Source organism: Taudactylus pleione, unplaced genomic scaffold (genome assembly GCF_031769625.1).
Source record: "Taudactylus pleione unplaced genomic scaffold, aTauple2 ptg000252l, whole genome shotgun sequence".
Classification (NCBI taxonomy): domain Eukaryota; kingdom Metazoa; phylum Chordata; class Amphibia; order Anura; family Myobatrachidae; genus Taudactylus; species Taudactylus pleione.
This window is the reverse complement of record NW_028284654.1, coordinates 160,606-304,784: the sequence shown is the minus strand read 5'-3', so window position 1 is coordinate 304,784 and position 144,179 is coordinate 160,606. Positions and strand designations below refer to the sequence as shown.

At 45.3% G+C, this 144,179-nt stretch overlaps 1 protein-coding gene across 4 annotated transcripts; it reads left to right on the top strand.

Annotated features, from left to right (window-relative positions):
• Positions 1-28,736: 28,736 nt before the first annotated feature.
• On the top strand, positions 28,737-90,953 carry TDRD15 (tudor domain containing 15). 4 transcript variants are annotated; one of them, XM_088480274.1, is made up of 3 exons: positions 28,737-28,844; positions 73,405-79,148; positions 89,678-90,953. In XM_088480274.1, exons 2-3 carry the CDS (start codon positions 73,410-73,412, stop codon positions 89,726-89,728), a joined length of 5,790 nt encoding a protein of 1,929 aa, XP_088336400.1. In that variant the 5' UTR covers positions 28,737-28,844; positions 73,405-73,409; the 3' UTR covers positions 89,729-90,953. The 4 variants fall into 4 exon arrangements, with proteins under 4 accessions (XP_088336400.1, XP_088336397.1, XP_088336398.1 ...); XM_088480271.1 differs by having other exon boundaries at positions 73,405-79,294; XM_088480272.1 differs by having other exon boundaries at positions 28,737-28,854; positions 73,405-79,294.
• Positions 90,954-144,179: the final 53,226 nt, after the last annotated feature.

Sequence of the window (144,179 nt, the reverse complement as noted above, 5' to 3'; positions counted from 1 at the left end):
ACTTACAGTGTCAATATATATGAATATATTACACTGCGGTATTACTGATCAACAGTGTCACAATACTTGTATGAATAATATTACACTGCGGTATTACTGACCGACAGCGTCACTCACAATATTCTACGAATTATACACTGCAGTATGATGAACCTACAGTATCACTCACAATATGGCCAGCAGTGTCAGTGTTTTGTATACACTGAGGGGGGGGGGAATTCTACGGCATACAGCGTCACAGTGAGGGAAACAGTCCGAAAAATATATTTTTTACTTTTTTTTTTTTTACAGCCCGTGGATGGACAGCAAACTGGATGGTCAGCCCAACCTTGGACAGCACACCCCTGGATTAGCAAAGCAATGATAAATAAAAATAACATGTCCCCCTGGACAGAGCACAGCACACCCTGCTTGGATTGACAACACAGCCCAGCACAGAACCTCTTTTATGGGCAACACAGCCCTCGGGACCGAGCACAGCACATCACACCCTGCCTGGATTGGACAAAACAGCCTATCACATTACATACCTGTATTGGACAACACAGCCCAGCACAGCACACCCCTGCACACCCCTGTATTGGACAACACAGCCCCCCTTGGACGAAGCAAATGGCACCGATCACCACGGGCAGTGACTTATATACAATCCAAAACTAGAGATGTGCGCCGACCCCCGTGTTTTGGTTTTGGTGTTGGATCTGTATCTCCTCGTGTTCTGGATCTGGATTTGATTTTGCGAAAACTGCCCCTTACGTGTTTTCGTTGTGGATCTGTATTTTTTCTAAAAAAATCATAAAAACAGCTAAAATCACATCATTTGGGCCTGTTTTTGTTCCTACAGTATTATTAACCTCAATAACATTTATTTCCAGTCAATTTTGACCACCTCACAGCTCACAATATTGATTTCATCTAGTTTAGGGCCAAAATGTTGCATCCAGCTAGCTGGCTGACTAAGCTAAGCGACGGCAGTCGGCGGCACTAACATGTAGCAGTTCAGCTTCCAACATGGCACAGAGTGGCATTGCAGTGGTAGACAGGATGGCAGTTTAATAAACTATACGACCCCTTGGAAGTTTGAAAACCAAGAATGTTTTCCTTAACTAGGTCAGAGGCCCGACGGAGGCCCAAATTCAATTTGGAGCGAAAATCCGGAATCAAGCGAAAAAGTTTCGGTGATGACGTTATTTCGCCAGGTGAAAAAGTATCACCGTATTCAATTTGAAAGACTTTCTGCCTAGGAGGAAAGTCAATTTAATGTAATAGGCAAAAAAATTCCTGAATACTATTCTTCACCACTTGTACAAAAACGCTATTTAACAGCTGTTGAGCCCGTTTAAAAACACCAATTACCTTCAGCAAGCCAAATCGGGGGGTACCATAGCTAACCCCCATGTCAGAGCATCTTTTGGGGGTTATCAGGCTGATTTCCCCAAATCTGACAGGACTTTCCACTTGTTTAAGTTTAGCCAGGTCCCGTTTTCGCGTACTTTCAAATTGAATACGGGGCTACGCGGGCAAGCGCGTGATACTGCAAAACAGGCGAAGTAGGCAAAAAGTCCGGGAGGCGGAAAAGTATCGCGGGTCCGCTCAAATTGAATACGGCTCATAGTTGGAATATGTTTATGGACTGAGAACAGCGAAAGGACGGAAGGATTGATTAGTTTTTAATTTATTTATTATTTTAATATTTTGATTCTTAAAAAATGTATGAGGGAAGATCAACCTAGGATCAAGTTCTTCAGTTCCTAAAAGACATCTTTGATCTGGAGGAGGTTTTTTAATATTTATACATCTAATATAAATGAGATGGCCTTGCTGGTGGAGGTGCTGCTAGAACACCTACAGAGTCACAAATACGTGGACGATAAACTGCGGTCTGGTCGGCAGTGTCACCAAACAATAATAGCGCAGCAAAGTTGATAACGCACACACACAAAAAAATATATATATTTTTTACATTTTTTGTGGATTGATAATATTAATTTCATTTCACCTTTTTTTTCACACTGAGGAAGAGCACCCCTAAATGAGGCAGCAGTCCCTTGATGAACAACACAGACAGCACCCCTTCTTTATGGACAACAAAGCAACCTTGCCTAGTGCGGACAGACCACCTGCAGAGTCACAAATATGTGGACGATAAACTGCAGCAGTGTCACCGAACAATAATAGCTCATCTAAGTTGCTAACGCACACACACAAAAAAAAGAAAAGAGCACTCATTTTTTATTACACTGGGGAAGAGCACCCCTAATTGACAGAGCACCCCCCCCCTGGACAACACAGCACCCCTTTATGGACTCCAGCCCTAGCCTGATGGTCAGGACAACAACACAGCAGCAGCCAGGACAAGTGACACAGCAGCTGCAGCACCCACTGTAGGAAGCCCCCCTTTAAATACTGCAGCCTAAGCCCCCTTATGTACAACACAGCAGGAGCCTTCAGCCCAAGACCCTGACTGGACACACACACTGAGTGACTGACAGTGACTATACGTCTGCTAGCTCCTCACTCCACAGCCGGAGTGAAAATGGCGCTGATCGCGGGGACCTTTATATAATCCAAAACCCGCGAGAAACCGACAGCGGGAGGATGACATTTTGCCTCGTTTTCAAATCACAGTCAGGCGGGAAAACTCGAGCCGGTCTTGGATCCGACTTGGAATTGCAATGCTCAGGTGGGTCCGGTTCTCTGAGAACCGGACCCGCTCATCTCTATCTAAAACCTGTGAGAATCTGACAGTGGGATGATGACGTTTTGCCTCATTTGGGATCTGAGCTAGGTGGGAAAACCCGTGCAGGACTCAGATCCCGACCTGGATCGTGAAGTTCTCAGAGAACTGGACCCGGTCATCTCTACTTGCAACCACAGCTTGCTGGAAGCGTGTCCCGCTGATGCTATTTTAGATATCTCTATGTTTAGGCTTTAGGATTTTTATGTCTAAGAACATATGAACATTGGGTATTTCTTGGGCTTCTCTTCCTAACATGCTCATTTTCCTCATAGACATTTGTCTATATAATACATGCATGAAGTTTATGTTGTTGCTAATCATTAACATTGGTTGTTAAAATGAGGATCATAAGCTTAACACTAGTAGTAGGGCATTTAAGTTAACAGCTGGCAGATCACATTTATTGTATATGCAATAAGTCTTTTAAATATTTGCTTCACTAATCTGATGTCCTCCTGTGATCTCGCAAACTTGTTTTTCAACATATCCTATCAGAGAACTCTTGTATCCATACCTACGTCACTGTTTAAATGTTCAAATGCCAAAACTTTAAGGGGTGTTCAAATTCCCAAACTTTAAGGGACATATCTAGTAATTATCGGAACTTGGCCCCAATAATTATTCCGTCCCCGCCTCCTAAACCAGTTATATAGTGATGTCACACCCAGGGGGCAGGGCCGCAGCTCCGGTAAGTAGAGCACTGCCCGGAGCGTCCTTAAGCCGCTCTGACCAGGTCCACAGGCTGCCGGGCGGCTCTGCAGTAATGCTAGTGTAGACAGGTGGAGAGACTGATAGGGAGAGGGAGAAAATCCCAGTAGCAGGGAGCAGCACGGGCAAAATCTTGGAGGTGGGAGCGAGAGGAAGTAATCAGTTGGCAGGAGAGGTGGCAGGCATTAGCGGAGTGAAGTGGGTGGGTGGGAGTGTGAAGGGAGATAAGATCAGAGATGTAAATGGTAGAGGATTGGGTGAGGGATCTTTAATAAAGGTGTTTGGGGGGGTATTCCGCAATTTTTTTTTATTTATAAATCTGCCCCTAAATGTCCAAAGAATATTAAATTATTTTCAGTTGAATTTGTAGGGAAAATGCACCTGCGTCATTAATTGAATTTGAAACCTACAGTATTTTGTTTGTCTTTTCTGTAAAAACTGCTGTCTTGACCCTCAACAATGGCTTACATATTGGGACTGCTGTCATTTCACAACCTTACATATTTTTTACAGCTAAAATAAACTCTTCCTGCTCATCGTGGTCACTACAGTTCATGGACCAAAGTATGTGGACACCCGAACATCACAACTATAGGCTTGATGAACAGCTCATTCTAAAATCATGGAAAGTAAAGTACAGTACTATGGACTGGAGTTGGTCTCCTCTTTGCTGCAGTGTTCTAGGTAAGCTTTCCACTAGGTTTTGGAACATTCAGCCACAGGAGCATTAGCAAGGGCTCGGTGCTGACCAGTGAAGCTCTTGCACACTAAACTCAGCAAACCATTGTGTGATGGCAGAGTCGTCACTTACCTGGGTGACACCTGGTGCGGTTGGACTGAGATCTTTTGCGCACCGTAGGTGTGCGCTGTCAAAATAGGCTGTGGCATCGCAGAAGGGGCGTGTCCGATACCTGCTAAGTCACGCCCTGTTGTGTGCTGATCTTAGGGGCGTTACTGTGGGTTTCCCCAATGCTCCTGCAGCTGCTGGGGCAGCCCACAGTCTCTCCCATGCCTCTCTCCATGTCCTGGCTTCACGGTGGCACTATACGACGGGGTGACACCAAATAGCAAAGCAGCTCTGCTATTTTGGTGTCACTCTCTCGGATGGTGTCAGCCAGTGCGGCCCGCACCCCCCCGCACCACTCTAGTGACACCAGTGTGTGATGGACCTAACCTTTGTGTACAAGGGGGCACTGTCATGCTGAAACGAGAAGAGGCCATCTCCAAATTGATGTCACACAGAAAGACACAATGAATGTCATTGTATATTATAGCAAATAGAAAAACAGCCACGGACCATTATTCCTCCTCAACTAAACTATAGTCGTACAGTTGACAGCATGCATCCACGGCCTGATTCAGAGACGGACAGAATTGCACAGACACCTCCTTGCTGCATCTGAAATCCCGGTGCTGCGATCAAGGTTGGGCAAGCTGATCTGAGGCTTGTGTGCATGAAGCTCTCTGCATACAGGTCTGACACTGACATTACTTTGCACTTCAACACTCGAAGTTCCCATCCTGTGAGTTCATTGGCCTATCGTTTCATGGCAGAATTGTTATTACTGCTAAATGTTCTCACTTGACAATGACAACATTTACAGGTGATGCGGTCAACTCTAGCAGGGCACAGTTCTGATGTACTGACTTGTTGGAAAGTGTCGCAATGAAATTCACTGAGCTCTTTTGCACTCTAGTGGCTACAGAGGTTAACTGCCTGTATTCTTGATTTTATGCACTTTTTAGAAATGCACTAATGGGGTGAGCTGTACTAGTAGTTGCCCTGGCTGACTCTCTTTCTCTCGTCCTCACCTTTCTCTCTCTCTCTTGTTCTCACCTTTCTCTCTCTCTATTGCCCTTACCTCTCTCTCTCTCTTGTCTCCACCCCTCTCTTTCTCACTCACTCTCTCTCGTCCTCACCTTTCTCTCTCTCTCTTGTCTCCACCACTCTCTTTCTCACTCTCTCTCTTCCTCACCTTTCTCTATCTCGTCCTCACCTTTCTCTCTCTCTATTGCCCTTACCTCTCTCTCCTGTCTCCACCTCTCCCTCTCTTGTCTCCACCCCTCGCTCTCTCTCTTGTCTCCAACTCTCTCTCTTGTTCTCACCTCTCTCTCTTGTCCGCAACTCTCTTTCTTGTCCTTATCTCTCTCTTGTCCTCATGTCTCTTTCTCTGTCTTGTTCTCATCTCTCTCTCATCCTTATCGCTTTATCTCTCTTGCCCTCATCGTTCTAGCTCTCTTTTGCCCATCTCTCTTTCTCATCCTTATCGCGCTCTCTCTCTTTTGTCCTCAACTTTCTTGCTGTCTTTTGCCCATCTCTCTCTCTTGTCCTTATCGCTCTATCTCTCTCTTTTCCTCATCTTTCGATTTCTCTCTCTCATCCCCAATTCTCCTCCCTCCTGTCTATTTGTATTATTGAATTTTTTTCTGGATACTGTTTTCTTTGTAATGTTATTTTGTGCATTTAGGTTTGTTGTATTTATGATGGAATACTTTAACCTCCAGTGTGTAATGGCAGTGGTGGCCCATGTATTTCAAAATGAATGGTAGGGAGCCAGAGAGCTTCCTCACACTGGTTACAATTATACCCAGGCCCCTTTTATTGTGGAAATCAAAGTCACTCAGATGAGGTGACCCAGGTAGGTATTCTTCTTTCCTTTTGGTTCGCTTCCACCCATCAGGGGGCCCCTACCACTGCATTCCCCCTGTGGGCCCTTAATGCCCCAGTCTGACACTGTACTACACTAATTTGAAGGTGTGTCCACATAGATTTGCCCATGTAGTGTATATATTATATTATACAATTTAGTAGAGCATGTGTCTAGTGCAGGAGAGCTGAACATTAAAGGCCCCCTGGTGGTGAGCATCAAGATATAGCTGCTGGAGTCAGGAGTCAGGAGACCTACCTCACCAATCACTTCACCTCACCTGCTGTCCACCTCACCAATCGCCAGCACATCTGTTACTTACAGTACATTCCTACCACAAAGACTAGGTGCTGCCATGTCTATCTCAGGTCCCCGCCAGCATCACTGTGCACATCAGGCCCTGAGCATTAGCCAGAAAAGAATGGACCTGCTCTCTGCACAGGAACAGGGCCCCGGTCTTGACTCAGGTACACAACCCATCTCCCCCTGGTCACCAATCAGGTACACAGCCCATATCCCTCCAAGTCATCACTCAGGTACACAGCCCATTTCCTACCTGGTCAGCACTCAGGTATAGGACATGTCTTTCCCTGGTTAACACTCAGGCACACAGCCCATCTCCCCCAGTCACCACACAAGTACACAGCCCATATCCCTCCTGGTCATTACTCAGGTACGCAGCCCATTTCCTACCTGGTCACCACTCAGGTACCGGACACATCTTCCCTTGGTTGCCACTCAGACACACAGCCCATCTCCATCGGTCACAACAGGCACACAGCCCATCTCCCTGGTCATCACACAGGTACAAAGCCTGTTTCCCCACTCTGGTGTCTGTACAGCAGTGATGTACGGTGAAGTGAGGCAGAGCCTTTCCTGTCATACTTATATATGTCACATATTATATTATTCTAATAATTTTTATAGCCAAAACTCTGGTGTAAAAAGTGTATGGCACATGAGGCACTGCCTCCCCTGTCTACCTTTTCCACACATCCCTGATCTGATCAAAACACACCAAATTTCTAGCACTATATACTGCAGCACCTTTGTATAATGTCCACATGAACCCTCGGGTTCATAAATGTATCTGTAAATCTGGCTCTGATTCGAGCCAGTGCCTCCCCAGCTATTTGCCTCACCACAAGTCTCTGCTGCACAGGTACTGCCGTGGGAGTCCCTCTGACCCTGATGAATACACTTGAACTCCTGCTTGCGGCATTAAATCAGCCTGCAGTCAGGAAATAATTAAAAAATATTTTTTTTGTATAAAATTCACTTTAAAAACACAAATATTCATTGCTGTTACTGGGGGAATTTGTGGCAGCTCTTTAAGGTGACAGAACTATTGAATGATAAATCCTGCGCTCCCAGACCTAGTGTTAGCAGCTGTCTAATAATATGGTCAAAAATGACCCAATGGAAGCCGAAAAGTATAAAATAGACGCGCTAATGATGTAACTGAACAAATGATATCAATGGGTTAATCACAGCAGTTGAATTTAAGCATGGTCCCAGCAAAGATGAATGACAAACAAACACTGGGTATGGGTCATTTTTGACCACATTATTAGACAGCTGCTAACACTAGGTCTGGGAGCGCAGGATTTATCATTCAATATTATCTATACTTTACTGTATATATCATTGCTGCACCCAATTAGAACATTAAAACACTCCATTTGAACATGTCAGACATACATACCCATAGAAATTTTGTAAGTGATGATTTCTTTAGCATCAATCTAAAGGCAAAAGATCTCCCTAACAAGGAGAGAGGATTCTGTGCAAAATTTTTAGAGTTTGAAAAACTCTGTGTATCAGAGACAAAACAGTTGTGGGAAATTACCACACTGAAGAGATATTTAGAATGTGACTTAATACCTAGGGGTTTACAACTACAAAAAGCCCCCACATTTATTCCAAAAAATAGTGAATTTTATAAAAAATGGAACAATATACTGGATATAGCATCAATAAGTTTGATTGAACTTATCATCGAAGATAGAAAAGAATCACTGCAGGATATACAGGAAAGCATAATGAAGTATGAACAGGAGTTTACACCGGTTAAAAACATGGAAGATTACAGGAAACTAATTCAGTTTACCAACAACAAAATTGATGAAATTGAAGGAGACATAAAAGAATGAAAAATAAGAAAGTTTTGGAGAGATTTAGAGGATAAAAAACTATATGATCCAACAGTCTGTAAAACCAAACACACTTTGGACCAGCAGAAACACCCCAAGGTAGAACAATCAAAACAACTAACTCAAAAGGTACATAAGAATTATCGACTTAAAACTTCGGTGAATCCACCAAGGAATAGAACATACTTACCATACAATAAGAAGAATTTCAGTTTTAAAAGTACAAGTCAACAGAATGCAAATCAAAGACCATGTAGGTCAAAATCAGCGTATAATTCCTTTGAAACAGGTAGAAAGGAGGCCATTAAATTTAACGAACAAGAAGCTTTTCAGCTAAGACAGAGAATCATGAACCATGGCTTGGAGGGTACCTCGACAGAATGCACAAGCATAAGGAAAAGATCAAGAAAAAACTCAACGGAAGATTTTTTAGAGTTTCTGGAGATTATGGACCTTGCAGACCTGAGTCCTCAGTTAAAGAAACAATGAAAAAACTTAACAGAAGAGGTAGGAGAGGAAGAGGCTTATCAAAAAACAAACCTTCTCACGTAGCCTTAAACGAAAACACATCCACAGCAGAAAAGGAATCGGGGGGGAATTTGTAATTTGAGTTTCATGACACTATCGAAAGAACAACAGGATTTATTGAAGAAAGGACTTAAATTCGCACCCCAATCGGCACCCAACAAATTCAATATGTATATAGATTTGCATAAATTCATGAGGAAAATCTGCTTCAAAAAATATTTTCAAAGGAACCCGATTGTAAGAAACAATGAGAGACAAGAAATAAATGACCGGAACATCAGACATATGGAATTCAAACCACCCAGTAATTTTTTTCCCAGTTATATGAAAGGATCAGTGTTAGAGACGTTCCAGAAATTAGTGGAGAAAGACATAGAGAACATACCGGAGAAACCAAAGATCAAAATGAATCTAAACAAAGAAGAACTCAAAGCTCTACAAGATTTAAAGAACAATAAAGAAATTGTCATTAAGGCAGCCGATAAAGGTGGGGGATTGGTCGTAATGGACAAAGAGAAGTACTTGTCAGAGACGGAAAGATTACTCTCAGAACACACTACTTATAGGAAATTGGAGAGGGACCCATTGGAAATATATAGAAAAGAACTTGAAGAACATCTTAAAGAGGGTCTGGAGTTATTGATCTTGAACAAGAAAGAATATGTATTTCTGAACATAAATGCACCAAGAACACTGGTATTCTATCAACTTCCAAAATTACACAAGGACCCACTGAACCCACCAGGAAGACCGATAGTGTCGGGCATTCAGTCAATAACCTCTATTCTCTCAGGATATGTGGACACATTTCTTCAACCACTGGTAACACAACAAAAAAGTTATATTAGAGACACCACATCCATACTACAACAACTGAGCAACATCGAATGGAAGGAATCATATATTTTGGTCACTTGCGACGTTAAATCATTGTACACGTGTATTCGTCATGCAGATGGTTGTGCACACACGTATCATTATTTAAATCAGTTGTCGGATCTTCCTAACCAGCAAATTAATTTTATAATGAGTAGTATAGAATTTATATTAGACCACAACTATTTTTGGCACCAGGATATATTTTTTAAACAAGTGACGGGGACTGCGATGGGCAGTCGCTTTGCGCCGAGTTACGCAAACCTGTTTGTTGCCAAATGGGAGGATGATTCTATATGGCATAATAACCCATTTGAACAGCATCTTAAATACTGGAGAAGATTTATAGATGACGTCATCTTTTTTTGGGACGGAGATGAAACAACGTTGTTACAATTTTTGACCTATATCAACAACAACACGTTGAATTTGGAATTCACCTACAACTATAGTAAACATATAATTCAGTTTTTAGATTTAGAAATATATGTAGAAGACAACATGCTACAGACACGAACATTCTTTAAAAAGGTGGATTGCAACAACTATTTACTCTCCTTCAGCAATCATCACCCAAAGTGGATTGGTAACATTCCTGGAGGACAATTCCAAAGACTGAAAAGGAACTGTACAAAAGAAGAGGTCTATAAAGAACATAGTATGTTTCTGAAGAAAAGGTTCCTGGAAAGAGAGTACTCAGAAAAGTTAATTGAGAAGAGTCTCAAAAAAGTAGAAAAGATCAAGAGAGAAGACCTCCTACTGTATAAAAAGAAAGAAGTACAAAGCCCGCCTAAGACCCTTTTCATTACACAATATAACAGCCATACCAAGGGTCTAGAAACAAGCCTGAAGAAACACTGGCACTTGTTGGAACTAGATCCAGAGGTCCGGAATATAGTGACCACTAGACCAAAGATTATTTATAGAAGAGCGCAAACGTTAAAAAATGTATTAACGGCAAGTTCTATACCCCCCGAAAGACCATATCACATACATGAACAGAAAGGATTCCATTTTTGCTTAAACTGTAAAGCTTGCAAAGAAACAGGTTGTAATTCTACAAAACGAATATCAGACTTCAGTTCAAATAGTAATGGAAAGAAATTTGAAATCAAACAGAATTTGAGTTGCCTCACTGAAGGGGTGGTCTACTTGCTTGAATGCCCGTGCGGCCTCCAATATGTATGCCGCACAATAAGAAGACTCAAGACAAGGATTGGAGAGCACGTCTACAACATAAAGAAAGGTTTGACCACGCATAGTGTGTCAAACCACTTCCTTACACATCATCTTAAAAATCCGAAAGTAATGAAATTTATGGCCATCAGAATGATAGAAAGAGACTGGAGAGGGGGGCATTATCTAGCAAAAATCTCTAGATCAGAAACGGAATGGATATACAACATTGGCACATTACATCCAAAGGGATTAAATCTTGATTTTGATCTAGGAGCATTCTTAAAGATGTAGGCACACATACTAGTACATCCCAAGCAATATATTCTTTTACTATATATATAAATTTTTATTCTTTTATTCTTGAAAATTTAGTACAAATACCCTATTAGATAGTCCATGCTTCTTCCCAGCAATAAATGAATTACAATAATACATTCTACTGATGATTTAGTATAAATGATTTATGCAGCAATCTGATTATTTAAAAAAAAAAAATGATATATATTTTTTATATATATTTTTTTTGATATTATTTACATTGTGATCTCATTTGCATTTTTATTATATTCATTTGCCCAATAAAAGTTTTTAAATATTATAATACATATAGAACTGACATGACTAAAGATCAAGCCTCCATCCTGAGACCTGGCCATTAAACAGTATGGGACTAAGTTACCTTTTGATGAACATCACAACCCAGCCAATCAGAAAAGGTTCACAGGGTTAAAAGGAGAGCAAGAACAACACGGAGACACCTTGATAAAGTCACACGTGACGAAACGCGTTGGTGTCGGACCCCCACTGACGTCATCATTTGGTGAGCGTGAGGATTCCTGCTTCCCTTCACATAAGCGGCAGCCACGAGGGTGTGTGGAAGGATGGCATTCCAGACAGGCTGTAAGCGGACGGAGAAGCAGCACAGCTGATCCGGCAACAGCAGCGCTGAAGACAGAAGCCGCACACCAAGCAGGACTCAGACAGGGAAAGGTAGGGCGAGTATTTTCAGTGCTCCTATCCTTTTGGCAGTCATGGGGAGATCCAACATATAAAACACTATCACAGAAAGCGCTATTTACATTTTGTCATGAATCATATGTATTGAGTGTTTGTTTGTCATTCATCTTTGCTGGGACCGTGCTTAAATTCAACTGCTGTGATTAACCCATTGATATCATTTGTTCAGTTACATCATTAGCGCGTCTATTTTATACTTTAAGGTGACAGAACTAACATTTAAATCATCATTACAACACACAACACAATGCACTTTATTTCACATGACACACTGGGGATTTGGTATACAAAATGACACATGGTTAGAAGAGAGAGATTAGCAGTAGAAAGACAGAGGAGGGGAGAGAAAGGGGGGACATATGTTGGTGAGAGAGTGACACACATGGGGGAGAGAAACAGGGAAGAGAGATGTGGGAGAGATAGAGAGATGTGGGAAAGCGACATGGTGGAGAGAGACATGTAGGAGAGAGTAGGGAGAGAGCAAAACACACACATTTGTGAAGCAGAGACACACATGTGGGTAAGAGAGATAAATGGGAGAGAGAGAGATGTGGAAGAGAGAGAAACATGTGGAGAGAGAGAGACTTGAGGAGAGAGACCTGGGAGAGAGACATGTGGAGAGAGAGACATGAGGAGAGGGAGAGACATGGGGGAGAGAGAGACATGTAGGAAAGAGTAGGGAGAGACACACACACTTGTGAAGCAGAGACACACACACATGGGTGAGAGAGATACATGGGAGAGAGAGATGTGGGAGACAGAGAAACATGTGAGAGAGACATGAGGAGAGAGAGACATGGGAGACAGAGCATGGGGAGAGAGGGAGACATGGGAGACAGATATATGTGGGAGAGAATAGGGAGAGAGACACACACTTGTGAAGAAGAGACACACACACGTGGGTGAGAGAGAGATGTGGGAGAGAGAGAAACATGTGGTGAGAGAGAGAGACAAGAGGAGAGAGACCTGGGAGAGAGACATGTGGAGAGAGAGAGACATGAGGAGATACAGAGACATGGGGAGAGAGACATGGGAGACAGGGCATGGGAGAGAGAAAGACACACACACTTGTGAAGCAGAGACACACACACAAACGTGGGTGAGAGAGAGATGTGGGAGAGAGAGAAACATGTGGGGAGAGAGAGACATGTGGAGAGAGAGAGACATGAGGAGATAGAGAGACATGGGGAGAGAGACATGGGAGACAGAGCATGGGGGAGAGAAAGACATGGGGGGAGAGAGAGATTTGGGAGAGAAAGAACATTGGGGAGAGAGAGAGACATGGGGGAGAGAGACGTGGGAAAGAGACATGGGGTAGAGAGAGAGAGACATGGGGAAGAGAGAGAAGGAAGAGATAAAGGGGTGAATCCTATTATGTGCGAAGGGTGCGAGTTGCCGTTGCAACAGCGTTAAAACACCGACAACGGACCAGCACCTCGCACCCTTCACGGCCCACACTGAGCCCAAATTTGCGGAATTTTGCTTGGAGCCCTATGGGGCTGTGAGCAAAATTCAGCGAATCCAGGCTGCCGTAAAGTGCGCCCATTGCCACGATGACTCGCGTCAGTGAGTTCATCACAGCTAATAGGATTGACCCCAAAGATGGGATGTTGAGGAAGACCAATTATAATAAATCACCCGGCAATAGCAACCCAGAAAATGATGGGTCCTAAATACTAATATATCAATAAGCCCATTACTCCAGCGATATGTTTGGGTTTTACTTTTTAGCTGTTTATCAATGTGATAAAAAAAATCCCTCATTGCTGTTGATAACAAATATATATCGCAATATATATTGTGACACGGACACTAATCTACAGTACCATATTCCTATTAGATTGTCCGTTTCCAACGCAAGAATTTTACACTCTAATCTCCACCCCAGCTCCAGTCTGATTGACAGGCATCAAACCCAAATCTTCCTAGTCCTGAATATGATACCATTGATGGCAATAGTGCTTTTTGCCCATGGATAAATCAGCCCATGTCCTATACAACAAAATCTAATTTTAGCTTTTGTGCACAATCTGCCTGATTCAGCATGGATTGCTATTGCGATAGCGTATGCAGATGGCCGATTGTTGCGCACTGCGCATGTGTATACACAGACCACGGAATGCCATTTCAGAGTGAGTGAGCGTTGCGGGTTGTGACGGGGGAGTCGTCGGAGAAACGCAGGCGTGCCTGTCCATTTGAACGCTGTTGCATGGGGGTGCATAAAGGTACAGAGGCCCTCATTCAGACATGCTCGCAAGCGCTATGCGCGTGTGCAAGCCCTGGAGCGAGTGAGAAATTCACTCGCTCCAGGGCTCGCTACAAACGGGACGGCTGTCGATGTTGATGGACAGCTCGTGACAGGGCTGCCATCAGAAATTGTGGGGCCCGGGACTGAAAGAATAGGCAGGCCCCCCCCTCCGTTATTGAATGCAGTCTGTGCGCCCCTCCTTTTTTTGTTTTACCTAGTCTGTAGTCTGTGCACAGGCCCTGCATTTTCATCACCTCACCCACCACCCCCCCCTCGTTAGTGAATATATTCTGCGTGTGGCAGGCCCTGCATTTTTATTTTTATTACCTCACCCCCCCCATTAGTGAATTTAGTGAGTGCGGCAGGCCCTGCATTTATATTTTTATTACCTCACCCCCCCATTAGTGAATTTAGTGAGTGCGGCAGGCCCTGCATTTTTATCATATCACCCCCTCCTGCCACCCTGGTAGTGAAGTCTGTGAGTGGCAGACATCTCCCCCTCCCCCCTCCGCCCCCCAGGTAGTTACATGTGTGTGTGGCAGGCCCTGCATTTTTATCACCTCACTCTCCCCCTGCTGCCCAGACATTCTCCCACTTACCTTATGGATCCGGCAGCGGCTACTTCCTCCACGTCCACCAGCACTGCAGACGCGCTCCTCTTCATCCGCGGCTCACCCTACACTAGCGCGCCGTTACGTCATGTGCACTGACTCCAAAACAAGCTCGCGGGCCGGCAGCCAATCAGGAGCAGCCGCTACGGCCACTCCTGATTGGCTGCCGTTCCGCGACCTCAAGTTGGCTTGCGGCCGCCCTGCTTCGATCTTTCTCCCTGCATCATTTGCTGCTGCAGCGGCGCTGCTACCCGGGCCCCCTCCCTCCAGGCACGGGACTCGAGGCCCGGCGGTCCCCCCCGATGGCGGCCCTGGCTCGTGATGTCGTGATGTCAGTTTCGAGCTTCTTGCACTATTAGAGCAGGAAGCTCACTGGGGCTTGCGGCAGATGAGACCCTACCACAAGGGTCTCGTCGCAAGCCCGATGGTCGCGACCATCGCAACCATCACCTGGCCGCTCGCAAAAGCAAGTGGCCAGGAGGCCGGCTAAAAAAAAAAAACAGCCGCCCTCATTCAGAACGAGTACTCGCTTTTTGCGAGCGGCTCTTAATGAGGTCCAGAGTCCATCCCTTGTGTACATCCGTGCGTCCAAATGTGCAATATATAAGACGTCCACTTTCAGCGTCTGTCACAGCATTATTGGAGCTCCAAAAAATGGTAATTTACACTTAGATAAAGTCCAGACACTTTACACATGCTTGGTATGGAAGGCTGTAGAGAGCCGTCCCAGGCCTGGGTGGAGGGGGCGTGGCATAATAGCGGGAGGTATGGCCATGCCCTTTTAGGAAATAACATTTAAAACTGTATCTGCGTGCTGGGGGGGAGGGTATGCGCTGTGAGCCCCTCTTCCCAGCGCAAATCCAGTACATAATACATGTATGCTGTGTAACCTACCTGGATTCTATCTTGTATGTGTTTAGTGAAAGCTGACATGTCAGTGTTTGCTAGGGGTTAATAAACAAGCATTTCTAAGACAGTTCCAGGTACAGAAATGTTTGAAATAAAACAAAAAGAAACGAGCCAGAGAGAACACTATTGCACCACCTCGTATTGCACATATTAGGTGGCCGCCTGCCACTAACTCCCTACCAGTGTTAAGGGCAACTGAACTGGAACTGACCTGTTACTTTGTGTGTTGTATTATGAGGATAGAAGGGAATTAACCAATGTGCGCCAGCAGTTCTAGGCCATTTGCTTGTGTTTATAAACACCGACTTGCTGGTAAAAATTTACAGGGGAAACCAAATCATTAACTTTTTCTTCATTTTGTCTGTTCAAAGATCAGAACTGGGCAGACAATATACCGGTGGTCTGAACCACCCAGGAAGTGAAATGATCAATAAATGATATAACGTCTGCATTCTTAGGGGTAAATTTACTAAAGTGAGAGCTTTTAGAAGTGAGTTTTGAAAGTGATGTTGCCCCATAGCAACCAATCAGATTCTACTTAACATTTAATTAGCACCTTCTAGAAGATAATCTGATTGGTTGCTATAGGCAACATCACTTTTAAAACTCACTTGTAAAAAACTCTCACTTTAGTAAATTTACCCCTTAATATAAAGGCCCACATAGGAGAGAACAGAAACAGGTATGGGATATCTTATCAGAAGAAAAAAAATAAAATATTCCAAAAATGTCGAAAAACAACAAAAGAAAAATGTAAAATATTTCTGCAGTTTGCTGATTTTCTCATACAGTGATGTGATCACCCGGTCCTGTATATATTACTACTGCTACTATGAGGAGCACTGGTGAACGTAATGAGTATGGGAACGCCAGTGACAAATGTGGGGAAAGACGTGGATAATGTTGAAATATATTTTAGTAGATAAGGTACAGATGTGTCCTCATACATCTAGCCTTCTTGCACGTTAAACAGCCCTTCTAGTCGTGCCATACCGTGGCGTGACTTGGTGTCTTTTCATGCAACTATTTCCCCTGAAATGCGTCTTATTTGTCACGAATTGGACACACATGCAGCTTCTGCTGAGTAAAATGACATGCGGCATGCCTATGTTCTGTGTACGACTGCGGCTGTATTTGCATGCGAAACGCTACATTACAGTGTCACAGCTGCTAATCATTTTAATCAGCAGAAGATTCTTGTGCGTCCTATTGGCATCGCTGTACGAATAAGACGCATTGGAAGGAGAATACTCGCACAAAAAGATGCTTGGCATCACTGAGTCACCCGGCGCTCGTGCTTTATGTGTAACGTGACTTGTAGCGCATGGAAGAAAGATGTATGTGGACACATCTGAAGCAGGAGTCAGCAAACCCCGGCACATGTTACAGACGCGACACTGAATAGTTTTAAGTGGCATGCCGAAGGTTCCAAAGATTTACCAGCAAGGACCAATATGCAAGTTGCAGACTTACATTTAGGCCTCAATATTTTATGTTTAAAACATTTATTTATTCATTCGGTTAAACTGACCAATTTACCTATGAGCTTGGGCGTTGTCTTGGTTTTACTTAGTAACACTTTTTTATTTTACTGCTCTTGTTATGACTTTATAGTAGTGATGAGCGGTTTGGTTGTGGCTAGGTATAGTAGTGATGAGCGGTTTGGTTGTGGCTAGGTATAGTAGTGATGAACGGTTTGGTTGTGGCTAGGTATAGTAGTGATGAGCGGTTAAGTTGTGGCTAGGTATAGTAGTGATGAGCGGTTTGGTCGTGGCTAGGTATAGTAGTGATGAGCGGTTTGGTTGTGGCTAGGTATAGTAGTGATGAGCGGTTTGGTTGTGGCTAGGTTTTGTAGTGATGAGCGGTTTGGTTGTGGCTAGGTATAGTAGTGATGAGCGGTTTGGTTGTGGCTAGGTATAGTAGTGATGAGCGGTTTGGTTGTGGCTAGGTATAGTAGTGATGAGCGGTTTGGTTGTGGCTAGGTATAGTAGTGATGAGCGGTTTGGTTGTGGCTAGGTATAGTAGTGATGAGCGGTTTGGTCGTGGCTAGGTATAGTAGTGATGAGCGGTTTGGTTGTGGCTAGGTATAGTAGTGATGAGCGGTTTGGTTGTGGCTAGGTTTTGTAGTGATGAGCGGTTTGGTTGTGGCTAGGTATAGTAGTGATGAGCGGTTTGGTTGTGGCTAGGTATAGTAGTGATGAGCGGTTTGGTTGTGGCTAGGTATAGTAGTGATGAGCGGTTTGGTTGTGGCTAGGTATAGTAGTGATGAGCGGTTTGGTCGTGGCTAGGTATAGTAGTGATGAGCGGTTTGGTTGTGGCTAGGTATAGTAGTGATGAGCGGTTTGGTTGTGGCTAGGTTTTGTAGTGATGAGCGGTTTGGTTGTGGCTAGGTATAGTAGTGATGAGCGGTTTGGTTGTGGCTAGGTATAGTAGTGATGAGCGGTTTGGTTGTGGCTAGGTATAGTAGTGATGAGCGGTTAGGTTGTGGCTAGGTATAGTAGTAATGAGCGGTTTGGTCGTGGCTAGGTATAGTAGTGATGAGTGGTTTGGTTGTGGCTAGGTATAGTAGTGATGAGCGGTATGGTTGTGGCTAGGTATAGTAGTGATGAGCGGTTTGGTTGTGGCTAGGTATAGTAGTGATGAGCGGTTTGGTTGTGGCTAGGTATAGTAGTGATGAGCGGTTTGGTTGTGGCTAGGTTTTGTAGTGATGAGCGGTTTGGTTGTGGCTAGGTATAGTAGTGATGAGCGGTTTGTCTTTCAAGGACATCCTGGTACAGGTGCCCGTGAAAGATGACGTTTTGCCTTGTTCTGAGATCCGAACTTGGAGGTACAGTAGATCTGAGCCAAAACCGAAATGCTGATCTCTACATTGGAGTTGTACAGGATGTTTCAAATGTATTACTTATTTCTCTATTTAAAACTATAGGATGTGTTTATTTGTTGGTCCCACGTATTTCTCTAATTAAAAGATGGGATATGTTTATTTGGGGTTGGGTACGGGATCCCGGCGGACGGGATGCCGACAGTCAGAAACCCGGCAGCTTTAGGTAAGTAACCTATCACTAACCCTTACCCCTACCCCTCCCTCCCCGCACCCTAAACCTAACCCTACCCCCTCAGTGTCTAACCCTAACTCTGTCCTTAGAACCTAACCCTAACCCTTCCCCTAACCCTTTGGGATGCCGACGGTCAGGATTCAGGACGCTGATGAGATTCCAGTGCCAATATTTTGACCGTCGTCATCCAGCACGCCGGGATGCTGTCTACATCCCGTTTATTTGTTTGTCCAGCGTATTTCTCTAATTAAAAAGATGGGATATGTTTATTTGTTGGTCCCATGTAGAACTGGCATACTGAGGTTAATGAGATTTTATCCGACACTCAGATATCAAAAGGTTTCCGACCCCTGTTATATCGAATGGTTACAGAAAAAGCTGCTTAGCGTCAAATGGTCATGCAGTATCCTGACTGGACGTCCAGGCTGTAATGTGGCGCACTGTATCAGGGTGACTGTCTTGTTATACTTACCCTCATGGCGATAGTTTATGAAAAGCTATAAATTAAAAAAAAAGAGTATACATCATTATTATTATTATTATTACATCTTATTTATAGGGTGCCACAAGTGGTCCGCAGCACCGTACGCAATCGGTATGAAATACCGGCTGACGCATGGCCGGCAGTTCGATTCCCAGCAGCGTCAGCCCGACAGATGCAGAGATCCCGGCAGCGCAGCCCGATAGCGCTGGAAATCCTGATCGTCCCTAGGTAAGTACATACTAAGCCAACCTAACCCCCCTAACCCTCCCTTAGGGGTGCCTAACCCTAACCTCCTCCCGTGCCTAACCCTAATCCCCCTTCCCCGCTGCCTAAACCTAAGTCCCCCGGGGGGGGTGCCTAACCCTAACCTCCCCCCAGGGGTGCCTAACCCTAACCACCCCTTCCCCTAGCCTAGCCCTAACCCTCCCGGGGGGTGCCTAACCCTAAGAACCCCCGGGTGTCCTAAACCTAACCCTCCCTCCCCACGGCTGTCCGCTCGCGGCACCCGGCATCCCTTCGATCGGGATCCCGGGCACCGGTCTCCCAGCGTCGGAAAAAAGACAGGCGTCTAAATTTAGACACCCGTCTTTTAACCCTCGACGGGATAAAGCAATCGGGGAGCCGGCTGTCGGGCTTACGTCAGCCGGTTTCCCCATTGAATCCCGTGCCGTAAATACAGTACAGGGTACACAGAACATTATACAATACAGTAAGCAAAATATAAACAGAGCACAATTAGCAACACAATTTTCCATAAACAGTACAGCTGGGAAGGTGAAGGCTGTCATAGAAGTGCTAGAGAAGAAGGTTGTGAGACAGTGGGGAGCATCAGACACATTGAGCAGCAAGATTGGTAGCTAATATTAGGTTTCCCAACGTATAATAATAATGGACATATACGTGCACACAAACACAGGTAGGTGCATAGCAGACACTGGGTAGGGAAAATACAGATGTTTCTTCACTCACCTTTGTTGCAGTCACGGCAAACAGACCCTCTCGGCGCCCTTGGTCCAGTGAGACTCTGCTAGCGTTGGGCGTCTTCTTCCATCTTTTCTCGCTGAAAATACAGTCGTACTGCGGTGTGACCTGGACGTGCACCAGGAGACTGTGCTGATTGATTTGATATGTGACACTTGTACTGTATATCTGTGTGCGACTGTCTCTAAATCAGCATACGAAGTGCTACGATGCATTAGCCACAGCTTTATTCCCACGCCAAGCTCCATTTACAGACTCAGTCGCACACAGATATACAAGTGTCACATATGAAATTAATCAGTACAGTCTCCTGGCGCATCCTAGTCGCATCACATTGTGAAAAGACGCCTGGTGCCAGCAGAGCTGCACGGGACTTGGTGGCTCACGCATGCCAGGCACATCACGCTGCATGGCGTTTTAATTCGGGGTGTGCACCGGCCACTTTTCGTGTTTTGTGTTTTGGTTATGGATCTGGATCTTTCTTCGTGTTTTGGATCTGGATTGGTTTTGCCAAAATCACCCTTTGGTGTTTTGGGTTCTGGGTTTTGTGTTTTGGATCTGTATTTTTTTTTTAAAAAGCATAAAAACAGCTAAAATCACAGAATGTGTTTATTTTTCTGCTCCTATGCTATTATTAACCTCAATAACCTTAATTTCCACTCATTTCCAGTCTATTCTGAACACCTCACAATAGTGTTTTTATGTCCAAAAGGTTGCACCGAGGTAGATGGATGACTATGCTAAGCGACACGAGTGGGCGGCACAAACACGTGGCCCATCTAGGAGTGACACTGCAGTGGCAGACAGGATGGCAGTTTTAGAAACTAGGCCCCAAACAGTACATAATGCAAAGAAAAAAAAGAGGTGCAAGATGGAATTGTCCTTGGGCCCTCCCACCCACCCTTATGTTGTATAAACAGGACATGCACACTTTAACAAACCAATCATTTCAGCGCCAGGGTCTGCCACACGACTGTGGCTGAAATGATTGGTTCGTTTGGGCCCCCACAAAACAAGCTGGTAATTAATCTGGCCCTGCACAAAATGGCTCTACGGAGGCAAGATGTCGTCCTCATCCTCCTCATTCACCGATTCCTCACCCTCTTCAGTGTTGTGTACAACCTCATCCTCACAGAGTATTAATTCGTCCCCACTGGAATCCACCACCACAGGTCCCTCTGTACGTTCTGGAGGCTGGTCTCCCTGGAAGAGTTGATAATTCATTTTTATGAACATCATCTTCTCCACATTTTGTGGAAGCAACCTCCTACGCCTTTTGCTGACAAGGTTCCCGGCTGCACTAAACACTCTTTCGGAGTGCACACTAGAGGGGGGGCAACTCAGGTAAAATAGAGCCAGTTTGTACAGGGGCCTCCAAATTGCCTCTTTTTCCTGCCAGTACATGTATGGACTGTCTGACATGCCTACTTGGATGCTGTCACCGATGTAATCCTTTAACAGACAGACGCACGCTTGTGGCTGCTGCTTTGAGGATGCAGGTGTGGCTACAGCCCACACAATTCACAAAGACAGGAAAAAAAATTTTTTTTTATTGTTTGTGGAGCGCACTTTGAGGGTTACACCACCCTTTAACAGACAGACGCGCGCTTGTCGCTGCTGCTTTGAGGATGCAGGTGCGGCTACAGCCCACACAATTCACAAAGACAGAAAAAAAAAGAATTTTTTTATTGTTTGTGGAGCGCAATTTGAGGGTTACACCACCCTTTAACAGACAGATGCACGCTTGTCGCTGCTGCTTTGAGGATGCAGGTGCGGCTACAGCCCACACATTTCACAAATGCAGAAAAAAAAATATTTTTTTTATTGTTTGTGGAGCACACTTTGAGGGTTACACCACCCTTTAACAGACAGACGCACGCTTGTCGTTGCTGCTTTGAGGATGCAGGTGGAATCTAGATGGGATTTGGAACCGGAGACACACTACCTCCATCAATTGTCTAAATCCCACTGCACTAAAGGCGGATACCGGACGCACGTCTAACACCAACATAGCAGTCAAGGCCTCAGTTATACGTTTTGCTTCAGGATGACTGCTGTCGTACTTCATCCTCCTCGCTAGAGACTGTTGGAGGGTCAATTGTTTAGTAAAAGTAGTGGTGTTCCTACTTCCTCTCTGGGATGATGAACAACTCCCAGCAGCAGCAACAGCACTAGGAGGAAGTGGTTCTTGATCTTTCCCTATTTTATTTTCACCGGAGAAAGTTTGGTCCTCCATTTATGTAATATTTATATATACGTGTGGCTAAGGCGCACACAAACACAGAAAATATTTTTTTATTTTTGCTGGAGAGTAGTGCACTTTGTGGGTTACACCACCCTTTAAGAAATGAGCCAGCCGGCCCTTTACTTATGGGACACAGGCGCACGCTTGGCGCTGCTCCTTTGTTGATGCACGTGCAGCTACAGCCCACACAATTCACAAACATAGAAAATATTTTTTTATTTGGTTTGGAGTGCCCTTTGGGGGTTACAGCACCCTTTAGCGGTCAATCCAGCCGGCCCTTTATTTATGGGACACAGGCGCACGCTTGGCACTACTTTGTTGATGCACGTGCGGCTACTGCACACACAATTCACAAACACAAAAAAATATATTTTTTTATTTTGTTTGGAGTGCCCTGGGGGTTACAGCACCCTTTAGCGGTCAATCCAACCGGCCCTTTATTTATCGGACACAGGCGCACGCTTGGCACTACTTTGTTGATGCACGTGCGGCTACTGCGCACACAATTCACAAACACAAAAAAATATATATTTTTATTTTGTTTGGAGTGCCCTTTGGGGGTTACAGCACCCTTTAGCAGTCAATCCAGCCGGCCCTTTATTTATGGGACACAGGCGCACGCTTGGCCCTACTTTGTTGATGCACGTGCGGCTACTGCGCACACAATTCACAAACACAAAAAAAAATATTTTTTTATTTTGTTTGGAGTGCCCTTTGGGGGTTACAGCACCCTTTAACGGACAAGCCAGCCGGCCTTTTACTTATGGGACACAGGCGCATGCTTGGCGCTGCTCCTTTGTTGATGCACGTGCAGCCACAGTGCACACAATTCACAAACACAGAAAAAATATATTTTTTTTGCACTTGGGGGGAGCACCCCTGATGGACAGAGCACCCCCTGGACAACACTACAACACCCCTTTAGGACTGGGACACTGCACAGGACTTTGGAGTGGACACAGCCCCTATGGACAACTGACTGCACAACACAGTCCAGCCAGCCCCTATGGACTTTGAAGTAGTGGACACAGCCCCTATGGACAACAGCAGCACAGCGCGGCACAACACTACACTACACTACACAGCCCAGCCAGCCCTAACTCCCACCCTCCCTCTTCACTGTCCACAGCCGAGTGAGAAAAATGGCGCTTACGCGGGTACCTTATATAGGATCCAAAACCCGCGAGACCCGGAAGGCGGGATGATGACGTTTTGCCTCGATTTCAGATCCGAGTCAGGCGGGAAAAGTCGAGCCTGACTCGGATCGGCCTCGGATCAGGGGACTCGGGGGGGTTCGGATTTCAGAAATCCGAACCCGCTCACCCCTACTTTTAATGCTAGATAAGATTGGTCACGTCTGTATTCCCACACATTTTCTGGTCTATAATAACATATAGGGCCTGATACTAAGTGGGACGCCGCTGCGTCTATGTCTGCGTCTCTGCCAGTATTGCTTCTGCTACTTAGTGCAAATACTGCTACAAGCCCTTTGCTGGTGTACATCCGTGTGTCTCACTGTGCAAGGACTGAGATGCTCACTTCCAGTGTCAGATAGCACTCGGGGCACCTTTACGTGCACTACCAATTGCATCATCGAAACGGAGGAGATAAAAATCGCTCCACTGCGTTCGTCATCGGCACTGCTTCCGACTGAAGATCATACCTTGGTAAATGTCAAAATTTTAAACAACAGGGTAAAAGCAAAGGGTTGTCTTATCACGGCGCACAACTAAAACATAACTTTTAATCAGTGGCGTCACAAGGGGGTGCGGGCCGCACCCGGGTGTCACACTCTGCTCCTGTCACAGTGAAGAAACCGCTACTGCCCACAACCCCCCATCACCCCAGTGATAACCACGGGCCGGGGTTCGGGCCGTGAGGCCGTGCCCCCTTCCCTGAGACCACGCCCCTTCCACAAAACCACACTCCTTCCACGAGGCCACGCCTCACCGTGGGAGGGACGCCACTGCTTTTAATACATTGATAAATCTTTTGACAAATCAGCAAAATAATTCTAAAAACAAACATAGACACAGAAAGATTATGTAGAAAAGCGCACAAAAAAAAAAAAGTTATAAATTTGAAAGGACACAAGGGAGCCCTGCTGTGTATTTGTGTTGCTGTTATCCTTTATTGAGACTAAGGGGTATATTTACTAAAGTGTGGGTTTATATAAGTGGGGAAGTTGCAAAATCAGTCAACAAATCAGATTCTACTTAACATTTATCAAGCACCTTCTAGAAGATAAAACTAGAAACTGATTGGGTTGCTATGGGCAACATCTCCAATTCTATATGCTCACACTTTAGTAAGTACTGTATACTCTTAAATGTGTGTGCACCCACTTTTCTTGTACCATATTTTAGGATAATTTTTATCACACTAAAGGCTCAAACCAATTACTGTAGGTGTGAGTTTGCCAATGCACGTTTTGTCATGAAACTTGCATACAGTACATCACACAAATGCGCACACCTGAGGAATGCGAGATCCTTATAAAAATGCCAATTTTCAGTAATCGCAGAGGGTGACTTCTACAAAATTTGGCCTGAGAGTGAAAGCAGTGCATGAAATAGCGGAGAACCCATCCTGCACCACAAAAAAATAACAACAGAGATAGCAGGAACATATAGAAGGATTTTAGTGGCCAAAAGGAAAGTTCCTGGAGGTTTTTTAAAAGGGAATGGGTATGATTTACCGCCGGACCCATGCCCGGCGGTTCAAATCCCGACAGCGGCAGCCCGACAAGGATGAAAATCCTGATCGTCCCCAGGTAAGTATTCACTAACCTATTCTACCCCATAACCCTCCCTTAGGGGTGCCTAACCCTAACCTTCCCCATTACCTAACCCTAATCCCCCCTCTAAGTGCCTAAACCTAACCCCCCCTTCCCCGCCACCTAAGTCCCCCGGTGTGTGCCTAACCCTAACTCTCCCTCCCCCTAGCCTAACCCTAACCTCCCGGGGGGGGGGTGCCTAACCCTAACTCCCCCCTGGGAACCCTAAACCTAACCCTCCCCCCCCCCTGCGGCTATCCGTGCTCGGCGCCCGGCGTCCCTTCGATCGGGATGCCGGGCGCCGGTCTCCCGGCATCGGTAAAATGACAGGCGTCTAGATTTAGACGCCTGTCATTTAACCCTCACTGGGATTAATTAGTCGGGAAGCCGGCTGTCGGGATTAGGTCCACCGGCTACCCGACTGCACACCGTTTAAAAGGGCTAGGTGTGTGATTTCTATGTAACAAATGTGCCCTAGAAAAAAGATATTTTGTAATTTTTATAATTACAGTATTCAAGCTACTGTCTTTCAGTTGTATTGGGAGAGATAGCTAGAGTACTATTGTATAGGGTAGAAATGCATCCAATATATCACAAATGTCGACGATGCCTGGGATAAAATGTAATCCAATTGGTCCTCCTACTGTATGTAGATTTTTTACGTTTTTTATTATATAAGATGACATAAATTTGTGTCAACAGAGGTATCTATTTTATTAATAGACACACCAACCATAAAAGTCTTACAGGTTGAGTCTCCCATATCCAAAATGCTTGGGACCAGGGGTGTTTTGGATAACTGAATTTTCCGTATTTTGGAATATTTGCATATCATAATGAAATATCTTGGGAATGGGACCCAAATATACACACAGAATGCATTTATGTGTTATATACCCCTTATACACACAGCCTGTAGGTAATTTTATACTATATTTTTAATAATTTGTGCCTTAGAAAAAGTTTGTGTACATTGAACCATCCAAAATCAAAGGTTTCATTATCTCAGTCATGCCAAAATAATTCCGTATTTCGGAATATTCTGTATTTCGGAATATTTGGATATGGAAGACTCAACCTGTACTAATAATACCCCAATATATGGTAAGTGGATGCACACACTTTGAGTATCAATAAAGAATAAAGGCAACATATATGCGGGGCTCCTTTGGTTTATATCACATTAATTACTTTATTGCGCACTTTGCTACACAATCTTTATGTGTTTATGTACGTTTTGAGAATTATTTTGCTGGTTTGTCAAAATATGTTTTAATTAGGGATCCCTAGTTTTAATGTAAACTTATTAAAAGTTATGTATTAGTTTTGATATGACAATCCTTTCTTCCTATTCTGTTGTTTAAAATGATCTTATTTGTTGTCACTGACAGCAAACCCTGAAATAAAATATCACATGGTATAATAACTTTACGGGGTAAAAAAAAAGGCTATTTTTGATATTATATTCTAGTGTAGAAGTCTCTCTCTCTCTCTGGAGTGAATGTCGATATTCCAACACTGAAGTGTTTGCTGCACTAACATGGATATATACAAATTTCTTCTTTAGCAAAATAATTAAAATAATTTCTGAAAGAATGAATACTTAATTTTAACGAGATTACACTCAAATTGCAAATGGAGGACTTTGAACATGTGTGCTTTGCAAATGGGAGCGTCAAATTTAAATCAGTAAAATTAAAATGGTGTCTATTGAACATTATATTATGGGCTAGATTCAAACATGGATGCTATTAGCACAGCAGCTGCGAGCCAGCCATTCTAGCAGATTACAGATTTGAAACATCTTGCAATCTGTGATTCAGGGGTCTATTTACTAAGCCTTGGATGGAGATAAAGTGAACGGAGGTAAAGTACCAGCCAATCAGCTCCTAACTTCCATGTCAAAGGCTGTGTTTGAAAAATGACAGGAGCTGGTTGGCTGGTACTTTATATCCTTTTACTTTATCTCCATCCACAGCTTATATAAATAGACCCCTCAGTTTCTACACACCTCTGTTCTACATACGGTCTCTGCAGGAGGAAGCCTATTGTAAGCTAGGGTTGCCAGATCATCCCTTTAATAAGGGACGCATATTACACCAGGGATGTGCAGTCAGGGGAAGCAGAGCCTCACCTGCCATAATGATTAAAATAATGCAAAGAAGATATTTATAACACAGATTCGGGGGTATATTTACTAAAGTGAGAGTTTTTAGAAATGGAGATGTTGCCCATAGCAACCTATCAGATTCTACTTAACAGTTAACTAGCACCTTCTAGAAGATAATAGCTAGGATCTGATTGGTTGCTATGGGTAACATTTATACTTTTAAAAACTCTCACTTTTGTAAATATATCCCTCTGTGTCATAAATACCTGCTTTGCATGATTCTAATCTACAGTAAAATCAGTCAGGAGGGTTGTCTAACCCTAACCCTAAGGAGGGTTAGGGTTAGACAATACTTACCTATCCACGATCGGGATTTCCAGCACTGTCGGGCTTCCGCTGCCGGGATCTCTGCTGATGTCGGGCTGCCGGGAATCGAACCGCCGGCAGCGGCAGCCCGACGGTATTTCATACCAATTCCCTTGTCACATACTGCTGCGTCTTGCAGTGACCATTGCATCAGTTCCTGTGCCGGTCGACCCCTTTTAGGATCCGGAGACTGTTTTTCTTTCAGCTGTATCAGCATTACGGCCACTGCCAGCTGACATTACAAACAGGCCAGGGAATGGCAGTATAGGGTATCCGGAACAGACTGGAATCCCCACCACCAGGGCTATATAAGGACAACTACACCATGCATTCCCTGCTTGAGGATTAAAGTCTCTGAGGGCCTGATTCATTACGAATCGCTATTGCGATCGCAGCTGCGATTTCGCACGCAGGCCTGCTTCGAAAATATGCTAATGACTGCAATCGCACAGCCAGCATAGAGATGCCCACTACCCGCTATCTCACATCCGTAATACGTTGCAGTCCTGCAGCTAAATAGTAGTAGACAGGACTAAATGGAGAGTACATATACTTCTCATCAGCATACAACCCAACTTCGGAAAGCTGGGAATCGGCAGAGGGGACATGGCGACGGCGAGATGCTTCTATGTGATGGAGACATTGTCACAGCACCAGGGCATGCATAGTGCTTTAATGCGTTGGACTGCCCCTCACTCACCTGTAAAGGGCACAATTATTTTACAGGACTCGTCTCTCTCAGTCAAGCTCTGAATGACAAAGCATGAAGGCGGGACAACGCCTACATATTGGGACTGTCCTATCTAAATCTGTACAGTTAGGGGATTAGCCAGCAGTAATATATATTATATATTCTAGGTACTGTAGAACTGATGCAATGAAGGTTAAGGTGAATGATGAGCATACAGTCATTATGCCTAGTGTGGTGGAGGTGGTATATTGCAAGCTAGCTGTTAACAGGTATCATAGGGTGTGTATATATATATATATATATATATATATATATATATATATATATATATTACATATATAATATCACTGCTAGGGTGGATAAATCACAGTGCATGCCCCTAGTCGGTTGTCTGTCACTGCGCATGCTCCGCCCCAGTCAGACCCGGTCTGGCGGATCAGGTGACCATCAGGCCCGGCCGGGGAGGCTGCTGCAATACCGCACGTTGCTTACCCGGCTCTTTGCACCCCGCACCCCAGGTAGGCCCGGGTAAGTGTGGCGGCCAGCATATAGGACCAGTCCCACCCGTCTCCTATGCAGCAGATGACATTGTAGCTATATGTTATAATGGTATAGAATCTTACATGCGCCATAAGTGGGCTGTAAATCCGTGTATTGGATCTGTCTGTATATCTGTGGTCTGTGCTGCAGATATAAGGGAAGGGTGTCACAGGGTGCATTGGGTACTGTACACACACCATGGTGCTGGGGAGTGCTGTCACTGGTCATTATAGCTAATAGTGATTAGATTTACTGCAAAAATATGTTTAGGATAAGTTTTATATATTTATTTTGAATATCCTTTCCACAGGATCGCTTATACCCATGTTATTTTTTAATAGGGGTAAATATTGTAATAAAGGTTATTTTTCATTATTAATGGTACCATGTGATCAATTTTTGTCAGAAGCCACTTAAGCTGGCTTCTGGCAAAATATGGGAGGAAACCAGAGCATACACGAGGAGAACATACAAACTCAACACAGAAATGAGGCAGGAGTAGAAACTGAACTCGTGAGCTCAGTGCTGTGAGGCAGCACTGCTAGGCTTTGTGAGATGAGAATGGTCGCCAATAGGCTGTCTGTGGTGCGTCATACTGAAGGCACTTTCCATAGGCAGTGAGTACTGTACACACAAATGATGTGCCGAGTGGAAGCTCCCTTTGCCGTGAAAGTGAGGTAAAACTTCTGGTAGAGTTGCCTCATCCTCCGCAGATCTCCCCACTTATTTCTAGGGTTGGGCACAATACAGTAGACTAAAACAAATAGACATCCCCATTGGTATATGTTGTATCGGAATGGGCATGAAGTTCCGGCGGCACCCTCTTCCTCCCCCCAACCCTCCCTTATACCCCTTTTCCACCTAAATTCCGGGTCTGACCCGGAGTTGGAACAAAGTTCCTATCCGGATCAGACCCGAAATTTTGCCGGCGCTGACTCGGGACATTCCAGAGTCAGCGCCGCTCACACCGCAGTCGGGTCTGCATAGACCCGGATTTTGCGGAGTGAAAGTGGACGCTTGGAGATGACGTCATCTCCAAGCGCCACTGAAGCCGGACCAATCGGCCGGCTAGCAGCGCACTCCAGGTCTTCGTAACCACGGAGTGCGCTGTTCCCACAGCAGGGTTTCACGGGCTATGCCCGTGTTAAACCCTGCTAGTTACCTGGGTTGGATTGCCGGGTCACTCGACCCGGCGATCCAACCCTCTGCCCTTTTACACCAGGGAGCTGCCCAGGTTAACCCTTCAAAAACCCGGGTTTTAGCTCCGGTGTAAAAGGGGTATTAGTGGTGCCTAACCGTGACCTTATAATGATTTGAAATAACATTTTATTAATTCCCTTCTTATTAGAGGCCCAGTCGTCTGATTATGAAAAAAACTGCAAACTTTGTAGGATCTGGACCTTTTTATACAGCTCCCAGATACTGTCCCCACTTGCAGGCTTCCGAATGGCCGGGTGGTAGGCTGTTTCTTGCCGGTTGGCGCACCCGCAAAAAACAGCATGGGGAGAACACTGATAACCCTAACCCCGCTACACTCCCTAAACCAAACCCTCCCCCCACGTCTAAATCTAGGGACGCCCCAGACTTACCTCGTTCCGGCGTCGGGATTAAGATAGGCGTCGGTATTTCAATGCCTATCTTAAGTTCCTTGTCAGTATTGAGGCCGTCGGTCTCATAACTACATCCCGTTGTATCTTGCTTAATACACTACTCAGAACTTATTGTTGTTCCATCCTCTATGTATTGCTGGCCCTGTCCTCTTCGTTGTCTTACGGACAGGAAGTTGAGTTGTGAAATATAATTGTATACTTTATTGTCCAATAATTTATCTAGCGCAGTGGTCCCAAAACCTGGTCCTCAAGGCACCCTAACAGTCCAGGTTTCAAGGATATCCCTGTTTGAGCCCAGGTGACTTAATTACTACTTCAGTCAGTTTGATTTAAACATTTGTCTTTAAGCATGGATATCCTTAAAACCTGGACTATTAGGGTGCCTTGAGGACCGAATTTGGGAACCACTGGTCTCTCAGAAAAACACTTTCACTATGACAGTGGAGATGCTTTCGGCATGTTTGGCAGGAACTACTCTGATGAAGACTGATGTTTGTTTCTGAAATTATGCACGAGCAATGCCCGCAGCGTTCATTGGAAGTAGCAGCACTAGTCTGGAAGTTGCCTGGCTTGTTCAATTCCTACTATATGCAGCTAGACGCCATTTATTGTTGCAGTATGTAGACATGGTAAAGAAATAATCCAGTGGTTCCCAATCTTTGAGTTGCGGCTCCCTGGGGTGCTGCAGCGCCCGTTGGCCTTCAGAGGCTGGCCATTGTGTGTTTTTAATTTTACTTTTTTGTGTGGGGGGGTTGCAATGAGCAGGGGGGAGAGCTGTCACTGCAAAGCAACAGGCAGTTAGTACAGCGGCTACCAGTGGTCCTACAATGCAGTGCGTTGTGGGAGATCAGACACTTCGGGGCTTATGTAATAGGGTGCGATCTGCGAGTCTTTCCGTATTATTAATGCGGCAATCAGATAAAACCAAGGGAGGCATAAATGTAGAGGGGCAATGGGGTTGAGACATGGAGAGGGGCAATGGGAGAGAGACATGGAGAGGTGGAATCGGTATGAAATACAGACGTAGATGCCGGCTGCCAGTACAGTGACAGCGGCATCCCGATGGTTGTAATCCCGACATGGGTACGGTGAGTACTGTTCCCCTGTCCTTTACCCCCTAACCCTCCTTGTTTGTACCCTTATCCTAACCTTCCCTACCCCGCACCCTAACCCTCCCGGTAAGTGCCTAACCCTAACTCTCCTCCTTTAGGTCCTAACCTCCCCGCGTTGGTGCCTGAACCTACCCCCCCCTGTCTGGAGCTTTACACTAACCTCCCCCCTCCTGCATACTAACGTTAAGTCCCCCTGGGCTACCTAAACCCACCCCCCGCAGCTGATACTTACCTTGTCCCAGTGTCTTACGATCGGAATGCCAGCTGCTGGGATTCCGATGTCGGCATCCCCAGTCATGTCATGATTCTGGCGCCGGTGTTCTCTCGGTGACCAGGATTCCAGCGCCGGGATTTCAGTAGTCGGCATCCCGATCGTAGGATTATTAACCGCATCCCGGAGAGGGGCAATGGGAGAGCGACATGGAGAGGGGCAATGGGAGAGCGACATGGAGAGGGGCAATGGGAGAGCGACATGGAGAGGGGCTGCTGGGATTCCGATGTAGTCATCCCCAGTCATGTTGTGATTCTGGCGCCGGTGTTCTTTCGGTGACCAAGATTCCAGCGCCGGAATTTCAGTAGTCGGCATCCCGATCGTAGAGATATTAACCGCATCCCGGAGAGGGGCAATGGGATAGAGGCATGGAGAGGGGCAATGGGAGAGCAACATGGAGAGGGGCAATGGGAGAGCGACATGGAGAGGGGCAATGGGAGAGCGACATGGAGAGGGGCTGCTGGGATTCCGATGTAGTCATCCCCAGTCATGTCGTGATTCTGGCGCCGGTGTTCTTTCGGTGACCAAGATTCCAGCGCCGGAATTTCAGTAGTCGGTATCCCGATCGTAGAGATATTAACCGCTTCCCGGAGAGGGGCAATGGGAGAGAGGCATGGAGAGGGGCAATGGGAGAGCGACATGGAGAGGGGCAATGGGAGAGCGACATGGAGAGGGGCAATGGGAGAGAGACATGGAGAGGGGCAATGGGTAAGAATAGCACAGGTTTTCTCTTTTTTAAATACTTTTTACGTTATTTTGACCCAACTACTTAAAAAAACGGGACCGCTCGGTGATTATTTCGGCTTCGGGGTGCCTTGAAAAAATTATGGAGACCCTACGGGTGCCTCTAACTGAGACAGTTTGGAAACCACTGAAATAACTAACTATTATTCTGGTCCAGTACCTGATATATTGTTTTTTTTCATTACCATTAACAAAACACGGAATGTTTTAAGGAACTATATGATGTTTCATTCCTCCTGCAGACTTCATAAACTTGTAAAATCTAAGCCAAGAAATACTGACTAATGGGGCCCCGTTGCACTAGTGAGAGGCTCCATGCTAGCGTTTTCTTCATTTAGGTTGTAACTTGTATATCTAGCAATTTATTTCCTTAATGGAGTGCAGGACCTGGAGCTGCTTGCAGAAATTTGTTAGTGACCATTCAGCAAATTATAAATGTGTTACTGAGTTTAACAGCTGTTCTGACATACCAGGAATGTATGGTTCATCACATTTTACAAATTAGATTTTGAAGTGCGGTCCTCAATAGCTGTGCCAGGACCAGATTTTAAATCTCTCTCTCTACCTCTCTGCTTCAGAGCGTGGTTTAATCATGATCGCTAAGCGAGTGACTAACTCGTGATTGTTCGTGTGATTAAAACGCTCACTTGCCCTGTTATGGAACTGAAGAACCACTTCTCCTATAAAGGGACACTTTCCAATAAAGGGCTGTATTAAAAATTCACTGATGGAGTCAGAAAAAAACTAAACCAAAGGGTGTTTGCTGAGCATTAATGTCATATATTATGGCCAGCGTTGTTGGAACAGGTATTTTATTTTTAACAGAATACAACAAATGTACACTTGTTTCTTTATTTTGTGACTGTAGATACAGTTCGAGTTCCCATATCCGAATATTCCGAAATACGGAATATTTCTACTTCAGGGTCCATAGGGTTTCCACAGGATACCTTGGGGTATAGGTGATGACGTCAGGCATCGGGCACCATAGAGTTAAGTTTCAGCCTCCCAGGATGCACTAGGGTCCCCCTCCTATACCCCGCCCCCGAGCCAAGGCATCTCAGTTTAGTTTGGTGCCCGGCCGGAGTCGGATGCACCTGTTAGAGGGGGGCTATGAAGAGCCCCTGAAGTTTCTTCAATGCAGCTGTGGCTGCACATCTGGAAGTACAGCATGGACAGTCAGTACTGACGTCCATGCTGTCTTCCCTACACCCCCGCCGGTACCAGAACGCCGGTACCGATCCGGGGATGCTGGTAGGCATCTGGGGTCACAGCTAGCGGTGACCCCAGATGTTCAGGACCATGGCCGGAATCAAGGGGGACAGCAAGGTAAGCAGCGGGGTCCCGCGGTGGGTCCCCGCTGTTACATGGTCCAGAGTCCCCAGGTAGGGGGCTCCCTAGGGACTGGCTGCAGCGTGGAGCCAGGTTCTAAACTGCGCCTCCACTACCCCCCTGGGACAGCAGGACCGCGGCAGAGCGGTAGCGCTGCGGCGTCCAAGGGGTTAAATGCATGCCAGGGGAGCGCGCCTTCCCTGTCTCACAGCCGGCGCCTCCCCCGCTGCACACAGCCCTCTCTGCACACGCTGACTGGTCCTGTGTCAGCGCTCCTCCCCCAGGCCAGCCTCCTCTCTGCTCCTCGGTGGCCATCTTTGGAAGAAGCATGGTGAGCGCTGCTGGACGCTGAAGAACGGTGGCATCGTGGTCTGGGTCGCCCTGCATACCTCTCCTCCGTTGGATAAGGTCTGTGTATGCAGCGCTGTGTCCTACCAGGCTCTGAGTCTGTAGTTGAGGATCAGTGCTGATAGTGCAGGAATTGATTTCTTTGCATTGTATGTGACCTATGCTAGCATCTGCTGCCTGTACTTTCATTTTCTATCTGTCAGCATTTATCTGTCCCTGTTCTTTCTGCTAAAGCCCTTGCGGTGCGCTGCTTGCAGGGTGGTCTCACACTATACTAACAAGTATCAGTGAGAGGGGTCACATACTTACCATTATGTCTGAAAGTGATTTTCCTCTCCTGTTCGGCTGAGCAGACGGAGTTGATCGGCAATCTCCGGGATTCGGCCACTTATATCAACGAAGCGGCCTTGGATGTTAGTACCCTGGCGTCTCGAATTTCTTCGGCAGCTGTGGCTGCTCGTCGCACCTTGTGGTTGCGATCCTGGAAGGCGGACGCTGATGCCAAAAAGGGTTTGGAGGCGTTGCCTTTTTACGGAGAAGTTCTCTTCGGTCCGGACCTGGATAAGATTGTAGCCATGCTGGCGGCAGCTAAATCGGCATGTCTCCCGTCGGCTGCTGTTCCTTCTCGTTCAGGTACTCCATCCTTTCGGTTTTATAGGGCCCAGGGTAGGCCTAAGACAGAGTCCAAGAAATCGGCCAAGCCCCGGAAACAGGCCTGGAGTACCAGACGTCCGGCCCCTAAGCCAGATGACAAGCCTGCGGCCTGACGGTCCAGGCCTCCCTTTGGGGGATCCCAAAGTGGGAGGCCGCCTGCTGCAGTTCGCCCGGTGTTGGTCGGTCACCACGACAGACATTTGGGTTCTCGAGGTGGTCTCACACGGGTATGCCCTCTCCTTCCGGCACAGACCCCCGGCTCGATTTTTCACCACGGGTCTACCATCAGACCGGAACAAAGCCACGGAGCTGCGCAAGGTTTTGCACACTATGCTCCAGGCTGGAGTTATAGTGCCTGTTCCATTCTCCCAGAGGGGCCAGGGTTTCTATTCCAATCTCTTTTTGGTGCAGAAACCCAAGGGGTGATTTTGTCCGATTCTCAACCTCAAAGCTCTCAACAAATCTTTGCGGGTGCCGAAGTTTCGGATGGAGACCCTACGGTCCATCATTCTGGCGATGGAACCTGGGGACTACATGGTGTCATTGGACATACAGGACGCTTACCTGCATGTCCCTATTCTTTTGCATCAGCAGTTCCTCAGGTTTGCAATCCGCAGCGACCACTTTCAGTTCCGAGCGTTACCTTTTGGCCTGGCGACAGCACCACGTGTTTTCACCAAGGTGATGGCGGTCATGGCGGTTTCTCTGCGGCTGCAGGGGGTCCGCATGTTGCCGTACTTGGACGACCTTCTCTTAGTGGCAGGATCTCCGGAGCTCCTTCACCACTTGGACCTGACCATTGCGCTACTGCAACGGCACGGCTGGTTGATAAACTGGCAGAAGTCCTCCCTGATCCCGTCTCAGCGGATTCTGCACCTCGGAGCCTTATTGGACTCGGGACAGCAGAGGATCTTTGTGACGGGGGAAAAGATGGCTGCCTTACAGTCGATGGTGCGCAGTTGTCCGCAGAGCCGCCGGGTGTCTCTGCACTCGGCGATGAGGTTACTGGGCTCCATGGTGTCGGTATTCGACATGGTGGAATATGCCCAGTTTCATTCCAGACCTCTGCAGCATCTGATCCTGTCCAAATGGAATGGACTGCCTCAGTCTCTGAAATCCCAGGCGATAGTGCTCACTCCGGAGGTTCGCCTGTCCCTTGCCTGGTGGTTGCAGACGACCCATCTCAACAGGGTCGTCCGTTATGGGTGGCGAATTGGGTCCTGTTGACAACGGACGCCAGTCTTCGGGGCTGGGGAGCAGGTTCGGGTCCACACTTGTTCCAGGGCAGGTGGACTCCGGCAGAAGCGGAGCTTCCAATAAACATCTTGGAACTCCGAGCGGTTTTCAATGCTCTCCAGCAGGCACATCGGGTTCTCCAGGGTCGCCCAGTGCAGGTCCAGTCGGACAACGCTACCACCGTCGCCTACATAAACCGGCAAGGAGGAACCCGAAGTCCGGCCGCTCTCGTAGAGGTGTCTCGGATCCTGGTATGGGCGGAGCGCAATCTTCCGGCCATATCAGCGGTCTTCATCCCGGGAGTGCTAAACTGGGAGGCGGACTTTCTCAGGGGAATGGTCCCTACACCCGGACATTTTTCAATTGCTGGTGGACAGGTGGGGTCTTCCAGAGATCGACCTCATGGCGTCCCGGCACAACAACAAGTTGCCGGTGTACGGATCTCGCACAAGGATGAAGAGGCGTCTCTGGTGGATGCTCTGTCCGTCCGGTGGACGTTCCGGTTTGCTTATCTCTTTCCTCCGGTTTCCCTTCTTCCTTGGGTAATCCGGAAATTCAAACAGGAAGGAGGGACGCTCCTGTTGATAGCTCCCGCATGGCCCAGACGGCACTGGTTCTCAGACCTTCAGGTTTTGTCCGTGGACAGTCCTCTGCGGTTGCCGCTACGACCGGACCTTCTGTCACAGGGTCCTTGTCTTCACCCGGACCTGACTCGGCTGTCTTTGATGGCGTGGCTGTTGAGACGGCCATGTTAAGGTCCAGGGGGTTTTCCAGCTCTGTAGTGCGGACCATGCTAAGAGCTCGGAAACCGTCTTCCGCAAGAATATACCATCGCGTGTGGTATACGTTCTTCCAGTGGTGTCGACCGAGAGGTTATGCACCGCGGGAGTTTCGTCTGTCTCGGGTACTCGCCTTCCTACAAGCGGGACTAGACCATGGGCTTCGCCTTGCTTCTTTGAAGGTGCAGGTTTCGGCCCTGTCTGTCTGGTTTCACCGTAGGATTGCTACATTTCCTGATGTGCGCACCTTTATTCAGGGCGTTCTGCGTATTCAGCCGCCTTTTGTTCTACCTGTTGCGCCTTGGGACTTGACTGTGGTCCTGAGGGCTCTCCAAGGACCGCCGTTTGAACCACTGGGCTCAGTGGATCTTAAATGGCTAACAGCTAAGACTGTTTTCCTTCTGGCCATAGCTTCGGCCAGACGTGTTTCTGATTTAGGGGCTCTCTCTTGTAGACCCCTTTCTTGATTTTTTCATGGGAATAGGGCAGTGCTACGCACTCGTCCTGAATTTCTTCCCAAAGTTGTTTCCCAGTTTCATGTTAATAAGGAAATAGTTGTTCCGGCTTTTAACTCACCTGGTCTTTCAGTGGGTGAGGCCACTTTGGATGTTGTGCGGGCCTTAAGGACTTATGTTGACCGCACTTCTTCGTTTAGGAAGTCGGACGCCTTGTTTGTCCTCTATGGCTTCCGTAAAAAGGGTTGGCCTGCTTCAAAGCAAACTTTGGCAGCCTGGATCCGTATGGCAATTTCTGAAGCCTATCTTCATGAAGGCCTGCCGGTTCCTCCTTCTGTGAAGGCTCATTCCACTAGGTCTGTGGGTCCTTCGTGGGCAGCTCGACGTGGTGCCTCTGCAGTCCAGATCTGCAAGGCTGCTACGTGGTCCTCTGTCCATACCTTCGTGAGGTATTACAGGTTTGACACCTTCGCCTCTCAGGATGCTTCCTTCGGGCGGCGGATTCTCCTTTCAGCACAGGAGCGTCCCCACCCTTAAAGGATACTGCTTTGGGACATACCCAAGGTATCCTGTGGATACCCTATGGACCCTGAAGTTGAAAATATGAGATATGGTAAGAACTTACCTTTGTTATCTCTATTTCTACGAAGTCCATAGGGTTCCACAGGACTCCCGTCCTGTCGCACCTGTGCTGCAGATGGGCTTTACTCTGGTCACCGGTTTTTCCGTCTCCCTCTGATGAGAATGTGATTCTTGTGTGTGTCCAGATCTTTCTTCTCTCTCTTCCTTCTCCTCCTCCGGCCTATGGCTTGGTACTTAACTGAGATGCCTTGGCTCGGGGGCGGGGTATAGGAGGGGAACCCTAGTGCATCCTGGGAGGCTGAAACTTAACTCTATGGTGCCCGATGCCTGACGTCATCACCTATACCCCAAGGTATACTGTGGAACCCTATGGACTTCGTAGAAATAGAGATAACAAAGGTAAGTTCTTACCATATCTCATATTTTTTAGCATGACTGAGATGGTTCAATGTACATAAACTTTGTTTAAGACAAAAAATTATAAAAAATATAGTATGAAATAACCTTCAGGCTGTGTGTATAAGGTGTATATGAAATATAAATGAATTTCATGTATGGACACAAACTTTTTTTTGATGCACATATTTATAAAAAATATTGTAAAAAATGACCTGCAGGCTGTGTGTATAAGGTGTATATAACACATAACAGCATTCTGTGGTTAGATTTGGGTCCCATTCCCAAGATATCTCATTATGGTATGCAAATATTCCAAAATACGGAAGATTCCGATAACCAAAATACCCCTGGTCCCAACCTGTAATACATTTCCCTTTATCATCCATCTGGGGGATGCCTTACATCTGGGTTATGTATGGTGACTAACACTAACTAATTGAAACTGGCTCCCACCCCATATATAACTTTTCCCTTACTACCGTAAGCTCAGTCTTGTTTTTAGTGACTTTGAGTAAGGCACTAGCTAGATAGGTTTATAGCTTTCAGTTAGGTTTTATTTCTTTCATGTTTTGAATTTGGGTGTTTAGTTTCTGGAGACAGCCGACAAGCACCAACAGAGTGGGGAGTTCTATAGATTAGAGGTTTTGTGTGAACCTGTAACCCACTCTAAAGACAGCCCCTGAGACAGTCACCAAACTGCCGTGTCCCTGGGTCTCTCGCCAATCCAGACACACATCTGAAGAGGCCGCAGGCAAAAAGGTAAGATTTGTTACTAAGGCGCCTATTCAATTAGCTGCGAGAAGCTGTTTTCGGCGAAAAGTTTTCACCGGTGACGTCATTCCGCCAGGCGAAAACTTATCTCCGTATTCAATTGCAAAGCCTTTTCGCCAGTGCGGGAAGTCAATGCATTGGAATGGGTGGAAAAGATTCGCCTCTGAAAGCTGGTGAAAAAAAGGGCGGGAACCCCCCTGCAGTCTTGGGACAGCCCCGCAAAGGTAAACTGTCAATAAAAGTTTAATAAAAACTTAAGGACACCCCTAAAAATGACTTTGAAAAAGGGTGCGAAAAAGTCCAAAATTGGGGGACAAAATAAAAAATTAGGAAAATAGACTCCAGGGGGGTCCCCAAGTTTGCCCCAGGTGTTTTTAAGATTGCAGGTGCTTGCGGAAGGTGAATTTTTAACTTTTTTTTTTTTTAAAACTTCACTTTAGCAACTTTAAAATATTGTAGCAACCATTTTCTTGTTGCCCAAATTTGGTGGGACTACTTATTTAAACAAAAAAACCCTGCTGAAACCCATTCTTCACCACTTCTGCAAAGACGCTAAGTAGCAGGTATTTTGAGCATTAAAGTACCCCAAATACCTTCAGTAGGGCTAGTCGGGGGTATATATAGTGGTCCCCAATGTTAGTGCATCTTTTGGGGGGTTTCAGGTTGATTTCCCCAAAACTGACAGCACTTTTCGCCTGTTTGAGTTTTGCCGGGTCCTGTTTTCGCGTCCTTTGGAATTGAATAGGGCGAAAAGCGGCCGTGCGCACTAAAAGTATTTTCTCCAAAAACACACAATGTAGGCGTAAAGTCCGGAAGGCAAAACTTCGCCGACTTTTTGCGGCTAATTGAATATGCCCCTAAGTGTTTAAATCTTGTTGCCATTATACTGCTTTTGAGCAGATCCTGTAGAGCAGGCTTGTTTCACTTCTCCAGGGGCTACTCAGCACAGCACTGCTTCAATCCTCGCAGTAGGAAGAGGGTTATAAATGCAGCAACATGCGGCTGCTTTATTAGAGAGATGGGCTTTGCCGGTTCCAGGACGCCGATGACACATGCAGGCACACAGCGGTGATGTCATCAGGTGCGGCCACAATTATTTTTCAGGCTGTTGAAAGCACAGATGAGAGTGCGCGCGGCAGGTGACATCATCGAGGATAGCGGGCGCTCGAGAAAGTTGTGAGTTAATCACCGACTGCACGTGTAGTCGCGCATCAGTGACGTCATCAGGTCGCGGACGCCGGAGGCTATGCACAGGTGTCCTGAATTAGCAGGACACTACGGACGGCCACGACTCCACTTCCCCAGGTATTTATTTCATAAATTGCAGGCTGCTGAAAGCCACAGCAGCTGAGGACCCGTTGGAAACAGTGGGTACTGGGGGATGGAGGCCTGACTAGCAAATAGCAGCATAACCAGGACTTTTACTATATGTAGTTAACCTGGTGTTCTGGGCTTATTGTTACTGCACTGTTATCATTGATAGTCAGGCATTAACTTACAGGGGTATATGTGTGTGACATTGTATTTACCCTTGGTTTATTGACAAAGAATTGGTCTTACGGCCAGGGATTTTATTGCATTTAAACAAATGGGTGAATAGGAGTCTTCTTAAACCTCTGTCTTTTCTATTCATTTGGGGCTGCAGTTCTCCTATTAGTATTTAGGTAGCTATCTGTTTGGAGTAGACTTGTCTTTCTTCCTCAGTATGGATAAGTACGACAAGGGTTCTAATGCCGCAAATCCACTAGGCGACCCGGGACAGACAGTACGATTACGACATCATAATCGTACCGTCGTTCCCCCATCTGCCTACACTGAACGATTAGTCGTTCAGTGTAGGCACCCTCTGTCATCCCCGAACATGGTCAGTCTATTGTTACCGGTAGATTGACCGGCATGTTCAGCCGATGATTGATGCTGGAAACGACCAGCTGAAGCGTGCATCACTGGTCATTTCCAACATTTTAGTGCCCGATTAATGGACGACCGAACGATAACGATGTCGTTATCGTTCAGTCGACAATATCTGCTAGTGGATGTGCGCCTTAAGAAACAAGTTTCTGTTTGTATTTGTGCAAAATGTGAGAAAAAAGAAATTTCCAAAGGGTAACGACCAAGGGTCGCCCTGTGCGGGTTGTTCACAATGGGTTTCATTATCAAAATGTTCAGCTGAAAAGTCGATGCCGCCTGATTGGGCTAGAACTATGGCAGGTGCCATAGGTGAACTACGTCACTATCAGGATAATTATGTGAGATCCTCTGATCAAGCTCCTCTTTTGGCTGTTCCCTCAGTAGAGCCCAGAATATGAGACGGTGTCTCGCTTAGATGGCGGAGTCGTTAGATAAAATGGCACCGTCTGCAGGAACCACAGCCGCTAAAAAACGGTCACATTCCTCTACAGTTCCTCCAGAAGAGGCTTCTGCTGCTTCTTCACAGGAGGAGGGGGAATTGGATTATGACTGGGAGGACACCTCAAACTGGGAGAGTGACTTCCAGTCAGATTCAGGAGTTTCTATGTTGATGGCCGCTGTCAGGGAAACTCTACAGTTACAGGAGGCAGCTATGCCAGAGACTATTGCAGTGTCTTTCTTTAAACGTAAGAAGAAACAGGTTTCGGTTTTTCCAGAAATGTTCTCATTTTGAAGAAATATTAAAGGAAGACTGGTTAAAACCTGATTCCGTATTCCGAAAAAATATAAGGGTCTTTTATCCTTTATCAGAAGAGGATACCAAACAATGGAAAGTTCCACCTATGGTGGATGCTCCTATAGCTAGGTTGGTTAAATACGGTTATCCCCACTACACAACTCTTAAGGATCCTATGGATAGGAAGAATGAGACTGTTCTTAAATCTTTATTCACCTTGTCAGGAGTATCGCTGCGGCCAATTCTGTCCAGCGTCTAGGTGGTAAAGGCTATCGGTCATTGGATAAATCAGATGATTAGTGGTTTTCAAATAGGGGAGAAATCTGAAGCTGACTCGGCTGATCAGATTTCGGAAGCTCTAATCTATATAGGTGGCGCTTTGTTAGATAATACTCAGGTACAGAAGAGGGGGTATAAATGCGTTGGGTTATCTGGATGATTTGTTGCTAAGAGCTCCCTCAATACCTCTATTACAACAACACCTTCAGATTACAATAGGCATGCTCCAGAGATTCGGTTGGATCATCAATTTTCCCAAATAAAATTTAATTCCATCCCAGTGTATGGTATTTTTGGGTTTACTCTTCGACACCCTGTGTCAAAAAGTGTTTGTTTCCTCAGGCAAAATTTCAGGATCTGCAATCAAGAGAGAGGACCATTTTACAGATGTCTTATATCTCGGTTTGAAGGGCCATGCAGATATTGGGGAAAATGGTAGCTTCATTCAAAGCAGTTTCTTTTGGCAGATTTCACGCCTGACCTCTACAAAACCTATTGCTTCATCGATGGGTAAAACCAGTATTGCTTCATCGATGGGTAAAACCAGACCCTCGATTAAACAGGCAGATGTCACCACAGATGCCAGCCTTACAGGATGGGGGCGGTGGTTCTGGATGGACACTTACAAGGGTTTGGTCTGTCCAGGAGACCGGTCTGCCTACAAGCAGGGTGGCACACAGCTGGCTTGCAATGAGGGAAGTTTCTCACATACTTCATTGGGCAGAAAATTGGATTTCGGCTATTTCAGCAATTTACATTCCAGGGGTGGACAACTCTGAGGCGGACTTTTTAAGTCGCCACAGTGTGCACCCAGGAGAATGCGAATTACACCAGGAGGTGTTTGCAGAAATAGTTGCTAGATGGGGATCTCCAGATATAGATTTGATGGCTTCTCATCTCAACAAGAAGCTTCCAAAGTACGGATCGCGCTTCCAGGATCCTCAGGCAGTTCTGGTGGATGCCATGACAGCGCCTTGGGGGTTCCAGCTGGAATACATCTTTCCACCTCTGGTAATGTTACCAAGGGTAATTCAGTTGATTCGACAGGTGGCGTGTCCGACCAGTCTGGTAGCTCCAGACTGGCCACGCCATCATTGGTACACAGCTCTTTAGAGCATGTTGGCAGAAGTTCCGTATCGTCTGCGTCCAGATCTGTTGCTTCAGGGCTCATGCCGTCACCCATATTTGCCTTGCTTGGCTTTGACGGCATGCTTCTTGAATCCAAGATTCTGTGGGCCAAGGGGCTTTTAGAGTATGTGGTGAAAACCATGATACAGGCTAGTAAGCCAGTTACTTCCCAGATCTGTCATCTGATATGGAAGATATACATTTCTTGGTGTGAACAACACAAGTTCAAACCGGAAAAGTTCCAAAGTGTCTTGACTCTTGTCTTTTTTTGGAGGACGGGTTGGTAAAGTTTGCAATTGTCTGCTCTTAAAGGACAGATTTCGGCCTTATTGATCCTGTTTCAGAGGAAACTGGCTACCATTCCAGAAGTTCAGACCTTGCAGGGGGTTCTTTGCAATAAGCCTCCTTATGTTCCTCCTTGAGGCTCTCCAAATGGCACCATTCCAGCCTTTGGAGTCTGTAAAATTGTGATATCTCACTATGAAGGTTGTTTTCCTTTTGGCCATTGCCTCGGCCAGAAGAGTATCTGAATTAGCGGCTCTTTCATGTAAAGCTCCGCTTATCATTTTTCATGAGGATAGTGTAGTGTTACGCAATAGTGGTATCGGTTTTTGTCAGCATTCAGTGACTAATGAAGTGTCTTCCTTAGCACTGTTGGATGTGGTACGTTACACATTTACTTGGACCGTACTGCGTCTTTGAGGTGTACGGATTCCCTGTTGGTGTTGCTTGATGCACCAAAAAGAGGCTGACCTGCCTCAAAAGGGTCCATGGCTAGATGGGTCTCTTCTGCCATTAGGCAGCACATTTGTCCTCGAATGTGACTGTTCCGGCCTCAATTCGGGCTCATTCGACTTGTGCTGTTAGAGCTTCTTGGGCAGTATGGCATGGTGCCTCGTTTCAGCAGCTCTACAAAGCAGCTACCTGGTCATCCGTACACAATTTCACAAAATTTTACCGCTTCCATACATTCGGCGCAAGAGATGCCAGTGTTGGACAGAAAATTACTAGAGCAGTTGGTTTCGACACTCTCTCCCCTAAACCCCCCCCCACACTCTTAATTAATTGGCTTTGGTATATCACCCAGATGTAAGGCATCACCCAGGAGAATGATAAAAGGAAATGTGATTTTTACTTACCATAAAATCTTTTCCTTGGATTCCATCTGGGGGGATGCCGTGGACTCTCCCTTGTTTTGGCTTTTCATACTGGAGACCTGTTGTTTTCTGCGTTTTTTTTTTCCCGTGTCTCTCCTCTGCCTTTGTTAAACATTAGCCTGAGCTTACGGTGGTAAGAGAGGGGATATATGGGGGATGGGAGCCAGTTTCAATTAGTTAGTGTCCGACTCCACCCACCACTATACATAACCCAGATGTAAGGCAGATTGACTCCAAGGAAAAGATTTTTTCGATAAGTAAATAATCATATTTCTCCCATGTTTTTTTTTTTTTTTTTACACATGCACTTGTAGTACACTTCCTCTTTCCTGCCTGGGGTGTCACTCTCTGCTTTGGTGCTTCTAGCGCACTCAGCTGATGCAAGAAACTGCTGAGATACAGACCAGAGTGTGCTAGAAGCACCAGAGTAGAGAGTGACACCCCAGGCAGGAAAGAGGAACTGCACGGGTTGTGACAGGTGCAGGGTGCTAGAAAGAACTCTGAGCTTGGTGCCCACCAATGATCATCTGCTAGCATAAATAGCCGATCAGGGTGGTACCTGTGCTACAACAGGAAATTGGCTTTTGCTACAGTAAGTTATTGCTCTCGCTTAACATTAGTAAATGAGTTGGTTCAGTAACCTCTCCCACCTCATTGTTTCCTGTCTTTTTATTCCCACAGGATCTGCCATTGGTACGAATGAAGAGATTAATTGTTTTCCTTTCTTAACAGATATCCCTTTACTAAATCACTGTGACTAATGGCAGCGGTAAGTTACCGTATATACTCGAGTATAAGTCGACCCGAATAGAAGCCAAGGTACCTAATTTTACCACAAAAAACTGGGAAAACTAATTGACTCGAGTATAAGCCTAGGGTGGGAAATGCAGCAGCTACTGGTAGTAATATCCCCCCCTGGTAGTGCCCCCAGTAGTAATATCCCCCCCTGGTAGTGCCCCCAGTAGTAATATCCCCCCCTGGTAGTGCCCCCAGTAGTAATATCCCCCCCTGGTAGTGCCCCCAGTAGTAATATCCCCCCCCTGGTAGTGCCCCCAGTAGTAATATCCCCCCCCTGGTAGTGCCCCCAGTAGTAATATCCCCCCCCTGGTAGTGCCCCCAGTAGTAATATCCCCCCCTGGTAGTGCCCCCAGTAGTAATATCCCCCCCTGGTAGTGCCCCCAGTAGTAATATCCCCCCCTGGTAGTGCCCCCGGTAGTAATATCCCCCCCTGGTAGTGCCCCCAGTAGTAATATCCCCCCCTGGTCGTGCCCCCAGTAGTAATATCCCCCCTGGTCGTGCCCCCAGTAGTAATATCCCCCCTGGTAGTGCCCCAGTAGTAATATCCCCCCCCCCCTGGTAGTGCCCCCAGTAGTAATATCCCCCCCCTGGTAGTGCCCCAAGTAGTAATATTCCCCCCCCCCTGGTAGTATCCACAGTAGTAATATCCCCCCCCTGGTATTGCCCCCAGTAGTAATATCCCCCCTGGTAGTGCCCCCAGTAGTAATGTGTCCCCCCTGGTAGTGCCCCAGTAGTAATATCCCCCCCCCCTGGTAGTGCCCCCAGTAGTAATATCCCCCCCCTGGTAGTGCCCCCAGTAGTAATATCCCCCCCCTGGTAGTGCCCCCAGTAGTAATATTCCTCCCCCCCCCTGGTAGTATCCACAGTAGTAATATCCCCCCCCTGGTATTGCCCCCAGTAGTAATATCCCCCCCTGGTCGTGCCCCCAGTAGTAATATCCCCCCTGGTAGTGCCCCCAGTAGTAATGTGTCCCCCCTGGTAGTGCCCCAGTAGTAATATCCCCCCCCCTGGTAGTGCCCCCAGTAGTAATATCCCCCCCTGGTAGTGCCCCCAGTAGTAATATCCCCCCTGGTAGTGCCCCCAGTAGTAATGTCCCCCCCCTGGTAGTGCCCCAGTAGTAATATCCCCCCCCCTGGTAGTGCCCCCAGTAGTAATATCCCCCCCTGGTAGTACCCACAGTAGTAATATCCCCCCCTGGTATTGCCCCCAGTTGTAATATTCCCCCCCCCCTGGTAGTGCCCCCAGTAATAATATCCCCCCCCCCAGTAGTGCCCCCAGTAGTAATATCCCACCCTCCTGGTAGTGCCCCCAGTAGTAATATCCCGCCCCCCTGGTAGTGCCCCCAGTAGTAATATTCCCCCCCCCCTGGTAGTGCCCCCAGTAGTAGCCCCCCCCCCCCAGTAGAGAGAGATGCAATAAAATAAAAAAAAACACTTACCTGAAACCCCGCCCCTGGTCTCGACGCTGCTACAGGCTCCTCCGGCCGCTTTGCATTATGGGAGAGGTCATGACGTCTCTCCCATTACCCACTGCGGGAGCCGGAAGATGGCTCCCGCAGTGGGAGCAGCAGTAGCCGATGAGAGTCTGACAGACTCTCATCGGCTGCTAGTTACAACAAACCCACAGCTGCTGTTGCCGGCGGTTGTGTGTTTGGCACTGTGTAGTGCTGACCGAACTCTGTCCGGTCTGCGCTACACACACGGTGCAGCTGTGTCACAGAGACAGTCTGCACCGCGGCCCGCTGGTCCTGGAGCATCACTCGAGTATAAGCCGAGGCGGCTTTTTCAGCACAAAAAATGTGCTGAAAACTCTGCTTATACTCGAGTATATACCTATATACAGTGCATCCGGAAAGTATTCACAACGCTTCACTTTTTCCACATTTTGTTATGTTACAGCCTTATTCCAAAATGGAATAAATTCATTTTTGTCCTCAAAACTCTACACACAATACCCCATAATGACAACGTGTAAAAATTTATTTTGCAAATTTAATAAAAAACAAACAAACTGAGATATCACATGTACATAAGTATTCACAGCTTTTGCTCAATACTTTGTTGATGCACCTTTGGCAGCAATTACAGCCTCAAGTCTTTTTGAATATGATGCCACAAGCTTGGCACACCTATCTTTGGGCATTTTCGCCCATTCCTCTTTGCAGCACCTCTCAAGCTCCATCAGGTTGGATGGGAAACGTCGGTGCACAGCCATTTTCACATCTCTCCAGAGATGTTCAATTGGATTCAAGTTTGGGCTCTGGCTGGGACACTCAAGGACATTCACAGAGTTGTCCTGAAGCTACTCCTTTGATATCTTGTTTGTGTGCTTAGGGTCGTTGTCCTGCTGAAAGATGAACCGTCGCCCCAGTCTGAGGTCAAGAGCGCTCTGGAGCAGGTTTTCATCCAGGATGTCTCTGTACATTGCTGTATTCATCTTTCCCTCTATCCTGACTAGTCTCCTAGTTCCTGCCGCTGAAAAACATCCCCACAGCATGATGATGCCACCACCATGCTTCACTGTAGGGATGGTATTGGCCTGGTGATCGGTGCCTGGTTTCCTCCAAACATAACGCCTGGCATTTACGCCAAAGAGTTCAATCTTTGTGTCTCAAGGTCTGAGAGTCCTTCAGGTGCATTTTGGCAAACTCCAGGCAGGTTGCCATGTGCTTTTTACTAAGGAGTGGCTTCCGTCTGACCACTCTACCATACAGGCCTGATTGGTGGATTGCTGCAGAGATGGTTGTCCTTCTGGAAGGTTCTCCTCTCTCCACCGAGGAATGCTGTAGCTCTGACAGAGTGACCATCTGGTTCTTGGTCACCTCCCAGACTAGGGCCCTTCTCCCCCGATCGCTCAGTTTAGACGGCCGGCCAACTCTAGGAAGAGTCCTGGTAGTTCCGAACTTCTTCCATTTATGGATGATGGAGGCCACTGTGCTCATTAGGACCTTTAAAGCAGCAGTTATATATTCCTGTACCCTTCCCCAGATTTGTGTCTCGAGACAATCCTGTCTCGGAGGTCTACAAACAGTTCCTTGGACTTCATGCTTGATTTGTGCTCTGACATGCACTGTCAAGTGTGGGACCTTTGTATAGACAGGTGTATGCCTTTCAAAATCATGTCCAATCAACTGAATTTACCACAGGTGGACTCCAATTAAGCTGTAGGAATACCTCAAGGATGATCAGTGGAAACAGGATGCACTTGAGCTCAATGTTGAGCTTCATGGCAAAGGCTGTGAATACTTATGTACATAGGGCAGCACAGACTGTGTAATGGTTAGCGTTACTGCCTCACAGCAATAAGGTCATTGGTTCAATTCCCACCATGGCCCTAAAACTGTGTGGAGTTTGTATATTCTCCCTGTGCTTGCGAGGGTTTCCTCCGGGTACTCCGGTTTCCTCCCACACTCCAAAAATATACTGGTAGGTTAATTGGCCCCCAATAAAATTAACCTTATACCCCTTTTACACCGGAGCTAAAACCCGGGTTTTTGAAGGGTTAACCCGGGCAGCTCCCTGGTGTAAAAGGGGAGAGCGTTGGATCGCCGGGTCGAGTGACCCGGCAATCTAACCCAGGTAACTAGCAGGGTTTAACCCTGCTGTGAGAACAGTGCACTCGGGTCACGATGACATGGAGTGCGCTGCTAGCCGGCCGATTGGTCCGGCTTCAGTGGCGCTTGGAGATGACGTCATCTCCAAGCGACCACTTTCACTCCGCAAAAGCCGGGTCTATGCAGACCCGACTGCGGTGTGAGCGGCGCTGACTCGGGAATATCCCGAGGTGGAGCCGGCAAAATTCCGGGTCTGATCCGGATAGGAACTTTGTTCCAACTCCGGGTCAGACCCGGAATTTAGGTGGAAAAGGGGTATTAGTGTGTGTGAGCATGTGTTTGGGAATAAAGAGTGTAAGCTCCACTGGGGCACGGACTGATGTGAATGGGCAAAATAGTCTCTCTGTAAAGTGCTGCGGAATATGTGTGCGCTATATAAATAACTGGTAATAAATAAATGTGATTTCTTAGTGTTTTTTTATTTTTTATAAAATTTCCTAAAAATCTAAAAAAAAACTTTTTGCACGTTGTCATTATGGGGTATTGTGTGTAGAATTTTGAGGACTAAAATTAATTTATTCCATTTTGGAATAAGGCTGTAACATAACTAAATGTGGACAAAGTGAAGCGTTGTGAATACTTTCAGGATGCAGAGTGTGTGTGTGATAAAAAAAAAATATATATATATACATAAACACGTGTATATGTACAGCATGTGTGTATATAATTTAACAAACACGTTTTATATATATATATATATATATATATATGTATTGTGACCCAGTCAGGATAGGGTCTCTCTCCTAGGGTAGATGGACTCCCTCTTTACACACACAGCAGCTGTAGTATAATGGTTTGAAATATGTGCTTTTTAAAACCGCGGCCATTAAAATAAGCAAGCAGCATTTGGAAATACAAAAAAATTGAGTAGAAGGAGACGGGAATTAAAAAATATACAGGGTTGTTATTCTACTTTAATAATTTACTTACACTTGGGGACAATTCAATTAGGAGCAAGTGGGGTTCTGCAAGGCGTTTTCATGGCGAACGCGCACAGGGAATTACATTTGCAACTCAACTTCAAACTCACTTTGATTTTTCAGAGGAAATTCATGTATTTCTTTGAACAGCCCCCTGAGCAGGTGAGAAGGTATTAAACATCTTTATTGTAAGGTAAAAATGTCAGGGCACATGCAGATCCTTTGGCACACCCCTCCTTATGAATAATTACGCACTTAGAGTGTTTTAAATAGCATCGTTTGATACAGACATGTCAGTTTCCAGGTTAATTTCTCTAAGAAGCTGAATTATGGGTGTAAATAATGTTGGGACAGATGTGTGGGGGTGTAAATGATGGGGGGGCAGGTATGTCGGGTGTAAATGATGGGGGACAGGTGTGTGGGGGGTACAGGTACTGTATATGGATGTGTAAATGATGGGGGGACGACAAGTATGTGGGGGGTGGTAATTATGGGGAGAACAGGTATGTGGGGTGTAAATGATGGGGGACAGGTATGTGGGAGGTATAGGTACTGTATATGGATGTGTAAATGATGGGGGGACGACAGGTATGTGGGGGTGTAAATTATGGGGAGAACAGGTATGTGGGGGTGTAAATTGAGGGGGGGCAGGCATGTGGGGTGGTACAGGTACTGTATATGGAGGTGTAAATGATGGGGACAGGTGTGTTTAAATGATAGGGGGGGACTGGTATGTGGGTGTGTAAATGATGGGGGGACTGGTATGTGGGTGTAAATGATAGGGGTGGACTGGTATGTGGGTGTGTAAATGATGGGGGGACTGGTATGTGGGTGTGTAAATGATAGGGGTGGACTGGTATGTGGGTGTGTAAATGATGGGGGACTGGTTTGTGGGTGTGTAAATGATGGGGGACTGGTATGTGGGTGTGTAAATGATGGGAGGACTGGTATGTGAGTGTGTAAATGATGGGGGGACTGGTTTGTGGGTGTATAAATGATAGGGGGGGACTGGTATGTGGGTGTGTAAATGATGGGGGGACTGGTATGTGGGTGTGTAAATGATAGGGGGGGACTGGTATGTGGGTGTGTAAATGATGGGGGGACTGCTATGTGGGTGTATAAATGATGGGGGGACTGGTATGTGGGTGTGTAAATGATGGGGGCACTGGTATGTGGGTGTGTAAATGATGGGGGGACTGGTATGTGGGTGTGTAAATGATGGGGGCACTGGTATGTGGGTGTGTAAATGATGGGGGGACTGGTATGTGGGTGTGTAAATGATAGGGGGGACTGGTATGTGGGTGTGTAAATGATAGGGGGGGACTGGTATGTGGGTGTGTAAATGATGGGGGCACTGGTATGTGGGTGTGTAAATGATGGGGGCACTGGTATGTGGGTGTGTAAATGATGGGGGGACTGGTATGTGGGTGTGTAAATGATGGGGGGACTGGTATGTGGGTGTGTAAATGATGGGGGCACTGGTATGTGGGTGTGTAAATGATGGGAGGACTGGTATGTGGGTGTGTAAATGATGGGGGGACTGGTATGTGGGTGTGTAAATGATGGGGGGACTGGTATGTGGGTGTGTAAATGATGGGGGCACTGGTATGTCGGTGTGTAAATGATGGGGCACTGGTATGTGGGTGTGTAAATGATGGGGTGACTGGTATGTGGGTGTGTAAATGATGGGGGGACTGGTATGTGGGTGTGTACAGATGTGTCGTTGCTCATCTAGCGTCAATACGCTATGCAGCACGATATACCTGGCGTGAGTGAGCTGTCGGGTCACATGCTATTCTGCTAGCGTAAATGAGTGTAAGTGGCAATGCTATGTGACTAGGATGCACCAGGAGACTGTGCGGATTAATGTGATATGTGACACTTGTATATCTGTGTGCGACTAAGACTGTAAATGGAGACATTTTCTCTTATTAAAAATCTGGAGCTAAAAGTTTCTATTACCACTTTCAGACCGAAAATGGCATAAAACCCGGCTTTTACCCGGCATTTTGCGTGCCAGGTTTTTGCCATTTTCTTCCTGATACCCCTTTCACACAGGAAAATTAAAATCCCGGGTAATTCACTTTTACCCGTTAGTTTGCAGAACAACCCGGGATTTTTCCCTGTGTGAAAGGGTCAACCCGGGACTTAATTCCCGGGTCTACGACCCTGCAAAAACCCAGGGTTAGAGACCCGGGAATTTAGTCCCGGGAGGACCCTTTCACACAGGGAAAAATCCCGGGTTGTTCTGCAAATTACATGGGTAAAAGTGAATTACCCGGGATTGTCAGTGTGAAAGGGGGATTATTGGACAGGGAAAAGAGTTGGAATGCGTGACAGGGACTACAGCCTTAAGTCTCTGCGCTGTTAGATTACTCTTGCTAGTATTAATTAGACCGCTGATTAATACTGATCATACCTTGCTACTAAACTGCAGGAGATTGGGTGTTACATATTTTCGTCTTGTAAAATCCCAGTGACGTAATTTTCACTTCAATGTAGTAGGGTTCAGTGCTCGGCACCAAATGATAAGGCTCTCTGGCACAGCGCTGGAACCAGAGGCTGTCGGTGACTAAACTTGCTGCTTACCTGCAATTTAAACCCTTTCAGAATTCAGTAGATGTTCAGGATAAATAGATCCTGCATGGATACATATAAATGTTGATAAAACACTGCGTTTTATGTGGGGACAATGTCAGAGAAATGTGCTGTTTAGAAATATTACAATTGGCACCTGATTTCTTGTAATCCATGTGTCCATGTACTTTCTCTCACACTCTGTGCCCTTCACAGTTTAGGGGTGCTGGGTCCTGTCTGATCACGTCCTGTATGTGTTACTTTATTCTATTCATTAAAACACTAAGGGGGAATTAAATTGTTTATCGCGCCCTTATGTAATTGGCACCCGACGGGTGATAATCAATTGTTAATGTTAATGAGCATGAGTGTCACAGGCGCCCATTACCAATCGCTGTTGTTGCGCCTTAATATCACAAGGTTTAGACACGTAAAGCGGCTCACCCCGTGCATCGCTACAGGGTGGCTAGACTGGCAAATGTCCTGGGGCCCCACCACCGCGCACCCTACAGGCTGAACAGCCGCTCCAAATGTCCTAAGGACTCTTGGAGTGGTGCAGTACTGATCCGGAGTCGACGGTCCCCAAACTCACCTGGGAGTGCGCACCCGACGCCCATGATACACCTACTGCAAGTGGCCTGAATGCAACAGCGCGTGCCGCCACCGCTGGGGACGCGCAGTGAGCACAGAGAGAGGTGATTGGCCAGCCGGCACATGCTTGGAGGATGTGAGGAGGAGATGAGTCCAGGCACGCAGGACGCTGCTGCTGTGGGTGAAGATGATGAACGAGCAGCAATGTCCAAGACAAATATGTGATTATTAGCAGGAGGAGGGCTATTATACTGTACCTGCTGGTGCTGCTGGGTATGAAGGGGTGTGTTAGTGATTGGGGATCACATCCACCCTTAGTATTGATTGTCCTGACCTGTATTGTTGTTGCTCGCGAATAACTTGCCAGTTTCAACATTAGCATCTCCTCGTGTAGTTGCCTAGTATAATCGCAGATGTTTTTCAAGTGCTGTGATAATGTTCTCCAAATGATATGTAAGTGGTAGTGAGAAATGAGAGGAGTGCGCTAAACTTCAGAAATTAGGAGGCCACCTTAAGAATTTGCCAGGGGCCTCCAAGCCTCTAGTTACACCCCTGTCTCTAAATGTAGTTTCAGTAACAGTTTGGCACTTTCAGAATACCATGTCTTCTTAGGTCGGTGGATACATATGATTGTAGTTTGGAATATAAGGTAGAATTGGTACTGGTATTTTTTTCCCCTCCTATCCACTGCAGATTTCTATTGGTCCATGGTATGGGAAGACATAGCTGGGCGCAAAAATAATTGCCTGGACTGCAGCTGTTCTAGGGAATGCCAAACCTTTACAAAGTGAAAAATGTATAGAACAGCGCTGAAGCCGGGAAAGAGCTAATTAAATATGTATAAGAAAATCCATAGTAATATAGTAATCCGCTTTAGTTTAATGTTGAGCTCAAGCTAATTACTATATACTATTGATTTATTTTTTATATATATATATATATTTAATTAGCTCTTGCCTGGTTTCAGCGCTGTTCTATAAATTTTTCACTTTAGTTATGGTACGCTCACTATGCTGTAGTTGAATATAATATAAGGTAATCAGCATATAACAATGAATAGTGGAACAAATGCCTTGGTTGCTTTTAGGATGCTGCCACATTTCTGAGAGAGTTTTATTGGCAGCAATACTCTCTGCATTTGAGGGAATATTTACTTAGTGTCAGCTTTTTAAGCAGCTGTTTGTCGGCGGTTCTGCCCACAGGATTTAAAATCGGTGATTATTCTAGCACCCTGCACCTATCACAACCCGTTTAGTTCCTCTATCCTGCCTAGGGTGTTGCTTTCTGCTCTGGGGTTTCTAGCACACTCGGCTAATGCAACAAACTGCTGAGATACCGACTAGAGTGTGCTAGAAGCATCAGAGCGACACCCCAGGCAGGAAAGTGAAACCGCACGGGTTGTGACAGGTGCAGGGTGCTAGAATGAACACTATAAACTGGCAATCATATTAAATCCAAAACACTCTTGGTTCTGCATTTAATACTCTTGCCCTTTTAAATCCAGCGGCCAAAACTGCCAACAGGATGCGGTTCTTGAAAGGTGCTGCTCAATAAATACACCCCATGATCTCTTTTGGTTTACTGTTTTTTTTTAATTGTATTTTCTCCTTCATCCACTAGGGGACACTGGAGTCTCAGTACAGTGGGGTATAGATGTGGGATAACCGGGAGCTGGCACTTTAATACATCGGAATAGCTAGCTCCTCCCCCTCTATACCCCCCTACAGGTCAGTCTTAATTTTGAGCCAAGGGAGCTGGTCACATACAAAGAGCTCTCTGCTAAAAATCAAGGATCCTCGATCAGCAAGAGTATCAGACAGGCAGCTCACTGCCCCGCCTGTCTGCTTCGTTGGAGCTGCCGGGGAGACCTCACCGCCGCTGCTTGCGGCGTGAGCTGGGGTCTTCAGCTACAGAGACCACTGTCTCTGGGGGGTACCCAGACGCGCTGCGAGCTACGCTCGTCGCGCTCCCCCATTAGCTCATCCCACCGCCGGCAGCACTTGGCAGCAAGAAGGTTAGTGACCCTGGCACCCTGAGAAGCAGGGTGGCCAGGAGAAAATGACAGGCGGGCATTAAAAAGCAGCAACTGATACAGTGTTGAAATGTGCCAAAACGGAGGGGGCGGAGCCTAACGCACAGTTCTGTTCCTGCCTCCCAGCTGCCCCAGCGCTCCCAGAAGGAGGCTGGTGGCCATTTTAGAAGACACAGGCTGCTGACAAACGTAGAAGAGAGACCTGCCTGCCCAGATTGTGACTGCACAGTGTGGATAAACTTGTGAAGAGCAGGTTAGACTGTGTTTACACAGCGATTACATCACATTATATTGTGTTACACAGCGCTGGTCTCTGCATCAGCGCTGGTTGGGCTGGGTTAATAGCATAATCTCCTTCAATGCCCTCAATCTCTTCTTTCTAAACAGTCTCTCTGTGTGTGTTTGTGTGTATCACTACCTTTTCTGTGTGTGTGTGTGTGTGTGTGTGTGTGAACAGTGAATTGGTAACATGACTTCAAAGGGGTCTAAGGCTGCACAAAAAGCTTTCTCCTGTAAGAATTGTGCAGAGAAGTTTACACAGGGACTATCATCCAGTTCCCTGTTGTGTGAGAAGTGTGTTTCAGAAACACAGACTGCAGCATCCTCACAAAACCCTATTTGGGCTGATCAAATTACATCAGTCATGTCTCAAATGTCTGCAAAGCTGGAAGCTTCTCGCAGGGAGAGAGAGGTTGAAAGATCCCAGAAGAGGTCTGCCTTCTCTGAACCAGACTGGGCACGGTCTTTAGCCAGGTCTGTAGAAGGGCTCACTAGGGTTATGTCAGCCCACGTTCCTCCCGTGGCATCGTCCTCTAGTGTCCCTGCTAGAAGACGTCCCTGCTAGAAGACTAATACCAAATCCCCTTATGTGGGATGATCCGGAAGAGGACGACATGCCTGATACAGAGGAAGGGGAGGTGCAGGACCCTATAGAGGAACAGGCACCAGAGGAAGCGGAGCCTGTATCTCAGGGTGTAGAGGCGCTGATTGCAGCTATACGCCAGGTGTTACATGTTGAGGACATGGACCCTGTGGAAGTTAGGCCATCTATCTTTAATAAGAAACAAAGAATAGCTGCCTCCTTTCCAGTGTCTGAGGAATTGGACGAAATCCTTACCTCAGCGTGGAAACACGAAGATAAAAAGTTTCAGATCTCACGTAAACTTTTATCCTACTATTCCTTTCCTGCAGAGAGCAGGAAATTATGCGAAACAACTCCTTCAGTGGACCCTTCATTGTCACATCTGTCTAAATAGATGGTGCTCCCTGTTCCAGGAGCAGTTTCTTAAAAGGAGTCTTCTGACAGGAAGTTAGAAACTACCTTAAAGTCTATGTACACTGTAGTGGGGGTGTCCCTTCGACACACATTAGTCAGCTGTTGGGTCAACAAGGCGGTGGAAGAATGGGCTACGCAGCTTGCTGAGGGCCTTAAGACTGGTGTTCCGGCAGAGGATCTGGTTCCTCTAGCAGAACAGATTGCAGAGTCTGCTTCTTCAAAAGATATTTATAGTCTTTCCTCTAAATCCTCGGCTTTGACTGTCTCAGCCCGCAGAGCTCTGTGGCTGAGACAATGGCAGGCGGATGCGGAATCTAAGAGTCGTGGAAGCGCTTCCATTCACAGGGGAAGCTCTGTTTGGAACGGAACTGGATAAGTGGATATCTCAAGCCACAGGTGGTAAGTCCACTTATCTCCCATCTGCTGCTCCTCCTCCTAGGAAACCCTTTGCTGTACTTTCCTTTCGTATCCCAGGGAGATTCAGGGGTCGTTGCAGAGGAGCTCCCGCTATCTCCCATGGTTCCAGAGGCAGGGGTAGAGCCATTGCATCCTCCCTCCAGCAGGATAAGTCTTCAGTTAAGCCTCCGGCATGACGCACTCCCTTCTCTTCTGGGGGACCCCAGGGTGGGCGCTCGCCTTCGCAATTTCAAAGAAGTTTGGAGCAAGTCTTGCCAGGACGCGTGGGTACGGGACATCATTATTCAGGGGGTTGAAGTTGGATTTTCAGATCCAACCACCTCCCCGTTTTTTCGCAACCGGTTTGCTGGCATCAGCGGACAAGCGGGTTGTAATAAAGGAAGCAATAGAAAAGCTACTGTCTTCTCGAGTAATAGTGCATGTCCCTATCCATCAGCAGGGTCAAGGCTTTTATTCCAGCTTGTTTGTAGTTCCCAAGCCGGACGGCTCAGTGAGACCCATTCTGAACTTAAAACATCTCAATCCTTATTTGCGGACATTCAAGTTCAAAATGGAGTACCTGCAGTCTGTCATTGCAGGGCTCAAGAGGACGAGTTTCTTGTATCCTTGGACATAAAGGATGCCTATCTCCACATTCCCATTTGGCCTCCTCATCAGGCATTCCTTCGGTTCGCAGTGCAGGCCTCTCATTTTCAATTTCAGGCCTTACCTTTCCGTCTTTCATCAGCACCAAGAGTGTTCACGAAGGTCATGGCAGTAATGATGGCCCTTCTTCAGATTCAAGGGGTTACTATCGTCCTGTACTTGGACGACCTGCTTCTCAAGGCTCCGTCAGTCAACTGTCACCCAAGACTTGAACATCTCTCCTTTGGTGGCTGAATTCCTCTCATCTATTGGCAGGCAAGCGGTTTGCAAAGTGGGAATGGATTCTCCTCACCACAGATGCCAGTCTGAGAGGATGGGGGGCAGTGACTCGGGAAAGACACTCTCAGGGCAGTCCGACAACGCCACGGCTGTGGCGTTCATCAACAGACAAGGCGGCAACAAGAGTTGGTCCGCCATGAGGGAGGTAAGCAGCATTCTTCTCTGGGCAGAGGAATTTGTTGTAGCGATATCAGCAATTTTCATCCATGGGGTAGAAAATTGAGAGGCCGACTACCTCAGTCGACAAGACAGTCATCCGGGAGAATGGATGCTCAATCCACAGGTCTTTCAACAACTGATTCAGCGGTGGGGTCTCCCTCAGGTAGATCTCATGGCGTCGAGGTTGAACCATAAACTGCCACTTTACTGCTCACACACAAGAGATCCACAGGCGGTGGCAGTGGATGCTTTAACAACTCCTTGGTGGTTTCAGTTTGTTTACCTGTTTGCACCACTCCCACTTCTTCCTCGTCTTCTTCAAATAATCAAATGAGAAAGGGTAAAGGTTCTGTTGATGACTCCAGCCTGGCCCAGACAGGCGTGGTATTCCAACCTATGTCTTCTACTGATAGACGACCCGTGGCCTCTTCCTCTGCAAGAAGATCTACTGAAACAGGGTCCCTTTATCTATCGGGACTTAAAGCGGCTTCGTTTGACGGCGTGGCTGTTGAAAGGGCTATCTTAAGAATAAAGGGTATCCCTTCCAGGGCGATTCCTACTGTGTTAAGGGCTAGAAAGGAAGTTACCTCAAAGCACTATCATCGTATATGTAAGGTGTATGTTTTTTGGTGTGCACGCAAGGATGCGCCACCGTCAAAATTCAACTTAGCCAGGCTGCATCTTTTTCTGCAGGCTTGTTTATCAGCAGGTCTTCGTCTGGGATCTTTTGAAGGTTCAAATATTGGCTCTGTTGATTTTCTTTCAGAAGAAATTAGCATTATTGCCGGATGTCCAAACATTTCTACAAGGGGTTGTCAGGTTACAACCTCCGTTTGTATCTCCAACGGCCTCATGGGATTTGGTCCTCTCTTTTCTCCAGTCTTTCCTATTTGAACCTTTACAGACTGTGGAATTAAAATTTTTATCATGGAAAGTGGTTCTCCTTTTGGTGCTCGCCTCTGCTAGGCATGTGTCGGAGCTAGGGACGCTTTTTTGTCGTCCGCCTTACCTCATTTTTCATGAGGATAGGGCTGAGCTACGTACGCAGTTATCTTTTTTGCCTAAGGTAGTGTCTGCGTTTCACATCAACCAACCGATTGTGGTTCCGGTGTTTAAAGGCGATTTCTTCGGCTTCCAGATCCCTAGACGTTATCCGGGCTCTTAGGATTTATGTTGATAGGACTGCATCCCTCCGGAAGTAGGATACGCTGTTTGTTCGATATGATATGGCGCGTCCGGGCTGGCTGGCTTATAAGGCAACTTTTTCTAGATGAATTCGTCTGACAATCAGACAAGTCTATCTGGCTGCATCAAAACAACCTCCTACTTCAATCACAGTGCATTCTGCACGCTCGGTGGGTCCTTCGTGGGCAGCTGCCCGCAGTGTTTCCCTGACCCAGCTTTGTCGGGCGGCCACTTGGTCAGGCCGACATACTTTTGCAATGTTTTTACCGTTTTGACACGTTTGCGGCATCTGCTTCACAGTATGGCAATGCTGTTTTGCAGGGTTCTCAGCGCTCTCCCGCCTGGGATGTGAGCTCTGGGACGTCCCCACTGTACCGAGACTCCAGTGTCCCCTAGTGGATGAAGGAGAAAACAGGATTTTGGCACTTACCGATAATCCCTTTCTCCGATTCCACAGGGGACACTGGACGCCCACCCGGCGCTGTTCCACCTGCATTTGTTATTGTTCTTCCTGGTTTGGACAGTCATTGCTTGCATATTTGCTTGTTTGTTCATGTTCTAGCTTCTCTTATCCTCTATTATTATTTTTTCCAGCTCTCCTCGGGCACAGTTTCTTAAGACTGACCTGTAGGGGGGTATAGAGGGGGAAGAGCTAGCTACTATTCAGATTTATTAAAGTGCCAGCTCCCGGTTATCCCACATCTATACCCCACTGTACTTAGACTCCATTGTCCCCTGTGGAATCAGAGAAAGGAATTTATCGGTAAGTACCAAAATCCTGTTTTCACATCTATAACACTTTACTTACTTTTAGAACGCTGCACACTTACAGGCAGAGAGTCAGTGCTTCCGTGGGAAATCGGTCATACAGGGAGCAGGGGATGTAAAGGTGGAAGACTTGATAGTGACTGGACAAGGGGGAGGATGGGCTTTAACAGTGGAAGAGTAAAAGGTTATGGGTGTGGGGAGAGTGGCGTAAAAGTGAGGAAAAAAGTTTGGGGACGGGATGCAGAAATATGTAGTGGAGCAGGAGAGATGATGGTGAAAATTGATAGTAAATATATATGTATTCTATGGGGGGGGGGGATTTAATCCTCTTTGCAGGGATGTAGCTTTCGGGTTAGGTGCTGGGAGCTATTCCATCGACTGTATTGCGTTAGTCACCTAAGCTGGGAGATGCACCTTACCGCAACTGATACCCAGGGCTTAGTCGCTTAAGTTCCGGGCGCGAGGCTGTTACCGCACATATTAACACCATGACTAGCCCTGACTAGTTATCGCGGATATCTGCTCACACCACGCGGGCAGTTATATATAGCTCCAGGCACATAACCCGGGAGCTACATCCCAGCAAAGAGAATTGAATTCCTCCTATGTTGGCTATATTTAATCTGTTCTGTTTTTCTGTGCTAATGCTCAACAATGCATAAAGATGCAGTACAACATTGACTTTGTTTAGATTTATTTTGTTGCCACAGTAAAAGATAAGGTCTCTCCTGGAAACATTTTCGTTTTTATTGCTTCTAGGAGAGTGTAATCTAATCTTTTAATTTGAGCCAGTCAATCACCCGACTCCTCTATGGTCACATGATGTTTTGATAGGCAGCACTTGTATATCTATTTGCATCTGAGTGTGAATCTATATACAAAGTGCTATGATGTAGTGGCTGCAGCTTTTTTCCACACGAAGGGCCTGATTCTGCGCGGATCGCAAAGGCATGCGTTCGCACGCACCTGCTCGTTGTGAAAATATGCTAATGAATGCAATCGCACAGCAACCGCAGCACTATACCAAGACGCCCATCACTGTATAAAGCCGGCCACTTCCCATGACATGCATCCGCAAGTCAGCGAAAACATCAGTAACATCGGAACCATTCTCACAGTTGTGGTTGACCTGACCCTACCTCACAATCTGCTAAACTTCCTGTCGCCATCTAGACCTCTGCCAGCGTATGCAATCACAGGGGCTTACTTATGCACGCCCCTGTAACGGTGTTCAAACGCACAGGCACATCTGCGATCCAAAGACTGCACCCCCAAATGGTCACTTCACGTCAACCACTATGAGATGGGACTGCATGCTCGTTGCGAACGCAGTGGCCGGTTCGCGCACTGCGATGCATGCATACGTGCAAACGCCGCCTTGCGATCCAACCTGAATAAGGCCCCAAGTTCCGTTGTGCTTCTTTACAGACTCGCACACAAATATACAAGTGTCACATATCAAATTAATCAGCATAGTCTCTTGGTGCATCCTAGTCGCATGGCATAGCAACTTAGACGAATTTCAGCAAAAAAAAAAGACGCCCGCCTCTAGCAGAGTTGCATGGCACCTTGCAGCTCCCTCACGCCAGGAATGACGCGCTGCATGGGGTATTGAGGCTAGATGAGTAAAAAGATGTGACTGTAAACGGAACTTGCCGTTGAGCAAAGCTGTGGCCGCTGCATGGTAGCACTTCACATGCTGACTCGTGTCCCATATCAAATTAATCAGCACAGTCTCCTGGTGCGTGCTAGTCACATCGCATTGCCACTTACTGTAGATGCATTTTCAGCAAAGAATATAACCAGTGCTAGCAGTGTCTCACGGACCAGGCACGTCGAGAGGGGCTGTTTGGCGCAACAGCAGCAAAGACGAGTGAGGACACATCTGCAACCCTGTTGCATCCGTACATGTCCTACATCATTTATGGCCATTTCTCTGCTTTTTACAAAAAATTACATGAAATGTAATTAGCTTTATGGCCGTATTTTACAACTTACAGAAGTACGTTTTCTTTAGGACGGGAGGACCAGAGATCCTGCACTATATCCTGACATTTTTACACTAAAGACTATTAAACAGTACCAATTCTGAAGGTGCAAACTAAAACATGTGGCAGTTTCTAGGTTTGTGTTCACACAGAGAAGCAATTGTTGCTGATCATTAGTCTGGATTGGTTTATAAGGCAATTTCTGAAAATGCTAATACGATCGTTTTACAGAGAAGGTTGTTTACAAATGTAGAACATAAAAGATACAGATGTGTCCTCTTACACTAATGCTGCTGTTGTGCCTAAACAGCCCTTCTCGGTGTGCCAGGTCCCGTTCGGCTCGGCTTACGCTGAGCATCTTTGTTTTGTTTTTTGCCTGACACTTGTGTTCAAGGTGAAATAGGATGAGACAATCCGCTTAATGAGACTGCACTGATTATTGTGATGTGTGACAATTGTATATCTGTGCGCAACTGAGTCTGAATCTGTATACGTAGCGCTGCGGTGCCGCGGCTTTTGTCCACGCCAAGTTCCGTTGTGCTTTATATACAGATTTAAACTTTCACTGATATCCAAGTGTTGCATATCAAATGGATCAGTGCAGTCATATGAAGTGGTTTGTCGCATCCAATTACGTCAAAGATGCATTTTCAGGCTGAAAAGACGCTACAAAACTCAGTGCGCCATTCACATCAGGCATTTTGCGCCGCATGGCATATTGAAACTAGGCGTATTGAAACTACCAATCGTCCCAGGAGCAGGTATCCCAGCAAATACACCTGATTATCAGACCATATGATATTCAGAGAATCTACATTTAAGGATCAGCGGATCACTTGCAGCTCCATACATCTTCATGACTCTTGGTGTCTTCAAAAGAAAAAAAAAATACTTTATAGTACAACTGTTCTAACTCCAACTGGAGTTTTGAGATACTGACAGCAGTACCTCAAAATTATGAAGTTGAAGGGGTGTTAATTTGGGGTTGGTTTTACCACCACAAGACTTAACCAATGAGTCCACCATTCGTCTTTATTCACAAATGTTGAAGAGAAGAATGTGAGGCCAAGTGCACGACAGCAAACGCTTACATGAAATTGAGTCATGTTATATGACAATGAATGGCCTAGTCAAAGTGTAGACCTCAACTCCATTGTGATGCTGTGTTGAGACTCGGGGCCTGATTCAGAGCCGGACGCTCTGACCAGAGCGCTCGCTCTGAATTAGGGCCCTCCTACCTAAAAATGGAGCGGCCTCTTGGACGCTCGCATAGCTGTGGGTTACCACCCACAGCTTATGCGAGCATCCATGATGATGGTCGCGATGGTCAAGACCATCGTGACCATCGGGCTTGCGACGAGACCCTGCGGTAGGGTCTCGTGGCCGCAAGCCCTGGATTGATTTTGGCTCTATTGATGTCAGTGGGGCCGGACCCAGACGGTATGCGTTCCCATGGGAACGCCTCCGTCTGGCAGCCACGCCCCCGGCACGCCCACCAAAGGGGGCGTGCTGTCAGTCACCATCGACAGCACGCCCCCTTTGGTGCGAGACAAGCTGTCGCTATGCGGGTCTTGCGCATGCGCACGACAGAGCTCCCTCCGTCGTGCGCATGCGCATTATTGCACCATCGACCCGTTTGCTCGCGAGCGGGTCTGAATTAGGCCCTCTGGCCCTGATTCAGAGCCGGACGCTCTGACAGAGTGCTCGCTCTGAATCAGGGCCGTCCCTGCTTTTTGGAGCAGCCTCCTGGCCGCTCGCATAGCTGTGGGTGACCACCCACAGCTATAGCGAGCGGCCAAAATGATGGTCAAGACCATCGAGACCATCGGGCTTGCGACGAGACCCTTGTGGTAGGGTCTCATCTGCCGCAAGCCCTGGAGTACTTTTGGCTCTATCAGAACCAAAAGTACTCCCACTGACATCACTAGTGATGTCAGTAGGGCTGGCCCAAGGGAACGCCTCCGTCTGGGCAGCCACGCCCCTGGCACGCCCACCAAAGGGGACGTGCTGTCAATCAACATCGACAGCATGCCCCCTTTGGTGCGAGACCCATAACGACGGCTTGGCCGTCGTCATTCGGATCTCGCGCATGCGCACGACGGAGCCGCCTCCGTCGTGCGCATGCGCACTTGGGCACCATCGACCCGCTTGCGAGCGGGTCTGAATCAGGCCCTCTGACCCCTTTCTTGCAGAGGACAAGTGGGTCTTGTCCTTGACAGCGACAAATTGAAAATAAAAAAATTTCTTCCTTCAGCGACTGATGCGGAATATTTGAGCTCTTACAGGCAGAGCCCACTTGTTCTTCCCTAGCTCACTCCATGTCAACAGTGCTGCACTCCCTTGTCTCCTGCTCCCCTTCAACGACTGTTTTCCCTGTTCTTCCCAGTTTGTGGTGTATATTGCATTTAAGCTTTAATACACTGTTACTCTGTACATTTTGTGGCTCCTTATTAATAAAAGTTAAAAACAAATTGTGTGATCTAGCCATGCATGCACAATGAAGTCATTTTTGTGCAGGCGTTGGTGCACAGGATTGCGCACTTAGGACTGTGAGTGCAATCTGTGCCGCCGAGATGACACAAGCAGCTGGGAGCAGGGATGCACACCGTGGCGCCTAGATGACACAAGCGCCAAACAGCAGATGTTATGCTGACCGTGCCGCCTGGATGGAACAAAGGCAGACAAGAAATAAAGCAAACGGGAGAACTGGAACTCGACTGCAGCAAACAGGAGACTGGCCACAACTGGATACACATGAAACGCTATCACCGGCATGGAGTGAAGGGCTGGCTGCAATTTAACAGATACAGGGTCCAATCAGAGCAAGCCCTACAAGCCTCCCTAATGACAGAATAGCGTGCACCTGGCCTGTGCACACAGACAAGACAATTAACTAGTGTGCAACTGATACTGCACACAGACAGTAATTACTGAACACATGAGATCAGCACACAGACAGACAGGAATTAATGCAGTGACCCAGTAGCAACTAAGATTGGGAACTGTAACCAAGATGATCTGCTAACCGCAGATCCTAACAGTGGGAACTCTTGCATCTGAATCCTCTGATCGCTTCAGAGGTCAGCGCCATGACGTCACCCGCGATGAGAGGAGCCTGCGCGTCTCTACTGGATCTGGTTAGATCCAGCAGGCAGCAGCAGCGACGGCTGGACTCGGGAGCCCTGACGGCGTGGAGCGAAGACAGGTAAGTTTTTTTTTACAAGGGCGTGATTGGGCAGGGGGAGCTAGTACTGGGGGCACTACTTTAGGGGGCATTGAAGAAGGGGCACAACTACAGGTGGCATTGGAAAAGGGGCACAACTACTGGGGGAATCGGAGAAGGGGCACAACTACAGGGGCAGGGGGCATTTTAAGAATGGTCACAACTACAGGGTGCAAAGGAGGATAAGCACAACTACTGGGGGCATTCGGAGAAGGGCCACAACTACAGGGAGCATCGAAGAAGGGGCACAACTACGGGGGACATTGAAGGGGCATAACTACGGGGGGCATTGGAGAGGCACAACTACTGGGGGCATTGGAGAAGGGGCACAACTATAGGGGGCATTGGAGAAGTGGCACAACTACATGAGGCATTTGGAGAAGGGGCACAACTACATGGTGCATTGGACATCATGCAGGTAGTCCAATAGGGGTGTGTGTATGTATGTGTGTATATATATGTGCTTATATATATATATATATATATGTATATATAGTGTGATAGAAGCACTGAAAAAGTGGTCAATGGCAGGTACATTTGTCCTAGGTTTTTGGCCCATGTGTTCTAAAAACTCCCAGGGGAAGTCTGTTTTGTAAGCAGACCAGAGTGTCGGCTTTTGGAAAAGCTGGTTTGGGTCCTGGGAGTGTGGATGTGAGGAGAGGGAGGGCTCCATCCACAGGCCACTCCAGGTTTTGGGCCTTTCAGCCTGGTAACAGGCTCATTAGGGCTTGCAGCTGGAAATGGCTAATATACAGTCAGGTGCATAAATATTGGGACATTGACAGAATTTTCATATTTTGGCCTCTATTCACCACCACAATGGCTTTGAAATGAAACAAACAAGATGTGCTTTAACTGCAGACTTTCAGATTTAATTTGAGGGTAATTACATCCAAATCAGGTGAACGGTGTAGGAATTACAACGGTTTCTATATGTGCCTTCCACTTTTTAAGGGGCCAAAAGTAATGGGACTATCAACTCAAAAGCTATTTCATGGACAGGTCTGCGCTATTCCCTCGATATTTCATTATCAATTAAGCAGGTAAAAGGTCTGGAGTTGATTCTAGGTGTGACATTTGCATTTGGAATCAGTTGCTGTCGACTCTCAATATGAGATCCAAAGAGCTGTCACTATCAGTGAAGCAAGCCATCATTAGGCTGAAAAATCAAAACAAACCCATCAGAGAGATAGCAAAAACATTAGGTGTGGCCAAATCAATTGTTTGGAACATTCTTAAAAAGAAAGAGCTCTGCAACACCAAAAGACCCAGAAGACCACGGAAAACAACTGTGGTGGATGACAGAAGAATTATTTCCCTGGTGAAGAAAAACCCCTTCACAACAGTTGGCCAAATCAAGAACACTCTCCAGGAGCTAGGTGTATATGTGTCAAAGTCAACAATCAAGAGAAGACTTCACAAGAGTGAATATAGAGGGTTCACCACAAGATGTAAACCATTGGTGACCCATAAAAACAGGAAGACCAGATTAGAGTTTACCAAACAACATCTAAAAAAGCCATTACAGTTCTGGAACAACATCCTATGGACAGATGAGACAAAGATCAACTTGTACCAGAGTGATGGGAAGAGAAGAGTATGGAGAAGGAAAGGAACTGCTCATGATCCAAAACATACCACCTCATCAGTGAAGCATGGTGGTGGTAGTGTCATGGCGTGGGCATGTATGGCTGCCAATAGAACTGGTTCCCTTGTATTTATTGATGATGTGACTGCTGACAAAAGCAGCAGAAAGAATTCTGAAGTGTTTCGGGCAATATTATATGCTCATATTCAGTCAAATGCTTCAGAACTCATTGGACGGCGCTTCACAGTGCAGATGGACAATGACCCGAAGCATACTCCAAAAGCAACCAAAGAGGTTTTTAAGGCTAAAGAGTGGAATGTTATGCAATGGCCAAGTCAATCCCCTGACCTGAATCCGATTGAGCATGCATTTCACTTGATGAAGACAAAACTGAAGGGAAAATGCCCCAAGAACAAGCAGGAACTGAAGACATTTGCAGTAGAGGCCTGGCAGAGCATCACCAGGGATGAAACCCAGCGTCTGGTGATGTCTATGCGTTCCAGACTTCAGGCTGTAATTGCCTGCAAAGGATTTGCAACAAAGTATTAAAAATGAAAGTTAGATTTAGGATTGTTTAGTTTGTCCCATTACTTTTGGCCCCTTACAAAGTGGGAGGCACATATAGAAACCGTTGTAATTCCTACACCGTTCACCTGAGTTGGATGTAATTACCCTCAAATTAAATCTGAAAGTCTGCAGTTAAAGCACATCTTGTTTGTTTCATTTCAAAGCCATTGTGGTGGTGAATAGAGGCCAAAATATGATAATTCTGTCAATGTCCCAATATTTATGCACTTGACTGTAAGCATGGTTTGTTTGTGGCTCACACCAGGGAAAGCAGGCAGACTAGCCTGTTCAGAGACACTTGGTGATAATCCTTGTAAGTACTGTGCACGTGTTTTGTTGATGGTGAGGGCAATAGGCCCTACCATTATTATAGAGAGGGAATCTGCTGTGTAGCTAGTGCCCAGCCAGGCTAGGACTTTTGTTTATGTTTATATTCATTTGGCACAAAGACTGGCGCCGACCAGTTTGCACGAGATCCCCTGACTTCTATCCTGTGTTTACGGCTGCTGTGTGTGTAAAGAGGGAGTCCATCTACCCTAGGAGAGAGACCCCTATCCTGACTGTGTCACAATATACATATATATATATATATATATGTTGAATTATATACACACATGCTGTACATACATATACACGTGTGTATGTGTGTGTGTGTGTATATATATATATATATATAATTTTCTCACACACACACTGCATCCTGAAAGTATTCACAACGCTTCACTTTTTCCACATTTTGTTATGTTACAGCCTTATTCCAAAATGGAACAAATACATTTTTGTCCTCAAAATGCTGCACACAGTACCCCATAATGACAACATGTAAAAAGTTTTTTTGAGATTTTTGCAAATTTAATTAAAAAAACCCCACTAAGAAATCAAATGTACCTAAGTATTCACGGCCTTTGCCATGGAAGCTCAAAATTGAGCTCAGGTGCATCCTGTTTCCACTGATCATCCTTGTGATGTTCCTAAAGCTTAATTGGAGTCCACCTGTGGAAAATTCAGTTGATTGGACATGATTTTGAAAGGCATACACCTGTCTATATAAGGTCCCACACTTGACAGTGCATGTCAGAGCACAAACCAAGCATGAAGTCCAAGGAGTTGTCTTTAGACCTCCCGAGACAGGATTATCTCGAGGCACAAATCTGGGGAAGGATACAGGAATGTATCTGCTGCTTTGAAGGTCCCAATGAGCACAGTGGCCTCCATCATCCGTAAATGAAAGAAGTTCGGAACCACCAGGACTTTTCCTAGAGTTGGCCGGTAGTCTAAACTGAGCAATCGTGGGAGAAGGGCCCTATTCAGGGAGGTGATCAAGAACCCGATGGTCACTCTGTCAGAGCTATAGCATTCCTTTGTGGAGAGAGGAGAACCTTTCAGAAGGACAACCATCTCTGCAGCAATCCACCAATCGGGTCTGTATATTAGAGTGGCCAGACGGAAGCCACTCCTTAGTAAAAAGCACATGACAGCCCACCTGGAATTTGCCAAAATGCACCTGAAGGACTCTCTCTGGTCTGATGAGACAAATAATGAACTCTTTGGCGTGAATGCCAGGCGTTATGTTTGGAGCAACCAGACACCGCTCATCACCAGGCCAATACCATCCCTACAGTGAAACGTGGTGGCAGCATCATGCTGTGGGGATGTTTTTCAGCAGCAGGAACTGGGAGACTAGTCAGGATAGAGGGAAAGGTGAATGTAGCAATGTACAGAGACATCCTGGATGAAAACAACCCTAAGCACACAGCCAAGATATTAAAGGAGTGCCTTCAGGACAACTCTGTGTATATCCTCGAGTGGCCCAGCCAGAGCCCAGACTTGAATCCAATTGAACATCTCTGGAGAGATCTGAAAATGGCTGTGCACCGACGCTTCCCATCCAAGACTTTCCTCTAGTCTCAAATTCTTCAAGCGTTCCCTGAAAACTCACCTCTTCAGGCAAGCTTATCAGATTCCAGAACCGCCCACATAACCTTCATAGCTTCCATATCTAATTGCATCCCCTTCACAACCTCACACATTGTCTTTCTCTCACATCCTCGGACATTTGGCCGACATTCCGGTGTGACTGGATCATGCAGCCCACCAAGAGACTGTGCATGCTGGCTGGACCAAAATACAATATATAGCCCCTATCCTTGTGTATCAATGCCTATTTTCCTATAGCTTGTAAGCTTGTGAGCAGGGCCTTCCTACCTATATATCTATCTGTTATTACCCAGTTTTGTTTTATTAATGTTTACAATTGTAAAGCGCAACGGAAAATGCTGCGCTATATAAGAAACTGTTAATAAATAAATAATAAATAAAACCTGATGGAGCTTGAGAGGTGCTGCAAAGAGGAATGGGCGAAACTGCCCAAAGATAGGTGTGCCAAGCTTGTGGCATCATATTCAAAAAGACTTGAGGCTGTAATTGCTGCCAAAGGTGCTTCAATAAAGTATTGAGCAAAGGTTGTGAATACTTATGTACATGTGATTTCTTATTTATTTATTTTTTTTAATTTTGCACAAATCGCAAAAAAACTTTTTACACGTTGCCCTTATGGGGTATTGTCTATAGAATTTTGAGGACAAACATGAATTTATTCCGTTTTGGAATAAGGCTGCAACATAAGATAATGTGGAAAAGTGTGTGTGTGTGTAGCGATGTGAATACTTTCCGGATGCTATGTGTGTATAATATATATATAATATGCGTGTGTGTATATTTATATATACAACTTTAATCGATAGGGGCCCTCACACGTTTGTTGCCCAGGTGCCCCCACAGACCATAAACCGGCCCTGCTGGTACCTGCAGTTCACTGGTAATTTATTTTGCAGGTGAACTACAGGCCCTTAATGTCCCGCATGCTGGTACTTGTGGCTCTCCAAGCACCAGCATGCAGGGGAGGCTTGCTGGGACCTGTAGTTCTCCAGCAAAAGACAATATCAATTAAACTATTTTTTACACCACACTATACACAATCAACTCGGCACCCACCGGCCAGGGTTGACGGGGATAGCCCGAGGCTATCCGCCAAGGCCTGGAGTGCCCTGGAGAGGGGGACCCCTCTATATCGTTAACGATTTGGAAATCGTTAACGATGATCAATATATCGTCGTTGGTAAAATTGCACAGTGTGTATGCATTATATCGTTAGTCCAAAAATTCAAGAGAAATCGTTGACGACATTGCATCGTTTGCAAGTCGTTTAATGTGTAGCACGCTTAAGACACGTTTTTGGGAGAAAAAAACGCCACACCGCTTGGCGTGGATCACTCGTTCCGCATGGCGTAATGAGGCCACATCTGCACAACACTTGTTTAAAGAAGCAAGATTCCCGACACAGCGGGAAATCGGAATATGTTCTGTTAGTCTTAAAACAATGCAAACATAACAGACCTCATTAGAATTGAATGTCTTCAAAAGAATCTTGGTAGGCCAAGACAAATCCTTATAATAAATGCATCACACTTTTAATAATGAACATAAGCACATCTAAAAGTGAAAACCAGTCTCTATCCCACAGGACTTAAACTAAGCTAAATTAAGTGAAGGTAGAATCCTTGAGTTCAGTACAGTATATAAACAGTACATTGATGTACAATAGCCACATGTACAGTAACATGAAGAAACCCCCAAACCACTAAGGTAATCACACAGAACAATCTTCACAATAGGAAAATCCTGGATTGCATAAATCATATGAGTGAGATGAAGGATTAAGCCATAATAATAAGCACAGATAGATATTTCTTCCCCTGTGTATCTAACTACAAGGCTAGGAGTGAGCAAACTAAGCGTAATGAAGCAAATCAATCAATTAATTGAAAACCTCAATATTAAATTATGGAGGAGTAAATCCTCTGTGATTACCACAGATAGCTGAATATATTCCAAAAACTACTAGCGTAGTGACACCAGAAATTATGAACTAGCATCTACTATTAATAAACTTTATAGGGCGCCACAAGTATTCAGTAGAGCTTTACAGAGGGCAAAGCAATAAGACAGTACAAGACAAAACAGTACAGTAAACATATAACAAATAGCACTACAACTCTCAACTGATGCAAGGAAAGCAATTTGAAATATTCAGTGTAAGCTGAAACCTCTACCTAGTAGCGTGGGCGCAGATATCGGGTCTAGGTCGTCTGCAGAATCAAAAACAACAAAGGGATGGAGTCTGGCGGCAGAGAGCCCAAGGAGGAGGTGTTAGAGTGTAGCCGGTGTGCAAGACAAGTAGCTAATGAGAACAGGAGGGAGGAGGGCTCTGCTCATAGAGCTTACACTCTAAAGGGAAGGGGGAAAGACATGAGGAGTGAGCCAGTGTACGGGAAGCTAAGGGCAGGAGTGGGAGCATTGGAGAGTGCAAGAAGGTGAGGTAGACTACGTGGTGACATGGTTAGGTGGTGGACTGATATGCTTGTATGAGCAGGTGGGCTTTCAGCGCCCGCTTGAAGCAATACAGTCTAGGCTAGGAGACACAAAGAGCCCCATTTAGATTTGGACAATAACATTTGTGTTTTGTGATACAGATGTGACCACATACATCTGGGGGTAAATTTATCAAAGGACGATTTGCAGGTCGATTTGAGACGTAATTTAGCTCTTCTCAAATCGAATTGAGTCAAACCTGTTTTTTCACTGCATTTACTATTATTCAATTTGTTTTGCGATTTGCAAAACAAATTCGATTTGAATCGGTTTTGAACAGTGATTTGCTTTTCGATTTGACATTTTCATGTACAAATCGAACAGCAAATCACAGTTCAAAACGAACTGCAAATCCCCGACTGCATAGACCTGCTTCATGCTTTCACTTTCAGCATGAGCAGTTCGTTGACACACAGATACATGCAGACATCAGTGAGATGCCTGCATGTATCTGACTGTCAAAAAGTAAATAAACAGTTAAAAGTAAAAAAAAAAATTTCAGTCCACCCCTGCAAAACAGAACCAGCCCCGGACTGTTCAAACCCAGGTCTGGTTGACTAAGTACAGGGAAAAAATTACTTTTTACAGTCAGATACATGCAGGCATCTCACTGATGTCTGCATGTATCTGTGTCAATCCGACTTGCTTATGCTCAGATCGAAAGCATGAAGCAGGTCTATTCTTATGGTGATTTGAGGTCGATTTCAAATCGAATGATCGTAAATAAGGGTTTTGTGTGTTGGGCTAAAGTATGTAAAAGTACCAATGATTTTCCGGTGGTCGATTTGAGGCTGATTTGACTAAAAATTCGATTTGAAATTTTGATTTTACATTCGATTTGGCCTTTACTAAATACCTAACAGCAAAATCGCAAAATCGAATACAAATCGAATGAAAATCGCACCTCAAATCACTCAAAATGCCAAATCGACCTTTGATAAATTTAACCCCTGACCTCCGTGCACTACATGTCACGTTAAACAACGTGTGTGTGACTATGTAGCACCAAGTGTCTTTTAGTTGGACTTTTTACTGCAAATGCGTTTTATTTGCGAAGGACACACAAGCAGCTTCTGGTTAAATAGATTACTTGCGGATGTATCTGCATGCAAAATGGTACATTACAGTGTCACGGCCGCTGACACCCTAACATAGCATTTCGCATACAGATGCACCCTGCATCTGGATTTAAGGATTGTGTAAGTTTTGGAACTGTTTTTGAGGATTTAATTAATCATGCACAGGTAGATTCATCTGATATCTCAGTAACCACAGAGCTTGCTCATAGCAAAGTAAATGGTCTATTTGGGGGTGGTTTGCGTAAAGGGACCATATTACTGCAGTATAGATATGCCTTTTTTTCACGCTAAGTTGCGTTCTGCAGATTCAGTCGCACACAGATATATAGATACAGATGTGTCCTCATACATCTAGCTTCAATACACCACGCAGTGCGACTTGCCTGGCGTGAGTGAGATGCCAGGTCCCGAGCAACTCTGCTAGCATCGGGCATCTTTTTTCTTCCGAAATGCACGTGATGGACTCACCAGCAGACTGTGCTGATTAATTTGATATGCGACACTTGTGTGCACCTTAGTCTGTATATGAAGCACAGCGGAACTTCGTATACAGATTCAGAAACTCAGACGCATATCAAATTAGTCGACACAGTCTGCTGGTGCGTCCTAGTCACATTGCAATGCGACTTAGACGCATTTTTGCCAACAAAAAAAAGACACAAAAAAGATGCCCGGCGCTATCAGAGTCTCGCTGGACCTGGCGCTCCGAGAGGGGTTTTTTGGAGCGACTGCAGCAAAGATGTGTAAGGACACCTCTGTTAGTTGGTGGCACCATAGTTAAAGTATGCTCTTCAGTCATGTCTGAAAGCTGTGAGTTTAGAAGTGACTGTAAAAAACAAAACATTTTTTGAACCTCTTGAATATTTGACTCTTATTATTTTTATTATTCTGTTTTCAGATCCGATGGATTATATCTCTTTAATAGAAAAGTCTGATTTAAACATGGATTTGAAGATCTTAAATATCCATTGCAACCCTGGTGATGTGCTTGTAAAATTCCAAGGACGGTACATATCGGATTGCGAATTTGACTATCACATATTACAGAAGGAAATACAGCTCGTTCCAAAAGTGAATGAGGACATCGGCATTGGAGAGTTTTGTCTGGTGCAAGATAAGCCTTTTGGAGAATGGTACAGGGGAAAAATTTGGGACAAAGTGAAACAAACCTTTGAAGTCGCTCTTATAGACATTGGGAATGTAGTCAAAGTTGGTCTTACGCAAATTGCCTTGGCTGCTGGCGAATTGTTCACCCTTCCACCAAAAGTGGTGAACGGGATCTTTTCTAACTTGCTCCCACTTGAAGAGAAGTGGACCTTAAGAGCCGTAAACTATTTTTCATCCATGGTTGGTCAGCAGCTCAATGGGCATGTGCAAATCCTCTTACCACATCAAGTTGTTGTATTAGAAATACCGAAAGTCATTGGCCACGCCATTGAATTCAGTTTGGCGAAGTATGTGGATTCCGACACCTTCTGCCTCCTTGTAGAAATGATTCAGAAAGTCCCAGCAAACTCTCATTGCAAGCAAATGCCCGACTTGCTTCAACCAAATCTGTCTCCTGATATATCTCTCAGTTTGAATGACAATCTGCCACGCTTCCAAAAGATACTGGATCACCTAAGGCCTGATATTTGTGTTGGCACCATGGAAAAAATTAAAATCTCGGCCGCGGCGAGCCCAGATCGTTTTTATTGTCGGATTTTGTCATGGGAGGTAGAGTTAAATAAACTCACGGCTTCTATGTGTTCCCACTACGGCACTGTTCAAACAAAAGACAGTTCTGCAATCGGCAGTTTTGGAGTCGTTTGTGCTGCCAAGAGGAAAGATGGCTTATGGTGTAGGGGAATAATCCAAACGCTTATCTCTGTTAGTGAGGTAAAGGTGTGGTTTATTGATGTCGGTAGTAGTGAAACTATACCGTCGTCTTGTGTTCAGAAGCTGGAACCAGAGTTCCTATCGCTGCCCATGATGGCTATCCCATGCGCTTTACCTCTGGAAAATGATGGTGTCAAAAACATGCAATTAGCGCTGTTTAAAGAAGCCCTGATGGGGCGTATTGTCATTGCCCATATAAACAATTTCTGTAGTGACCGACGCCTATTTTTTATATCTTTGTTTGATAAGGAATATGAACTTAGCGCAAGTTGTCATCTGACGAACAAGCAAGTTCCAAGTTTTTCTCCCAACTCTTATACGGACATTGTCAAGTCGGAATGTGATTGGAAAGAGCTAGAAATAGCAGTGCCCGAGGCTTCCACACCCAAACAAGAAGAAACCATTTCTTACAAAACCATACAGATGGAGCTGGAATCTGTCCACGTAGTTTACGTTGAGTATGTGCTGAACCCTTCAAACTTTTGGATTAGAACTGATGAGTGTCAGAACGAGTTTTCTGCCATGATGGCCGAGATTGCCCAACAATACACTAAATGCAATTTTATGGAAATGTTGATAGAAGATCCAAAACCAGGACAACTTTGCTGTGCTGTTTATGCGAAAGACCGGCACTATTACAGGGCAGTTATCACAGAAATCCTCCATCCCCAAATATGTGTTTATTTCATAGATTTTGGGAATACAGAGACCATTCCGTTCTATGACGTCAAGGTTTTGTTGCCACAATATAGTGTCTTGCCTGCGTTGGCAATGTGCTGCACTCTAGCACATGTGTATCCTCTCGAAGATGTATGGATCAACAGTGCAAATGATTACTTTAAGGAAGTAGTCCTGGGGAAAGAGCTTCTTTGCCATGTACTCGCGAAACAGAAATACAAGTATGTAGTTGAACTGCGCCTTTTGGATAACTCTGAATCTTCAGATATTGTCTCTCTTATGGTGCAAGCTGGATATGCAGAATTATGGAAAATTAACTTAAATTCAAACTCTTTAGGTTCAGAGGGCAACTCCCCGGCAAAAGGGATAAAATGTGACAAGAAATTTGTTAAAAGTGTAGCTGTGGAGAATCACAAATCGAAATTGGATAAAGACATAACAATCGGCACTTGGACCTTAAAGGTAAAAACAGCAGAGCCAAACTTTTCACTCTGTGCACCACCGAATGATTGTCTAATGCATGGAGTTACTCCTGTTTGTTATAAACAATATATATTTAAACCAGGAGCTCTTATGGATGTGATCTGTTGCCACGTGGAGTCACCAGGAAATTTTTGGTGCCGATTGTCAGCTAACCTTGCCAAATTGACTACGTTAATGGATGAAATACAGAGACTTTATCCATCTTGTAGCAGCGGGTATCAACATGGAAACATTGCGTGCGTTGCTAAATCCTCACGCATGGGCAAGTATTGCAGAGCAGCCGTAGTGAAACATGTTTCGAGAAATAAAGTTGACGTGGTTTTTGTCGACTTTGGATATACAGAGTGTGTGTTGGTGTCGGAACTTAAAGAGCTTAAAGGAGAGCTTCTTAAACTGGAAGGACAGGCATTTCGATGCTGCCTGAGCAATGTATTTTCCTCTTCCCACAAGCAATGCACATGGTCTGGTAAAGCATGCGAAGATTTCAAAACTTATGTTGATTCTGCCTCGGATGTCATGAAATGCACTATTGTCGCTCTCTTTAGTAATGGTTCTGGGGATCTGTGCAATGCAGTAAACTTAGATACTCCTTTCGGTAATGCAAACCAATTATTAGCTAGTAAAGACCATCTAGTTTTACAAACAAAAGTTCCATCTATTCATCTACATTCATTTTGCTACTCCAGTTTTGAGCTTGAGGTGGGAAGGGCAGAAGGTGTGTATGTAACTTACGTTCACAGTACCGGAAGGTTTTATTGCCAATTTGCAAAAAATGACCAGATTTTTGACTTGCTAACGAAGAGAGTATCTAAGTTAGGTGAGCAGATTAAGTCTGAAACTGTGACAAAACCAAAGGAACTGTGTCTCGTTAAGTACAATATAGACTGCAAGTTTTACCGAGCGTTAGCATGCCCCATAGAGTCGTCGTCTATGTTCATAGCCTTTTTTGTCGACTTCGGAGACAGTCAGGTGGTGAAAAAAAGTGAGTTGTTTCCTATTCCCAAGAAAGCTGCAGATGTTTTATTTCAGCCGATGCAAGCTATCCCTTGTTATCTGTCCGGGTTAAAAGAAGCCCATCTCACCACAGAAGCTAAAGCTTGGTTTGAAGAGCAGTGTTTCGGCAAACTGCTAAATGCTGTTGTAGTATCCAGGGACAATGAAGGGCATGTAGGACTGGAGCTGTGTTGTGGAAGTATCTCCTTAAACAAAACAATAAAGGAGATACTGCACTTGCATTCTTTGCAAGAGAAGACAAAAGAGACACTAGTTGCACATTCTAGCATTGCTAAGCCAAACAATTGTGGCGTAGTCGACGGTATGAAAGATCACAGGCAGATTCAAGAGTCTGATTGTCAGCCGGGAGGAAACACATGCAAAACAAGTACTTTATCTGATTTAAATGGAAATGAAATACCATTCAAACAAGATAACTTTAGGTCAGACAATTCTAAAGACACTGTTTCGAAACACACATTGCAGAAATCATCTTTGTGTGAATCAGTAGGAGCTTCAAAGCCTAGAAATGACATCCATGTCACGTCTTCTCCCCAGTGGCCAATGAACCATCAAAAATGTGTTAAATGTATTGACCTCCCTCAGATGGATCTTGAAGCAGGTGATAATTTTCTGGTTTATGTTTCCCACGTAAACAGCCCGTCCAATTTTTACTTACAGCTGGCAGAAAATGAGGGTCGGATAATGCAACTAGTGGAAGATCTCAACAGCATTCCCTTCCAAGCCATTGATGTAACAGATCTCATGCTAAGTATTTTAGTTGTTGCCCAGTATTCAGACGATGATTTGTTTTATCGAGCAGAGATTAAAGAAATACTGAAAGACAGTTCCTTTAAAGTAGAGTTTATTGACTATGGTAATTCAGCACAAGTATATTCTTCTTGCATTTTTCAGATCCCAGAAAAGTTTTTAACCCTACCCAAGTTTAGCGTTCCTGTTTTTCTTACTGGCGTACAGAAGCTTCAAAGTTGTGGCGAGTGGGGAGAAAATGTTGTGGAAAAGTTTTCCGAGATCGTATCTAATGAAAAGGTCAATTGTGAGTTTGTCTGCAAACATGATACACAGTGGGAAGTCAATATGATCTCTAACGGACAGTCTGTCTCAGAAGTACTTCTTCAAAACTTTGGGTCTCCTGTTAAACAGCCCACCGTAGTTAAAAGGGAGTCTACTACAAAGTCAGAACTCAGCTATTTTCATGTCTCCAGCAAAACTACTAAAGCGGAAACATTCATACCTACTGCAAATAAAATTATTCATGAATTTCACAGTCTGAAATTGAAGCCTGGCCAGATAGAAAAAGTAAAACATATCTACGTCTCCAAATGCGGAATGCTGTTTGTCACCTTGGCCGAATTTTCTGAAGAATCTGAAATAAATGAGCAGATTTCCGCTAATGTAAAGAAGGCCGACAATCGAATCTTCATAAACCATATGTCGGATGGAATGCCCTGTTTGGCAAAATCAGAAAAAATGCAAACTTGGTTCCGTGCAACCATCGAAGAGGTCTTTCGAGACAAAAATAAGATATCTGTTTTCTATGTGGACCATGGCGCACGTGAAGTTATAAGTGTGCAAAATGTGAAAAGGCTTACTCCTGAAGAACTGATCATTCCTAAGCAAGTTATTGCGTGTACGTGGGTGCACATCGATAAAATTGGAGAAAATGTGTTTAAAACACGTCTGCGTGCAATTTTGCAGAAAGAAGTGCAAGTCATTTTTCTGGAGTTTTTGGAACCTATCAATGCATGGAAAGTGGAGATTTTAGTCAATGGCTTATTGCTAATGCGGTACTTTGATATGCCTTCCCATCAAGAAGAAAACAAATGGAGTGATGCAGGACATCCATTGCACTTAAAAAACAATGGTTTGCCATCTCCAATCCTGAGAGCCTCCCTCAAACCTCTACATACCTACTCCGGATTTGTTACTTCGATTCGTGACCCCTCCAATTTCTGTGTTCAGCTGGGAGATTCCTTTGACGTAATGGGCAAAGTATCACAGTTGATGCAAAGACTGCCAGATGACCTTTTGCCTTTAGCTGTTGACTCATTAAGACCTGGTTCTCCTTGCCTGGTCAGGTGTTTTGGAAACACAGTGTGGTGCAGGACTGCAATAGTGAGCATTGACTTGACCTCAATTCTGCTGTACCTTTTTGATTTTGGAATTTATAAATCGATCCCTTACTCTGATTTTGGCAAGCTGAAAACGATTTCCAAGGAACTTGTTTCTCTGCCGGCACTGATCTACCACTGCACGTTGCATGGCGTGATTCCACAAGATGGAAAACGTTGGTCCAAAGAAGCTGTTTGGTGTTTTATCAATTTTGTACAAAACTGTGACTTGATCATTCTGCCTTTTGCAAATATTGGCAGAGACCTCACAGAGGTCTCCATTTACGGAGAAGGAAATCTGGCACATATTTTAGTTTCGAAAGGGCTTGCGATAAACTGTGAGAATAGACAAAAATCGTCAGACGGTGTAGCAAATACTTTTATTTCAAGAGATTTCATTCAACCGGAGAAGTACTTGCAAGAAGTTCGCTACAGCGAGAGTCCAACATACACCGAGTTCTCTACTCTCAAAGTCAAGGTAAATTCTACTAACCTACAATGGAATCTTGAACATTACTTACCTGAAGCTGCCAAACCGGACCATGAAGCCATATTTCCTCTCTATAAGAACCGTTTGCAGCCGAAGTAAATTATTCACCTACTTCTTCTGTTCAGAGAATATTTGTAAGTAGTGATTTGAATATATACAGTACCTGCATAAAATGCAAAACTTATAGGGACTAATACAGAGTTGGAAGTAAATCAAGCATACATTATGCAAAAGTAAAGTGCATAGAAAAATTGCGTAATTAAGCACACGTGCAGAGGAGACGTAGTTATGAGACCGCTGGCCTCAATCCCGACAGCGTAATCCTGGCAAGGGATTTCACATAGGCGTCGAAATGCCGATGCCTATGTTAATCCCGACGCCGGACCGATCGTCCTCTCTGCTGGGTAAGTATACACTTACCCGGCAGAGAGGGGTTAGGTTTAGGGACCCCCCGGGGGACTTAGGGTTAGGCTTCCTCCCCGGGGAAGGTTAGGGTTACACTAGGGGAAGGCAGGGTTAGGGTTAGGCACTAGGGAGGGAGGTTAGGGTTAGGCACCCCCCCAGGAGGGTTAGGTTTATGGTGCGGGGAGGGGGGCTAGGTTTAGGCACCCATAGGGGGGGAGGTTAGGGTTAAGCACTATGGGGGAGGTTAGGGTTAGGTACCCCTAAGGGAGGGTTAGGGAGAGGGGAGGGTTAGGGTTCTTATCTCGAGGTGTCAGGATTTTGACCCGCTAGACTGCTGCTGTCGGCATTTGATCCACCGGCATTGCATACCGATTCCTGCAGAGCCATACACTGCCATGCAGATGTTTCCTCGTACACGCCATACAGCGCGAAACACCCAACACAAGCACAGCGCACTAGAGAGGCCGGGCTGCGACCTTTACTGCACAGGAAACACGTACAAAGTCGCAAATGAAGCACAACGGTTCTTGGCGTGAGAAAAAGCCGCGGCCACTGCATGGTAGCACTTCTTGCACAGACTCCATTGCGCGCACACACACGTACAAATGTGGCACACTAAATCGATCAGTGTAATCTAGCAAAGTATTTGTCGCTTCCAGTTGTTTTATTTGTGCGAATAAGGCACTTTTTGAGCGAGAAAGATGCTCGGGGCGGGCGAGATGCCTGGGACCTGGCGTGCTGCGAGGGTCTGTTTGGTGCATCTGAAGCCGCAGTGTGTGAGGACACATCTGTAGATGGGCAAGTCTCTGCATCATCATCCTTTGCACCTTATTGGCTACAAGTCCTCATTCACCCGTCTGTGCTCGCGCCTGCCATAGAACAGGTGCTAGAGATACGCCTCCTAACGGGCACATAGACGCTTACATGCTGGTCTGCCTGGGCTACAGTACATTTGCATGAATGATCCCCTTACTGATCTTTGCGTACATGAAAACAGTATGCCACGTCACCGGAATCGGTATGATTTACCGCTGGCCGCATGGCCTAACTCTGTTCCCCCTGGGAGCTCCTAACCTAACCCTACCCCCATCCGCGGCTGTCCGCGCCCGGCTTACCTTCGATCGGTTAGCCGGGTGTCATGCTCCCGGCGTAGGTCTAATGACAGGCGTCGGGATTTCGACGCCTGTCAGTAGACACTTGCTGGGATTAGTCACTCGGGATGCCGACAGTCAGCATATAGACCGTCTGCATAGCACGTCACCGTGCCACCTCTCCAGGTCATAACCGTACGGTACGTTCAGAATGTGCCTCTCTCGGCATCCCCGCGTATGCAAGCACTTGTGGGAATCCCACCAAGATACTCTACGCAAACTGACTTACAGATGTGTCCACATGCATCTTGCCTCCGTGTGCTACGAGTCGCGTTAAACATAACGCGTGAGCGCCAATGCGACTTGGTAGCACCGAACGTCTTTTCGTGAAACTTTTTTTTTTTTCCTTCAAATGTGTCTTCTTCGCAAAGCGATGCAAATAGGACGCACAAGCAGTTGGGATTTACGCAGTCATTGAGGAGAGCTTGTGAATAGCAGAAAGCCAAGGACGTAAGACATCTTTTGCGTTTCTTGCCCAGACTTCCGTAAATGTGTGAATGCACTTGGGTGACTTAACAGGTATTCATTGTTTTTATTCATCACTTATTAATGTTAACCAGCTCGCTATAGTAAATCTATAACGAAAAACCCATAAGAACTCTATAATAACATTGCATAATTATAATGAAGTCCTCCTGATAAGCTTATACTCACATCATACCAGTACTTGTCTTTACAATTCTGATTAGACAGCCGCTGGTGTCAGATGTTCTCCAAACACATGTATACTGTGTACTCTAAAGTTTTATTTTTTCTACTTCAGGGTCCATAGGGTATCCACAGGATACCTTGGGTATAGGTGATAACGTCAGTCTTCAGGCACCACAGAGTTAAAGTTTTCAGCCTCCCAGGATGCATCTGGGTCCCTCTCCTATACCCCGCCCCCGGGCCAAGGCATCTGTTTCGTCGGTGCCTGGCCGGAGTCGGAGGCACTGTGCAGAGGGGGGCTGTGAAGAGCCCCTGAAGTTTCTTTTAAAGGCAGCGCTGGCTGCACATCTGGGAGTACAGCATGGACAGTCAGTACTGACGTCCATGCCGTCTCCCCTACACCCCGCCGTTACTGATCCGGGGATGCTGGTAGACATCTGGGGTCACGGCTAGCGGTGCCCCCAGATGTCTTGGACCATGGCCGGATCCCAGGGGATAGCAGGTAAGCAGCGGGGTCCCGCGGTGGGTCCCTGCTGCTCACATAGTCCTGAGTCCCCAGGCAGGGGTCTCCCTGGGGACTGGCTGCAGCGTGGAGCCAGGCGACCAACCTGCGCTTCCACTACCCCCTGGGTCAGCGGGCCGCTGCTGAGCGGCATGCGCTGCGGCGTCCCAGGGGTTAAATGCATGCCAGGGGAGCGCGCTTTCCCTGTCTCACAGCCGGCGCCTCCCCTGCTGCACACAGCCTCTCTGCTCCCCCTGATTGGCCATAGTGTGTCAGCGCTCCTCCCCCAGGCAGGCCTCCTTCATCCTCTGCTCCTCGGTGGCCATCTTTGAAGCATGGTGAACGCTGCTGGAAGCCTGTGAGCGGTGACATTGCGGTCTGGGTCCCCCAGCATACGTCTCCTCTGTTTGCCACAGGTCAGTGTATGCAGCGCTCAGTCCTACCAGCCTGAGGGTCTGAGTAGTTGAGAACCAGCGCTAATAGTGCAGGGATTTGTTTCTTCTGCATTGTATGTGACTAATCTGCTAGCCTGCTGTCTGTACTTTCACTTTCTACTGTCAGCTTTATTACTGTCCCTGATCTTGCTCTGCTCAAAGCCCTTGCGGTGCGCGGTGTGCAGGGTGTTATTCACACTATACCAATACGTATAGGTGTGAGTGTCACATACTTACCATCATGTCTGAGACTGACTTTCCTCTCCAGCTCGTGTACTAAATGTAAGGTACCAATAGCGGAGGGGGAGGGTAACGCGGAGGGGTTATGTCCCCAGTGCCTGGCACTGTCACGGCCGATTATGGTCCCGGTACAGGAACCTCCCTGGGCTTGTTTCGCTAAGGCGCTTACAACCCTTGTGGGCCAGCTAGCTCCGCCACCTGCGTTTACCCAGACAGGTTTGTCCCAGCAGTCAGTGGTGTCGTCACCCATGCGGGAGTTCCCGAGACAATCGATGGTACCCCACAGTCTCCCTGTCCCTTCCCAGGTTTCTCCGGAGCCTGCATGGGTTAATACTCTTAACTACATCGGTTCAGCATTTGTCCGATGTTTTACAGGGGGAGTTTGTGTTGTGGCCTCATAACGGCCGGTGGCGTCTTTATCTGCTCCTTATGGGGATGACGATGAGACGTCAGATGATGGGGAGATTCTGGATCTATCTGACCAAGAACCTCTCCGTACCAAAGAGCCGGACGCTAAGTCCAAGGTGTATATCCCTGGTCTTATTCGAGCGGTCCGCTCGGCTTTAGTTATTGAGGATATTGATCCTTCGGTGGCCACATTCATATATGCCTTTTTAAGGATATTAAGGGTGAGGCTACAGTGTTCCCTCTTTCTGATCAATTAGTGGATCATTTAGAGGAGGCGTGGAAAAATCCAGGTAAACGGTTTCAGCCCCAGAGACGCTTAGCCGTGGCGTATCCGTTTGCGGTCAATTATTTTTCTAAGTGGGAATCCCCTACGCAAGTGGATTCACATGTCACACGCCTAGTCAAAAGTGCCACGTTGCCTATGCCTTCGATGTCATCCTTGAAGGATGTCACTGACCGCAAGGTGGAGATCTGCCTCAAATCCGTTTATTCCCTTGCAGGGAAGCATCCAGACCGGCTCTGGCTGTGTGTTGGGTAGCCAGAGCTTTGGAGCGCTGGGCGGATAATTTGGAGGCGTCTTTGGACTCTGACTGTTCGGCTGAACAGACCGAGTTGGTGGGCAATATCCGAGACTCGGCCACTTACATTAATGAAGCGGCCTTAGATATTTGTATGCTCACCTCTAGGATCTCCTCTGCAGCCGTGGTTGCTCGTCGCACCTTATGGTTGCGTTCTTGTAAAGCGGACGCAGATTCCAAAAAGGGATTAGAAGGTCTGGACAGGTACTATTTGGTCCAGATCTGGACAAAATTGTAGTTACGCTGGCAGCAGCAAAATCTGCATGTCTTCCGTCTTCTACGATTCCTACTAGTGCTGGTGGGTCGTTCTTTCGGCCTCACAGGGCCCAAGGTAGGCCTCAAGTACAGTCCTTTCCACGGCAGGCTGGGACCAAGAAATTGTCCAAGCTCAAGAAACAGGTCCCGTGACCTGACGGTCCAGGCCTCCTTTTGGGGACCCCAAAGTGGGGGGCGCCTGCTTCAGTTCGCCCAGTGCTGGTCAAGGACTACGACAGACACTTGGGTTCAGGAGGTGGTCTCTCACGGGTATGCCCTCTCCTTTCGGGACAGGCCTTCCGCTAGACCGGAGCAAAGCCTCGGAACTGCGGAAAGTTTTGCACATTATGCTCCATGCCGGAGTTTCAGTGCATGTTCCAATTTCCCAGAGGGGCCTGGGTCTCTATTCCATTCTATTTTTTGGTGCAGAAACCCAATGGGTCTTACCGTTCAATAACTGGAACCTGGGGACTACATGGTGTCATAAGATATCCAGGACGCTTACCTGCATGTCCCTATTCTTTTGCGCCATCAGCAGTTCCTCAGATTGGCAATCTGCAACGAACATTTCCAGTTACGGGCACTGCCTTTTGGCCTGGTGACTGCTCCACGGGTATTCACCAAGGTCATGGCGGTCATGGCGGCTCTCCTACGGACGCAGGGAGTCCGACTGTTTCCTTATCTGGACGACCTCCTATTGATAGCCAGGTCTCCAGAGCTTCTTTTACACCATCTGGATCTGATGATTGCGGTACTGCAACGTCACGGCTGGTTGACAAACTGGCAGAGGTCCACTCTCACCCCGTCTCAGAGGATCCTGCACCTCGGGGCCTTATTGGACTTCAGGCAGCAGTGGATCTTTGTGACGGAGGAAAAGATCCTTGCTTTGTAGTTGAGGGTGCGCAGTTGTCTGCAGTGTCGTCGAGTGTCGATACACTCGGCAATGAGGTAATTGGGCTCAATGGTGTCGGTATTCGACATGGTGGAGTACGCCCAATTTCACTCCAAACCTCTGCTGCTATTGATCCGGTCCAGATGGAATGGATTGCCTCAGTGTCTCAAGTCCCAGACGATGGGGCTCACTCCGGACGTTCGCCTGTCTCTAACCTGGTGTTTGCAGACGACCCACCTCAACAAGGGTCGCCCGTTCTGGGTGGCGAACTGGGTCCTGTTAACAACGGACGCCAGTCTCCGGGGCTGGGGAGCTGTTACGGGTCCACACTTGTTTCAGGGCAGGTGGACTCGGGCGGTAGCGGAGCTTCCAATAAACATTTTGGAGCTCCATGCGGTGTCAAGAGCTCTCCAGCTGGCACAACCGGTTCTCCAGGGTCACCCTGTGCAGGTCCCGTCGGACAACGCCACCAAGGTGGCCTATTTAAACCAGCAAGGAGGAACCCAAAGTCGGGCAGCACTCGCAGAAGTGTTCCGTATTCTGGTCTGGGCGGAGCGCAATCTCCCAGCATTATCAGCAGTGTTCATCCCGGGAGTCCTCAACTGGGACGCGGATTTTCTCAGCAGGCAGGACGTACATCCGGGAGAGTGATCTTTACACCAGGACGTCTTTCGGGGTCTGGTGGACAAGTGGGGTCTTCCAGAGATAGACCTCATGGCATCCCGGCACTACAACAAGTTGCCGGTGTACGGGTCTCGAACAAGAGACGAAAAGGCGTCTCTGGTGTATGCCCTGTCCGTCCAGTAGACGTTCCAGTTTGCCTACCTTTTCCCTCCGTTTTCCCTTCTTCCGCGGGTAATACGGAAATTCAAATCAAGAAGGAGGTACGCTACTGTTGATGGCTCCGGAGTGGCCCAGACGGCACTGGTTCTCCGACCTCCAGAGTCTGTCAGTAGATGTTCCTCTGAGGTTACCATTACGACCGAATTTGCTGTCACAGGGTCCTTGTCTTCACCCTGACCTGACTCGGTGTGGCTGTTGAAACGGTCATGCTAAGGTCCAGAGGGTTTTTCTGGCTCCGTGGTGCAAACCATACTAAGAGCTCGTAAACCTTCCTCGGCAAGAATCTACCATCATGTGTGGCATACTTTCTTCCGGTGGTGTAGACCTAGAGGGTATTCCCTTAGGGAGTTCCGCCTGTCTAGGGTGTTGGCTTTCCTACAGGCTGGTCTGGATCATGGGCTTCGCCTGGCTTCTCTGAAAGTGCAGGTGTTTGCCCTGTCAGTCTGGTTTCATCGTAGGATTGCTGTGCTCTCTGATGTGCACACCTTTATGCGAGGTGTTCTTCGCATTCAGCCACCTTTTGTTCCACTGGTGGCGCCTTGGAATTGGGCTGTGGTCCTGAGAGTTCTCCAGGGACCGCCGTTTGAACCACTGGACTCAGTGGTCTTTAAATGGCTTACAGCTAAAACCATATTCCTTCTGGCCATTGCCTCGGCCAGAAGGGTTTCGGATTTAGGGGTTCTCTCTTGTAGACCCCCTTTTCTGATTTTTCATAGGAATAGGGCGGTGCTTCGCACTCGTCCGGGATTCCTTCCCGAAGTGGTATCCGGTTTTCACATCAATGAAGAAATTGTTGTGCCGCCTTTCAATTCACCTGGACTTTCAGTGGGTGACGCCACTTGGGATGTTGTGCGGGCATTGAGAATTTATGTTGACCGCACTTCTTCTTTTAGGAAGTCTTGACGCCTTGTCTGTCCTCTATGGCTTCCGTGAAAAGGGTTGGCCTGCTTCAAAGTAGACTTTGGCAGGCTGGATTCGTATGGCAATTTCAGAAGCTTATCTTCATGAAGGTCTTCCAGTTCCCTTCTTGGTGAGGGCTCATTCCACTAGGTCTGTGGGTCCTTCGTGGGCAGCTAGACGTGGTGCCTCTGGAGTTCAGATCTGCAAGGCTGCTACGTAGTCTTCTGTCCATACCTTTGTGAGGTATTACGCTTTTGACACCTTTGCCTCTCAGGATGCTTCCTTTGGGCGGCGGATTCTCCTCTCAGCACAGGAGCGTCCCCACCCTTAAAGGATACTGCTTTGGGACATCCCCAAGGTATCCTGTGGATACCCTATGGACCCTGAAGTAGAAAATATGAGATATGGTAAGAACTTACCCTTGTTATCTCTATTTCTACGAAGTCCATAGGGTTCCACAGGACTCCCGCCCTGTCGCACCTGTACTGCAGATGGGCTTTATTCTGGTCACCGGTTTTTCCGTCTCCCTATGGTGAGAATGTGATTCTTGTGAGTGTCCAGATTTTTTCTTCTCTCTCTTTCTTCTCCTCCTCCGGCCTATGGCTTGTGACGTAACTGAGATGCCTTGGCCCGGGGGCGGGGTATAGGAGATGGACCCAGATGCATCCTGGGAGGCTGAAAACTTTAACTCTGTGGTGCCTGAAGACTGACGTCATCACCTATACCCAAGGTATCCTGTGGAACCCTATGGACTTCGTAGAAATAGAGATAACAAGGGTAAGTTCTTACCATATCTCATATTATTTGTGTGTTTTTTTTTTTATTATTGTAATGTTAAATGATGGCCAAAGGGAAAAAAATACTATTTTGCTGGAATCTAATTTATTAAATTTTGTGGCAAGTTCTTCCTTTAAGTACAATAGTGGTAATGCATATAAGGGTGATTTGTTTATTTTTTTTGTACTTTTTGTTACCTTGTTTATTACCATTATCAATGCATCCCTCAATAACATGGATCTAATTGAATTACAAATCAATTTGATTAAATGTAATGGTTTGCACCCATCGCTTTTGTGCTGTATGGAGTAATACGCTTGGCGCATTTCAGGTATGCATACTTTTCCCCTCAAATTTGCAACGTTTTCATTCAGTATTTTCGTTTTTGTATGAAAATCGTGTACTAGGTACTTACAGTAGATTTAGTTTTTGCCGCAAAGGAATTTATACAAAGAGCCATATTCAATTAGAGGCGAAGTTTTCGGCTGTCCGACTTTTCGCTTCATTCACCTGTTTCAGAGGCGAATTTATTCCATGCTCGTCCCCGCTTTTCGCCGAATTCAATTGCATAACAGGCGAAAAAGGAAATAGGCGAATGCAGAACAGGCGAAAAGTACTGAAAGAATTGGGGAAATCAGTCTGTACCCCAGAAAAAGATGCTCTAACATAGGGAATCAATATAGATTTGTACTAATAGCCCTAATAACATACGGAATCACTATAGATATGTACTAATAGCCCTAATAACATAGGGAATCACTATAGATGTGTACTAATAGCCCTAATAACATAGGGAATCACTATAGATGTGTACTAATAGCCCTAATAACATACGGAATCACTATAGATGTGTACTAATAGCCCTAATAACATAGGGAATCACTATAGATGTGTACTAATAGCCCTAATAGCATAGGGAATCACTATAGATGTGTACTAATAGCCCTAATAACATAGGGAATCACTATAGATGTGTACTAATAGCCCTAATAACATAGGGAATCACTATAGATGTGTACTAATAGCCCTAATAACATAGGGAATCACTATAGATGTGTACTAATAGCCCTAATAACATAGGGAATCACTATAGATGTGTACTAATAGCCCTAATAACATAGGGAATCACTATAGATGTGTACTAATAGCCCTAATAACGTAGGGAATCACTATAGATGTGTACTAATAGCCCTAATAACATAGGGAATCACTATAGATGTGTACTAATAGCCCTAATAGCATAGGGAATCACTATAGATGTGGTGAACACTATACAACTACACGCAGTGGAAGCATGACCTACAGATGTGTGTCCTCAGTCACTACTGCCAGTTGTGCCAAACGGCCCTTCTCAATGTGCCTGGTCCCGTGCGACTGCTTTCGCCGAGCGCCTTTCTGCTCTAATGTGCGTTTTATGAAGCCCGGGCGCCTTTTTTTCACGCTAAGTTGCGTTCTGCAGATCAGACTCGGTCGCACACAGATATATAGATACAGATGTGTCCTCATACATGTAGACTCGATAGGCCTCACTGCGCGACTTGCCTGGCTGGAGTGAGCCGTCAGGCCTTGTGCTATTCTGCTAGCATCGGGCGTCTTCTTTCACTGAAAATGCGTGTAGGTCGCAGTGCAATGTGACCAGGACGCACCAGCAGACTGTGCTGATTAATGTGATATGCGACACTTGTATATCTGTGTGCACCTCAGTTTGTATGCAAAACCACAACGGAATTTGGAATGAAGAAAGCTGCGACCGCTACATTGTATCACTTCCTATACAGGTTCAGAGACTCAGTGGCACTCAGATGTACAAGTGTCACTTATCAAATTAATCAGCACAATCTGCTGGTGCGTCCTAGTCGTTTCGACCCCAAAAATATGCTGACGCTAGAAGAGTCTCACGGGGCCTGGCGCAATAAGAGGGGCTTTTTAGCATGACTGCAGCAAAGATGTATTAAGACACATCTGTATACAAGTGTTCCCTATCAAATGAATCAGTGCAGTGCCATGAAGCAGCTTTTTTTGCATCGTGTTGTGACTAATGCACGTTCGGCTGAAAAAAGACACTTTACCCTTTATCGCAGCTCACTCGCATCGCATGGCGTATTGAGGCTAGGTATATACAGACAGACACATCCGTAGTATGTAGTCTTTTGGCAAGGATCTAGTGACATCACTGCATTACTGCCTCTCCGTATATGCCTGAAATAATGGTTCCTAAGGAATTTAAAGGTTACAGCCATTTGTTCAACCAAGAAAAAGGTCCACGTTTCAGATCGTTACAATTTTACATAGCAACTATTAACCTAATGTGTAAACTCCACTGGGGCTGGGAGTGATGTGAATGATTGATTTAAATGTTCTCTGCTGCGTAAAATGCAGGTGTTATACAGTATACATAACCATTAGTAGTACCTTCTATTGTACTCATGTCATTTACCCCCTATATTTATATTACTAAAAGGTTTCATGTATTTTATTTTTCAGACGTGTGACAACGGTGGATTAGAAACCACGCACAACGCAAGATTAATTTGATGTTGAATGGAATGACATTAACTTAAGGGCCATAATTATGCTACATTGCCATCTCAACAGCAAATGGACCGTTATTGAATTGAAAGTTTAACGTTAAGAGTTTGGGAAAGAAAAAGTTGTTTAAATTTCAAAGATCCTTGAGGATATCTTCAGTTCGTATGGAATTAACAGTTTACGTTGAATACACAGAATATTCATGCTTTTTTCTTTAGTAACCTTTAATTTACTGTCTATCTTGCGTTACTGTCATTTAAGAAAAAAAAAATAGCGCACGCCTTGCTTTCCTAAATAAAGTACGTTCCGAAAGGGCAGAATTGGACAGGCTGAAAAGTTGCAATGCGCTCTTCAATGGCGGCAGTAATTGGGCCTTTCTACTACTTGTAGAAATGTTTGGGGACATTCTTGATAGGTGCGAATCCATCTATAGCTGAAATCGATTGTAGGCGGGTGCACAATATAATTTCTGGGTATAATAAATATATATGTTAAATAAAGGTTTGAAAGTGGGATTTCTGCACAGATTCAACTCTGCCTATGGGAAATGTATATTTAGTTGCAATTAAGTGGCGTCATGATTTACCGACATAGGGAAAGCTATAACAAATTGCTATTGCTTTAGTTTCTTTGTAGGAGATGTGTAGGCAATGTTTATGCACGATTGCTATGCTGACCACATGTGTGATCAGACGTATTTGCAGACCTATATATAAGCGTTTCAGCACTCTGTGTGATGGTGATCTCATGATCCTGCATATGAAAGTAATGTGTGAGATGTTTGTTTCCAAATGTTATTTGCCTGTACCCAGTAGCGAGAGCCAATCACCTCACTAAGAAACGGTAACTGCGCCGAGGCACTTTGTGGCTCATATGTCGTGTTTTCACTCATTTCTGGTGAATAGATCAGACTGTGATCTCTTTAATACTGTGATCAGCGCAGAAAATGGCGGTTCTCCAATAAGCGTAGGTTATGCGTGTAACTTTCCTTAACAGTAATGGAGGTGTGGGACAGTGTTCTGCCAATTAATCAAATATGTTAAAGAGGAATTTACCTTAAGGTTAATTTCCACTACATAAACATTTGGAAATCTGACAGCCGGATGGTGTAACGTTAGATAATTACATCCTGTATAGAAGCTTTTCTTTGTTTACTTTTATTTCATTTTGATCTATATATGTTCGTCAAATGTAAACGTTTACTTTAACTTTGGGAAAATATAAAAGAAATTAAAATCCTATCACCCAAGTATTTTCTTCTTTATTTTTTCGCATTCAGTGACGGGCGCAGAACCACCTCTCCTCGTTCTCTGCATAGAAGTAGGGTATCTGTCAAAGGTTTCATCTTTTCGTTGGGGACACACTCTTCATTGATTTCAGTATATTACCAAGGACAAGTGCCGGTTTGTGGACTGAACTAATGAGGCCAAACGTAATTGGCTGCGAGTAAAGTTTGCTGATTTTTAGCCTTTGCTGTGTTTTGTCTTTAAAGGCAAATTGCGCTTTAAATCTTTGAAATCGCGGATCCTGCATGCATGAGCCAAACTGGCAACACAATATTATTACACCACTATATGTGTGTGTGCGTGTGTGTATGTATACAGTCAGGTCCATAAATATTGGGACATTGACAGAATTTTCATATTTTGGCCTCTATTCACCACCACAATGGCTTTGAAATGAAACAAACAAGATGTGCTTTAACTGCAGACTTTCAGATTTAATTTGAGGGTAATTACATCCAAATCATGTGAACGGTGTAGGAATTACAACGGTTTCTATATGTGCCTCCCACTTTTTAAGGGGCCAAAAGTAATGGGACAAACTAAACAATCCTAAATCTAACTTTCACTTTTTAATACTTTGTTGCAAATCCTTTGCAGGCAATTACAGCCTGAAGTCTGGAACGCATAGACATCACCAGACGCTGGGTTTCATCCCTGGTGATGCTCTGCCAGGCCTCTACTGCAAATGTCTTCAGTTCCTGCTTGTTCTTGGGGCATTTTCCCTTCAGTTTTGTCTTCATCAAGTGAAATGCATGCTCAATCGGATTCAGGTCAGGGGATTGATTGGCCATTGCATAACATTCCACTTTTTAGCCTTAAAACACTCTTTGGTTGCTTTTGCAGTATGCTTCGGGTCATTGTCCATCTGCACTGTGAAGTGCCGTCCAATGAGTTCTGAAGCATTTGACTGAATATGAGCATATAATATTGCCCGAAACACTTCACAATTCATTCTGCTGCTTTTGTCAGCAGTCACATCAATAAATACAAGGGAACCAGTTCTATTGGCAGCCATACATGCCCACGCCATGACACTACCACCACCATGCTTCACTGATGAGGTGGTATGTTTTGGATCATGAGCAGTTCCTTTCCTTCTCTTCCCATCACTCTGGTACAAGTTGATCTTTGTCTCATCTGTCAATAGGATGTTGTTCCAGAACTGTAATGGCTTTTTTAGATGTTGTTTGGCAAACTCTAATCTGGTCTTCCTGTTTTTGTGGCTCACCAATGGTTTGCATCTTGTGGTGAACCCTCTATATTCACTCTTGTGAAGTCTTCTCTTGATTGTTGACTTTGACACATATACATCTACCTCCTGGAGAGTGTTCTTGATTTGGCCAACTGTTGTGAAGGGGTTTTTCTTCACCAGGGAAATAATTCTTCTGTCATCCACCACAGTTGTTTTCCGTAGTCTTCCAGGTCTTTTGGTGTTGCTGAGCTCTCCGGTGCGTTCTTTCTTTTTAAGAATGTCCCAAACAGTTGATTTGGCCACACCTAATGTTTTTGCTATCTCTCTGATGGGTTTGTTTTGATTTTTCAGCCTAATGATGGCTTGCTTCACTGATAGTGATAGGTCTTTGGATCTCATATTGAGAGTTGACCGCAACTGATTCCAAATGCAAATGTCACACCTAGAATCAACTCCAGACCTTTTACCTGCTTAATTGATAATGAAATAATGAGGGAATAGCCCACACCTGTCCATGAAATAGCCTTTGAGTTGATAATTCCATTACTTTTGGCCCCTTAAAAAGTGGGAGGCACATATAGAAACTGTTGTAATTCCTACACCGTTCACCTGATTTGTATGTAATTACCCTCAAATTAAATCTGAAAGTCTGCAGTTAAAGTACATCCTGTTTGTTTCATTTCAAAGCCACTGTGGTGGTGAATAGAGGCCAAAATCTGAAAATTCTGTCGATGTCCCAATATTTATGGACCTGACTGTATATAATATGTTGTGTACATGATTACTTGCCCCTGTGGTCTGATATATGTGGGAAAGACTGACAGGACTTTGCGTGAATGCATGGCACTCTATCGTTCAGCCATACGTGTCTCCATTGCTTCGGGGAATAGTGAACAGCCGGTGGCTCGCCACTTTGCTATAAAAGGACATAATTTGTCCACACTACGGTATATAATCAATGATCACATCCCCCTCCTTCGCGGTGGTGATAGTTGACGCAAACTGTTGCAATGTGAATCAAAGTGGATCTTTAGATTGGATGCCTTAGCACACAGGGGACTCAGTGAGAACCTTGGTTTACACTGCTTTCTGTAACTTTAAATAGTAGGGTATCCATGGTTTCTTTATCCCATTATACGGCTTTGATTGCTATATCAATAAAATTACTGGGTATAGGTGTGGAGTTTAGATGGTCTCTCCAAATAAATTTTTGGTTATCGCTATGAAGATGTTTATTCATAAGATAATTATCCTCCTGTTGACTAATATCATTTTTTTTTATGAACTTTGGTTCTGGGAAGTTGTATAGGATGGACTGTAAGTTTGATGTGTCAGTCAATATCTTCACTTCATTGTGTTATATATTTATTATTGTAATCAATTGATTGCATTATAGTAGTTTATTGTATGTCCACATGTTTGATGTTTGTTATCTTGTACATTTCGTGGTATAGTTCCTGTGCTGCGCATTTCCCAGGTTACCGGGACGCGATCCATAGCCGTTCCCCCCGCCCTGATGCTGGCACATCATTGGTATGCGCTGACTCTGTGGACGGGTGGTGTGACATCATTGGAGGTAGCCCCGGGCAGCGCAGGGCACACGTGGTGACTCATGAGTATATGTATATGTGTGTTGTTTGTATTGCATTTTGTACCTTGAGGACGGGGCATTAAACTAATCTCCGAAACGTTGGAATTTATTCCTGTGTCTAAGCTATGTTTTATTAGAGTGCCGCCCTATTGGATTGCTATTCGGGCTCATTGTGATCAAACCTTATTGGAGGGCACCTACCTGTTTGTATCCACATTTGATAAAAACAACTAAAATCGTGTCATTTGGACCTGTTTACGTACAATCCAGAGATTTGGTTTTTGAATCCAAACTTACAGCAGACTCGAGTCGGGACTCTGTTCTATTCGGGACCCCAAAAGTGTGTTCATTTTTCAGGAAAACCGAACCTTACATCTCATTATTATTGAACTGCTGTTATTAATATCCTGGATGACCACATGGTGGCAGTAAAGTTCTATATATGCTCTGGATATGCTGTTATAAATTGCTATGCAATTGTAGCTTTCTGAATGACTCTGTAATAATAATATGCCACATTTTAACAGTTGAACAGAATTATTGGTGTGTGTTTACTGTATATGTATGTGTATATACTGGCTGGGATACCTGGTGTTACCCGGGTTGAAGACTGGACCCACCTGCAACTTTCATTTGTTTACATTGTCCTCGCCTATAACCCCATTCCATTGATCCTGAACAGGACCCCACTGTTTGCTAACATACATGCAAACAGTAGCGTAACTACCATGGGTGCAAGGGGTACGGCTGTGTCCAAGATGCCTCTGTGGCCCGCCACTCTCCCTGCACCCAGTTATGCACACAAGGTGGGCCGGTCCAGTCAGGGCAGTCGAGGGGGGCCCGGGCGTCAGCGATGTTAATTTGGTGCCAGCCAGCGGGCTGATTACAGCTGGCGCACTGGCAGGCAGTCATGGAGAAAGAGCGCTAGTGGTCGCGGGGCAGTCGGAGCTCACGGACGGGCAGCCAATCCGCTGTGGCATCTCCTGATTGGCTGCCAGTGCGTGAGCTCCAATTGGCTCGCAACCAGCGCCAAATTAAAATTCTGCCGGTGCTGCCTGTCCATGTCTGCTGCTGCCTGCTGGTGCACCAGCTGTAATTGGTTGGCGGCCCGGTCCCAAATCCACACCTGCTGGCTGCTAATGGCACACAGGAGGAGGAGGCGAGAGGCTGCTGGAGGGACACGGGGAAGTGAGTCTTTGGGGGGGGGGGGTGTCATAATGTGTATGGGGCACTATTATTGTGTGGAATAATGTTATATGGGGCACTACTGTTACACTACTGTATAATGTGTAAGGGGCATTACTGTGTGGCATAATGTGTATAAGGGATACTACTGTGTGGCATAACCTAAATGAGGTCTGTGTGGCATAATATGCATGGTCTCTGGGCCTAATTCGATGGTGCCCTAGTGCGCATGATGGAGAAAGCTCCGTCGTGCGCATGCGCGAGACCCGCATAGCTGTCGCTATGGGTCTCGCACCAAAGGGGGCGTACTGTCGATGGTGAGTGACAGCACGCCCCCTTTGGCGTTGCTGCCCAGACGGAGGCGTTCCCATGGGAACACCTACCGTCTGGGGCCGGCCCCACTGACATCACTAGTGATGTCAGTGGGAGTGCTTTTGGCTCTGATAGAGCCAAAAGCCCTCCTGGGCTTGCGGCAGCGAGACCCTACCGCAGGGTCTCGTCGCAAGCCCGATGGTCGCGATGGTCTTGATCATCGCGACCATCTTTTTGGCCGCTCGCATAAGCTGTGGGTGGTTACCCACAGCTATGCGGGCGGCCAGGAGGCCGCTCCATTTTTAGGTAGGCGGGCCCTGATTCAGAGCGAGCGCTCTGGTCAGAGCGTCCGGCTCTGAATCAGGCCCTCTGTGTGGGGACAAATGTATGTGTATCCAGCGTGCTACAATACTTCGCCCTGCTGACAGGTGGTTCCAGGCTCAACAGATTGGGGGAGATGTATCGAGCTTCGGTGAGAGAGAAGATGACCAAACCAACTAGCTTCTGTCACCTATCTAGCACAGTGTTTGAAATTAAAGTTTGGTATCAGAGTTCGGTATACGATGCAAATTTCAAACTACCATCAATTGATTTGCAGTTTAAATACACCAACTGCATTACCCGCTGATTGGTGGTTTTAAAAGATTCAAAGCACAATCGGTTTATGAGACACTGTGGAAAATAAAAATCGGTTTCCCCTGATTTAACACTTTGTGATGCATAGATCTTAAATACCCATCTTTTAGGAGCCACATAGTTGTGCATCCCACAGGTGGTGGTGCACATTTACTACATGAGGGTGATGAGTGTTGCATCTGTTTTGTTTGATAGACTTAAAGCCGCAAGTGTCACAAAATTTGTGTCTAAATGTATGTATGCAGTTTTTGTTGCTACCTTTAAGCGATTATAGCCCATATTCAATTTGAGTGGACCTGCGATACTTTTCCGCCTCCCGGATTTTTCGCCTACATCGCGTGTTTTGTAGGCAGAAAAGTATAACGCGCGTATCCCTGTATTCAATATGAAAGTACGCGAAAACGGGACCCGGCTAAACTTAAACAAGCAGAGAGTCCTGTCAGATTTGGGGAAGTCAGCCTGACACCCCCAAAAGATGCTCTGACATGGGGGTTAGCTATGGTACCCCCCGATTTGGCTTGCTGAAGGTATTTGGTGTTTTTAAACAGGCTCAATAGCTGCTAAATAGCGTTTTTCTATACGTGGTGCAAAATAGTATTCAGGAGGTTTTGTTGCAGAAAATAACTTATCCCAGCAAATTTGGGGTACTTGAAAATGGGGGTCAGCATATTTAAAAGTTGGTAAAGTTAAGTTTAAAAAACTGAAAAATCCACCTGCCGCAAGCACCTGCAATGAAAAAAACACCTGGGGCATACTTGGGGACCCCCCTGGAGTCTAGTTCACTAGTTTTGAACTTTGAATTTGGGGGCGAAAAAAAAAATTTGGGGTTACAAAGTGATTTTTTTGGGGTGGTAAGTTGTTGTTTTTTTTTACGCAGTTTATTTTTGGGGGACTGTCTGAAGGCTGCACGGGGGTTTCCGCAACGTTGCACCCCCTACACCCCAATTCTGCAGTTTTTCCCGCCTCCTATTCATAGGCGAAACTTTTCCGCCTATTACATTGCATTGAGGCGGAAAGTCTTTCAAATTGTATACGGCAATACTTTTCCGCCTGGCGAAATGTCATCGGCGAAACTTTTTCGCCGATTCCGGCTTTTCGCCTCAAATTGAATACGGGCCTAAGTTTAAATCAAACACCTTTGTGAAGGCTCCCTACTCCAAAATACATGCGATCTGGCCAATAAAAACCACGGCGATGAAATGCGTGATACATTACACCTTTTGTGTGGATCCCTGGGCACAAAACTGACATTGTAGATCCATGTGGTACTGGTTAGAGACCTAATTATAACCTCAGTGGTGTTGGATGGGGAATGCAGTATTACCCATCAGTCTAAAACTGACCATACACCTTAAGGTTATCTGTCCAACCATCCAAGGAGTTTTTGTCGGAAAGAAAATATATTGTAATGTATGGGAGCAAATGACAATTGAACGTTTACTTCCAGACAGTGGAAAGCGGACATTAATGAGAGCAAATGGATGATTGTCATTTGCTCCCATACATTACCAGTTTTTTTTTTTTTTTACAACCAGCCAGCTGGTTGGACAGATAATCCTAAAGTGTATGGCCAGCTTATCCTACCTAGTGCAGCTTGTGACTGTCAAATACAGTATGTATGATAATGCACAGACTACTGTAAATTATAATGACAGATGTCACCGAGGAGATTTGCGTCCATATAAAACCACAAACCTGTCAGTGTAGCTCTCTTCTCTTAGGTCCCTGGATCTAAGGTGATTCCTAATGCTGTTTCTGCAATAATTAACATTATGAAGAGGGCATTACATGTATAATATACATGTTTTATAAAGGACACAGGTCAGGATATTATAATTGATTTGATTATAAGTGATGTGATCAGATCCCGCTGTTTATACAAATAATAGCATAACTTGTATTATAAACACCCCCCCCCCCCTTTGTTTTTTATATTGTATTTTTCTAGCCCTACTTGGTTTGTTACAAACCACAGCATACCCAGGGAGTGCCCACCGAATGAATTGCCCATTGCTAGCCACAGGCTGATTACAGGAAGGGTAAATAGAGGTCTCATCGTAGTCCTCCTCTTGGCCAGCACAACATTAGTTTAAGGCAAAGGTTCCCTCTGTTGGTACAGTCCAGGTTTTAAGGATACCCATGCTTGAGTCCAGATGGTTAAATCATATTGACTGAGGTACAAATTAAGTCACCTGTGCTCAAGCATGGATATTCTTAAAACGTGGACTGTAATGTTGGCGTATGGGACCCTCTGGCGTAAAGCAGTAGTTCTCAAATCTGAGCAAAGGTGGCTTATTTAGTACTTCAGTCAATTTGATTTAACCACCTGTGCTCAAGCACGGCTATACTCCAAAACCTGGAATGTCAGGGTAACCTTGAGGACTGAGTTTTAAGGGGGGAACAAGTGTGAGACTCACTCAGTTCCCCAGGCTTTATCTAGAGCCGCTAGATAAGTGGTAGTGTTTTTTTTTTATTTTATTTCTTTGTTCTTCCTATAACCCCCAATGCAGTTACATTAATATATTGCAATGCTGGGCATACACTGTCAGATATAATGTCTGTCTGATATTGTGGCCATACACTGAGATATTTTGCAGTGTATAGCCACGATATCTGGGTTCCTCCCTTGTGCAAGAAGAGGGAATATGTTGGCTGGGGCAGTGCATACACAGCCAAATGTTTCTGACCAATCCGACAGACCGATAATTACTGATTGGTTCCGGCAATACTCTGTCCAATCATCGGCCCGATCAGATGCCTGAGCTGCTAATTGGACAGTGTATGCCCATCGTAAAGCTAGGTACACATGATAAGATTATTGGTCCAATCTGCGAAAATCTGGTAATGTATGGGAGCAAATGACAATCGACCATTTGTTCCCAAACGCTACAAAGCAGAAAAAATGGTTGTTCAGACAAATTGGTTCAATTCATTTCAATTAGTCTGAATGACCGCTTTTGTCCACTTTCTGGCATTTGGGAGCAAATTGGTGATAGTTATTTGCTCACATACATTAGCATATTTTTATTCCAACCAGGCAGATTGGAAGAGATAATCTTATAGTGTGTACCTAGCGTTAGGCTTAAATCTAAAGGCCCCAGTCTTCCTGCAAAGCTATATATAATACATATGAGAGAGCCCTTTAAATGGGACTACTGCTGGTTAGGGTCCACCTTTGTTGTGCTACATAGTAAGTGTCGTTGCTAAACAATCTGTTTTGAGCCACCAAACTTGAATTTTTAATATCTTAAATACTGCATATGTCTGCCCAGCCCCAGTGGTTCCGCCTGACGGCTCTAACCATACAGCAGGTGAGAAATAACACCGTCCTGTCTCTCTGCCATCTGAGTTATGGCAATATGGAGAATCATACATAGCAACGGCCGCCCACCTGACCCTCACCGCTAATTATACATTTATACAACAGTATATATGCCAGATAAACTCATTGAGACGTTTTTTGTGTCTGTTGGGGCCGGATAAATACAGAAAGGAGTCAATTTACTAAGATGGGTTCTATTAAGTGATGTTGCCCATAGCAACCAGTCAGATTCCAGGTATTATTTTCTAGAAGGTGCTAGATAAATGAGAAGTAGCGTCTGATTGGTTGCTATGGGCAACATCACTTCTTAAATAGAACTCCCATCTTAGTAAATTTACCCCGAATAGTCCATGAAAGAGCCACAGGTGGACTAAAATGAGATCTGCCCTTGGAAGTGCCCCTGGGAACACTCGTACATTTAGAATTTACAAGCCGAAGGTTTCATCTTCACAGATTTTTATCCCGGAAACACCGGGTAAGCTGGTACCTCCCAAAATGAGAAGATTGTGCTGTACTAACCCCACCAAAGTAACAAGACAGACAGGAGCAACATTCATCCTGCTATGATTGTAGAACATGCCAATGTGAATACTGCTATACCAAAGCTGGCTTGCTCTTGCATTTTTGAGTTTAATGGCCATGATATTGGGCAGAACCAACAGTAGATTTTGGCACGCTGCATTAGCACATACAAAGTAAACAAGGAGGTCTTAGTCTTATTGCTTCACCATATGCCAAAAGGGTCACTGGTGGAGACAGCATAACTACTAACATTATAACGTAAATATTGGGCACAATCCCAGTGAGCCCTGACCACCCTAACATGTTACTACAGCCCCATATCTGAAAGCCTCTTCTATTTCGATGGCTGAAAATCCAGACTTTTGCAGAGAATGAGGTTGATACTCTGCACTTGGACATTGTATAAAAATAAACGAATCCACATGTAAACTGTGCAACATATACATTAGTAAGGGGATTAACATTGATCTTTTCTTATGTGTTGTTGGATCATCATTTGTAAATGTCACTGCAAGGTTGCATGTACAGAAAATGTATATTAGTGATTGATGAATCTATATACTGCAACAGTTTGCTAATACACCACGAAGATTACAGCATGCTCATCTCCAGCGCATGTGTCAGTTTTATTACGTATATTCATTTGCACAATCGCATCAGTCATACCTTACTAGATCACTAAATAATAGCATTTATAACCATGTATCTTGTTGCATTATTTATAATGGGAATAGGCGATTTGTAACCATGAGATCCTTATTTATAGCTACAGTAGGCAGCATTTATGGCAACAAAGCCCGGGTATAGTATTTGCATTTATATAATACAGTGCTTTGAGAAATGCTTTACGTTCTTGCTCTTTAATGAAAATCCATCATCTTAATTCTTTACTCTGCAAGTTATTATAGTTATACTGTAGAAAAGTAACATGTATTATTATCATGTATGTATGTTGCTTCCTTTTAGAAATAGAAAAGGCACTAACATAAGAGCAATGCCAGACATGGGTTCCCACGTTTGCGTATTATTGCGGCTCGTATAGATTTGAATGTATTTGCGCCCGGAACTTACGCAGAAAGATTGCGAGCATTAAAAAGCTTATTAACTTGCAAGATGTGTACAGCTTACATCACAGGTTTATGTCATGATTTACTGCGCAAGTGTGTACAAACCCGCACAACGATTGCTGAGAGGAAGGGTAGAGCTGGGAATTGGCATTTCTACTGGCAAAGGTAAAATTGGCATACCCTATTATATAACATATAATATCCTTTATATGACGCCACTGGGGTTCCGCAGCGCCTTACAAAGTACATGAACAAATAAGCACACAAGAAAACGGATATTAACAGTACAAAACAATGCAGGAGAAGGACATGGTTTATAAACATTGCTGCATTAGTGATCATAACACTCAACGAGCAGCAGAGTATGGCCATGATATCTGGGTTCCTGTTACGATTCTCGCACGGTTGTGAGACTGCAGGACTGCTGATCGAAGCAAATGCTGAATTGAGTGGCAGTCATTCCACAACTATAACTAGCTGGAGTGAGGCTGCAGGAGAATGGTACAGGATAGATATAAGGACACTGGGCCTGACTCAGAGCCGGACGCTATTTGCGGTCGTTCGTTCTGAAAAAAGGGGTGGCTATTCAAATGAACCGTTCGCTCTTTGCGGTCTGTTCATGCCTCTATGTCTGAACGAGCGAACAAAACTTGCGGTCGTTTTTTTGGAAACTACGTCCCCTGGCCGCTCGCATCCTACGTCATGTCCGCTATTTATTAGATTAATCGAGTACATCGACAAGCGTATGAACTGCTCGCTATTCTTGTGGTTGGTTTTTCCTACTGCAATCATGCGAGCAGTTCTGACTATAAAATAACCCAGTGACGTGGTCAATGACGCTGCTGTATTAATTATGCACACCCTTAAAATGCCCGTTTTGACCTTTAACCACGCCTGCGTTCGGATCTCCACTCCCCGTTTTCAAGCACCTTCCCCTGTTACCACCCACATACGCCTCCTCCTGTCACTCAAAATAGCAGGCATTCACTATTTAGCGAACAAACGATTTTCGGCCGCACTGGCTGGTTTGCGCATGCGTATTACGATCCGTACGCATGCGCAGTTGGGCAAACATTCGGAACGAACGAGCGCCCGCTTACGAGCGGCTCTGAATCAGGCTCACAGTACACAAGCAGCGGCAGATGAATATGGTCTCAGGTAGGTCTCGGGACTATGGTGCAGCTAGGTCGCCAACAAGGAGTGCTAGACAATGAATAAGCTGCAAGGCAGGAGTAACCAGGACTGTGAAACTGCAGGATTTACAGACAAAGACAATACTGGAAAGATACCGACAAGGACTAGACTGGCAAGATACAGACAAGGACTAGACAGACAAAATACGTACAAGGACTTGACAGGCAATGCACAATATTATGGCAGGACGACTGGCTGAAGTGACAGACTAAGTTCAAGGTGCAACCTTGCGGGCCGAGATGTGACAGGAACAACATGGAGCGGCCATGAGGGCCAAGGCATGACAGGAACATGGAGCGGCCTTGAGGGCTGAGGTGTGACAGGAACAACACGGAGCGGCCTTGAGGGCCAAGGTGCGACAGGAACAAGATGGAGTGGCCTTGAGGGCCGAGGTGTGACAGGAACAAAATGGAGCAGCCTTGAGGGCCGAGGTGTGACAGGAACAACGTGGGGCGGCCATGAGGGTCAAGGCATGACCGGAACAAAACCGAGTGGCCTTGAGGGCTGAGGTGCGACAGGAACAACACGGAGCGGCCTTGAGGGCCAAGGTGCGACAGGAACAAGATGGAGCTGCCTTGAGGGCCAAGATGTGACAGGAACAAAAATGGAGCAGCCTTGAAGGCCGAGGTGTGACAGGAACAACATGGAGCGGCTATGAGGGCCAAGGCATGACCGGAACAAAACCGAGTGGCCTTGAAGGCCGAGGTGCATCAATAACAAGACGGAGTGGCCTTGCGGGCCGAGGTGCATCAGGAACAGGACAGAGCGGCCTTGAGGGCCAAGGTGTGACAGGAACAAGACTGAGCGGCCTTGAGGGCCGGTATGACAGGAACAACACTGGGTGGCCTTGAGGACCGAGGAATGACAGGAACAAGATGGAGCGACCATCAGGCCGAGGTGCGATTGGAACAAAACCATGCAGCCTTGAGGGCCAAGGTGCAACAGGAACAGGACGGAACGACCTTGAGGGCCAAAGTGTGACTGGAACAACATGGCAGACAGGTGACGTCAGTCAGGCAGGCTCGAGGCAGCGAGGTTTGAGAACACTGTAAGCTTGACTCGGCTGGAAACAGACAAACACGGCTTGACTGGGCTGTGGTATGTCCCCTCCGCAGGCAGCGGAGGGGTAGGCTGAGGCTGCAGAAGTCACAGCTCCGGGAAGTCCAAAAAATAACAAGGACGTGAGCCTAAAAGGAACCACAGCAGATAACAGTCAAATACAAATCAGGCAGACAGGCACTGGACACAGGAACTGCTGAACTAGGTAGACCGGTTAGAACTCAGGCTTCAGAGCACAGGACAAACATACTCTGGATGTCATACAATATCATTGGCACGAAGTGTAGGGCTAGCTGTAACTTATCAGGAGCAGGAACCAATCAGAGCAATCCCTGCAGAGCACCTCCCTAATGAACCGATAGTATGCTGCTGGACTCTGCACCCAAACAGACAAGAATGCAGCAAAGAGCTGCACACAGACAAGACAGGATTCCAGCTGCCTGCAACAGCCGGTACATGGATCAAGACATGATGCAGTGTTTCAGTCGCAGCTACAGGTGGGACCTGCCACCAAGATGATCCGCTGCCGCGGCTCCTAACAGTTCCTACCCCAGGGAGGAAACATTTCTTTGTTCCTCCCCTGTGAAAGAAGAGGGGAAATGTTGGTTGGGGCAGTGCATACACTGCCACATGTGTCTGTCCAATTATTGCACATGCTTGATGATTTTATAGGTCCTGGGCTGATAATTGGACAGTGTATGCCCATCGTAAAGCTAGGTACACACTATAAGAGTATCTGTCCAAAATCTGGTAAGGTATGGGAGCAAATGACAATCGATCAGACAAATTGGTTCAATCCGTTTCAATTTGTCCGAACTACCCTTTTTGTCCGCTTTCTGGAGTTTGGGAGCAAATTGGTGATAGTCATTTCCTCTCATACATTAGCAAATTTTTTATTCCAACCAGCCAGATTGGAAGAGATAATCTTATAGTGTGTACCTAGCGTTATGCTTAAATCTAAAGACCCCGGTCTTCCTGCAATGCTATATATAATATAATACATGTGAGAGAGAGAGAGCGCGCCCTTTAAAAGGGACTACTGGTGGTTAGGGTCCACCTTTGTTGTGCTACTTAGCGGTAGTAATTGTCGTTGCTAAACAATTTGTTTTGAGCCACCAAACCTGAATTTTTAATATGTTAAATACTGTTTCTGCCCAGCCCCAGTGGTTCCGCCTGACGGCTCTAACCATATACAGCAGGTGAGAAATAACACCATCCTGTCTCTCTGCCATCTGAGTTATGGCAATATGGAGAATCATACATAGCAACGGCCGCCCACCTGATCCTCACCACTAATTATACAGTCAGGTCCATAAATATTGGGACATTGACAGAATTTTCAGATTTTGGCCTCTATTCACCACCACAATGGCTTTGAAATGAAACAAACAAGATGTGCTTTAACTGCAGACTTTCAGATTTAATTTCAGGGTAATTACATCCAAATCGGGTGAACGGTGTAGGAATTACAACAGTTTCAATACAGTAACACCGTCCTGTCTCTCTGCCATCTGAGTTATGGCAATATGGAGAATCGGACATAGCAATGGCTGCCCACCTGATCCTCACCACTAATTATACATTTATAGAACAGTATATATGCCAGATAAACTAATTGAGACATCTTTTGTGTGTGTTGGGGTCGGGTAGACACAGTAATAGTCCATGAAAGAGCCACAGGTGGACTAAAATGAGATCTGCCCTTTGGAAGTGCCCCTGGGAACACTCGTACATTTAGAATTTACAAGCCGAAGGTTTCATCTTCACAGATTTTTATCCCTAAAGCACCGGGTAAGCTGATGTCTCCCAAAATGAGAAGATTGTGCTGTACTAACCCCACCAATGTAATGAGAGATGGGGGCAACCTTCCTCCTGCTATGATTGTAGAACATGCCAATGTGAATACTGTTCTACCAAAGCTGGCTTGCTCTTACATTTTCAGTTTAACGGCCATGATATTGTGCAGAACCAATAGTAGATTTTGGCACGCTGCATTAGGACATACAAAGTAAACAGGGAGGTCTTAGTCGGATTGCTTCACCATATGCCAAACGGGTCACTGGTGGAGACAACGTAACTACTAACATAGGGTAAATATTGGGCACAATCCCGGTGTGACCTGACCACCCTTACATGTTACTACAGCCCCAAATCTGAAAGCCTCTTCTATTTCGATGGCTGAAAATCCAGACTTTTGCAGAGACTGAGGTTGATACTCTGCACTTGGACAAATAGTAAAAGAAATAAATTCACATGTAAACTATGCAACATATACATTAGTAAGGGGCTTAACATATATCTTTTCTTATGTGTTTGATAATCATTTGAGGAATGACACTGCAAGGTTGCATGTACAGAAAATGTTTCTTAGTGATGAATGAATTGATAGTTTGCTAATAAACCATGAAGATTACAGCATGCTTACCTCCAGCACGTGTCTGCTTTATTACATATATTCATTTGCACAATCGTATCAATCATACCATACTAGATCACTAAATAATAGCATTTATAACAATATATGTTGTTACATTATTTATGATGTGAATAGGTGATTTGTAACCATGAGATCCTTATTTATAGCTACAGTAGGCAGCATTTATGGCAACAAAGCCCGGGTATAGTATTTGCATTTATATAATACAGTGCTTTGAGAAATGCTTTACGTTCTTGCTCTTTAATGAAAATCCATCATCTTAATTCTTTACTCTGCAAGTTATTATAGTTATACTGTAGAAAAGTAACATGTATTATTATCATGTATGTATGTTGCTTCCTTTTAGAAATAGAAAAGGCACAAACATAAGAGCAATGCCAGACATGGGATCCCACGTTTGCGTATTATTGCGGCTCGTATAGATTTGAATGTATTTGCGCCCCTGGAACTTACGCAGAAAGACTGCGAGCATGAAAAAGCTTATTAACTTTCAAGATGTGTACAGCTTACATCACAGGTTTATACAGGGGCTGGCTGGCAACTTTCAGCCTGGGGGCAGACACAAGCAAGAGGCCCAGTTTTTCTACTAGCGAATGCAATGTAAAATTGGGCGTGACAACAATGCTGGTGGCATGGTTTCCGTCATGTGCGTGTGGTTTAAATAGAAAATTTAGTATATGAGGATGAAATTGTTATGACCTAGAGCTATACATAAATATCATAATTTGTCTGCGTCTCCTGGGGACTGGGTTGAGCAGTGTGTGTATCTGACCTGGACAAAGCGGGGCGCAATTCATCAATCACAAAACAGGCAGGGTGCATTTGACAGTTAAGAAAACGGGCAGGGCGTAGTGCCGTGCTAAAAGTACCTAGTGGGAACACTAATATATGCATACATACAGACACATTAAGGGGAATTCAATTCAAAGTGATGTTGAATAGCCCCAGGAGGAAGCTCCTGAAGCTATTCAATTCAACGCAATGTTTGGTCGGGTTATAGGATTTATTCTCGCACCCCCCTGGGGATACAAGGAGAAATCTGACGAAAGTGCCAGCCGCGCAGCTGTTTGCCGGCTTAGTGCTGCGCTAATAGCTGCGCGGCCAGCACTTTAGTCGGAGAATGCCGATACTCGTGACTAAACACCCAGGTTATGTCTAAAGAACCAGTATTGTCTGACTTAGCGCGCTGAATTGAATAGCTCCAGGATATCCCTCCCGGGGCTATTCAGCATCCCGCTGAATTGAATTCCATCCATGGACATTATAAAGAACAATACAACACCCCTCATTGCAAAGTATATGCCACTCTAACACATATTTATATACAACATATGATAGATAGATATGAGATAGCTATATGATAGACCGATAGATAGACATCACACACACACACACAATATAAGCCCCACCCTCCATTTACCTGGTTTCTAAAAGTGTAGTGAAGACAGTAAGTAGGCTCTCCTGCACTCTGGAGCACTCCTCACCTCTGCCGTCACTGTCTCTCTCGTCCCTGGGTGCCATAAAGCTGCTTTTTCTGCTCCCAGTCCCCAGGCTCTTCCCTGAAAGAGTCCCTGATAAGCCCTGCCCCCTTTTTCCACCTTCCAGCCTATAGGGTTCCTGGGAAAGGAAACCTGGCTCCCTATTGGTCGACAGCAGCCATTTCCTTGTAGCTTGGTATGGGGACAGTCATTTTTTATTAGCCTCTGCAACTTAGATCTCACCAGCAGCGTAGCTGGGTAGCCCCGCCGGAGTTGTAACATTGTCTGCCTGACATGACAGTACGGTAATATCTAAATTCCCTTCATGGAGAGGAGAACCCTGACTGCCATGACAGTACTCCCACAGCCAGGCAGCCATGGAATACTAACATTGTACCGGCCCGGGGAGCAGATGGCACCCTGGCCCAGTCCGCCACTGGGTTTATGTCATGATTTACTGCACAAGTGTGTACAAATCCGCACAACGATTGCTGAGAGGAAGGGTAGAGCTGTGCATTGGCATTGCTACTGGCAAAGGTAAAATTGACATACCCTATTATACAACATATAATTATATGTTTTTATGGCGCCACAGGGGTTCTGCATCAGATATTAACAGTACAATGCAGTGCAAGACAAGGACATGGTTTATAAACATTGCTGCATTAGTGATCATAACACTCAACGAGCAGCAGGGCGTAAGCAACCAATTTAGGGGTCCTTGTGGGGAGTTAGGAGTAGATGATAGTAGGAGTAAGTGAAGGTGAAGCACATGAGGGAAGAAGGCCCTGCTCGTCACAGCTTTCATTCTAAAGGGGAGTGGTAGTCAGAGGGATAACAAATGGTGTAGATGGTGAGAAAGGATCATGCAGTAGTGGGTTAGGATGAGAACTGGAAGGCTTTGATGAAGTAGTGAATCTTGAGAGCCTGTTTGAAAATTAGCAGAGTGGTGGAGAGTTTGGTAGGGAGAGGGAGAGAGTTCCAGAGGTAGGGAGCAAGTATTTGCAATGAAATTTCATGTACACAATTGAGACCATCATCTAGGCACTGCCACTAAATGTGAAAGTCATATTTTACCATGTACTATTAAATAGATCTGAATTGAATGACTCAATAGACTGATGTGGCTTCATATAACATCCACACTAATGAATTAGGTATTAATGAGAGGGGACAAGATGATCTAAACCAATCAGAATACAGATGTGTCCTTTTACACCTTTGTTGCGTATGCTGCAAATTGCGCCACGCATGGTTAATTTATAATATCGCAAATAAAGCTAGACATGTACATGCATTGACACAACGTGATATGTATATTTGAGTGCATTACTTAATTTCAGAATTATTTTTTAAGCGACTTCCTGCCAATGCTATAAAGGGAGCCCTTGTGTGTATATTGCTCTGTAAGAGTTGCATTTGGAAAACTGTTCCAATTATTAAAATATGCAATTGTTAACATACACTCTATATTTTAATCCATGTGATATGACACAATACATCCACATCAGTTCTCACCAATGACTTCTTATGTAATTATTTAAATCTAGCGAATGGGACTAGACAAAGGGTGTCCCTTTCCTAACCTGATCTTTACTCTGGTCATCAAATTCCTATCAGAAAGAGATCTTCCCTGGATACCTGGGGTATGGCTATTAGTAAATCTCATTATAACATTGCTCTCTTTGCTGATGAAGTCTTATTGAAATATTTATCTCCTTATTAATTAAATTTAGGATTCCACTTACAAACTTTGGGCCTGATTCAGAGCTGAACGCTCTGACCAGAGCGCTCGCTCTGAATCAGTGCCCTCCTACCTGAAAATGGAGCGGCCTCCTGGCCGCTCGCATAGCTGTGGGTGACCACCCACAGCATATGCGAGCGGCCAAAAATATGGTCGCGATGGTCTTTGACCATCGCGACCATCGGGCTTGCGACGAGACCCTGCGGTAGGGTCTCGCTGCCGCAAGCCCAGGAGTGATTTTGGCTCTATCAGAGCCAAAATCACTCCCACTGACATCATTACTGATGTCAGTGGGGCCGGCTTCAGATGGTAGGCGTTCCCATGGGAATGCCTCCGTTTGGCAGCCACTCCCACCAAAGGGGGCGTGCTGTCAGTCACCATTGAAAACACGCCCCCTTTGGTGCGAGACCTGGAGCAACAGCTTGGCTGTCGCAGTCCGGGTCTCGCCCATGCGCACGACGGAGCTCCCTCCGTCGTGCGCATGCGCATTGGAGTAACATCGACCCACTAGCGAGCGACCTTCGCTCGCGAGCGTGTCTGAATGACCCCCTTTGTCCCAAAACTTTTTTTTTTTTTTTTAATTTGAATCTCACAAGTTTAATTAACGTTGCCATGAGAAAAACTTTTACAACATTTTTACCTGATGGTATCTAGTCCCAGAATGAACACTTCAAATCAATGTTATAGGTACTGTGACTATGCAGGTACTGTAGTTTCATTCATGTCTTGTGGTCATGCCCCAAAAATGTATCTATTCTGGGATGCAATGAAATCATTAAACTTCCTATAGGCCGATGTCAGCCTATATTTCTACACCAGGTGAATAGAGAAAACATATAGACAATAAAGACATGGAGATGTATTGGTGTGGAAAAGAGTCAGCTTATTTACTGAAAGGAGGAAAAAAGTATGGTGGCAAAGAAAGAATGTCCCCGACACACAGTATCGCTATCTTGCCAAAATAATCCAATAAAAGATGTAGATATGGACCAACTGCCAGCCCATCACCAACAACTCAAGGCTTCGATGGGGTCCAACTGCCAGCCCATCACCAACAACAGAAGGCTTAGATGGGGGCTAACTCAGCCCATCACCAACAACTTTAGGCTTAGATGTGGGCACCTGTCAGCCCAACAACTCAAGGCTTAGATGAGGGCCAACTCCCATCCCATTCCCAACAACAAAATGGGGTATCTAAATTCCACTGCCAATTACACTCAAATAGGCCCACCAGGAACGGTATCGTTCTCTGACCTCAGTAGGATAGAATCAGTAAACCAGTGTATTGGCGGGGATAACACCTCAAGATCTACAACAAAACAGCCACTGTTATTCTTTCCCACAAAATAATGAAGCCAACAATCACAGTAAGTGGGCGGTGGGGTGGGAACTTCCAAAAAGGCAAGAGACCTCCCATCCAGGAAATAACTATTTTAAACCAACAACTTAGACCCAAAACTCCACAATTAAATGTAATAAAACTACACCATTCAGACCATTAAAAGGGGACACCCCTTAAATTTGTATCCCTTGATGCTCAATGTACTGTTACACAGCCTAGTGGTTTAACCTTAAAATGTATTCGGTCTTCCTAATCACTATTAGAGGAACATCTTTAAGCTTCACCCTCTCAAATCTGCTTCTGTGCTTCCCTGTTGAATGTACAGTATTGACAAGTCCACAGTTTAACTCATAATACACATGTGGGGCTCCTTGTACTCACAGTAAGCCACCACGTTACAAGGTTCTTAAAACTTTCAATGTTAAGATCCGCAGTGTCCCTGACTTGACGCCCCCCACCGCTCCCTACCACAACTCCTCTCGTTCCTCCCTCATTCCTTATCATTCTCTTACATATTTCATCTAGGAATGCAGAACTTAATTGTTGCATACAGTAGATAAAGAATGTCTTATTCACTTGAATGTATATTTGACTAGTATCAAGTTTCACAATCATTATAGTATTGTATTTAAGAAACTACTTAGTGCATTGGTTTAAGCACAACCATGTCACTGTCATTATATGTAAACACCTACAGTATGATACGTAGGCACTTTGGCCCTCATTCAGAGCCGCTCGCTATTTGCAGTCGTTCGTTCTAAAACAAGGGGTGGCTATTCAAATGAACCGTTCGCTCATTGCGGTCTGTTCACGCCTCTAAGTCTGAACGAGCGAGCAAAACTTGCGGTTGTTATTTTGAAAAATACGCCCCCTGGCCGCTCGCACCATACGTCATGTCCGCTATTTATTAGATTAATCGAGTACATCGAACAGCGTATGAACTGCTCGCTATTCTTGTGGTTGGTTTTTTCAACCGCTGTTTTGCGAGCAGTTCTGAGTAAAAAAAACCAAGTGACATGGTCAATGACGCTGCTTTATTAATTATGCACTCCCTTAAAACGCCCGTTTTGACCTTTAAGCACGCCTACGTTCTAATTCCACTCCCCCGTTTTCAAGCACCTTCCCCTGTTACCACCCACATACGCCTCCTTCTGTCACTCAAAATAGCAGGCATTCGCTATATAGCGAACAAACGATTTTCGGCCGCACTGACTGGTTCGCGCATGCGTATTAAAATCCCTACGCATGCGCAGATGTGCGAACATCGGTCAGAACGAACGAGCGTCCGGTTACGAGCGGCTCTGAATCAGGGCCTTTGTTTTCCATATTGAATATTGTATTGTTCAAAAAAAATAAAGTTTAACAGTTAAAAAAAACTAAAAAAATAAAAACTTGTTTCACCGAAGGGTAACTGGTACGTTAGCTGGAATTGAAGGGCAAAGCCGATATGAAAGCCACATCTTTAGTCTAATTTGTTTTCACGCTTCGCTTGTAGCCTTAATAAATGATAATGGGTAATGCCTCCGATATTTTATTCTGCCAGATTGCCTGACGCACAAATTACATATAACATACAAACAGAATTAACGTTACACTATAGCAAGGAGGACATAGGACCATGACAGAGCCCTTCATCATTTCCACGCTCCTAGTTATAAACAAGCATAAAAAGAAATTGCTGTTTCCATAAAACAATGTTACAGTTATGATACAAATTATTTCTCATTCTCTTCAGTGGGTCTCGATATATATTTCAGCTGTTCCTGGTAACAATTTCGGTGATGAAATGTCTAAATTATAGTACATTTTCCATTTTAAATGGGCCATTGTTACAAATTGGTCCCTGGCACTTGAGTGGCATTACTCACGGCAGCAGTTTTGAAGTAAAATTCGTAACTACAGTACAGTCTGCCTCAATTTCATGTCTCATTTTTGACATTAAAATATTATTTCTCTCCTGACCAAGGTGAATCAGTACTGACAACTTCATTTAAAAAAAATGCAAAAACTAGTATTTGCATAATATGTTCTCTCTAGGGTTTTTTTTTTTTTTTAACTGGAACAGCCCTTTAGGGGTTTTGTTACACAGTTCTGGGATAAAACTTAACGCTTGAGGATAAATAGTGACGATTTTTAAAGTGACATAGGGCCTGATTCATTGCGGATGGCGACTGCGACTACGCAGGCAATCGGCTGATTGTTGCGATCTGCGCATGGGTATGTATTGCAGTGCGCGTACGCAAACTAGCCACTGCAATCGAGTCTTTGACAGGAAGTGCCGTTTGTGGGTGGTGACGGGAGGGGGGGGGGGAGAGTGGTTGGCGTGCCAGTGCGTTCAAACGCTGTTGCAGTGGGGTGCATAAATTGTCCATTGGAATGCCATACACAGCTCATGTACTCACTGCGTGTGATGAGGTTAGCAATTCTTGAGTAAGGTCAGAGCTTGTGCAAGTGTGTGTGAGGCTGCGATGGTACTCGATGTTACAGATGGTTTTGCACTCTTGCAAAGTATTACAGATGTGTGTAAGGTAAGATGGGCGTCCCTATGTAGTTCTGCGACGGCATAGCGATCGCAATGGATTAGCATATCATCGTAGCCAGATTGTGCGGAATCGCAGCTGCGATCTGTAGTGAATCATGGCCCATAGACCAGAATTTTTGTAAAACAAACAGAGTTGGGTTTATTATATAAGGAAATACAACTCAACGTGGGCACTGGGCAGTTGTGAAATCTTCCTCTTAGCGTCCATCTCTGAATTAGACTCACTGCTGTTCCTACAGTACACAAGCTGCTATTGGCATCGCTGATACATCTTCCTAAGCAGCAGCGATGGGAAAATATGCTAACGGCACAGGAGGCGTCGCAGATTTGATTGCTGCAGCCGAAGATTCAGTATCACATCACCATCGCAACCATCGGTCATCTGAGTGCACCTAAGGCTACTCAGAATGGCCGCCTCATCTCCGTAGCCTGAAGCCAGTAAATCTGCGTCAGAAGACGCAGACACTGACCTTGGCACTCCAACATGCCTCCATATTGGAAAACTGTCTCCGTCACCGCCCCCAGACAGCCGCAGCATGTCTGTTATGCTGTGGCTTATGTTGGCCATACACTAGTACATAAGATGCCATTCAGCATACGGTTTCCCTTGAACTCCCTGGCAGTCCCGGCCGCACGATTTGGTGCTTTTTGACACACGATGTACATACGATGTGACGTACGATCAATCGCCCCTATACAACTGGCCGTGATACGATCGATCGTGTGCCTCACTAAAAACATTCGATCAGAATACATTTAAATAGAAGAAAATGTCACTCAAATGACGCCGCTTGGACGGTCGCATGCACAATGCATCGAATGCGCAAATACACGGCACGATATGCATATGATTATGATGGATAATATGGGCTGCACGTCTGATCATAAGACACGATATAAAAGCGGTGGGAGCACGCATCGGATCGTATTCATACCTAAATACTACACGAGTTGCACACAATGCATCATAAGAGGCGTCTAAAATTGTGCAATTGGCACAAAATCGCACTAGTGTATGGCCAGCATTAGGGGGCACTGCGAGTGATCTCGTTGTACAAGATTCGTACACGGGCAGTACAGGTCCTGCGAATGCGCAGATCAAAAATCTTCGGGTTTGCGTACATCTCTGAATCAGCATCAGTGTTGGGATTAAGTTACTTTGCAAAAGATCATTAGCGCTTATAGCAACAAATTTAATTAGCGGCAACATTCCATCAGAACTTTGCGCAATGTGCGGATATCTGCACTTACTGCTGCTAGATTAGCAGTCCTATAGGACTTGAGCAAAATACAGTAAAGCTTCGCTACCGTAACATTTGTGAAGTGTAATCGCAGAACTTTGCAGCTAATTGAACCTGCCCCGTAGTATTTTTGGAGGTGTGCTCAAAGACAACTGCATCGCTGTTTACAATAGTTTAGTCCTCTTCACAGTTCAACACAGCAATAGAGAACCTTGCCTTTGACATGTACTTTGCACATGCTTTTAAAAGGGTATTTCCTCCTGTGCAATAAATCTTTAGTTAATAGTCCCGTCCACAAACTTGCGGGGCTGGAATAAAGGACCTCATTCAGAGTCGGTCGAAGCAGCCGCACGGTCGTACGCTGCCGATGTTCGCTAAACTGCGCATGCGTAAAGTTCGCAATGCGTGTGCGCAAACTAGCCGCTACGATCAGAAATTTCTCTCTCCTTGAACACAGCCAGGTCGGTAGTTTGAGTGACAGAATGAGGCATTTGTGGGTGGTAACAGGGAAAGGTGCTTGAAAACGGGGGAGTGTAGATCCGAACGCAGGCGTGCCTCATTATGCGAACGTCGTTTTATGGGAGTGCATAATTAACAAAGTAGCGTCATGGCACACGTGACATGGGAGGTTTGACACGTGATATGTCATTATGATACGATGCTCCCCAGGTCACACACCCATAACTACAGCCCTGATAACCAACCTAGTGCTCGTGTTTTAATATTTTTTGAAAAAGCAGTGTTGGGGTTACTTTACTTTACAAACGATTATGAGCATCTATAGCGGCAAATTGAAGGTTTGAGTAAACAGACAACTACATTTGTGGCTGCCTCAATTTAATGTCTTATTTTTTACATTAAAGTATTTCTTTCCCCATCAAGGTACATCAGCGCTGACGCCCCTGGTATTTGCATAATCCATTTTCTCTACATTTTTGTGTTTTTTAAACTGGCCCAGCTGTTAGGGGTTTTGCTACACAGTTCTGGGATAAGCACTTATAGCTGCAAAAACGAAGCAAAGTTTTCCTGTTCCAGTATAACAACCCATGAAATGTCATTGCGGAACCTCGCGGCTACTTTAATCTGCTTTGCAGTAGCGGAGTCCTCCTTTCTTATTAGTTATTAGATCTCGGCAGCATTAGTTTCACCTCAGACAAGAGGAATCACTTCCAGGATTATGCTTTGTTCTAATTAGAGATGTCTGCCGACTCCCCTGTTTTGGTTTTGGATCTGGATCTACCCTGGTTTTGGATCTGGATTGGTTTTGCCAAAACCTCACCTCCGTGTTTTGTTTTTTGGCTTTGATTTTGGATCTGGATCTCAAAATAATCATAAAAATCACATAAAATGGGCCTCTTTTTGTTCATACAGTATTATTAACCTCAATAACATTTATTTCCACTTGTGTCCAGTCAATTTTGACCACCTCACAGCTCACTATATTGTTTTCATCCAGTTTAGGCCCAAAAATTTGCACCAAGCTAGCTGGCGGACTAAGCTATGCGGCAGCAGTGGGCGGCAAAACAAACGTGGCAGTTCAACCGCCAACATGGCACATCAGGAAACAAATGTTTTTATGCAAGAGAGGCCTGAGGGAGTTGGAGTATGTATGTAGTTGAAGGCAGGGGCAGGAAGGATTTGGTAGTAAATTTAATTGAATTTTTTTATTCTGAAGTAAATTTATGAGGGGGGAGGGGAGGAGGCATTTACAAATATATATTTTACTCATTCACATCAGTCTTTGCCCCAGAAGAATCCTTGAGAATCCTTGAGCGCCATGCCTGCTGCTGGGAGTGGATTTTCTTATCCCAGAAGGGGACCAGGAAGACTTCTAGTAGTTCTTTCCACATGAAAAAGCATTCCCCAACCTGTACAGGGAAATAAAAAAAAAACATAGTTAGTTAGTGGCCTCCAAACTGCCACTTAACAAGCACAAAGATATTAAGGGGTAAATTCAATTTACTAAAGTGAGAGTTTTTAGAAGTGTGTTTTAGAAGTGTTGTTGCCCATAACAACCAATCAGATTTTACTTAACATCACTTTCTAGAAGATAATAGCTAGAATCTGTTTATTTTCTATGGGCAAGCAACATCACTTCTAAAAACTCTCACTTTAGTAAATTAAATTGACCCCTTAAGGTCTTACATTGTGTCTTTATTGAGAATCCTGCACCAACTTTTGTTGATAGGAGTGGATTTTCATCCCAGAAGGGGACCAGGAAGACTGCTTTCCAAAACAATTGACTTTAAAATAATCCTTTGCAAAGCTTCCACATTGAACATTTCCCAACCTGTACAGAGACATTAAGTAAAACATAGTTAGTGGCCTCAAAGTGCCACTTAACCAGCACAGATATGTGGACAAGCATAAGATCTATGATTTAAGGCAGGGGTAGCCAACCCTGGTCCTTGAGAGCTACCAACAGTGCAAGTTTTCCAGATCTCCTCACAGAATCACAACTGTAATAATTAACTCCACCTGTGGATCTTTTCAAATGTGGTGCTGAGTAATGAATACACCTGTACACCTGCTAGGTGGTCTGATAAACATGAACTGTTAGTAGCTCTCCAGGACCGAGGTTGGCTACCCCTGATTTCAGGCCTTATGTTGTGTCTTTCTTGAGAATCCTGCACCTGCTTCTGCGGCTAGGAATGGATTTTCATCCCAGAAGAGGACCAGGAAGAGTGCTTTCCAAACACAAATGACTGTTAAATAATCCTTTGCAAACCTTCCAAAAAAGCATTTCCCAACCTGTATAGGGACATTAAAAAAAACATAGTTAGTGGCCTTCAGTTGAAACTGCCATTGTACCCACTGTCCACTTAACTGGAGCAGATATTGTGGACAAGCGGAACAGAGTAGCAAATGCAACATTTAAGGTTTAAGTCTTACGTTGTGTCTTGAGCGCCATGCCTGCTGCTGGGAGTGGATTTTCATCCCAGAAGGGATGAAGACATTGTTTTTCTTCCCAACAGACACAGATCTGAAGAGATGTAAATAACTACTGACAGGAAAAAGAGGCAATTTCTGGGCCCTTACACAAAACTGCCTTTGCTTTACTTGAGCTACCCACCTTCCATTGTGTACTCAGAAAGAGTTTTCAGCACAGCCGGGAACCTTGTCAGTGATCGGCCTGAGACTACTTCCCCAAAATGTGGAAAAGATGATGCCCATGAAAATTAATTACAAATTCTACGAGAAAGACCTTTACCGTCAATTACGTGCAAAAATAACAGAGGACATGTAATGGTGGATTCCAGCGGAGACAAATTAATATTGTGTGAAGAGGATGATGTAGACATCACCCCAGATTATACCATCACCCAAGCCTATATCGTCATCCCATCCTGTGTTGTGTATAAATTACAGCTGCGCTCCCTGTTTGATTGGGGATTCATGGTCCACTTTAGTGGAGGTGAGCTCCATTTTAGTCCATATCATCACCATACCCCCTACACATCTTTTGACCTGGACTACAGGACTCTGGAATACGGTTGCATGGAGTTGCCCCTCTGCCTTGCTGAAATTCAGGTAGAGGGACCATGGGTAGGGACACTATAATCAGAGAACGCAGCTTTAGTTGCTTTATTCCATTTTTTAAACCATATCCTCTAATTTCACCTTTGAAAATGTTTATGCAAATCTCAGCAGAGGCGTTTTGTGATGCCATGGGTAACGCGCACACACAAAAAAACAGATTGATTGATTGAATTAATTTTTTTGGGGCACTTGGGAGGGAGAGCACCCAAACGAGGCAGCAGCCTCTTGATAAATGACACAGGCAGCACAGCACCCCTGCGCACCTACATTGCTGATAAATGTGGCTAACGCACGCTCACAAAAAAAATGTTTTTATTTTTTCACTGGTGGTGTGGCTAACAGCCACATGCACACACAAAAAATTGTTTTTATTTTTTCACTGGTGGTGTGGCTAACACGCACACAACAAAAAATTGTTTTTATTTTTTCACTGGTGCTGTGGCTAACTCGCACACAAATTTTTTTTTTTTAAGAAGAGCACCCCTGATGGACAGAGCACCCCCTAGACAACACAGCAGAACAGCCAGCCAGCCCCTATGGACAGGACAACAGCCAGCCAGCCCCTATGGACTACAGCCAGCCAGCCCCTATGGACAGGGGCTGGCTGGCAACTTTTAGCCTGGGGGCCAAATGCATGCAGGTGGCCCTGGCAGAGGAGAAGCGTGTAGCCAGGGTGCCCGGAGCACATAAATGCTTAGGTGCCCCCCCCTCAAGTGTTCCAGGGAGGAGGCGGCTCCATATGGAATTAATGTAAAGTAAAAATAAAGACATGGGGTAGCCCCCTGTTGTGGTGCCCATATGCAGTGCCCCAGGAGAGGACCCCCTTATGCAGACCCCTAGTACTGATCCTCCTATGCAGTGCCCCTTATACAGTGCCCCCAGTAGTGGTCCCCCCTGTGCAGTGCCCCCAGTAGTAAGCCCATTATATAGTGCCCCCAGTAGTGGTACCCCCTATGCAGTGCCCCCAGTAGTATTCCCCCCCTTGTAGCTTGTAGTGCCTCCAGTAGTAGTCCCCCCTTTTAGTGCCCCCAGTAGTAGTCCCCCCTTGTAGTGCCCCCAGTAGTAATCCCCCCTTGTAGTTCCCCCAGTAGTAGCCTTCTTGTTGTGCCCCCAGTAGTAGTCCCCTCCCTTGCAGTGCCCCCAGTAATGCTCTCCCCCTTGTAGTGCCCCCAGTAGTAGTCCCCCCCTTGTACTGCCCCCAGTAGTGCTCTCCCCCTTGTAGTGCCCCCAGTAGTAGCCCCCCCCTTGTAATGCCCCCAGTAGTAGTCCCCCCTTGTAATGCCCCCAGTAGTAATCCCCCCCTTGTTGTGCCCCCAGTAGTAGTCCTCCCCCTTGTAATGCCCCCAGTAGTAATCCCCCTTGTAATGCCCCCAGTAGTAATCCCCCTTGTAATGCCCCCAGTAGTAATCCCCTTGTAATGCCCCCAGTAGTAGTTCCCCCCCTTGTAATGCCCCCAGTAGTAGTCCCCCCTTGTAGTTCCCCCAGTAGTAGTCCCCACTTGTGCCCCCAGTAGTAGTCCCCCCTTGTTGTGCCCCCAGTAGTAGCCCCCCATGTAGTAGTTCCCCCCTTGTAGTGCCCCCAGTAGTAATCCCCCCTTGTAATGCCCCCAGTTGTAGTCCCCCCCTTGTAGTGCCCCCAGTAGTAGTCCCCCCTTTGTAGTGCCCCCAGTAGTAGCCCCAGTAGTAGTCCCCCCCTTGTAATGCCCCAGTAGTAATCCCCTCCCTTGTGCCCACAGTAGTAGTCTTCCCCCTTGTAATGCCCCCAGTAGTAATCCCCCTTGTAGTGCCCCTAGTACTAGCCCCCCCCCTCAGTAGAGAGACACGTAATAAAAAAAGAAAACACTTACCTGAAACCCCGCTCCTGGTCCCGGTACTTATTTATTAAAATGGTGTAAGGCATTTTTGTTACAGTAGATATGTGATTGAGAGAAAGAGGCCATCTAGGGCAATGCAAGACAACACGTTAGGGATCTATGTACTAAGCCCTGGAGAGAGAGAAAAAGGATGGAGATAAAGTACCAACCAATCAGCTCCTAACTGTTATTTTACAGGCTGTGTGTGAAATATGACAATTAGGAGCTGATTGGTTGGTACATTATCTCTCTTCAAGGCTTAGACACCTCAGTTAACCTTGAGTCCACTATTGAAGCATAGTTGGCTGATAAAACATTGAACTTTTCATATACTTAAGTGCTGTTCTCCAAGGAACGTTACGTGACGTGCACCATGAGCTGCATCAGTAGGTATCCTTGCACCCATAAAAAAACATTGTAACATCTCACTATTAGCAATTCATCTGATGAAACGACCTATTGGCCAACAAACGCGTCAGGTGTTTTAATTGAGATGTTGCCGATTGAAGCTAACTCACTGCCGGTTCTGCTGGCTTCGCTTCACTCACCGGCACCAGCCAGCACCTTGCTCACTCGGTTCTGTACCACCACTAATCAGCACATTCTGCATGCCGCCTCCCCCGGCCTCACTGTCACGTACCGGCACTTGCCTGAAGCACTGCTGCTGCGCACTGCCACGCCAGCCTGCTTCACAGTATTACAGTATTACACTGGTACACAGTGTCCAAGGAAACATTTTCAGGAGGCCTCCTCATCAACTGGATTATTCTACAGGCTTTTCAGGTAAATGGAGTCGCTTACCAGCATGTACTGAGACTGAGCATTCCCTCTCCTGTCCCCACATACCGGCTCTGAGTTCCTTACGACAGAGGTTCTCAAACTCGGTCCTCAAGGCACCCTAACGGTCCAGGTTTTAAGGATATCCATGATTGAGCACAGATGGTTAAATAAAAAGGCTGAGGTACTAATTAACTAATTGTACCAGTATCCCGCTGACTCTCAATTGCCTGGCAGATTTGTGGGAACATTATTTGTCCCTGTATTGTTTGCATATTTGGAAATTTGGATGGCTGCTTGACAATTTTTATATTTCAACTAAAGATTATTTTCTCTGCATTATGGAATATATACCAGCTGGTCATTCATTTGTTTTATTTTTAACTTAGGGCTCAATGTACTGTGTCAAGCAGCGAAAAAAGTGGAGCAGTGGAGCAGTTGCCCATAGCAACCAATCGGCTTATGTCATTTATCAAGTACATGCTATAAAATAATGAATAGGAGCTGACTGCTTGCTATGGTCCACTTCTACCCTCTTTTCATTGCTTTATACATAAGTTTTTAAACATTTTCTGTCCTACGGTATATGTTACGGCACACACATATGCACATGTATCCTGCCATGAGCAGATTCTTTCTGCCGTTTTTTAAAATTTCAATTGTCATGTTTAATTGTCATTGGAAGTTTAGTCAATGGGGTAAATTTACTAAGATGGGAGTTCTATTAAGAAGTGATATTGCCCATAGTAACTAATCAGTTTCTGCTTCTCATTTATTTAGCACCTTCTAGAAGATCATACCTGGAATCTGACTGGTTGCTATGGGCAACATCACATCTTAATAGAACTCCCATCTTAGTAAATTTACCCCATTGACTAAACTTCCAATTATTAGTTTTATATTAAATTGTTATTCTTACATTTGTGCTCGCTTCTACTCTTTTTCTGGTTCACTACTTTGCATTGGGGTTCAGTTCCCCATTTTAGCTGAGCAGCATTTGGATAGAATGTACGCATTGTTTTAGCTGCTCCTGGTCTTTTCTTTCCCTTACAGGAAGTTACCGTCCATGAAAATATAAATAAATCCATTATCAGTATGTAATGTATTTATTTGTTTGCTGTGATTTTTTTTTTCTTTATACTTTATATTTTTCACTTTTTTTTTTTTTTACTTTCGTACATCATTCTGTGTTAAAAAATTTCAGTCTGAAACTCCAGAACGTCTATGAAAAATCAGGACTGTGAACTGGAACTACTGTAAGCGGCTGTAAACACAGAGTGTCCACAAACACCTATCTTCAACTAGGGCTATTTGGTACGTCATGAAAAATGCGACAAAGCCAGCGCATGCACCTTTTTTGCTCAATATTTGTCAAAAAAAGCACCGCTGTAAATGTATGACCCTTCCTGTTCTCCCCCCTCATCTGTCTATCCATTACTATTGTGCTGCCCTTACTCATCTGTATACCCAATATTGTGCCCACCTCCAAATATGTATTCCATTATTGTGCCCCCTTCCCATATGTATAACCATTATTGTGCCCCTTACTCATCTGTATACCCAATATTGTGCCCACCTCCAAATATGTAGACCATTATTGTGCCCTCTTCCCATATGTATAACCATTATTGTGCCCCTTACTCATCGGTATACCCAATATTGTGCCCACCTCCAAATATGTATACCATTATTGTGCCCCCTTCCCATATGTATAACCATTATTGTGCCCCTTACTCATCTGTATACCCAATATTGTGCCCACCACCAAATATGTATACCATTATTGTGCCCCCTTCCCATATGTATAACCATTATTGTGCCCCTTACTCATCTGTATACCCAATATTGTGCCCACCTCCTAATATGTAGACCATTATTGTGCCCTCTTCCCATATGTATAACCATTATTGTGCCCCCTCCTCATACTGTATGTATAAACCATTATTGTTCCTCCTCCCAATCTGTATACCCATTATTGTGTCCTAGTCTTCATCTGTATATCTATTATTGTGCCCTCTCCCCATCTGTATACCTATTATTGTGCCCTCTCGCCATCTGTACACCTGTTATTGTGGTCCCCTCCCCATGTGTATACCCATTATTATGCCCTAGTCCCCATCATTATTGTAAGCCCCTCCCCATCTGTATTCCCATTATTGTTCCCCTTCCCCATGTGTATACCCATTATATTGGGAGGAGTGGGATGCCTGGCATTAACGTCATCTGAAGATGGCACTGATTCTCAGGAGCAAACTCTGAAAATGTAACATTCTGATTACTGATCACTGAATATTAGATGGCCCTATCCAAGCTCCTAATAATGAATGGGGCCGTTACATAAAACATGCGGAAACTAGCGTTTTCGCATGTGTAACTGGCCCATTAGTGATGATGAATAGGATCCTTTGATTATACTCAGTGTACTGATACTGTGAGAGACACACACCTACTGTACTACAATATTTACATGACTGAAAAAGAGGTTTATATAAGACAAAGGGGGGTATTCAATTAGCTGCGGGGTTTACCCCACGGCTAATTGCCGCGCCAGAGCAATTCTATTAGCGGAGATTACCCCGCGCGCGAGCCCCCGTAGTCGGACTAAACCTCACAGCTCATGGAGGTGTGAGGTAAAGTACACGGAAAAACCACCAAATTGGGTTCGCGCACAGGGAAAAAAAAACATTAATTCCGCAGGAATCAGTGGCTTTTCATGCCTGAATCCCGATTTTTTGGCACGGGAAAAGGCTATTTACAGTGATTGAATAGCTTTTCCCTACGCCATGGGGATTTTTTCTGGTAAGTAGTCGCGGGGGAAACCGCGCAGCTAATTCAATACCCCCCAAGCTATTTTTGGGCACAATTAGTATAAGAGTATAATTAAATAATTGTAACCACACATACTGCAGTTTTATTTCAGTGAAAACGAGACTTCTTTGTTTTAAGAAACAAAATGTAGTATAATAATTAGAATTAATTAAATTAAACTAATTAAAGCAGCTAAAACTGTACATATTTGAATGTAAATGAAGTATTCATAATGCACAAATTAAGTAACTAATTACTGTGATTGTGAGATGGAGTAAGTTTGGGGATTTTCATGTTCAGTTAGTTTTTATCACTGTCAGTATTTTCTTTTCCACTATAAATTAAATGTCATTATTGCCCACTTTGCAGTCACACCTGCCATTAGGCCCTACTACTGTACATTATTACAATGACAAAAATACAAAACGTACAATTTCCCTGTACTATACAGTATATTACACTACTTTTCACTGGAATCGGTATGACATACCGCCGGACCTAAGCCCGGCGGATGAAATACCGACGCCGGAAGTCCGGCAGATGAAGATTCCGACGGCACCTTGTAAGTACCCTAACCCTCCCCTCTCCCCCCTAACCCTCCCTTAGTGGTGCCTAACCCTAACCTCCCCCCCTAGTGCCTAACCCTAATCTCCCCCCCTAGTGCCTAACCCTAACCTCCCCCCATGGGTGCCTAAATCTAACCCCACCTCTCTGCACCCTAAACCTAACCCTCCTGAGGGGGTGCCTAACCATAACCTCCCCTAGTGCCTAACCTCCCCCCTGGGGTGCCGAAACCTAACCCCACCTCTCTGCACCCTAAACCTAACCCTCCTGAGGGGGTGCCTAACCCTATCCTCCCCCGGGGTGCCTGACCCTATGACCCTAAACCCCCCTTTCCCTAGCCTAATCCTACCCCTCCCGGGGGGGTGGCTAACCCTAAGTCCCGTCTGGAATCCCTAAAACGAATCCAACCCCCCCGCGGCTAACAGGTCCCAACGCCTGGCTTACCTACATTCGGTATGACAGCCGTCGGGATTTCGGCGTGGGGCTGATGATAGGCGTCGGTACTTAGACACCTATCATTAGTCACCTGCCGGGCTTTCACAGTCGGCAAGTCGACGAGCTTCCTGACTACATACCCTTTTTACCCTCTCCCTTCATTATAAAAGGGAATTTCTCTGCTGTCCACCTTTTGCTGTGGAGACCTGGGCAGGACAGTAAGAAGTCACGGTATCGTCACTCATAGATACAGTATTTCTTTCCTCATGCAAGCATGTAGAGTGAATGGGAATTCTCTACAGTATTTTATATTATTATACTGTTTTGCCCATGTGTTTGTGTCTGTTGCAATTCTCAATTGTCTGTTTCAGCAGGATGTGTTTTTTGATTAGCAGAATCTAATCCTAATCGGGTAGAATTTGTGAATTGAAAAGTTTTATCCAAATTGAAGAAATTGGAATGAATTTTACGTTTGAATGTATTGATTGTTATCTCCCTATGATACAGCTCTTTGTCCTAATTAAATGTACTGTTAATGTATACTTTAATATTCAGCCTCCCGTAGAAAATAAGATGTCCCGTTCTACAGTACTTTGTCGGTTACCTAAAGGGGAAGTAGTCATACTGCTGACACTATAATGTCGACAGTTATGACGTTGACATTGTTGAAATGTCGACATTGAACATGTTGGCATCTACATAATGTCGACATGCTCACAATGTTGACATGTGACATGTTGACATTCTGCAGGGTTATGCTGCAAAGGGTTAGGGTTATGCTGTGGAGGTTAGAGTTGTGCAGCGATGGTTTAGGGTTATGCTGCGGAGGTAAGGGTTATGCTGCAAAGGGTTAGGGTTATGCTGCGGAGGTAAGTGTTATGCTGCAAAGGGTTAGGGTTGTGCAGCGATGGGTTAGGGTTATGCTGCGATGTCTTAGAGTTATGCTGCTGAGGTTAGAGTTATGCTGCGATGGGTTAGAGTTATGCTGCGGAAGTTAGTGTTATGCTGCGATGGGTTAGGGTTATGCTGTGATGGGTTAGAGTTATACTGCGGAGGTTAGTGTTATGCTGCGATGGGTTAGGGTTATGCTGCGGTCCTGCAGAGGGTTAGAGGGGATAGTTAGGGTTAGGCACCAGGGGGCGGGTTAGGGTTATGCTGTGAAGGTTAGGGTTGTGCTGCGGGGGGTTAGGGTTATTCTGCGATGGGTTAGGGTTATGCTGCGATGGGTTAGAGTAATGCTGCGGAGGTTAGTGTTATGCTGCGATGGGTTAGAGTTATGCTGCAGAGGTTAGAGTTATGCTGCGATGGGTTAGAGTTATGCTGCGGAGGTTAGGGTTATGCTGCGGAGGTTAGGGTTATGCTGCGATGGGTTAGGGTTATGCTGCGGAGGTTAGGGTTATGCTGCTATGGGTTAGGGTTATGCTGCGATGGGTTAGAGTTATGCTGCGGAGGTTAGAGTTATGCTGCGATGGGTTAGAGTTATGCTGCGGAGGTTAGGGTTATGCTGCGGAGGTTAGGGTTATGCTGCGATGGGTTAGGGTTATGCTGCGATGGGTTAGAGTTATGCTGCGATGGGATAGGGTTATGCTGCGATGGGTTAGGGTTATGCTGTGATGGGTTAGAGTAATGCTGCGGAGGTTAGGGTTGTGCTGCGATGGGTTAGGGTTATGCAGCGATGGTTTAGGGTTATGCTGCGATGGGTTAGGGTTATGCTATGATGGGTTAGAGTTATGCTGCGGAGGTTAGGGTTATGCTGCGATGGGTTAGGGTTATGCTGCAATGGGTTAGAGTTATGCTGCGGAGTTTAGGGTTATGCTGCGATGGGTTAGGGTTATGCTGCGATGGGTTAGGGTTATGCTGCGATGGGTTAGAGTTATGCTGTGATGGGTTAGGGTTATGCTGCGGTCCTGCAGAGGGTTAGAGGGGATAGTTAGGGTTAGGCACCAGGGGGCGGGTTAGGGTTATGCTGCAGGGGGTTAGGATTATTCTGTGATGGGTTAGGGTTATGCTGTGGAGGTTAGGGTTGTGCCGCGGTGGGTTAGGGTTATGCTGCCATGTCTAATGGAGCGTACACATGGTCAGATTTGTCAGATGAACAATTGAACGATTAAACGATTTGAATGATTTGAACGATTTTACCAAAGTTTTGAACGATTTGAACGATTGAACGATTTTTGACTGCATTAAAATGAATGGAATCATCCAAGTCTGACTGCAAACACATCAGATGTCAGATATCGTTATCTGACAAACGGGAACACGCATCGTTGATCGTCCATCGTTCAGGCATGTCAGATATGAACGATTTTCCTTCAGATATGAACGACTGAACGATTTTTAAATCGTTATCGTTCATATCTGAAGGAAAAATCTGATCGTGTGTATGCACCATTAGAGTTATGCTGTGAAGGTTAGGGTTGTGCTGTGAAGGTTAGGGTTATGCTGTGAAGGTTAGGGTTGTGCTGCGGGGGTTAGGGTTGTGCTGCGGGGGTTAGGGTTATGCTGTGAAGGTTAGGGTTGTGCTGCGGGGGTTAGGGTTGTGCTGCGGGGGTTAGGGTTGTGCTGTGAAGGTTAGGGTTATGCTGTGAAGGTTAGGGTTGTGCTGCGGGGGTTAGGGTTGTGCTGCGGGGGTTAGGGTTATGCTGTGAAGGTTAGGGTTGTGCTGCGGTGGGTTAGGGTTATGCTGTGAAGGTTAGGGTTGTGCTGCGGGGGTTAGGGTTGTGCTGCGGTGGGTTAGGGTTATGCTGTGAAGGTTAGGGTTGTGCTGCGGTGGGTTAGGGTTATGCTGTGAAGGTTAGGGTTATGCTGTGAAGGTTAGGGTTGTGCTGCGGTGGGTTAGGGTTATGCTGTGACGGTTAGGGTTATGCTGTGAAGGTTAGGGTTGTGCTGCGGGGGTTAGGGTTGTGCTGCGGGGGTTGGGATTATTCTGCAATGGGTTAGGGTTATGCTGCAATGGGTTAGGGTTATGCTGCGGTCCTGCAGAGGGTTAGAGGGGAGAATTAGGGTTAGGCGCCAGGGGGAGGGTTAGGGTTAGCAATACTCATAGCCGGAAGCGCAGTAGGTACCGCTGGAAGTCATCTGGACATCACCGCCAGCCCCGGAAGACACTGCCGGACCTCCTGGTAAGTCACCACTAGACCACCAGGGACATTTTGAAGACATTTTAATTATGACGCCATTTCATCGGTTTTGACATTCTCATGATGACCGCACCTACTAAAGTGACGGATGCTGTAAAATATGAGACTGAAAATATTACAGTTAGATACAAATAATGTATACCCTATATAGGGCCTGTTTCTCGGTCGGGAATATGTACAGTATTAGTTAGCACTGATGCAAATGGCGAGGTTTTTTTCAATTTATTTGCACTTTGCATGTACATACTTCATTCTTTGCCTGTCTTTCTAAAGGTGAAAATGTTATTACAGTCCATAAAATTAGAGAGCTCATTTATAGATCTATACAAATGTTCAAGTATATAACAATCATGTCAAATATATTTCCATCTGAAAACCCCTTAGGATAAAATGTGATATTGCAATAAATGTCATATATTGTAGACAAACAGGTACAGATACCCCTCATAATTAGATACAAGCTAAAAAAGATGAAAATGTTTCATAGGCTTATAATATGGTTTGCAATGCATTACCAGAATTTATGAAAGTAATACTATTAAAGGTCATATTCTCTTGGTAGGTAAATTAAAGTAGAGACAAAGAAATCATAATGGGGTTATTATGGGATTTAAAGAGTAACTGTCGGACATAATGTAATGTTTGTTTACTATTAATTATTTATCATTAAGTGAAATACATTTTTCGCAATTTCATATTTACATTACTAAATTGACATAGGGCATAGACATGAATTATACCCTTAGAGTTGGATTAATGTCATCTACACTGTTGTTATTATTATGCTAAAAGACGCACTAAATTTTGTTATCTTTTCAATTAACCTTCAAAAAGCTCTTTTAAGTAGCACTTGTACATTGTACATTGTTACTGTGCAGTATTTTCCTGGGCAAAACTGATCTGTTCATAATATGTGCTTTGACATACTGACTTGTGTAGCATCCCTATTACCTGCAATGAGCTAAATTATGTATATTGTATTTGGTTATAGAATTCAGTATAAGAGTATACTATTACAGAGTTCTAGTACTTGGCATGCACTAAGGAACCTTTTTTCTGCCGAGGGCCATATTGATATATATGACATTATTCGCGGGCCTGGTGCAGGCCACGCCCCCTCCGTGTGACGTTACATGGGGGCGGGGCCACCATCGCTGGTGATTACAGCATCGGGGAGCTGTAAGGTCATGGGTGTGACCATCTGAAGCGTCCTAAGGACACTCCAGACAGCATTACTGCATAGATTCTGGCTGCAGGGTGCCATTCTAGGCACACTGCTAGCCAGATGAGGCTATCAGAAAAAAAGCTCAGAGGGCCAGATCAAATGGTTCCGCGGGCCTCGGGCCTGAGGTTTCCCATCCTTGCTGTAAGGGTTGCATGCAGGTGATTACATAGGTGACTGATGCTAGTGCTTGTGATGCTCTTACCTGTAAGGGTTGCATGCAGGTGATTCCATAGGTGACTGATGCTAGTGCTTGGGCTGCTCTTACCTGTAAGGGCTGATTACATAGGTGACTGATGCTAGTACTTGGGATGCACTAACCTGTAAGGGCTGCATGCAGGTGATAACCTAGGTGACTGATGCTAGTGCTTGGGCTGCTCTTACCTGTAATGGCTGATTACATAGGTGACTGATGCTAGTACTTGGGGTCCCTTACCTGTAAGGGCTGCATGCAGGTGATAACCTAGGTGCATGATGCTAGTGCTTGGGGTGCCTTACCTGTAAGGGTTGCATGCAGGTGATAACCTAGGTGACAGATGCTAGTACTTGGGATGCTCTTACCTGTAAGGGCTGCATGCAGGTGATTACATAGGTGACTGATGCTAGTACTTGGGATGCTCTTACCTGTAAAGGCTGCATGCAGGTGATTCCCTAGGTGACTGGCAGTGTGAAAGGGGTATCACTAAGGACAAAGAATAAAAGCAGTTCTAGTGTAAAATCACAGAACTATTTTATAATTGATACATTTTCATTTTTTTTTTTTCAGGGCCTTAGTAGTACCCAATAGTGCAATAAAGGGAGACCCCTAAATATTGTATGTTTTGGTGTATCTACTAAAGAATAAAAATAAAGCTGTGGAGAAAGAATATTTGATTCTTTTTTATTTGGACCACCCTAATGTATATTATAATCTACTATATATATATATATATATATATATATATATATATGTGAAGTTTGTTTGTGTGTATGTGTTTGTTTGTTGGCGAATATCTTCCACAGCTCTCAAGGTAGAGCTGCCAAATCTTACATAGTTATTTAGTAAAAAATAGTAGGCTATTATTAGACCACATAGCGACAACATGACAATGCGACAGAGCAATGGAGCGACTAATCTTATATATAAAATTCATTGGGTCTGTTTGTTTGTCTGTCTGTCCAGTTATGCATTCAGACATCCTTGCACTGATTGGGATGAAACCAACGTGACGTTGTCCAGTTGGATCCTGGCCAGGTTTTATTGGGGTTAGGGTCCCGGTCGGACTTCCCAATGGTGTACGGTGGGCAGAACTTTGCCCTGAGAGCCTATTCTGGGCCTTCCACTGGATGGGTTTAGATGAAAACGTCACAGAGGGGTGGCAATTGGTCTAATATGCCTAATAGAGTGGTTGGGGTACCAATCGGACCTCACGACGTAATGTGCTGGGCAGAACTTTGACCTAGGGAGACTGTTCATACCCAGGGAGCCTGTTCTTATGGTGGGTACACACTACACGATATGCTCCCTGAGCGATATCGTGTAGTGTGTCCCCGGCAGGCTGTGCTCAATGTCGTTCATGACATTGAGCACAGCCGCTGAATGATATCATTAACGATATCGTTCAGCACCGGGCTCTCTCCCCCATTCCCTGACATGCAGCAACCTGACGAGGTCGTCAGGTTGTGCTGCATGTTCAAGCGATGGACAATGTCAGAAACGACCAGCGGGAGTGCGCATCGCTGGTCGTTTCCGACATAGAAGTGCACGATTTGTGCACGATTACTGAGCGATTGCACGATTACGATGTCGTAATCGTGCAGTCGCTCAGTAATATCGCCCAGTGTGTACCCACTATTAGTCTTCCATTTGATGGGTTTTCGACGAAGACTTCAGAGAGTGGTAACACTGGATCCCATAAGACATACTAGGAGGGTGACGTCCCAGTTGGACCTCCCTTTGGTGTACGCTGGGCAGAACTTTGACCCGGGGAGCCTGTTCTGGGCGCTCCACTGGATGGATTTGGATGTCATCACATAGTAAAACTTAATAATTGAAGCTACACACCTGCACCAATTGGGATGAAACCTATGCGAGATGGTTCAGTCAGATCCTGGGTAGTTTTTAAGGGGGCTAAAGTCCCAGTTGGACCTAAAGTTGGTGTACGCTGGGCAGAACTTTGAGCCGGGAGCCTGTTCTGAGCCTTCCACTGGATGGATTTGGATAAAATCTTCACAGAGTGGTAACATTGGATCCCAGAAGACATACTAGGGGATTGAGGTCCTGGTCGGACCTCCCATTGGTGTACGCTGGGCAGAACTTTGACCCGGAGATGCTGGCCAGAACTTTGACCCGGGGAGCCTGTTCTAGACCTTCCACTGAATGGATTTGGATGACATCACATAAAAACTGTAATAATTTTAAGATTTAAACCCAGGTAATACAGCTAGTATAATATTATATAATCTATAACCAAATATAATATATAAATATATTCAGCTTATTTTAGGGTGTTTCGTATGTTAGGTCAACAGTGGCCATGTTGATATTCATAGTGTTGACATTCAGCAAGTCGACACTAATGAAATGCTGACATGGTCACAATGTCGACAATGTATTTTAGAGGCATGCCTAACCCTACCACTAATCCTAACCATAATGCTAAAGTCTACATATTCACTGTCAACATTTTATATGTCAACATTATGTCCATGTTGCCATTTTCCAACTGTCAACAACATAACTGTTAGCATTTTACCCATTTCGATATCATAACTGTTGATATTCTAGTGCTGGTATTGTGATTGTCATTATAGGGATTGCTGACTTCCTGACTGCATAACATTCACGGTAATAAACAGACACAGACCCCACATGACTTACTGAGGCTGATACAGGAGTCACTTGCTGCTGCGACTCTTTTGGTGTCCTTTTCCATAGTCGCGCCTGTGATTTTACGAGTATCAGCCCTTCCCTGGTGTACAAGCCTGCATTTGACTGTGCGAAGACTGAGACGCCTTTGATGCAACAATCCCGCTCAGTGCGTCTTTAGAAACATTGAAACTTGCAGCAGCCCCATGCATGGTGCAGAATCTCCGTCAGAGCCTTGAAAGGGAAGCAATAGTGCATGAGTTCGCAACCAGTTGTGTGACTCAGCCACAACACTCCCATAATACGCTATATTTCCATGCGTCCGAATAGCCGCTTACCAGTCGCTGCCCAGGAACATCCAATACATTTCCGATAACTTCAATCTCACTCACTACTGCGCCTCTGTGCATACACATGTGGAACGAATGCGCTGTGCAAACTCTTAGCGTCTTAGATGGATGCACAGTTGAAAAACTTCAACCATTTGCACGAACATCATTATTGCGTGTGATTCAAAACCAGACTTACTATGTCAAAGCGAATATAATTAAGGGCCAAAGAAAATAATGCAGCACTAATAAAGATTGAGTTCCCTGTGCAATATGCAAATTGCCACTTAAATTAGCCTTTGGAAAGTTTGAAGGGCCTAATTTATCAATGAATGATATTCTAGTTATCACCCATTAGTAATCTTAAATGGTACTCCAGCCAATCAGCTCCTAACTGTCATTTTCCAAACACATGACCATTAGGAGCTGATTGGTTGGAGCACCATTATCATACTCAATGAGTGATAACAAGAATATCACTCCTTGATAAACGAGGCCCTCATGTGGCTTTTAACATAATAATAACAATCTAGATAACATTACTCCTAATATAAGGGTAAAATTCATTTTTATGTATCAAAATAAGCTTATGACATTTTAGCCATGTAAATATTTTTTTTTACTTATCAAATAAATAGTTTTGCAAATAGAATATTACATCCGTTTTTTAATAGTTAATCTTTAAATCTCAAAATAACACTATTACTATTTGTACAATTCCTTAATATCCATTAGCTATTTGTATTCGCTACTGTACAGGTACAGTATGTAGCCTATACACAAACGCAGAAGTGGAAATCCCCTAAGGGTAAACAGACATCTATTTCTATTTTATATTAGAGCATAATTATTATGATTACAATAACTTCCCTCCGGAAATTTTAGACTGTATCCACTTGTTCTAGGATATAACTAGTTGCCTTTGAAACACATTGGAAAATGCATAAAAATGTAATCTGTCATTGAGATGTCTCTGTACATAGACTTCCAAAGCATGCAGAGTATTGGAGCAGCCTCTTAGAAAATAGTTGTTACATTTTACAAGGTTACATAATACCAGGCTGCTGACAATACTATTTTTAAGTGCGCGGTTTCCATGCGACTGTGTTCTAGTAACGAGATGTGCCATATAATTATAGTGAATAAATCTAACTTGCATAACAGACACCCCAGACAATATGCTCATAAAATAGTGATGTAAATTTATATGCAGGGAAATTCAATCAACACTTTTTTAAGACAAGGTAAGTGAGGGATTAGGCTGTTGGCATTTGCGCACTGCTTACGTTTTCCATAGCCTTCTATAGCAAGTGTCATACTGACACATGCTACAGTATGAAAGCTTATTAATCACACAGTGATTGCACAGCCAACAGCTGGAGCTGCAATAATCTGCATAATAACTGGAGACTCTATGAGGTGAAAGTTCAAGACATGTTCAGATTTGTGTTCAAATGCTTTAAATTCCAGAGCTTTACTAAGGTAGAGGTGAAAGGGGTAAGGGTCTCATTCAGACCCGCTCGCAAGCGCCGATGCGCTCGCAAACGGGTCGATGTAGAGGCCCTACGCACGTGCAGCGGCCGCACTGCGCGTGCGCAAGCCCCGGAGAGAGAGAGAAATTCTCTCGCTCCGGGGCTTACTACAAAAGGGGCGGCTGTCGATGGTGATCGACAGCTCACACCGTTTTGTAGACGGGGTGGGGGTGTGGCTTACCAAATAGAGGCGTTCCCGACGGAACGCCTGCCATTTGGGGGTGGCCCCACTGACACCACTCGTGATGTCAGTGGTGAGCTTCTGGCTCTAATAGAGCCGAAAGCTCACTGGGGCTTGCGGTAGATGAGACCCTACCACAAGGGTCTCGTCGCAAGCCCCGATGGTTGCAATGGTCTTGACCATCGTGACCATCAACCTGGCCTCACTTGTGATGTCAGTGGGGCCGGCCCCAGATGGTAGGCGTTCCCATGGGAATGCCTCCGTCTGGGCAGCCACGCCCCCGGCACGGCTTGGCCGACGCTATCCGGGTCTCGTATGCGCACTTGGCCAACATTGACACGCTTGCTCAGCACTCATGAGCGGGTCTGAATTAGGCCCTATATCCCCGAAAACACCTATTTTCAGGGGTAAACCACAAATATTACGTTATCCACAAATATATGAAGGAAATGCCTCCGGTACCTGCTGTGATACCTCCATTCCCACAGGCAGCCGCATCCCCCATGGGTTTCTATGGGGGATGCAATGCTGCCAAATTTACCAACATCTAGAATATGATGCATTCCGGATATTGGCCCCCGCAGCTAACACCATCTGAAGATGGCATTAGCCGCTCTAGCCTATGGGCCACACCATGCATAATTAGCCGGGAGAGAGTTCCACCGAAACCGTCCCGGGAATGGCGGCCATGCATGTGCAGTCAGCGTGTCCGAGCATGCACAGTAACCCCGGCAGCTCTCCGGGCACATGTGCCAGACAGTGTCAGACTGGGGCATGAAGGGCCCACCGGGGGAATGCAGTGGTGGGGGCCCATGCTAAAGGGGTGTGACCAGTCCTCAAAGTAAATGTTGATTTATGATAATGTACCAGATTGATAACAACAATGTATTGTAGTGAATACACCATAATCCTGGGAATGCAGTAATGTAACATATGTGCAGACTAAACCCTGACCTCTAGTGGATGGGGTGTGGCCCTCAGGTATGGGGCCCACCGGGGATTTCCTCTCTACCCTTGTGTGACAGTCCAACCCATAACATCTCGCATCTTGCAACGCAGTCATGGGTGGTAATGTCATGCCCAGATCGCATTGCTGTTGCGATCGTTAATAAATGGGGCCCATTGAGAGATTACCAGATAGGTCCATGCAGCTCTCATACACTGCCCAACCCGATGCCGATCTTATGAGGCCAGTAGTGATGTTGATCTCTGTTGTTGTGATTAGTGCAGTCGGCCCGAGCCATAATGGCGACTGGTACATGCTTCTTGGTGGCTGGTGCCTCTCCCGGGTCTAACCACAATGCATAGCGTTCCTGTCCATCCCCTCCCCTCAGGCTCGGCGACAGGGGGGGACTAGGAGCACAGCTGTGATGGACCCCAAGGTTATATGGTTCCCAGGAGGGTCCCACGCATAATATTTCCCTTGATCACTGCCTATGCTGCTGCATGATCAGGGGGGCAAAACAGGCAGGTACCGGCCGGGTCCATATGGGGAGTCTGTGAAGTAATGTAGCTTTATTGCACTGGCGGTGGCCGATGTAATAAACTTTTCTTTGTTTATCGCGGTGCAGCGCGTGACGTCGTGACGTCAGCCAGACATCGCAAATGGCACTACTAGCCCACAGAGGAGCTGCAGCAGGTTAGTGTTGGTGCTGCGCTCTGGGGAGATGGTTGGCTACCAGAGGGACACTGATGGGGCTGGTCACAGGAGGGACACTCACAGGGGGCTGGCCACTGGATCGGCACTGATAGGGGGCTGGCTGCATGGAAGCGGGGATGGGGGCTCCTAAAAAATGTGTGTACCGGGCCCCATGGTTTCTGTTGCCGGCCCTGCCTCCCCTCATTCCCTGCTCCTGCCTGTTCCTTGTGAAGAGCTCTTTAAAACTAAAAAGAGAACCACAATGTACTTACTATATAATAAACATCTGCCTCCTAAAGGCACTATGCCTGCATTTGTCTCCTGAATGCTAATCACCACTGGCACATGCTTACATCTGCTCTTTCTCCTCCTCTCTGGCCAATTTGTGTCCCTGTCATCTATACCTCCACTGTGCCTGGGGGCTGGTGTAGAGACCAGAGGTTCTCTTGCAATAATAGATTAATACCTAGTGCTGGAGGGGTAATATTATTTTACGTGGTAGTTGATATTGTGGATGTATTAATGTTGTATGTTGTTAATTATATGGGCACCACTTGACAATGTGGTAGATAAAGTTGGGCAGATATGCATATAAATCACTGAGCCATCTCCTAGGGACTACAGTCCCTAGAAGTCAGATGGGGCTGTCGCACTAGCAGGGGAGAGGCTGTCCATTGGAAGCACCTTCGCAGTCCAGACTGGCAACTCCAGGGTAAGAAAACACCTCCCTTTGCAGCCTGCCTGTCTGGCATGTGATTAGGAGAAGCCACTGCCAGTCAGTCACTGGGGCTGGCAGATTTTATTGCGGTGGCTGCAGACTTCCAGCCCCTAAGTGAAATCTGCCACTGACTGTAACCACACAACATCAGTACTAAAGTCAGTGGATGCTATAGCACACTGATTATTACTGGTCCCACTAGGCTGGTAGCATTACTCCACATTACTGGACGTATCTATAATGGGTGCAGGGTGTGCGGTCAAGGAGAGCCCATCCCATACATCCTTCACCCATGCATTATACTTACCTCTATAGAGTCCGGTGCTGCAGATATCAGGGGGAAAATGGTGCAGGCTGCCATGTTTCTGGAGGACTGCGTATGTGCAGTAGACTCTACAAATGCGCCGGCAAGAGAGGGGGGGGACAAGAGGACACATAGAGACTCCACACCAGGGCCGGCTCCAGGGGTCTGAGCACCCTGTGCCATCCCGGAATGCAGCGCCCTGTGGTGTGGCCTCATGACCATAGGCCACGCCCCCTAAGTGACTTCAGGCTAGGGGTAAAGCCCAGCCCTCCGTCACTGGCTGGGTTTCCCCCAGCCCTCTCCCATCAGTGAATGGGTGCCGCACGCATGCGCGCAGCATCCATTCACACTCCGGGGGTCTGGCACCGCCACACAGCTGCAGCAGTGGGGGTCCCCAACCTCCCGATTTGACCACCCACGGACAACTTCGGCACACGGGTGGAAGAGTGGGACAGTACTGTCCTGCTGAAATCAGGATTTTGGGGAGGGGTGCGCCCTCTATGGGTGGTGCCCCTGTGCGACCGCACTGGTTGAACACCCATAGAGCCAGCGGTGCTCCACACGGACCTCTCTTAAACCACCCCTGTTTTTTTAGTAACTGATTCATGTTAGGGACAATGTGGTACTAAATAATTCACCTGTGACAGGTGAAATGACATATGTGAAGTATTAGTTCTTGCTGTGGTTCTTATCAGTGATGGCAGAAACCATGGCTTACTGGTTCATTACACTGGAACACATATGTTTGCTACATAGAACATTTTATCCATATGGGCATTGTAAAATGTATCATGTTGCTTTAACATCATATTTAAAGTAATAATGCTAACACGGTTAACCACTTAACTGACGATTTATTTTTCTAAAAAACGCTCCAAAATTGTTGGGTTTTGTATGAGTGAATTAGGTGAGGAACATCCATTTTAACTCATCCAAAATGGTTTCATAAAAAAAAAAAAGTTTTTCTTTTTCTTTAAGATTTGTAAAACAAATATTGTTTTTTTCAAACATCGGAACCACCATCGGAACATCAAAATCATAATAAACATCGCGACCACCGCGATGTTCAATTTGAGACCGGATCCAGGCACCAGGTATGTCAGGGGATGAGGGGGAATGTTAATATACTTTTTACCAGCGGCTGCTAAGTTCTGCAGGCGCTGGGTGGGGGGTCCTGCTTTGCTGACCGATCAGCAGTGATCGGCAGCACAGCAGACAGAGGGGGAGAGGGGTGCTGGCTAGCAGAGGACCAGAAGGTCCCTCTGAGAGCAGCAGCTGCGGGAAGATTCTATTCCTGCAGCCACCCACATGTTTATCTGTCTGGTCGACATTTTATGACCAGAGCAGATAGAACTGCCTGGTGTGGTCAGAAAATAGCGACCATGCCAGGCAAGTGGTTAAAATACTTTAAGTACCATTACAACCATGTCGGCATAATGCTGCCGGCATTGTGCTTTTGACAAAGTGATTGTTGTCAATATGACTGCATACTGATTACACTGACTCTTGTCTGTAACAGCAGGATCATGGATGGTACTGGGATCGGGTTGGGTATGGGACACTGGCAGTCGGGATGCCGGCTGTCAAAAGACTGACAGCGGCATCCCGATGCTCGGAATGCCAACAGGGACACAGTAAGTACCCTAACCCTCTCTCCTTAACCCTCTAACTCTAACCCTCTTTTTTGCACCCTAACGATGACCCTTCCTACCCCACACCCTAACCCTCCCGGTTACTGACGAAACCTAACCCTCCCCCTTAGTGCTTAAACCTAACCCACCCCCCTTAATGCCTAAACCTAACTCCCCCTCCTGCAGCCTAACCCTAACCTTCCCCGGGGTGCCTAAACCTAACCCTCCGCCCATAGCTAACAGCTGCCGGCGCCCGCTATACCTCCGATCAGGATGCCGGCTGTCAGGATTACGGTGTTGGCATTTCCACTAATGTCGGGATCCCGGCGCCGGTCTTCTGCCCTGGTTCGGGATTCCTGCACCGGGATTTCGGCAGCTGGCATCCCGATGGTAAACTACATCCCCTGAGATCAATGATCCCTATTTCACTATTCCGTTCATGAGGCGTGAAAAAGCTGTCTGAATAGACAAAAATTCTGACTGTACAAAAATCATGCTAGAACATACAGACAAGCCTAGAGATATGTGTAATACCCCTCTATGCAGGGTATTATGCCTAACACTGTGCAGACAATTCCCAGCAGCCTCTGCGGCTGCTCAGGAGGGCAGGAGTAGGTGACATGACCGGTGTCAGGCAGGTGCCAGTGGGAAGGGAGCAGCAGTTGGCAGTGGCAGCCCTGAGGTAACAGAGAGGAGGAACAGACCTGCGCACCTACCTGGCAGCAGCCAGAGACGCGATAATCTGCAGACAGAGCACCGGAGCTACCAGGGATTTCCGTTCCCCGCTGGTGATAAGGGAAGTCCGGGTGAGCTGAGAGAGGCGGTGCTTTCTGCTGACGTCCTCCCTATAATCGGTGAAACCGGGGAGGAAGAGAGTGGGAGTGAAACCCAGGCGGAGTTCATACAGGACCAACCTGTTCTATAGTGTGACAAGCCGGAGGTGGAGCAGTGAGTAGTAGCATCCATGCGATCAGTGAAAGGACAGCAGCCAGAGTGACACACTGCTAAGCCACGACAGGGAGTTACCTCTTCACACCCAAGTGCACAGTTCTGCATAGTGTGCCTGCTCTCACTCAGCCAATAACCTAAGACTGTGATACCCTCAGTGTCTCCAGATAATGATTCAGGGGTCTATTTACTAAGCAGTGTTAGGAGACAAAGTGAAAGGAGATAAGGTGCCAGCCAATCAGCTCCCAACTGTCATTTTTCAAACACAGCCTGTGAGATGACAGTTGGGAGCTGATTGGCTGGTACCTTATCTCCTGCTTAGTAAATAGACCCCTCAGTCTACATCTAAACATCACCTTACTAGCCAGAGTTAAGAGAATTACTAGTCAGCGTTCCTAAATACATCGCTAACTAACCTTTTAGGCACAATAGTTAGTGACTATTTACAACTGTCTAAGGTGCACGCTAACCGCCAAGGAAGAGTGGAAAAGGAATCACTTTTATGTAACTTTCCAAATTAGGAACCTGAGGAGCCGCTAGATCTGACATCTTTCAGTTATCATTAAAAAGGAATAGAGAGAAAGAGAGAAATAAACATTTTTGCGGTGACCTTAGAGGATACAGTGATATCACTTAATTTCATTCCAGTCTAATCAAAGTTAACTAGGATCAATTGTATTCTTTTTTTATCGAAAGTGTGTGCCTCATATTGCTGGTGGAAATGGAGAATTGTATTGTTTTTAGTAACAAATTGTTGATTTATAAAATTGCTATTTGTGAATAAATTTACACTTTGATTCAAAGTAAATTGGATATTCAAATTGCCGATATCTTTATTGGAACTAGCCCAAAGTAACTAAGAGTACGTAAGTACCACATAACACCAGACCTGGCACTATCACTGGCACTGGGAGTTTTACATATGCAATATACCATTCTATTTAAACTAAGATTTTTAATGTTCAAAAAAGTTAAAATATGAAATAAGAAATAAGCAGTTAAAAAGCAGCAAACTGCCCACATTTTCCTGTCTTGCATTTGCCGATACTTAAAAAACTCATTCACACTTTCCGAACAGTAAAAAATACTTTTCAAAGAAAACTAACTTCTGATTTCAACTGTTTAATAGCAGCTAGCACTGAGAAATGACAGCTCTAAAATGAGTCTTCTCTCTTCATTACAGTTTATGATGTTACTTTTAAGTCTCATCTTACCTTAGATTTTCCTTTTTATCAAGCATCTGTTGCTAGATTCTCAGTTACTTTTGTTCTTCAAAGTAAGGTTAAAGTAATTCATATTATATAATGAATTAAAAATGATCTGAAAATGTATTTTTCTATTTCCCTGAAGTCTTCCACTGAATGTATAGTTTTCCTACTCATGTATAATCAATATTGGCCTCTAATAAATATTTCAGGAGGTGATGCATGATATATAAGAGTACGCTGCACTTTACAAGTATGTGTCTGGTCATTTTTCTTTTAATGACAGCAATTTCATGTACTTGTTCTATGACTAAGTATTACAGAGTTTGTTGATGATTATTACGTCGTATTTGTTATTACTGTTACTATTATTATTATTTTTACGCTAACTGTTCAGATGTGTCCACATGCACCTATTCTACAAATCTCGCTAAATACAGTAGCCCTGTTTGGCGTGCCATAGACTTTGCGACTTAGCCACACCATGTGCCCCGCCAGATACCTATTTCACAAAATGTTCATCTTATTTGCGACAAAATTATAATGCCCTGAATTCTGACGCTGGCATTTCATGTAGGTTGGGTATGAAATCCCGGCTGTCGGGATTCCGCTGGCCAGAATACCGACAGCGGCATCCCAACAGCCAGAATCCCGACACCCATAGGAAGTAACAGTGAGTTGTTTTCTAACCCCTACCCTAACCCTAACCCACCCTCCCCGGCAGTGCCGTATCAGGATGGCAGTGCGTCCAGTCCTGCACTGCCTCCCCTCTCACTCCCCCCGCTCCCTCCCGCTGAATGAATACTTTTTTTTGCATGGGGATGGGTGGAGGGCAGGGATCTTCATCAGCATTGCTCTGCAAGCACCATGCAGCACTGCAGGAGGTCTCTTCATGCAGACCTCCGGAGCCGGGCAGTTTGCGGCTGGTGACCTTGGAGGATTCCACCCTGTGTGGAGGCACCAGCTGCATAACCCTCCCTACAGCTCTCTTCCCCGATGCCTAACCCTAACCTCCCCCCCTAGTGCCTAAACCGAACCTCCCCCTCCCCGGACCCTAATCCTAACACTCCCTTTCCGGTGCCTAACCATAACCTCCCCCCCTAGTGCCTAAACCGAACCTCCCCCTCCCCGCACCCTAATCCTAACACTCCCTTTCCGGTGCCTAACCATAACCTCCCCCCCTAGTGCCTAAACCTAACCTCCCCCTCCCCGCACCCTAATCCTAACACTCCCTTCCTGGTGCCTAACCCCGCACCCTAACCCTAACCTCCCCCTAACACCCTGATACTTACCTTCGGGATGCCGGCGGTCGGTATACTAGTGCCGGGATCCTGACCTGTTGGGATTTCAGCGCCGGTATTCAGACTGTCGGCGTCCTGCCGCCAGGATACCGACTACATCCCATATCATGTAGCTACTGTGGGTAATAAGGCAAACTGTGGAGGTCCGATACCGATGACCTGAGCCACGCCGCATGCCACGTATCGTTATGCTTAATCTGTGACTTTATACCATTTGCTTTGCGACAAAAGTACTAATCTAGTGTCCATGCTATACTATAAGTGACTTCGTATGCGGCTATGATGCGAATAAGACGGAATAATGTATGAAAAAGTACAACTCACTACCTGTGGCGGAGCGCCTAAGTCACGTCTAGCGCCAAGCGGAGCAAAAAGGATAGGTGTATGGGGACACATTTGTACATGACAGGGCTGATGCACAGGTGAATGTCGGCTGTGGTTGCACCAGCATTGAGTGCATAGAAGGAAATATGGATATTCGCCTTGCGCAATTTGAGTTGTTGGTTTGATGAATTTTTGGCGTATGACACACGTGTCATGTGATCTCTATCCAGAGACTACGACTTTGATGATGTGATAACGAGGCGAAAAAATTCAAGAAAGAAGCAGGCAAGAAAAAGCAATATGTTTAGAATAAAAAGTACAAGAGGGTGCTAACAGGATAATAGTTAATATAATCTCAAGGTACAGTAGAAATCCCTTTAATCTTTCAAAAAGACTGATTAGGTAAAGGATGAATTTAATTTCGCCCCCCAGAGTAGTTAGTGCAAGATTGGTAATGCACTGCCTATAAATCAACTCAGTGAATCAATATTTTGACTTAATGCATATACAGTATCTTGTTGTAAAACTAATAGGAAAAGACACCCGGGAAGATGAAAGCAATGACTTTTGGTCTTTTGTGTCAAAATGTGTGTTTCGGTCCATGCAAAATGCACATATAGTTGCCTGTGTCATTTTACACCAGCATTAACATGATGGCATATTGAAAGAACCTTTCAAAAATGTGTTCTTAATGTTTTATTAATCTCTGTACTCTGGGTGAACCCTCTCTTAGCACGAGCGCAGGCTTTCATTGGGAACCTTGCAATCATCTGCTAGCTTTGGATCTAAAAGTAAACTTGCTTACTCTATAGTAGAACAGTGCGGTGTATTGTCTGCAAACAATGCTAATTCTCCAGTCCGGAAATGTTTTAAAGAGGAACTGTCACCTGCAGTACTTACTTTATTGTTTAGTGAAATGTGGTACGAGATATACTGCATGATAAAGAGCCTCATCTTCATTACATTCACAATTGTAATCCCTTCTTGATCAGAGGAGTCATGAAGAGGTCACAAGAGTTACCAAGAGGGGGGGTACAAATACCCTGGGCTTGGTCCTCTATAGGGGCATGGGAATTCAGGGGAGACATACAGTAACCATGCCATCCCTGCATTGGCCACGATCATGACCCTGATGGGTGCACCACCCCAGCACCTAGGCCCCCAAATTCTTGTCTGCCCTAATTTTTTTATTTCATTAACTTTGTAAAACATGGTCATATTTTACTATGGCTTTCCAAACATTATCATATCTTTAGTCATAATACTGTACTGTACCTTTACAATGTAATATTCACTCAAGGGCAGGTCTCCCACTCTTCTTTTGTGAAGCCTTCCCCTTATACTAATGAAATTAAGTAGATACAGTAGGCATATGCATGCAATTATACCTGTGCATGTATTAGATGTATATGCATGCAATTATACCTGTGCATGTAGTGTATGTATATGCATGCAATTATACATGTGCATGTAGTATATGTATATGCATGCAATTATACCTGTGCATGTAGTATATGTATATGCATGCAATTATACCTGTGCATGTAGTGTATGTATATGCATGCAATTATACATGTGCATGTAGTATATGTATATGCATGCAATTATACCTGTGCATGTAGTATATGTATATGCATGCAATTATACCTGTGCATGTAGTATATGTATATGCATGCAATTATACCTGTGCATGTAGTATATGTATATGCATGCAATTATACCTGTGCATGTAGTGTATGTATATGCATGCAATTATAATTGTGCATGGATTATATGTATATGCATGCAATTATACCTGTGCATGTAGTATATGTATATACATGCAATTATACCTGTGCATGTAGTATATGTATATGCATGCAATTATAACTGTGCATGTAGTATATGTATATGCATGCAATTATACCTGTGCATGTAGTATATGTATATGCATGCAGTTATACCTGTGCATGTAGTATATGTATATGCATGCAATTATACCTGTGCATGTAGTATATGTATATGCATGCAGTTATACCTGTGCATGGATTATATGTATATGCATGCAATTATACCTGTGCATGTAGTATATGTATATGCATGCAATTATACCTGTGCATGTAGTATATGTATATGCATGCAATTATACCTGTGCATGTAGTATATGTATATGCATGCAATTATACCTGTGCATGTAGTATATGTATATGCATGCAATTATAACTGTGCATGTAGTATATGTATATGCATGCAATTATACCTGTGCAAGTATTATATGTATATGCATGCAATTATACCTGTGCATGTAGCATTTGTATATGAATGCAATTATACCTGTGCATGTATTATATGTATATGCATGCAATTATACCTGTGCATGTAGTATATGTATATGCATGCAGTTATACCTGTGCATGTAGTATATGTATATGCATGCAATTATACCTGTGCATGGATTATATGTATATGCATGCAGTTATACCTGTGCATGTAATATATGTATATGCATGCAATTATACCTGTGCATGTAGCATATGTATATGCATGCAATTATACCTGTGCATGTAGTATATGTATATGCATGCAATTATGCCTGTGCATGTATTATATGTATATGCATGCAATTATACCTGTGCATGTAGTATATGTATGGCATGCAATTATACCTGTGCATGTAGTATATGTATGTGCATGCAATTATACCTGTGCATGTAGCATATGTTTATGCATGCAATTATACCTGTGCATGTAGTATATGTATGTGCATGCAATTATACCTGTGCATGTAGTATATGTATATGCATGCAATTATACCTGTGTATGTAGTATATGTATATGCATGCAATTATACCTGTGCATGTAGTATATGTATGTGCATGCAATTATACCTGTGCATGTAGTATATGTATATGCATGCAATTATACCTGTGTATGTAGTATATGTATATGCATGCAATTATACCTGTGCATGTAGTATATGTATATGCATGCAATTATACCTGTGCATGTAGTATATGTATATGCATGCAA

What these genes read in the sequence shown, in the direction of transcription:
- TDRD15 (XM_088480271.1), top strand. Translation starts at nt 73,410, where the DNA reads ATGGATTATATCTCTTTAATAGAAAAGTCTGATTTAAACATGGATTTG.